The sequence below is a fragment of the Glycine soja genome, chromosome 4, assembly GCF_004193775.1.
Source record: "Glycine soja cultivar W05 chromosome 4, ASM419377v2, whole genome shotgun sequence".
Lineage (NCBI taxonomy): Eukaryota > Viridiplantae > Streptophyta > Magnoliopsida > Fabales > Fabaceae > Glycine > Glycine soja.
Window position 1 is genome coordinate 5,110,912 of NC_041005.1, and position 144,179 is coordinate 5,255,090.

Genomic DNA, 144,179 nt, shown 5'->3' on the forward strand with positions numbered 1-144,179 from the left:
TGTTTTTCCAAAATTTGGATATAAACAGGTTCGGTCCGGCTGTTAAATCTCGTCACTGTGCTGGTGAGTCCATAGCATAGCATATCCCAATTTCTTTCCCCTCACCGCCTCTTATTATTATATATATATATATATATATATATATATATATATATATATATATTTCATTTAATTTATTCCTTTTCATTTTTTTTTCTTTTTCTTTTCTTTTCCTCTGCTCTCAGGTTTCGGTTCCCGCGAATTTCCGAAACTCCCATTTTCCAGATCGCCGGAAAATCTCGCAATCTACGGTACATCTCACTTCGATTTTCTGTTTCACACTTCACTTCGGTCACTCACTGCTCCTGAAATCGCCGATTAGCTCGCGAATCGCTCTCGTAACCATTCCGGAAATGGTGGAGGTTTTGACCAATCTAGGGTTTCTGTTTTGCTTTCGCAATTTGGAAGTGTTTGTAGGCGATACCTTGCTTTTTCGCCACGAGTTAACGATGACGTCTCGTTATTCTCGTGTTACTTCGTTGGTACTTCAGTGGCGAATTGTGTGCGGAATTATACGCACATTGTTTTGTATCATGTTTTCTAATTTTTACAGTTTTGTAGTTGTGTTTAAGTTGTTGAATTTGCAATGTTCCATGGAGTTTTTGTTTTGAACGATTTTCAGTATTTTGCTTATATTTTTGTTCAATCAAAGGCTTTTAAATCTTAAGCTTTGAAAAACAATGTGTCTTGAGTTGATTTTTCAACTATTAAAACTTACAACCAACCTAAAGTCCTCTCCTTTCCTTTGGAGGGGTTCTGGAGCTTTCTCGAGTACTCTACTTATGCAAAATAAGTGAACATCTCCTGGAAACAGAAATCAGTGATCTAGGTTTCCACTAAATTAAACTAATTCCAATCCATTTATTGTATGTCTAAGGACTAAAATGTTTTATTTCTGCAAGCATTGGGTAATTCCTTTTAAAAAATTTTCCCAGTATATCTTTCATGCAGCTGCATCTAAGGCATTTGGAAACATATGCATTTAGTTTATTTATATTTTCAAGCAACAACTTTGTTGGCATTATGTGGGTAAAACATTCTTTTGGTAAGAAAAGATATTAAAGGATAATACTTTTATCCTTGGACTTGTGCCTTTTGGGATTTCGATCCCTTTGTTTCTGATTATAAAGTTATTTCATGGGCAAATGCTAACCTAGTCTGCTGTGATTTCTCCCCCTTGGATGATTCTTTGTTCATTACAAAAATTGTCATTCTACACAAGGTTTGGTTGATAGAATCAACACATAATTCTTTCTCCTTCTTGTTTCCTTCAGGATTTCTATCATTTTTAGCAGAATATGAGTAGCTTGGTGGAGAGGCTTCGTGTAAGATCAGATCGCAGGCCAATTTATAATCTTGACGAGTCAGATGACGATGCTGATCTTTTGCCAAGAAAATCCGGGACAACTCAGGAAAAGATAGAGAGGATAGAGAGAAGTGATGCGGTATGTTATACTTATTTTTGTATAGTGTTCACTGTACTGCTCAGTGCTTTGGATGGTGACTGATAGGTGATATTTTTCTGCAACAAAAGATACTCATACTTGTTTGTGTTGTTCCCATGTATTGGAATTTCCAGTCTAATTTGAGATGTTGATAAATTTAAATTTTTTTAAGAATGTAGACATCTCTGACTAGCTTTTGATTGGTAACATTTGTGGAGGGGTATATTTTCCCCTTGAATTTTTCATTCTAATACAGATACAAGAGCTTTGATATGGCCAAGGTTGTGAAGGGAAAGCACCCTTAAGGCGCTAGGGAGTTTCACTATCTTGAGATAAAGGTGTCAGTAAGCACACACTTCTTTGAAGTAGGGCTTTAATACTAGGAAAAGAGAAAACAGTAAAATGGTTGACTATTGACCATTAATTGCCTTATAAATTCAATAATCAAGCAGTCAAGTAACACATTCATATTTCGTAGTAAAAATCACTATTAGCAATGGTGTTGTGGCATATGGCGGACTATATATGTGCGTGTATTTTTTTATTTTTTATTTTGTTTAGACTATAGGTATCCTCCACGAGTGACAATCTTGCTGAGCCAGGTAGAACCACTATGGGCGACAAAGCTCTCGCTCTGAGTATTTATCACAGTTATATATACCCAAGACTTAAACTTGAGACCTCTGGTCAAGTTGGAATAGTCCCACATCAATGTGCTTGGTGGGGTGTGTGTATATAGATAGATGTAGATATATAATTGCAGAAATAAGGTGTTGGTCCGTTCTAGCTTCTTGCCTGTGTTAGACGTGCCGTTCACAATACTGGATACAACTTATTTTGCAACATAGATTTAACCCATTCGGAGAAATAACATATAGTTGTCTTCTTAGCTTCTTTGTTATGTTTTGATTATGGCTATTTAAGAATTAAGGAGTTTCTTTGTCGGATATTAAAATAGATTTGCAGCCCTTGCTTACTTGATACTGATATTGAATTTAGGCAGGAAAGAGAAAGAAACAGAAAGACAGAGAAGGAAAGAGAAAGAAAGAGGGGAAGAGAGAAGAATAACAGAACAGAGGATGGAGAGGGAAGAGAATAAGAGACCAGAGAAACTGTGCACTGCACTTCTTGATTATCATTTCAGTCTGTCTAAAATACAACAGTCCTACTTTATTTATAGGCACTTTGGCAGCTACCCAATAACTATGAAATCCCATCTAACTGTAGCTGACTAATTAACGGTCTTTTCCTATTTATATTTACATAACAATACCCCTCCCCCAAAGAGGACCCTTTCCTCAAGGATCATGAATTTCAAATGGGATGGTAAGAGGAAGAGAATTTTAGTTCAATCCCCAAAGTAATCAAAAACTCATTCCAAAATTTACTACAAAAACAGGATCCCTATTACTGATATATAGAATTTAGGTGGAAAAGAGAAGGAAATAGAAAGACAGAGAAGGAACGAGAAAGAAAGGAGAATAACAGAACAGAGAGGATATATAGAGAGAGACAAGAAACAGAGATCAGAGAAACTGTGTACTGCACTTTTTGATTATCGTTTCAGTCTGTCTAAAATACAACTACCCTACTTTATTTATAGGCAGCTACCCAACAACTATGAAATCTAATCTAACAGTCATTGACTAACTATCTAACCATCTTTTCCTATTTATATTTATATTTACATAACATATGTTGTTCTTTTTTCTTGGTTTTTCATTCATTTGTTTCTCTGATGAGGTTGTTATCTTGTAGTTTTCTCTTTCTACTCTCTAACAAAATTTCTTCCTTCATTCAATGATAAAAAATAAAGGTTTTATGTTACTTATGTATGCATTAAAGGTTCTATTATTCTTGTTAGTAATAACAGTTGAAGCTAGTTTGCATTTTTTTATCCGTAATCTGTAAATGTTTTATATTTAACATTTTTTGGTTTAATTGGTTTCTTTATAGATTTGGTGTTATTGCTTTACACTAAACCACCCTTCCTTGTTTTGATTTTTCCATCCTTCTCAATAGAAAGAGAATTTATGTCAAGCATGTGGTGAAAATGAAAATCTTGTGAGCTGTGGAACGTGCACATATGCTTACCATCCTAGGTGTTTACTTCCACCCCTTAAAGGTCCCCTTCCAGACAATTGGAGGTGCCCTGAATGTGTAAGTGTTCATATTTTGTACCAGCAATACTTGTAATAGATTTCTTGTTTAGTGATAGCCAATACTTATCTATGTGGGCATATATTTTGCAGGTTAGCCCACTTAATGATATTGATAAGATATTAGATTGTGAGATGCGGCCTACTACTGCTGCTGACAATGATGCCACAAAATTAGGGTCAAAGCAAATTTTTGTCAAACAATACCTCGTTAAGTGGAAGGGCCTATCCTATTTGCATTGCACATGGTAAATTTGTAGGAACTCATCCTTTAATATGTTGCACACCTTTCCATAGTGTCTAGTAAACCTTCTGCATGCTTATTATGTGTTACTTTCCATTCCTCTCTTTTGCTCTATCTATTTATGCATTCACTCCCAATTTTTTATTTTAAGTATTATTATTATACATTTTTATTTTCTTTCAATCATTTTGTTATTTTTGCTATTTTCTATTTTTCTGCTGCATATTCTTCTTTCTTTTCTTTAGGGTGCCTGAGAAAGAGTTTCTGAAAGCATTTAAGACTCATCCTCGTCTAAAGACCAAGGTGAACAACTTCCATCAAAAAATGGCATCTGTCAATACTTCTGACGAAGACTTTGTTGCCATTCGACCCGAATGGACTACAGTTGATCGAATACTTGCTTGCAGGTATTTTGGATGACAATTAGAAAGATTAACAGGAATTCTAGTAATGCTGGTGTGTTTGGTAACTTGTGTTAGGTCGGATTCAAACTATCATTCTTGACTTTTGGTGTGTTTATATATATATAATTGAGGGTGAGAGGAAGAAATTTAAGTGGTCATGTGATTATTAAATAACTTCTAATTCTAACAATCTATGGATGGTTCAAATTTATTCCTCTCACCTTCTTATTTTAAACACTCCTCTCACTTAATACACCCCGTGTGTGTGTGTGTGTGTGTGTGTACTGTGACCAATTAAAAAGGTCATGTGACTTTTTAAAGAACTTACATGACTTAGTTGTTTTAGTCTTAACCTTTTGCAGTAAGATCTAATGGTCAATATGTATTCTTCTCACTCTCACATAAAATTGCCATCAACTGAAGTTTGGTATATGTTTTGGAGGATATCTTCAATTTCTGATTGTACTTTTCCACCTCTTCTTTTTCTTTAGTAATTTTTTTTGTAGTAATGGATTTTGAGAAAATGGTGACATTGCAATGTGCAACCTAGTGGCTTAATAGTTTGCTTTATCTTTGTCCTATTTTTTCCTCTAATTTTTTTTTTGACAAATGCACATTTTTTATTGAACATGTTGTATAAATGGTACAGGGGTGATGATGATGAGAGGGAATATCTTGTGAAGTGGAAGGAGCTTCCATATGATGAATGCTATTGGGAGTTTGAGTCAGATATTTCTGCATTTCAGCCAGAAATCGAAAGATTCAATAGATTGCGGTCTAGATCCAGCAAATTTTCTTCCAGTAAACAAAAAAACAGTGTTAAGGATGATGCTGAATTAAAGAAACAGCAGAAAGAATTTCAACATTATGAACAAAGTCCTGAGTTTCTTTCAGGTGGTACGTTATTTTAACTTATTTATTCTTCTGGAAATATTATGTTTTATGTTTATTGTTTTTTTTAGATTTGGATTTTTGGGTGATCTAGATTACTTGATTTCATTTTTATGTTATTGAAGGTACATTACATCCATATCAGCTTGAAGGCTTGAACTTCTTACGATTCTCTTGGTCCAAGCAGACTCATGTTATACTTGCTGATGAAATGGGACTTGGTAAGTAGTCTCTCTCTTTTTCTTTATCTATCTATTCCACTCTTATTATTAAAAGTTCAGGGGGATGGGGCTCTATTCCAGTTGAAAGGGGGGTGTTGAGATAAAAAAAGCATTCGAGAGAATAGAGTAGTGGCTCGGTTGTAGAAGGGGAAATCCTTGGAGAACAGATTTTTTCCTGTTCTTGTTAATAAGTGTTCTGTCATTTCATTCTTTGCTTTGGGTTCATAACAATGAGGGTTTATAGTGGTACTTAACTGAACCTTTCAATCAAAGCATTTTGATCCTTGTGAGCTGAACAAACCCCATTGGATTTCTTAGAATGTGGGTTTGGGCATAACTCAACCCCAAAAGCTAGCTCATAGGGTAAGAGTTGTCTCCCACTTATATACTCTACCTTGGTCTTATCTTTAGCCAATGTGGCACTTGGATTTTTCCTAATACTCCCCCTCACTAACAACACTTTTGGGCTTGGTGCGTGAATAATATGGTGGGTGGCCCGTTAGTGGATATAGGATAGGCTCCGATACCATCTTAGAATGTGGGTTTGAGCCTAACCCAACCCCAAAAGCTAGTCCATAGGGTGAGGGACTGAGGGTTTCCCCCCCACTTATATACTCTATCTTGGCCTTATCTCTAGTCAATGTGGGACATTGCTTTTTCCCAATAGGATTTATACCTTTCTTGTACTGTTTGTCTTCCTTCCCTCTGCCCTTGATTTGGAAGTATATTATTGTACTGTTTGTCTTCCTTCCCTCATACCCTCTGGAGAAGTATATTATTGTACCATGATGGCTGAGTTTTTCACTTGCAGGCAAAACCATACAAAGTATTGCTTTCTTAGCATCCCTTTTTAAAGAGGGTGTCTCCCCACATCTGGTGGTTGCTCCACTTTCAACTTTGCGAAACTGGGAACGTGAATTCGCAACATGGGCACCTCAAATGAATGTGGTATGCATTCGGAAATTTCTCTGTAATATGTTTTTAGGTAGTTACTCTTTTACTCATGTTTTTTTTTTCTGCAGCTAATGTATGTTGGATCTGCCCAAGCTCGTAATGTTATAAGAGAGTATGAATTTTACTTTCCAAAGAAACTGAAGAAGATCAAGAAAAAGAAATCTGGTCATTTAATTAGTGAAAGCAAGCAAGACAGGATTAAGTTTGATGTTCTTTTGACATCATATGAAATGATCAACTTTGACACAACATCACTAAAACCTATAAAATGGGAGTGCATGGTATGATTCTACTTTCCAGTATATTAGCAGAGCAAGAGAACATATTAGTGTGCCAGTTGCCTCTATTACATGCTATTCTCATATCTGGTTTTCGTAATGCTGGTAGCCTGACATCTTTATGTATGTGTTTGCAGATAGTTGATGAAGGTCACCGTCTCAAAAATAAGGATTCAAAATTATTTTCTTCATTGAAGCAATATTCTAGCAAACATCGTGTTCTCTTGACAGGAACTCCTCTTCAGGTTCACTTTAAATTGTCATAGTGGTTTATTGTGGGATTATGCCCTAATTTTTTTATTATTGATTAATTGAATCATGTTCTTGTTTTGTTTTTTGAGCTTGCTGGCTGGATTTTGTTTGGAAAATTATGTGGTGGTTATTGTCTAATATTTCCATTTTCCTTGGGTTTTAAAATTGTTAGAGGATTGTTGAATTTCAAATTGCACATATATTTCCCCAAAAAACATGTATTTAGGTTTTCTAATATATCCAACATGAGATTTTTTGTTACCTTGATTCTACCATCAATGCTAAGCATATAACTTTGTTGCCTTAACTGGGAAATTTTCACTCCAGGTATATGTGTGTGTGTATTTGCCAATAGTTATAATATATAGTACTTTTTCACATGTAATGTTGTATTGTATTATTATCATTTTAGTTACATATGGAAACTTGTCTGGTACACTTCGCACCTTTTAATGCATACATTATTGATTTAAAGTCTGGTTGCATATCTGTTGGAAGTTGAAAAGTCCTAATGGCAGTTTTTCTGATCATTTCAGAACAACTTGGATGAACTTTTTATGCTTATGCACTTCCTTGATGCTGGGAAGGTTAGTATGAGGAATGTTCTATAAGATAAACCATGTTTTTAAGTTATTGAATTTGCTGATGAAGGTCAAGAGTATCTTATGAAGTGTTTTTTTTTTTTTTAATATTGGTAGTTTGGAAGTTTAGAGGAGTTTCAGGAAGAGTTTAAGGATATCAATCAAGAGGAACAAATTTCAAGGCTTCATAAAATGTTGGCCCCGCATCTCCTGAGAAGTATGTATCTTAAATAATTATTTCTTATGCTAATTTTGTGTTGCCTGTATATGTTTTTAGCTTGAACAATGATGAACTTGGTATTCTTGCTGCTGGTGGTAAAAATCAAATTAGGATACTTCATTGCAATTTGTCAAATTTGCCAGATCTTTGGATGTCAAGAAGTCTTTCTTATAAAGAACATATCCAAGAATTTTGTTTAATATTCACTTTAGGAGCATATATTGCATCAAGCTTGTCAGTCAATATTATGCAAGTGACTAGACTGTTTCTGATGTGCTGTTCTTTTGTGCAAAACTAGGGTCAATTTTTAAAATGTTGATCCTCCTTTCTCAATCTGTGTACTCTTAAGTAAAGTTCTTGTAGAAGTTTTGTTCTCTGCAATCATTCGGGAGTGAAGTGGAAGTTGTTGATCTTGTTATGCATAATTGCATACAGGATGTTATGTATATCTCAACTGGAAGAAAAGTGATTGGCAGTTGTTGGAATGATACATATTGGAATTGGTCCATTAATATTTAATTGCTGAAGGATATGAAGATTGTTTGGTCTAATGTAATGCTAGGCCTCTAAATTGAAGTGCATAGGGGTACTGTAGATTCTGATAATTTGAGTTGGTGGTTTTAAATTTTAATTTCTGCATTAATGGAAAATGCAAGAGAGCTCTCAGAGGCCTGATTATTAAATGGTTCTATCGTTCCGATAATAAATAAACTAAGTAGGTGATAATTTGTTTATGGAAATGTGTATTGCTGAGTTGTGGATTCAAATTTTTAATGTCTTTGCAGGAGTGAAGAAAGATGTCATGAAGGAGCTACCTCCTAAAAAGGAACTTATTCTACGTATTGAATTGAGCAGCAAACAGAAAGAATATTATAAGGCAATTTTGACCCGTAATTATCAGATATTAACTCGTCGTGGCGGTGCACAGGCAAGATTGATGCTTTAATGAACTGACTTTTTGGTTTATTCTTAATCTTAGGTTCATAAGAGCCAAAACACCTTAACAGTATTGGTCTCATCATGTTTTATATTTATATGTTTTTTATTTGAATCAGATTTCTCTTATCAATGTTGTTATGGAACTGCGTAAGCTCTGTTGTCATCCTTACATGTTAGAAGGAGTTGAACCTGATATTGATGATGCAAAAGAAGCATTCAAGTAAGCTCTTATGTCATTATTTTAGAGTGACATTATTTATGGTTTTTTGTCAGAAATGCGTTCTCTGCTTATTTGGTGCTAAATCTTGTTTCTGTTTTTTTACTATTGAAAATCATTCGCTTTTGTTAGTTGTAATTTGTAACTTGTAACTAAAATGAAATATTTGGGTATCATGTTGGAAGGCATTATTTTTGGTATAATTTGTACTAGGATTGAATCAATGTTGTTATTGATTTACTCCATTTTCCCTTCTTTTTTCCATTTGACAGACAGCTGCTGGAATCATCGGGGAAGTTGCAATTGCTGGACAAGATGATGGTGAAGCTTAAAGAGCAAGGACATAGAGTCCTCATATATTCCCAATTTCAGCACATGCTGGACTTGCTTGAAGATTACTGTACATACAAGGTATTGTGAGGTTATTCTTTGTTATCGACATGATGGTTTCTAAAGTTGATTGCTTCAGTATAATTAATATTCACCTTGCTTTTTGTTTCTTTTTTAAAAAAAAAAACTAGAATTGGCAGTATGAAAGGATTGATGGCAAGGTTGGTGGAGCTGAAAGACAAGTTCGGATAGATCGATTCAATGCCAAAAATTCTTCAAGATTTTGCTTTCTTCTTTCTACTAGAGCAGGGGGCCTGGGGATAAACCTTGCAACCGCTGACACAGTTATTATATATGATAGGTGAATCTTTAAATTCCTGTGATTTTCTTTTCTTTTTCTTCTAGAATAATAATGTGATGAAAATATATGCCCTGAAACAAGTTTTACTGTCAGTTAAATATAATAAAGAAGTTTTTAGATGAATAGCTTGAGTGTTCAGCAAAACACACTCAGCTGGTTCTATATAAATATACATCTGTGACTTGCAAAAGTGGCACAAAGAAGAAAAGTACAATGAGCACACCTAGCCTACTGCCTACTAAGTACAGAGTAGATACAACAAAAGTCAAGAAACAGTGCAGCAGCTAGTATAATAGATATAAAGTAGCCTGTTTTTCTAACACTGTCTAAAGGTTTTTCTTTTTCGGGTTAAAATATATCTTCAGCTTGCCTATTACAACTCCCATCGTCAATATATTCACATTTTCTACTGGAAAAACAAATAAAAATAGTTTAACATAGTTTATTTATTGGTTCCTGGCCAGTCATTGTCCATTCCATTGCATGTCTTATGGTGAATTTGTCTCCTTTATTGCTATTGTCTGTGTTGTTTCCTTTCTGGGGGTGGGTACCTCTATCTGTTATGCACGTGAGTTGTGACTAAGTTATCTTAAACTCTACTTTAATGCTATTAGACTGGCAATAGCCTACTTGACATGACAAGATTGAACTGCTGCTGGTTGGTTAGCTTGTAAGCCTGGGGTATTCATCTATATGATCTTAGAAAGTTAGGTGGTATTTGAGACAGCAGCCTCCTGATCTGGTTCTCTTGCTTTTTCTATTTTTGGCATACAAGTTGGTTGGGTTGCCTCAACTTTTTAATGGAATATTTTTCAGTGATTTTAGAAGATGCCATCAAATGAGATTCTGGGGACTGCTGATAAGAAAGAGTTTCTGGAGGCTATTTCTAAATGTGGTCCAAAAACAAAGCATAATCTCAAGGGAACACAAAGCTCTCTTGAGCAAATTTTTTGTACATATTTTGCCTTCTTGCCCTGTTTAAAGAAATGACAAGAGATGTAATGTAATGTTCTATGATTGAATAAGGATGGTGAGTTATATTGAGAGGGTATTCAAGTTGCATGGCATGTTCTAGTTTTTCTTTTAAAAACAATCTAACTAGAGAAGGTAGGCTATTTTTAGGCCTGTTTGTGTTTGTGTTTTTTTTTTTTAATTACATAATGTATAAAAGTTTATAATGATTATATAAATTATTAAAAAAAAAACCCTCAATAGTAGCTGTTAATGCTTTTTTCAATATTTCTTTTAATTCATTGATCGAATCATTATTCTGTAGTGATTGGAATCCTCATGCTGATTTACAAGCTATGGCTAGAGCTCATCGACTTGGACAAACTAACAAGGTTTGAGATTTTTCATTGTTATGTAATTGTAGCGCTGATTACTATTGTTGATTCTGAATGTTATAATGGTTTTGGCATTGTAGGTGTTAATTTATAGGCTTATAACACGGGGAACTATTGAAGAAAGGATGATGCAGATGACTAAGAAGAAAATGGTGTTAGAACACCTAGTTGTAGGGAGGCTAAAGGCTCAAAATATCAACCAGGTTAATAATTACTTTTTCGCAAGGCTTATGTTGTAGAAGCTGATGATAGTTAGCAGTCTTGTTGTTAAGGCAGCATTAATTATGATTGGTTAGGTGCTCTCTGCTTGTCTTCTTTTTCTTGTTTTTTTAAAGTATTGATATGAATTGCAGAAACCAGATGGAAAATGGATATTGACTAGTAGTTTAGCATTGGACCCAGGAATATAATTTTTTTTCCAACTCATGTTTGCTAATTTGTTGTCACTGTTCACTGCCTTGTTCATTTTATCTTCTGGTCACAAATGGTTAATTTGTTTGTATACTTGTACACAGTTGTACTGGAATATACACAAATTGATTTTATAACTGAATCAAGTAAGGAAGAGAGTGATAGGAACTCTGAAGTTATAGAAAATAGGGGACCAAGTTCCTTAAAAAAGCAGAGATAAAGACTGAAAATGCAGAAAGAAAAGGAAACAATGTGCAAGAGAATCCAAATATACAGAGAATATACCTACCCACCATGTCTCCCTCTAAATTCCCTCCCCTTTTATGTTACTCCTAATCAATTCCCTCCTTTTCCCACACTCCTTGCCACAAAGGCAAGATTTTTTACTGCCCTTTACTGTGCAAATCCCCCTTCTGCTCCTTACTCGCATTGTCCTCAAGCTGGTCACATATGAGGCCTAACTGAGACTTGGAAAGCATGGACACTGATTTGCTTTGCTGCATTTTATAGTATCCTTGGTTCTTCATTTCATAGTCCCACACTGCCACTTCTCTGACAGGTTTTGACCCCCTTCTGCCCCCTCCCCCAGTTGCAATTCCTTCGTGTTAGAGATGTAATATAAAACTGTCTTTCACCCCAACAGTTTAAGCTTTTAGGATTGTTGGTTTATGACATGGTATTGGAGTATCTATGACCAAGTGGTCTAGAACTAGATCACTTTAAATTGAATTTTAGCTCAAGGTATAGGTGGATCTGTGCATCATCCTTGCTTCTAGCCCAAAGGGCTATTGCGTTGTGGGTGTTAGAGACCTAATATATTATGGAGAACCTGCATGGCCCAACAATCTTTTATATATTTTTTCAGTAGTAATTCTAGGTACTATTGCCTGTAACGTAGGCTTTAGGCTTGGCGGTTCTAGAACCATCCATGATTGGGGAACCCGCAGATCCATTTGCAACTCCTTTGCAAATATTACCGGATGGTATTTCTTTCCTGTATTTCAAATACTTCGTACACTGCCCAATAAGTTATTGAACCATTCATGTCTTTATGCAACAACTTAAGCTTTTGGGTTTGTTGGACATTTTTTTCTTCTTCTTGAATGCAGTTCCTTTTCCATATGGATGAAAGGCTGTAATATGCAGTGTGGCTGTTGATTTAGAACCTAGATAAGTATTCCTGTTGGGGTATAATTTTTTTTTTTCGCAAGTAAATTTCATATGTTGGAAAGGGAAAGAACTAAAAGTGAGGGATAAGGCATATAATCCTGAAAAGGATGATAAAAGAAGTGATAAAGGTACATTAACAAAGTAGGTACCCAACAAAGTTAATACCTATAGTATAGTAACTATTGACTGAACTCCAGAGAAAAAGGCATGGGCAGTTCTTGAAAATATCAGGAATTGTACAAGTTGCAAACCTGTATTTGTTTTGTGAATATTGATTGAGTTTGGTATGCATATGCCATTTTGTTCAAGAGATTGATATTTTCTTAAAATATTAAAAGTCTAATGGCATTAGGAGTTAACAAATTGAACATTTGATCTATATCCAGTTGAACATAGTTGTTAAAAGATTTGATGGTAGCTTTTGACTGTGCGTAGGAAGAGTTGGATGACATCATAAGATATGGCTCAAAGGAGTTATTTGCAGATGAGAATGATGAAGCAGGCAAATCCCGCCAAATTCATTATGATGCTGCTGCTATTGATAGGTAAACAAGCATTTTTCCTCAAACATGAAATACGAATATGCTTGGGATATTTATTTCTTGTATATTTTTTTATAACAGATTGCTGGATCGTGATCAAGTTGGAGATGAAGAGGCTACTTTGGATGATGAAGATGAAGATGGATTTCTGAAGGCTTTTAAGGTTGACTGTGTCATTATCTTGCATATATTCTGCTCTAAATGTTTATTCAACTTTGATTTTTTTACTTTGGTTTGTAGTGAATTGAGAGATGCCCTTGATTTTTCTACTGTCATTTATCATTTTATAGAAACAAATGTATATGGACTTAGAGACACATATAAATCAATCAAAAGTAAATTGGATTTGGCAAGAACTGGATTGACCTATGTGCATTAAAAGAATCACTGCCACTTCTATATTTATTGATATTATCGGAAGTGTTTACTGAATAGTGTTATAATCACGCATATGTTCTTTATTTATAATCTCATAATAGGGTAAGAAAGTCTCATGGATACAAAGAATCAATCTGAATCCCTAATTTGTAGCAACCTATATTTCCATATTTGCATGTAATAAATGTCCCTATGTAAAACTTTTCTAACAATTATTATTATTATTTGTTTTGAAAGCATTCTATGGCAATCCATTGGTCATGATTATTTAGGCCCCGTTTAGGATGGTTGAGTTTCTGGTTTTCTGTTTTAGAATGCAATTTCAAAACGGAAACGCGTCCAGCTAAAATGGGGCTGAGTTGATTTTTTACTTTTCAAAACTGTTTTCACCCATTTCAAAAACAATAAAAATAGGTTTATTCTTTTGTTTCTGTTTTTATGCGGTTCCCTTTTAACATAGTGCAGTGCGCGGGGTGACTACACTTTGTCACTGCCGACCAAGGAGTGCACCGCGCCACTGCTAACCAGGGTGGGCTTTGCCGCTGCCGTCCAGAGTCCTAAAATCCCCAATAGACTTGCTCTGCGAACTCCCCTTGTTTTCCCAATCATCCCATCCTCCGCCGTGAGACTGTGTCATTGGCGGTTTCCCCTTCCCGGTGGTGGAGAGGTTTTCCTTGACTACTGGCGGATCCTGCCAAGGATGGCCTCAGCGATGGCCTAGATCCAGTCATGGTAGACAGCGGTGGCATTGGTGTTATACTTCGTAACGATGTTGGTCTCCTTGGGGATGGAGTACTGTGTGAGAAACGTGTCGGGTTTGTCGTTTTTGTTGGCTTACATTTTCTGAATCTGGATGTCGGACCAGGACTCCATGGTGACGGATCTGATGAAGTAGATATGGACGCCGAGATGCTTGCCAGAGCACTCAAGGCACATGAAGGCGCTGTAGGAGACCGAGGTCCACACAGATCTTGTTCCCCGCCTAGTACTGCAGGTCATGGAGCAGCTGTGCCGCTGCCACAGGATTTGGAAGAAGGCGTGGGTGAGTGTGTGGATGAATGAAGAGAGTTGCAAACCAGGAAAATGGTGGTGTTGGTGACTTGTACCTTTCTGCTGGATGCCCCACAAAATGTTTATTTTCAAAACATGTGTTTGGTCATTTTAAAACTGAATCTATTTTTTTTTTTAAATATCAAAACTGAAAACTAAAACTGGATTTAAATTTTCAAAATTTTAAAACTTAAAACCTAAAACTGTTTATATATCTAGCTTGCCTTCAGAATTTGCAGCCATTGTGGATATTCTCTCTTTAATTGCATCCTATTCCTGAAGTATATACACTATTCTGCTTTTGCAGCTTTCATCATGCACTCCTCTTCACTGAAATAATTATTTTGGGAAAAAATCAAGTGAATTCATTTTGAATACTAATAATTTCTTTGCTTTTCTTCCTTTTGTAGCTATATTTGTGAAATGAATTTTCTCTTAGCTTAGAGCTCCTTAAACTTGCTAAATTGAAAATTGTTGAATATTAAAATGAAATATTAAATAATTGGTATTAACAATATGTAATTGCAAAAATGAACTAACTCGTATACTTTTTATGGTGGATTTTATGACACTCAAAGAGTGGCTAATTCAGATGTACTATCATTTCTAATTGTTTCTTAGAATAAAGGTTCTTCAAAGTGATACTTCTTTCTTTGAGATTAAGGAAAAAATTGTGACAGAAGTGCTTGCAGTTCTTGATGAAGGAGTACTCTGCCTCCATTACCTTTTCCTGCTACGTCAATCAATTTTGCCTTTATTACAACGAATAACTGCACTAGATTTTTTTACCATCATTTGTTTCATTCAGGGTTTTTGTTTGGTTGCTATGCTTTTGATTGATTGAGTGGATTCTATGATGTAGGTTGCAAATTTTGAATATGTTGATGAGGCTGAGGCTGCAGCAGAGGAGGCAGCACAAAAAAGAGCAATGGAGACACTTAACAGTTCAGAAAGGACACATTACTGGGAGGAGTTGTTAAGAGACAAGTATCAAGAGCATAAAGTTGAGGAGTTTAATGCCCTGGGCAAGGGGAAGCGAAACCGGAAGTTGGTATGTGATTTTAATATTCATGCTATTGTTTTCTATAATTCTATTAATTTGCAAAGGAAAGATTATTGGTTCTTGTTGTCATTTATAGATTTATTGTGAAATTACACTCAACTGTTTCAATACATATTCTGTTTGCTCCCTAATGTTGCTTTCTACGTTGGTACATTCTTATGAAATTTGTTCCTTTTTGTTTTCCTCTCAATATATGACATATGCTAATGATTTTTAGAACTAGATATTGATATCTAGGATTTTGTGCCCCAATGGCGTTGTGTAATCCATGTAGCCAACTTCACTAAGTGGGGTAAGGCTTTTGTGGTTGTTGTTGTATGTTGACATCTAGGATTTTGAAACTTGAAAGTCTGTTTTTGTGTGTATCTTGAGGGGGGGTACCAACTTGAGCGGTTAATTTATCCTTGATTTCCCAGATGGTTTCCGTGGAGGAGGATGACCTTGCTGGTCTGGAAGATGTAAGCTCTGATGGTGAAGATGACAATTATGAAGCAGAGCTTACTGATGGTGATTCAAATTCCACTGGAACTACAACTGCTAGAAGACCTTATAAAAAAAAAGCACGTAGTATGTATCAAAATTAATTTGAGTTTTTAATGATATGATGGACCTGGATTATCTGGTTGTGATGTTAATATTCATTTAATTTTATTAGCAGCAGATAGCACAGAGCCACATCCTCTAATGGAAGGTGAAGGAAAAGCATTCAGAGTCCTTGGTTTTAATCAAAATCAGAGGGCTGCATTTGTGCAAATTTTGATGAGGTTACTTTCTCTACATATATTCTTTATGTATTGAGATGATGAAGGAATTCGGATGGCCATATATGTAGTTTATCTCACTCTGTATTTCAGGTTTGGGGTTGGTGATTTTGATTGGAAGGAGTTTACTTCCCGCATGAAACAGAAGACTTACGAAGAAATCAAAGAGTAATAATATGCTTTTCTTTAATTTGTTACCATATTTAGGATGTTTTATACAATTTTTTGGCTGGAAATTTATCTTAACTTTCTTTTTTACCGGAAAAGAGGGGGGGGGGGATTTTGATGACAGCTGTGCCAATGCATTCCCAACAAAAAAATTGTAACCATTTGAACACAAATTAGGTTGAGAATGGTAATATATTTTGGATTAAGTTTGATCTTGTGTACACGCCTATATATAACTATTGTATAAGATGACTAGTCTCTTCGTCAGGGACCACTGTGTGAGGATGTTGAATTGTTTTGTCTTCCCTTTTCTTTCTCTATTTTTTTTGTTGCAGTTTGTTGCTTCCAAATGTTTTGTCCCTATGAAAAATATATAAATATGGTTAAAGGCTGCAAAAAAAAGAGGATATTATTATTCCTTTGGGTAAATCCTTCATGATATATCCCTAAGTACTTATAGATTAATGGGAGGATCAACATCCTTTGCGAAAAGTGCAATGTGTTTTTCTTCCTTTTAGTGTTTGCTGTGAGCTTTTTTAATTATTTTTTTTTCTTTTCTTTCCTTGTGCCCTTTCTATTTTCAATTATAGTAATCAGTAAAATATGATATTAATATGATATAGATTTTTAACATTGTTTAATAATTTTATTTCATACCTTGTGATTTTATCATACCTAAAGTCATTCTTTGTGAGTGAATTTGATGTGTATATATTTTTTGTTACAGCTATGGAACCCTTTTCTTGTCTCATATTGCTGAAGATATAACTGATTCCACCACATTCGCAGGTGATAGATCTTAAATGCTATCAGTATATCTTCCTTCATTCCTTCCCCTCCCCCCTTTTTATTTTCTATATCTAGTTTCCTAATTTTTCCTTTGTGCTTATAATTTTTCTGTAGATGGTGTTCCAAAAGAAGGACTCCGAATCCAAGATGTACTTGTTAGGATTGCAGTCCTGCTCTTGATAAGGGACAAGGTAAGTTTTGAATGAACTTTCTGTATTTTAACTGCTCATCATTAATGTATTATATCTACCTACTCCCCCAGTCTTGCTGCAATATAAGAGATTTGGTAAAAGTTTTAGAAAGGGTAAATGTGCAATCACCTAATTAACAGTTTGAGTGGTTAGTTGCTCCACACTGATATATTTTAACCAAGATTTGTTTTTTGTACTTGTTATTTTAAATATGCTTGTCGTATCATCTCATGTGAAGCTTTTCATGAGTTCTACCTTATTATAAAAATTTGTGATAGCATCTAGAATCTAGATGCATGCCCAACTATTAAATGCTACCGGTATTCTCTCCTCTCCATTATTTTCCAACATGCTTGATTAAAGTGTTCTGGAAGTATATAATGAAAATGAAACTTTATGCTTCTATATTTATGATTTTAATTCAGTTCAACTGACTATATAAAAACTTTACTGTATCAATGAACCATGTGGTTAACCTATGTAGAAATGGTTAAAGGCGTTCATTTAGTGAAAAACTTAGTTTCTATAATAATGTGGCACTATGTTGTTTGTTGATGTCTGATAGGATAAAAGCTCATCTCTTTTTTTTTTGGGTGTGTGGGGTGGGCTTAAGTTGAATGTGTGTTTTTGAAATTAAATGTCCTCTAGCTGATGAATGTGCCTTCTTATTCTTGGGATGTGGAATGACAGGTGAAGTATGCGTCACAACATCCTCAAACTCCATTGTTTTCAGATGACATATTATTACGCTATCCAGGATTGAAGGGTGCAAAGATATGGAAGGAGGAGCATGATTTGGTTTTGCTACGTGCTGTTTTGAAGTATGTATTGTAATACAGCTTGGTGTTTTCTTAAACATTGCAACAAATACTATCTTCTAACTGCATGATATTAGCCCTTAAATATGGTTTAATTACACACAAAAAATGTAGACTTAAATACCATAAACATAAAGTCTATTATATATATCAATTTTGTGTTTTTGCATGTTGATTTTCAATCTCCTTTGCTATATTTTACGTTATTTGTAATAGTTAGTTTTGGGTGTTGGTAGTTTACTAGTTATAACTTTTGTGTATTCTTTTTGTTGATATATCCCTTAAACATAATTCTTTCTATACAAGACATGGGTATGGAAGGTGGCAAGCTATTGTTGATGATAAGGATCTGAAGATTCAGGAGGTCATATGTCAGGAGTTGAATCTTCCCTTTATAAACTTACCAGTTCCAGGACACGTTAGTTCTCAGGCACAAAATGGTGCAAATTTGACAAATGCAGAAGTACCCAACAGTCAATCCAAGGAAAATGGTGGGAGTGATATAGCAACTGATGGTGCACAAGGTTCTGGTGATGCTAGGAACCAAGCACAGTTATATCAAGATTCGTCCATATTATATCATTTTAGAGACATGCAGAGAAGACAGGTTGAGTTTATAAAAAAGAGGGTTCTTCTCTTGGAAAAAGGGCTCAATGCTGAGTACCAGAAAGAATACTTTGTAAGTGTCATAGCCCATAAAATCTTTTAAATAATTTCCTTCTGTGGAATGACTGGATTCAAGTTCAAAAAATTAGATGATAAAAAATTGATGGTAGATGCATTGTTTTTTTAATCAAAGGTTTCCTTGTTAGTTACTGGCAATCACCAACAGTCACCATTAGTTTGAGAGTGCTAGAATTTAGCTTTATACCAGGGTGAGAGATGAAGCAAAACAAACATAAAAGTTTTTTTTCTTCTTATTTCTGGTGGTTATGGAAGATAACGAAAGAACTTATTAGAAAACACGAGCAGGGGAGACATGCCCTCCTTGTACGTACCCAACTTTAGATACCTAAGAACTTATTTTCTTGGTATTACTGCTCGTTATGGCTGAAAAAGTTTGGTATACACTACTTTACTGATGGCGACTGTGTTTCCTGGTATACTTACTGCTAAAGTATCATCTTATGTATAGACAAGCGCACCTGTTGCATTTGTTTTAGCATCTTGATATAAGCCTTCTTGTATTAGGGAGACTTTTGATTTTCTCTAGCTGCGGGGTATGTCCCGTTTATTGTTGTATCATTTTGGGTTTAATATAATTTACATTTTTCCCAAAAAAAGTATCACCTTTTTACATTCTTCCACTCCTGTTATATCATTTTTCACTATCTTGTTGCTGGAACTTTATGTTTTACTTTGGTTTTCAATTATTGCCATCCATTAGTATTTCGCATTCGCTTCCTTAATCATAGCTATCATTGTGTTTTCATAATGTGTAGATTATAGATTGTAGATTTTAGCTAGTTTAACAAGAGGTCTCGAGTTTGAGTCTTGAGTATCCAGCTACATTAGATACTCGAAGGGAGAGTTTTGTCACACATAATGGTATTATTTGATTCGAGCAAGAGTGCCTCCAGTGGAGGATACCTGTGGTCTATACCAAAAAATGTATAGATTTTAGCAATGGTTTATCATACAACAATACAGAATGCATGATTGGTCTCTGAAAAGGTTTGCTTGACTTTCTTGTGGGCTGACATTTCTTTCCCATGAACTTTATTTGCAGGGTGATCCAAAATCAAATGAAGCAACAAATGAAGAACTTAAAAGTGAAACCAAGGCTACTAATTTCCCAAGTGATAAATTAGGGGACAGTGACACCAAAATGATTGATCAACTTCCGCAAGTAGAAACAATAGGTATGATTCTATTCTTGTTCTCTGTATACTTTGTGTCTAGAGCAGACAACAGAAGTTACCTAGTTTGCATCAGATAATGGAGGAAATCTTGCATACTCAGAGTATTTCACCTAGAAAATTAGAATAAGACAATGGCACAGAAATTGAATCTCTGCTGTCAGATTAACATTTGTTAGGACTATGGGCTTGGTTCCTAACAACGTAAAAACAACCTGGAGTGGAATACCCTCTCGAGTATGCAAGAATCTCCGGATATTTTATTGATGTGGTCAGTATTTTGTGGCCTCCCCCCCCCCAAATGCCTGCCTACCTTCTACGGTAGCTATCTGCATACCCAACTGAAAAGGGGGAAAGAAAAAGACCAGGAGACTTATTGTAGTACTGCCATTTTCTGCAGCTTCAGAAGAAATTGTGGCTGCATGTGATAGTGATCCCAATCAATTGGAGTTAGCTCGCCTTTACAATGAGGTAAATATATAGTACTATTGTTCTCTCTTCATGACCTTACGCTTTATGACAGATTCATTTCATTCAATAAGAGGTGGTGGAATATATAGTATCCTGCCGAGTATCTGTATCAACAATCTTTCTTGTGTTGGCAGATGTGCAAGGCAGTGGAGGAAGACCCCATGGATTTAGTTCAAAGTTCTTTGGCAAGAGAACCGGCAGAGCTCAATGTAGTGAAGAATTTCCCTCCACTAGAAACTATTTGCGAAGACATTAACAGAATCCTAACACCCACACAAGAACAACCTATTGCAGAAATGCCAATATCGAATTCAGATAAGCAATCAGAGGCTTTGTCACACGGTGAAAATTTGGCCTCCAAATCACCGCCAATTCCTCAAGATGCCTGCAAGCCTAAAGATTCAGCGGACAATGAGAGTAAAGATAAGAAAATAGAATCGGAATCTATAAAAGAAAGCTGTTCAAGCCTGGTAGAAGAGAAGAATGAAACACTAACTCTTCCGGATAAAGAGGATAGTAAAACAGAAATTGATGAAACTATGAATGATGCCGAGTTGAATGAAAACCCGGAGAAATCCGATGCTGTATTGGATGGTTAAAACTCAATGTCTAGTAGACAGATATTTGTTGTACCGTGTAATCATAGTAGTCTCAATCAGCATTTTTATCACATTAAAAGTGAAGTAAATTATAAACAAGAAGGCACTACAGCATATACGGTAGTAGTTATTCAGTCCCGTGCAACTAACTCGATTAGAAATTGTTCCTTTTCATGTGTTGTATTAGACGGATTTATTTTTCAAGGAATTGAATGAAGAGTATGATCAATTGTATACTATACTACACGGCACGTTACCCTTCATTATATGAGTTAGCAGAGAACTGAGGAAATTTCCGTAAACCATTTCTGCAAGGAAGAATATTAGCGGAATAAATGGTTAGCAGAGCAAGTCTTGAACAGCTTACCTCAGTTAATATTCCGCCAATATTAACTGAGGTAAGCGTCTTGGACAAAGCCATAGTGTTTTAGTTGCTGAATAAAAATGGTTAGCAGAGCAAGTCTTGAAGAGATGTTACTGTGATATTTCCTGCTATGTTTCGTTTTTAAAGTGCACTGTTATAAAGTGCAGTAACATGTTTGTAATGAGTGTGCCTCCCGTTACAAAATTCAGTCTTCTGTTTTAGCTTGTGTAGTTTATTTTTGCTTTGTCCTTCCATATAGCAACAAAGCGACGCAAAAGGATTGCACATGACCATATTTATCGTGGTAAAGCCGAAACTAAAATTGACATTCAAGTTAAATTTTTCCGTTCTTATCATGGTAAGTCGAAAATAAATTTGACATTTCAAGTTAAATTTTTTCCGTTCTAGTCTTCTTCAAACTGAATGTGTTTGTGTGAGAAGATTATTTGCTTAAATAAGCTGCACAATTTAAAATTCCCATTGGGATTTTATCTCCTTTTATGTTTAGCGCCTGCAAAGAATGTTTTGAAATCAAACCCAGGTTGATTTGGACTGTATAAGTTTGGATGAAATCAATCTGCAACATGAAGAACGCTAAGGAGTCTTCTGGGGGATCTATTATGTTTAAGATATAAGGATTTGTCCAACCAAATGATCCTATATATCTTCTCTACCCCAATCCTTCCTTACAAAACAATTCATTTCCTTCGCCATTTTCACCACAGCCCTTTCTACAACATACATTTCGTTGTCCCTTTCTGGTTTTCTCTGAGCCAAGAGAAAATAATGTGTATATCAAGTGTGACATGCAACTGAGAGGGTCTTCTGGGGCATGGATGCTAAACAAACGGTGCATGAGCTGGACCTAAAATGTCCTTCATTGTGGTTGAAGCCACCACTGTCGGTTTTAGGCTTACCCTATCAATGGTTTATGTCTCACTTCTCAAACAAGCTGGAGCTTTGTGGCTGAGTCCATAGACTTGGACATAACAATATCAGAATCGTAAGTGTGTGGCCTAAATTTTGTCCTACGCACTTTGCTTCCGAAACGGGAAAAGGAAATTGATATACTAGTAGCTCTTGTAAGTAATAACTAACTAAACTGGTTGTCTGTAGAACTGTTAAATTCTATAATTTCTTTCTCAAGTTGATTGTCTTCTTTTCATAGATTCTTAAGGGATGTGTGGAAGAAAATGGCCATTTCATTCGAATAGTAATATAATGTATTTGTTAATTTCCCCCCCTACAATATTAAGTAAATTTTAACAAGTAAAAGAAGCATTTTTTTCTTTCGTTAGCAAAAAACAATTATAAATACAACTCAGTAAATGCGTAATATTACTGTCTCATTTAAATAAAAACATTTTTATTATTTTTAATTTTCACTAACATAAGTCTTTTACCTTCCAAAATCATTATTTACTTTCAAAATTAATTTTATTAAAATGTAACACAATTTATAAACTGAGATGCATAACCTATGTGGTCACTCCAATGGTCCAATTCCACAAGCCATGCCCTATGAAGAAGTATTCTGATAGCAGCGGCATTGACGTGGCAATTGGCATATATAGAAATCATGCGCAAAAGTGATTTTATCCTTCTATCATTCTGTTAACTTTTCTAGGTAAAGGTTGATAAAAATAAAAATGCCATCTGAACATTACTCTGAGACGGGTCGTATGGTGCCAACCGTCAATTTCTGTTTTCCTTTATCTAGAAAAAAATTGATTCCTTTGTCACTAAGTTTATTTTAAATATTTAAATATATATACACATATAATAAATTATAAAAGTATTAAAATATCAATAGTTAACTTCACAATTACTATAAGCTTATAATTATTCATTTTAATTTCTAAAATCATCTTACTTGAAATAAATCAAATACTAAATAAGTTTAAAATCTTGCACGCCATACAAGATTTTATATACTGATACGGCAATGAATAATATTAAATGCACAATTTTAGCAAAGGCATTTCCAAGCATAAAAGGGGGCATCCATGTTTATTGTCATTCATCATAATCACTACAATCTTTGTTTATGGATCCCTAACATTTTACAAATTTGCAACCCCAGATCTCTCCCCATCTGCTACACAGAGTGCAGCGAGGAGTGAGAAAGACACAGGTTCAAGTGGGTTCCACCTGGACCTTTTGTCTCTCTCTCCTCACTACAAGTGAGGCTGTGAGAGAAGATCTAGGTCCAATTTGCAGGCCAGCATATCTATGTAGATTAAACAAAGTGATTGATACTTCATAATGCATTGCTGGACCTGAAGGCAAGGACAACAAAGCATTTGTATAAAATTAGAAAGCCCTTAATGGAACAAACCTAGAAAACTTTACCCAGGAAAAAGTAATCTGGAGAAGCTAAAGCCTATAGTAACTATGAGAAGAAAAAAGTGGTTAAACACAATGAAAACTACAAAATTCATCAACGAGGATGTGCATGATATGCTGGTATGTGCTGCCAAACCTGCTACCACATAGATAACCCACCAGAGTAATTATTGCAAATGAGGTTTCCATCAAGTGTTTCATCTTATCTTTCTCCTGCATGGCATGAACATGGTACTGAATGAGCATGGGAGGAAAAATATTTATGACAGGTGCAAGATAAAATGCTAGAACGATCAACAAACACACTAAAATACTAACTAGACCATAAGTCAAATGCTAAAATAACAAGGCTATTTATTCCATAGAAAACTGTTTTACCAATCCTGCATAGACAAATAAGATGCTTTTAGCCAATATGTGAGTTCAAAAGCATGGCGGAAGTTGCTGTTGTTATTTGGCAGATCTACCACAATGGACATTAATGACTGTATTTCTACTATCTAATCAAAGGAGAATGACATACAACAAGTATGTGAGGCCAGGGAGAGAAAATTATGATTGGTGGGGTGGGGATGGTATCAGCCTAATTCAAAAGACTCACATGCAGTGATTGTATCTAAATAAAAGCTACAAAACAGATAGGTGATTGTATCAAAATTTTATATGGTTTAAACTTTAGAGCCATTAAGCATGTGAGCACTTACTGTAGCCAATATGTTAAACATAAGTCATACAGAAACATATATGGGAAAACCCTCAGTATATTGAATAAATAAATGTTATTACCTATTTCATCATTGAACTGACCAAGTCTTCCAGTGAACCAAGATTATTAGAGAAATGATTTTCTTGAGATTTTTGCTGGTCCATGGTATTCCCCTGATGTTGTTTCAATAAGGTCTCATCAGTTAACTCCACAAACCCTTCATGCTTCATTTGTAAGGGATCACAATAATTAAAATCCAAGTTTCTGTGTAAGACCGAGTTCGTTGCTGCATGGCCAGCTTGAACAGCAGCCCCATTGACTGGAGTCAGTGAGTTTATTGACATAATATTTGAATGGTGAGTAGCATCCTGATTATGGTCATCCCACCCTTGAAATGGCACATTACTGCTTGTATGCCCAGGTCTGTTAGTAAAAGTCATTCCTTCAGAGTGCATTTCTGTCATTGAATCATGGGATTGCCTGGACAATGAAGTGATGGATGGACCACTTAGATTCCCACCTTGCAAGGGTACAGAAGCCATGTTATCTGCAGGAGGTATATTAGTCTGTCTAAAACATTCACTTGGAGGGAAAAAGTTTGTCTGGATCACAGATGGCTGCACAGCACTTGTCCAATTATCACTATATCTACCTTGATCCAGCAAAGACAAAGAAAATTCCGAATGTTGAGAGGCTACTGAAGAAGATAATGTTCCAATTCTTACACTCCCTTGTGAGCCTTGAGGGCGTGGTTCCAACATCAAGGCATTGTTTGAGAAATGCACATCTGAAGTATGAGAGACAGAGTTGGTTATTTTTGGTCTTGGATCTGGGAGTTTATTTGGGATAGGAAAAGTTGTTTTGGCATCAAAAACAGTGGTCAGGTTCTGAACAGACATAACAACCTTATTGTTTTGCAGTTGATCAAGCCCTACAGACACTGTCATTCCCTGAACACCATTCTGATTAACAGGAACAATGACTGACTGGAATTTATGATGATCATTGGCATTGTTTAAATTTTGTGATTGACTCAATTGAAGTACTCCAGAAGGAAATCCATGCACATTCAAACCAGCAGGAGTGTTCAATCTATTAATTATCCCACTAGGTGGAAAGGATCTGAAATTATTGTTATGAAGCTGTCCGGAACCACTTAATGTTTGTACATGTCCAACCCCGCTCACCGAACTCATTCTCAAATAGGATGGATCTGCAACCCCTAAGGCCGCCACCATATTGGCTTGTTGGTTAGCCACACAGCTAATTCTTTTCAGATAAAGCCTATACTTCTGCAGCCAATTCATAAAGCAGAAACATTCTGTGAATGAAAAGGTATATGTTACATTAAATTGAAGCACAAAAGAATAGAAAAATGCCTGAAGATGGCTTGCCACATTCTCCCTTGTAAGCTTTTCAACATTCATCAAATCAAGAATTTTTTTAGGTACAGCCTCTGCCAGCAAAAGAACAATATCATGAAGCCCAAACTCTATCAGTAATGGAAAATTACGTGGCATGGCATAAAATTTGAATAATTGTGACATGGCTAAAATATGTTTGTGATCCCTAATAAATACCCAAATTTTGTGTTTACTCCCTAATAAATTTTTTCTTTGTTTTTGCTCCCTGATAAAAACAAAAATTTTGTTTTTATCCTTGGCACTCAATGTAAAGAAAAAATTTATCAGAGAGCAAATGCACAATTCAGATATTTATTAGGGATCGAAAACATATTTTAGCCTTGTGACATCACATTTATCCCAAGGGTCACTTAAAATAAGGAAGAGTAATTGAGAAAGTCTTCATAATAATTACGAACATATATATGTTCTGAAAATTGGATTGATAATGCTAAAACATCTAACCGGATATTAAAATCATCAAGATAATAAAAAATGAGAACAACAATTTGAATAAGCTCGTGAAGAAATTGATAAAAAAGATATTACAATTGTTTTAATACTGTAGAAGAGTCAAGAACATACTGTCAATGCCTAGCTGATTAACAGCAGCAACAAACTTGCGGTGCAGGTCCACAGACCAAACAACCCGAGGCTTCTTCTGGGCTGATGGGTCCTCATTGTCAAGATCATTCTCCTGATCCTCATCTTCATCTTCATCTTGATCCTTCCTTTTCTTAGTCAGCTTCTCATTTTGATCAGAATTTCCTGTTCCTGATGACCCTAGTCCATTTCCACTATTAGAAGTAGGTTTGTCTAGGTTGCTGGTTTTGTTCTTCTCCTTTGAGTCAAACTTCTTCCTCCTGATTACATGCTGCCAAATGTTCTTGAGCTCCTCCATTCTCACAGGTTTCAGCAGATAATCACAGGCCCCATGAGAAATCCCCTTCATCACCATCTTCGTATCACCATTTGCAGATAACACTGAAATCAAACATTTTATAACATCAAAGGTTCTCCAAAAAATCATGGAAACCACAAAAATAACTCAAATCAGCCTTCCTAAATAAGTTTATTTGCACATCACATTTTCACATTTATCAAAAACCAACTATGAAACTTAAACAAATTCTATTGTAGGACTTGACTATTATTATACATAAACATAATAATACACTTGAATATTTAAAAAGAGAACATTAGAAAACTGATTATTTGATATCTAAATAGCTTAAACTGATTAATAATTATATCAACAATCAATAATGAGAGTCAAAATGAAGAAACGGTAAAGATGAACTACTGAAGATCACATATAACCATACAAGATCCAAACTTACTTATGACAGGAAGATCCATCTCAAGTCCCACTAGCTCAAGCAGCTTAAATCCATCCATGTCTGGCATGTGTACATCACTGATTACCAGGTCAAACTTGTCTTTGTGTTCTCTCAACAGAGCCAACGCCTTTATTGCTTGATTAGTCGTGGTTACTGCAACCCCATCCACAATAACTAACATAAATATCATTCTGAAAGAGCAAAGTGCCACAATACAAATCCACAACATAAAACAATTGCCAAATGTTCATAAAAGAAAAACATTTGTCCCAAATAAATATTCAGATCCTGCATTTAAATCCAAGTCATAATAGACATTCAAAAAAATGTATACAACCTATAACAGAAACTTCCTCTACAACAAGTGAACCTATAACAGAAACTTCCCTACAAACAATCTCATGAATAAAAGTATATCCATGTTAAAACATCAGGAACAAAAGAATTTGAAACAGAACACCAAAATCTAAGAGAAAGAGCAAAGCACAAACCAAAACCCTAAATCATGAATAACAATAAAGCAAAAGCAAGAGTGGAAGATGTGAACCATGATATTGACATCTTTGGAGGAGAGTTTTCAGAACCAAGAGGCAAGTGGGGTCATCATCGACGGCAAGAACACGCATTCCGACGGGGAACTCGTCGCCGGAATCATTCCTTTTCTTCTCTACGGTCATTTTCTTCTTCAATCTTTACACACTTGAACTCTGTTTTGTGGGTCTGAAAACCAAAACCCTGAAGCTATGAAACAGAGGAGACAGGAAAACAATAAAAAATTGTTTATTTTGTGAGGAAGAAATAGTAATTTCTGAGGGGAATGTGAATGAATAATTGAAAAGAACAATAAATGGAAAGAAGGAGCGAAAAAGTTGGTCTTTTTGTGCTTATTTGTGTGTGTCAGCGTGCAACAGTAGAACGTGAAAGTGATGGAATCTGTGACTATATATGGACTATGGGAGAGTGAAAGAATGAGCTATTATTGTGTGTTCCTGTTCCTAATACATTATGGTGGGTTGTTCATGCAAATTAAATCACATCTTTGGATAAATTTCTAGTACTTTTAAAATAAGAAAATAAAAAAAATGAGATTCTCCTGTTAAAATGATATTTTTATAATTTGATTTGTAAATCCCATCTTGTCTTTTAGAAAAACTGTGGATCCATCTCATTCGTTAAAGTTATTATACTAAACAAATATTTTGGTCTATGTTTGATTTGAAAAAGATTAGGAAATAACACAACTCAAATAGACAAGAACATGACAAAATCTCAAAAAAATTTGTTAATGAGAAAAGACATGAAATCATTTTTTGTCTCATGTGTACAATATTAAAAACATGCATATACTCCTATTTATATTTCTTTAATAACAGAAAAAATAATAATTAAATAACGCAATCATTTTGAAAAAGGAAATATCGAATTTTCTATTCTAATCTCTCTCTTTTTATTTTGATAAACTCATTAAATTTGATATTAATTATATTAAGAAAACTGATATTAAATATTTTAGTCAAATTTATATTATTACTTATGTTGTCTATTATTTGTTAAATAATATATAAGATAAAATTATCTTTGTAGCTTGTGTTTTTGTTTTGTCTTATTCTTCTTCTTGTCGTGTTCAATATCATTTGTGAGGATTTTTACAAGTTAGTTAATAAAGAATTTATTATAACATAAGAAGAAGTTTATTTCATTTTATTCTTCTTTTTTTTTTCCTCTCTCAGTGACGCTTCTAAAAAAACTTACACAAACATTATTCAACTTATTTACCAAAACATCAAAATTTATTAAAAGTAAAAAATTCTCATAGTTTTTGCCTTCAAATCTTAATATCATGACTTATAGTTTTTTGTCTAAAATTTTGGCAAGTTTTTACTATTTTTTAAAATTATTATATATCTAATTTCCCAACATTCAGATAAAAAACTATTTTTTTAAAAATAATTTTTCTTAATTTAAAAATCAATAGATTTAATTAAATTGTGAAAAAAAACTCAAAAGATTAAACTCCTATACAATTAGCCCACAAAAAATTTCCTATACAATTTTTTGGTGTGCAATGAAGGAGTGAGTCACACACAAAAAAAAATTACAATTTAAAATTCCAGTAAAAAATATAGTATTTAACTTTTAGCTAAAAAAAAACTTAATAATTATATAATTTATTATAATTCTATTGATAAAAAATATTAACAACTCATTTACATGGCAAAAATACATTCATCTCGAGGACTTTTTAAATGGTAGACAGGTTGTCTTTTTTATTATTACATATTCATTTCCTTTTTATTTAATTAAGTAATGCACATATCTCTTAGTATAAAATAACATATGAAACTTTATTAGTAGGAGACACCTATAGAAATTCTTCCATAATTATTTACTCTATGGTTTAAGAGAAAACGGTAATATTTATATGCCGTGGAAATAAAACTATATTATATTTTTACTTCTTTTAATTCAGTATTTGACTCATATATAATTTTAAAGAAATATAAAGTTTTGATGAGGTTTTTTTGTCTACAATAACAATAATAAAACTTTCATACAAGTTACACAAATTCTCCATCATTAAGAGGACCTAAATTTTAAAGAGTTTTTAATACCATCTCAAAGCAGGTGAGTATTTTTGAAAAAATAGAAGAAATATAAGTGCAATTTAAAAATAACCAAGAGAAGGCCAGTGTCATTTTTTTTTTCAAATATATATTTATAGCACTAATCTTAATCAAAATCTTAAAGTCAAGCCAAATCTCAAGATTTGTGAAAAAAAATTTGCGCGTTGTTGTCACGCTCTCAAAAGAGAACCGAATCTAATCAGAATATTTTTCTCATTCATGGACATTGGCCGGTGCTCGGATAGAAATTGTCTTAATTGATAGAGGACTTTTTGGCTTTTCGGTATAAATATTATTAATCTGTTATAGTTTTTAAATTTGTTTTTGTAATATATTATAAATAAAGAATAATTATAAAAATAGATTTCAAATGAGAATAATTGACTGTTAATATTTTTTTTCAATAATATTTTTATGAATCGTAAAAAACCAACATAAATTAATAAATAATTCGTTTTTAGTATGATTAAGTTGGCTTATTGATTTGTGATTAAGTTTTTAATTTAAAATTAAGTATCATCCACTAATAGTCATTTAAGGGTCCAATTTTATTTTAGTTTTTTTAAATAAAGGTTGAAAACATGATTTACAATAACTGTTTTAATTGGTTATCTCCTTGGTGCATACCTGGATTAAAGTTTATAAATTTAAATTTGAAAAAGTATTCTAAGTTTTACTTATCTAAAATTGAGATTTTAGATAAAATTTTACTCTCAAATATCATATTTTTAAAATACCCCCGCTTAAAATCAACATACCCTTACACGTTATTAGTTATTAAAAGTGAGTTAATAGGGATAAAATTAAGTAATTTATAGTATAAGATGATAGATTTAAATCTTATACCCATACGATTTTCCATAACACCTCCTTTATACTAACTTCTTTGTTTAGACGCATAGGAGTTCGTACAGTGAAAATTTCAACGTATAAAGAAATATGCAACTTAATAATTAACTGTTGCATTTAAAGCTCTTTTGAATACCCCTCTCCCCACAAAAAAATAAAGAAAGAAAAAGATTACGCGACATTAATGCATTTATAGATTTACTTTCCTTTTTTTTACTCCAATTATAGAAATATTAGAATTCTGTTCATCTTACTTTCCTTTCCTTTCTATTAATTATAGACACATTAGAATTCTGCTCATAACGAGAGAACAATCAGAGTCAAGACGATAATTTTTCTCCTTGAGATTTCCTCCTCGATATTTTCTTGTACATGATCTGTATTTTGGTCAAAGTCGCAATTTTTTTCCATCAATACAAAAATCAAATTTGTTTTTCAAAATCATTCATTTGAATTGAAGGTCGAAACATTAGTTAAAAGTAAAAAATTAAAAGTTGATCAAACAAGCTGTTTGAAATAAAAATATTTAGGGAAATTAATCGTTGAACCTTTTTTTAATTTGTAAGAAATGAACTCAGACATTAAGAGTTTATAACACCTCAAACATTGTATAGAAATAGAGAAATGTGGAGAAGAGATTTAAAAAAATGACTGTAGATGATAAATAATATAGTGGGTTTTACTGCTTTTAAAATTATTTTCACTTTATTGTTCTCCTCCAAAGTTCAAATGTCCTAACTTATTTTTTTATGCCTTATAATTATTGATTTAATTGTACTTTTTATTTTTGACGAATTTTACCTCTAATAAGTTAAAATTTATAAGTTTCTTTTAAATTAGAGTAAAACATATCAAATTAATTTATTGGAGGTAAAATTTACCAAAAATAAGAAATTGAAAGTGAAAAATGCAAATAAGGCTAAATTATTTTCATCCGCTAGAAGGGAGTGTTACGAGTATGCTTTTGACGTGGAAATGCAAACTGCTAAAAATATATGTTGAAAGGGGCAATAGATCAGGCTATGTGATTAAGAGCATGTTTGAATGTTCGTTCAAAATACAATGCTTAAATTTTAAGATAAATTTAATGATCCACAAACTCTATTTTACAAAAGAAAAGAACTTGAATGTTTTTACAAACCTCATTTTGTTATAAAATAAACATGCACTAGTATGATAGAGAAAAATGTTATATTGCATGGAAAAAAGTATAAATAAGGAGACATTGAAAGAGAAGATTGGAGTGATACCGAGAATGCTTAGAATGCAGATTGCTTTTTATATTTTTCGCTTATTATTTGTTTTCATTTTATCAATATTACACTTTTCCATTTTTGGATTTTTCTAATTTTATAGTTCGATAGTCTATTCAATTTATAAGTTTTCATTATTTTGCTCCAATTAATACAAAATGCTTAATTACAATGTAAGTGACAAAGTGCACGACATTTTAAAAGTTAGAAAGCAAAATATAGGAAAAAAGTTTGACAAAAATGAAAAAAATATAGATAACAAAATAGACAAAATTAAAAAAATAAGATAACAAAAATTGTAATTTAATTCTCATGATATATCAAATGTGTGTGAACAATCTTGTGTACGGCTTAAAGTTGGGCAAACAGGCTAGGCTTCCCGTGAAAATCGCAACCCATAAAGGATATGAAAAATATTTTAATCCATAAAGTTGGGTTTTGTCCACTGGTCTTGGAGACTTTTTATATTTTAATATAAAAAATATAATACTAATAAGGGGTGTAAAAAAGTATAAAAAAACATAAAATTTAAGTAATTTTTATATGATTCAATAGTTGGTCAACCATGATATAATATTTTGATTTAATATAGAATTATAAATTAAGTAAACATGATGTAGACAAATATTAGGTGGCTTAACATGCAAACTATGTTATCATTTTACGTAAATAATTTTTTATTAGACAATTGATAGTTTCTAAAATGATTTAAAATAAATCAGATTTTATATTTTAAAATTTAATTTTTTATTTGTTTTTTAATTTTTTTGTTAAATGGGGATCGGCCGACTAAGTCAGCGGACTATGCAAGACGAGTGTAAACTAAAAAAAAAATAATTAGAAATGCACACTTATTGGCACTTCTAGCTCTAATTGCTACATCATTAGTCCATATCAACGGCCAACTTACCACATCAACAGTGATCAAGTTATATCAATATTAGTCCACCAATACAAGAATAAAATGTAAAATTTTGTAAATTGAGTAGTAAAATATACGAATAAACGAAAGGAAAATGCTGAAAGATAACAGTTTTCGTAAAAGTACACCAACTAACTATGTATTTGTCAAATTTTTTTTCTTCTAATTTTTCAATTAATATTTGTTTTTGAATAAAGCTCAGCCATTCAAAGTTAGTTTTGGTGCTATTCATGCAAGAAATTGTTCGTGCGAAATAGCGGTACTCATGAAAGAATTAAGTGACAAAGTTTACAAAATCGCAAAAAATAAAAAACAAAATATCAAATATGCAATTAAACCCAAATTTTACTATGGTTGGAGTTACAACTTACAAAAGGATTTTTGGCCTATAATTTAATAGTGTGTATATTCACGTGCAAAACACAGTACTTTTGTGAAGAACAATAATACACAAACATATATTTATTTTAAACGTTTTACTAATATCTCTTATTTATTTTTATATCTTTTTTCTTATGATATCATAAATTCTATTATATCTATATTTTTCTTTCTCTATATTATACCATAATGGGTATCATGAAACAACTTTCCATTCTAAAAGCCAACATGGACATAACTACGACCAAGACACGTAAACAATCACTTATATAAAGAGAGAGGAGGAGGCTGAGGGTATTAGTAGAGAAAGTGAGATACTCCATCATCAATAATTATGATAGCCTAAAGCAAACAGTGTTATTTCTTAATTAACTAATAATCTCTTGGTAATGCCCACTCCACGTACTGTGTTGATTGTTTTGCCTTTGCCCCTAGTGTCCACCAAAAACTTGGGCATATACTATATGGTTTACAGATAGATTGAAGAAGTTGTATGTAATTAGCGGATATTGATGTTTCCTTTTTATTTAGGATCATGAAAGAGTTTCAATCATACTGCTGGCCTTGATTGGAGGAGCTTAACCCAATTACAAATTAACTAACCATTATTTATATATTTTATCCTTATGCCAATAGACACACAAAAGAATAATTAATATAATCTGATATAATTAGTAAATAATCTTGTTTCTTAAATATGGGATCATAAATTCAATTCTAATTTGTGTATATAAAAAATATTTTTTTGAAAGAATTTAATCTCTTAAATGAATCTTAATATCTCAAGAAATTATCACTCATTTTTAGTCGTATATTTTATCCTTATATCAATAGACACACAAAAATGTAATCAATATAATATGACATAATTAATAAATAATCTTGTTTCTTAAATATAAGATCATGAATTCAATTTTAATTTGTGCATATAAAAAACATTTTTTGAAAGAATTTAACCCTTAAATGAATCTCAATATCTCAAGAAATTATCACTCATTTTTAGTCAAGAAATACCTTAGTTAAAAAAAATACAAAAAATAACATTAAAATTAACACATCATATCAATGAAAATGAGGATCATCTTAGCATAATCAAAACCAAATTTGGCCGTAAGCTTTAATTACACTTTCCACTACAAATTCTTAATCATAACCTTAGCCCACCAAAGGGTAATGTTTTTCTCAATCAAAGTTTTCTCAATGTCATCTTTTCTCATCCTTTTCTATACCTATATATCTATTACATATCTTATCATACACTTTCATTGTACTTTTATTATAAATTTTTCAACTAAAGGTGACTTTATTCTGATCAAAATCATACATCAGATTAGATGAGTGAATATGTATAATAATAAGCCAACTATACAGAGACTAGCAAAGTGGTGAACTATGTTGTTGGCAAAAAAGGAAAATTCATTATAGCAAGACATCATATAAAACTTTCACTTATCTCAATATATATAGAGAGAGAGAGGACAACAAATACTGACAAAAAAATTAAAAAATTGAATAGAAAGTAGCTTCATTGTTGGCTCCTCAAATCACATGTTGAAAGATCTTCACGCATTATATGCATCCAAACATGACCAATAGGAATTAATTTATGAGTCCAAAGAAGCATAACTGGCTGTCCACTAATATTCAAAAGGGTTTTAACAATGCATGATAGCCTCTAGTTTATATAATATCTAAATCTGTAAGATTCATTCTTGGCACAAAATCTTGGGATTCTTTGCTTTTTAAAGGCACATGACTTCCTCCTGGCAATGCCAAACTTTTTTATTCATTTATTTACTAACTTGCTTAATTAAATTAATGTTTATGCGTGCTCTGGGTTAGTTAAGTCTGTCTCCTGTGTGGCACAATACATGTAACGAAACAAAAAATGATCATCTTGGATCATGAAATCATAACAACATCGATAGCTAGCTTGCTTATAGGTATAATATCTCAAAAAAGCCACAACAGCACTATTCCCTTGTAACATATATTTTATTTATTCAAATAAAAAAGATCCTGAATGTGATCAACATAGTCGATCACAAGCATTGCAAAGCTAAGCTTCGTTTTCAACTACTAGCAGCTACTTCAACAGCAATTAAATTCTGCTCTAAATGTAATGCAATGCAGCTCACAACTTTTTTTTTTCTCCAAACCACAAGTATCTTCCATTACAGATAATTTTGTTCGAATTAGATAATATTAGGATGAATCACAAAACTCTCTATCATAGTAATTAACACTAACCTATATTTGGGATTTGAATTTGAAAAGACTCGTTAAGATAGAACAACTCGATGTCATGCGCTTGATGATACTCACAACTATATTTTAAAACATCTTTGGCCATACTCGACTCCTTCGGTATTGGCTTTTACTTGTATGGTAATTTTGGATAAGATTCACACTAGGCTAAATATAGCAAAGTATCAGTCTGGATCCTTCAGATGTGTCAGTCCATTATGCAATAATAACATGCGGGAGTAATCTTCATGCCTCCTCTTGTCTTGAAATTTTGCTCTACGGATTTGGTCCAATTTTATCTCTGGCTGGGTTTTAAATATAGGCAGTTTTTAGATTGAAAATCTTATATTTCACTTTTAACATGAGTCCAGAAAAGAGGAAAACTCTTAGGAGAATTTGAATGATAACTAGGGTGATTACTGACTGGCATTTGGTCTATATAAACGACAATTGGATTTCAATAATGTGGTCAAACTCGTCAATATATATTTAGAAGAATATATCCTAATTATAATGATTTCTAATTGATTGATTTACAGTATAAAAATATTCACAATATATTAAAACTAAACTCTTAATACTTATAGACAAGTTAGTCCCTTTCAAACTTTTTATTTAGAAGAATATATCCTAATTAAACTTGTTCAGCGTTTGGCAGCTGCTCAATTTCTTGGAGCACAAAATCTTTTTAGGCCCATGGTTAATATTGAGAAGCCCAATAGTAAAGATGGTTAATTAAATCTATGTGCTCAATAGGTGGATATGCTGAAGCAAATGAAGCAACGGCACCGCAACACCTAGCAATTTCGCAAATTTCCTATTTTACCCTTTTGTAAAAGGATACGGAATTAATTTAAAATTAATGGTCCAAGCAAAAATCAAACTTGTGACTTTCAATTTATTAACACTATGCTTTAACGAATTGAGTTAATAAGTTAATTATGTTATAAAATAAATAATGTTGTTATACATAACACTAAATTTTCTAATGTATATTTAATGCGCATATAAATTTAAATAATAAATTTTATGATAATTAATTTTGATATAACTCATACGAATTATTTAATCTGTCTGAGTTAAAAAAACACTTATGAATCACGTAATTCGTAAGTATTTTTTTTTTAATTTTTTTCAAAAATGTTTTTAATTTATTATATTAATTTTTTAATAGTAAATATTTTTTATTTATAAAAAATTATATGGATTAAATAATTTTTATGAGTTATATCAAAATTAATTGTCACAAAATTTATTATTTAAATTTACATGCACATTAAATATACATTATAAAATTTAGTGTTATGTATAATAACATTATTTATTTTATAATATAATTGTCCTATTATTTTAGTTGGTTAGGGTGTGGTGTTAATAATCTGAAAGTCACAATCCGTATCCTTTTACGAAAGAGTAAAATGGAAAATTTGTGAAATTGAAGCAATTTAGCTGCAAAATTACAATAATTTCGCTGGGTGCGCGTAGCAAGTAGTGGGGAAGCAATTGAGTGCATTGTAGCAGAGCCCAAAAACATTCTAAAAAGAATTTGCTTTGGGGCGAAAGAGATGTTGTACCGAATGTGTTTATTCGGGCTTTATACTTCCTTACTCCAACTTGAATTTTCAGTATGCATACTTCAAGTGGAAGCCCAGGTAAACACATTAAAAATTAGATTAAACATTGGAATATACGAACGTTGAAAAAGAAAGGCTTCCATGATGAAAAATTGATATATCTCACTAAATAAATTCTAAGAAGATGTTTAATAGAAAGGCTAAAATGAAATGAAACATAGCATGGCTTGAATTTTATATTTTATGCATTTTAAGAAATAAAGTGGAACAAAACATGTGGTTAAAAAAATAACATTTTATTTCCATAAAAAAAAATTGAATTCCGTTTTGTTCACATGTCAAAAGTTACCAAAGCAAGTACTTCCAGATCGAGAATTTCATTATGCTTCTATCTTTATCTTGTTTTCAATTAATAATAACACATGAAAAATGATAATGAATAAAAATATAATTATTTGAAAGAGAAACTTCTGATATTTTTTATTTTTATTAAAAAGAACAAAGGAAGGAAGTCATTTAATAAGAGAAATGATCAGACAATCTCAAATCATGTATATCCATAATCTTGATTAATATTTACGTGTGGCAGGTAATTGAGTTTTTTTAATTTACGAGAAAATAAATAACATTCAATTATGTGTCACATGGAAAGATTAGTTGAAACCATAATGGTCTCTAATCACATAATAATTTGTCATTCAATATACCTTAAGTCTTCTGACTCCTGTCTTTGCAAGCCACTAATCTTTTGTTTGTCTTTGTCCGCAGGCAATTCGACTTTTTAAGATCCGTTTATCAACTTGCTTCATTAAAATCCATTCACATAGTCATACGATCATAAATAGCTCAACTAAATGCATAGAACAAACAGGGCTCTTGAAGAATGACTTTTGGATGTGTGTGAATGGGAACTGGGGATGAGAAGATGTAACAAAAAAGAGAGAATAAATTAGGTAAAAAAAAAAAGGCGCATACTAAAAGAAAGAAAGCACGAGATATTATTGGCGAAAATTGTGAACACGATCTTAGGATTTACTATAACTCGAGTACGTGACCATGAAGGCCACGCCATGTTTTGGTTTGTCGTGACATTTTGTCATCATCTACGTGTGTTTGTGTCGAGAGAGAAAGCACTTTAAAACGTCATCGATTATTTGATTTGAGTGTGTGGGAGACTAAGAAGAGAAGAGAGCAAAGAAAGTAGCATTAAAGTTGTCGTCTTTCGAGTACTTTGATATGGATCCTAAAGATTTTTTTTTTCTTAGGACGAGGGGGATGGATCGGAACATTGACGTGTTATTCTCTTTTGGGAGGCTTTTGGATGTGGAATAGTTTGGATAACAGACAGAGAGATCTCTAAAAGAGATTTGGTTCTATGCATTTACTAGACAACTAACGATATACTACTAAAATGGAATCATAGACTGATAGAAGTTGTTTGTCCAATGAGAATGATTACTTTATATTCCCAAACTCACTCATTATCCTTTCAGGTGGGGTTATTAGCACTTTGATAATCAGTTGTCAAAAATGACTTGTGATCGTGGTAAAAATGATTACTAATAGTTAAACATATATGCAAAAGAAAGAGTTATATAGCTAACCCAAAATATAACATTATTTTGGAGATTTAATCCGCTTAAATTGTTAGTTAATAATAGTGAAACTTGATACAAATACCACTATACATCAAAATTTAATTGCATCAGAGGGACTCCCCACATCAACTTTCCCTTTCAATTGTCGACCATTTGCCCCTCATCGCATATATATGCCACATGATTTTTCTTCCCTTCAATCTATTTTCCTCTTCCTTCAAATTTTTTATTATCAGCGGGTCAAGATATAGCAAGTTGGAAAGTAAACCAGAAGAGGGAAAGTGTGAAACATTGTTTTGTAGTAGTAGTAGTATATTCTATTTTTGTGATAGTGTAAAACATTGTTTTCTAGTGATTTTTACACTATCATTGTTAAAGTATGTTTTAGATTAATAAAAAAAAGCATGGTACTAATTGCATAATCAACTTCATTGAAAGACCTGAGAACTTGAAAAGATCACATCTTGAAAGTTGAATGCAATTAATTTTAAACCATTAAACATGGTTAGAATATGTATCTAAATTACCAATGACTAATGACGAGCTAGTTCTCGTTTGAATTTCACGTCTTATTTTACATTACAAGCCGAATTGTATGACTCCTTAAACAAGAGAGAGTTCACTCGCCGCACTAGAATTTTAGCTTTGATTTTCTGATCTTGTAAAGTGTGCAATGCCGTTTAAAATTTTAAACAAATACGCTATATTCATAAAGTGGTTTGTGCCTTTCAAGTTTTAACTAGAAACTAGAGATGCAGACGGAGCACAAAGAGCCAAAGTGGGGAAATTAAAAAAAAAAAACTCCAAATCAGAGATGCAGCAAAGGGACAGTGTAATAACAATTGGGGTCACGGTGCCCTGATTGATAGGCTTTCAAGTACCAAGGGAAGTTTGTTTGGTGATGACTTTGGTCTCCATGACAATGTTTGGCTGTGTCCTATATGACATTATTAACTTCACTTTTCTTTTGAACCCGCGCGTGATTGAATGAATCACCTAATAATAATCTTCTTCTGGTCCTTGTTGCACCCAAATGCCAACTCCAATGCTGGTCTTATGATCCCACGATGTGTCTCTACACGAGCATATGACATAGACGAGAGATAAGAGAGAGGCTCAATACCATCCACCTCATGCAGATATAAATATAATAATCCTTCACCAATAGTTTCTTTCCCAAGCCAAGCCAAACCAAAAACTTGTTCATATGTAGGCCACTATGTAAAAAGTACAATGCAAATACACGATTGCACGAGTCTCAGTCCATACAGCCAGCCACATGGGTGACAATGTCAGTACTTGATCTTCAACAAAAGTCAAAAGTACTGTGTAAAATGTAAATCCATCCACCCCTCCTCTACAACTACAACTACTGTATCTTTTGAATAAAGTTTCTAGACTAATCCATAATACTAAAACATCCAAGTTTTCAAATTTTCAATTTTTTTTTAATCATAGTATAATATATTTAGTCACTATCATGATTAGAACTTGGAAAAATAAGGGGAACTAAAAATACAACTAAACACTAAATATAAGTGCATGGTGACTTTATCAGAAATTAACAAATTATTAATTCTTTGTACTAAACCTAATCCATGAATATGGCCTTTAAGAAAATAAAACTTATCCTCATTAGTTATTCCATACACGTACCTATGATAGTAAATAATAAATAATAGGGAATAAAGCATGTATGTCCTCCAATATACTTTTCTTTTCCATTTAAAGGTAGGTGTCATGAATCAACAAATTAGGATTTCTAAAACTACCAATTACAAGGGCACGAGGAAAGTACTCTGCGATGGAAACACTGAGCCACGAGCCTCTTCTCTATGATAACTCTGCTGGAGAGACTCCACCAAGTCCAAGCACACCATTGCAGAATTCACGGGAGAAGAAACAACTATCTGTTAAGGAAGAAGAAGAGGAAGAAAAGGAGGCAAAAGCAGATACTTTATTGGATCTAAATGCCCCTGGTGGTGATTCTGCTATTGGGTGCAGTCCAGTGCTGAATCTGATCACGTGTTTGGACACAGATTTGTCAAGCACCACATCAGAAAACCAACATGGCTCAGAGCCACGAGTGTTCTCTTGCAACTATTGTCAGAGAAAGTTCTACAGTTCACAAGCTCTTGGGGGACACCAAAACGCCCACAAGAGAGAGAGGTCAATTGCAAAGAGAGGTCATCAAAGATCAGGATCACGTTTGATGGCCTCAGCTACAACAGCTCTGGGAATTCCCTTTCTCCATAATCACCTTCACCACCACTATGCCACTATGGCTTCTCTGCCTCTCCATGGTGCTTCTAGTAATAATAAACCACTTGGAATTCAGGCTCACTCCATTATTCACAAGCCTTCTTCTTCAAATTATTCTCATTTTTCATTCAATGGGTTTGGAACCACTTTTGGACATCGTGGTTGGTCTAGACCCCTTATTGATCAACAACCTGGAATAGGGAAGCTAACGATGGAAAGTTTTCACAAAACATCAAGAGGCAATGTTGGGAAATTCGATGTGGTGAAAACGACCAGGCTTAATTCAGCGACCAATGAAGAAATCAGTGGATATATGGTTAGTGGTATTAGTCTTTTGAAGACTAATCAAGAGGAAATGAAGCACCTTGACTTGTCCCTAAAGCTCTAAGCATCATGGGATTGTGTTGAAGTTTAGTACTTAGTATAGTAAACATTTTTCCAACTTTATTGTTTCACAGCTTGTAATAATAATGTATTGTGTAAATTTGTTTATGAGAGGATCAAAGTTTTTTAATTATCTGTTCATGAAGTCTCAATTATTCAATTCCTGTATGGTTAGCAGTTTGTTAAGTCCTTTTTCTTTCTGGGAGATTTATTTGTTTTCTAATCTGTACATAGGTGAATTTAAAGAGAGGTTTAGCTTTCATAACTAGCATAGTTTCGTTTCAAATCTGGACTAGAAATTCAATTCCAACCTCGTTAACGGTTGATTACCCATTAAAATATCTTCTAGATGCCAAATAACAGATATCTAGTTAGATCAAGACTTAGCTTTTTTTTACTGTGAGCCAACACCAATGGAAGTTCTGAGAAACTATAAATATTTCCTATTTTTTTATGTGCATGTATCGGAAAGAGGTAAAATTTTCAACAACTCAAACAAGCAAGTTGGACCCCTTGCTATAAATTGAGATTTGTACCATTATAAATGGTAGACATTTATTTTTCTTAGAAACGTGTGCCTCGGTTGGTCACCTGATAAACAAACTCTGTCTAAACTGTTTCCATCGTATGGATGTGAAACAACAACCGAAGGCACATTCATGTATATATATTCATGAGGTAGTGGTCCTAGGACTCAAAATAGGATAAAAACAGAGATATTATTCTTCTCTAGGAGAGGCAATGTATATATATATATCTGATAACAACTTGCCTAATTTAAGCATAACTACAATCTCTAAAAAAGGTTCTGAATCCCGTAATTACAGATATGCTAATTTCTATAATTACAGATATGACAATCACTATGATTATAACATAATTATATGCATGACTCATGCCAACACTACTAGGTGCCCTACTAACTGAGCATACATGCAGATTCGGTAGTTTTTAGGCAAAATAATACTACTAATATAGGAGTATAAAGGAAGAAGTAAATGCTTCGGTGAGATGCGAGTCCAAGTATTCTTTGGAATATAGATTCAGTATTTATTCCTTCTCGGTACTAAACATGATATGTGTATATCAGAATTCAGAACAGCGAGGTCAAAAGCAGAGTAATACATTAAGAAATTAGTACCACAAATACTAAACCAGCAGATTTTTTTATTTTAATTTTAATATAAGGTATCTTTGCAATTAAAAGTCATGATATTAATCCTTTGATATTGAGAGATCACAGCAATAGTTTTGTCTCTCTTAACAATTTTTTTTCATAGGTTGACTAAAAAATCAGAAGATTTCCTTTTAACCTTGGATTATAACTTTACAAACGTGTATAATCTGATTACGATTTGTGAACAATGACCGGTTGTTTGTCCACAAACGGTACAGGAAATTAGACTTGTTATATTAACTAGGTTTTAGTATAGGAAAGGCTTTTGTCCTATTTGCTGGTGCATCTACAAGGTCACAATCATCAAGTTATCTGAAATCTTGCAAAGATACGTATGTATTCATATTTAATTAATGGTCTAATAATAAGTTCACGTAGTAACAGTGCAACCCAGTGCATAACCTCTTCAAGTCAAGTACTTATTTTATATGTTAACTTAAACGAGTTGTTAAGGAATAAAAAAACAAAATAGTACAACAATATTTAATTTATTAAAAACTTACTATTTTTATTTGTAGTGCTCATGGAAGCCTATTGTCATATTCCGATCACAAATGCAACTGCAAGCAAATCATATAGTAAAAGAGACCTTCCTAATAGTTTTAGGAATTTGGTTAAGTTTTTAATCAATCAAATTACATGTTATTTTTTTATTAATTTATTTTTGTTTTTCAAATTAGTCCTTAATTATTATTTTTAAAAATTTTAATATATAAATTTTTAAATTAAAAATATGATTAAATATAACTTTAGAAGTTTGAGTCCTAAAAATTTTTAGTTACTTTTAACACTTTTTATAAGAAAATCTTTTGGAATTTAGGGTTTAAAAATTTCCTATTATTGTTTCTTAAACATAAATTTTATAAAAAGTGTTGAAAATAATTAAAATGATTTTAGGATTCAAACTTTTATAAGTTATCTTTAATCATATTTTTAATTTTAAAAAATTATAATTTAATTTTTTTGAAAATAATAATGAAGGACTAACTTGAAAAAAAAGTAATTAATGAAAAAATGACATGTAATTTGATTGGTTAAAAAATTAACAATATTAAAATCCTCCAAATTGTTGGAGGCACCGTTAAAACTCATAGTAAAAGAGTCGTAGTGAATCAACAGCATTACAAAAATTTCTTAACCGTTCCTACGTGTGAGTTGGACAGTATTTTAATGTTTTTTCTTTGCCATCTCACTCTTTTTTTCCCCTCTCTTTCTCTCTTCCATTTTCTTAAGAATATCATGCAATGCACTGGTCCATTCCTAGTTATGTTTAAAATTGTTCAAAAGAAAAACTTATTATCCTAGTGTTCCCCTGCCGTTATTATTATTATTTTTTTATCATGGACCCCGCCAGATCTACAACAATGTTTTTTTGCTTGATTTATCAGTTTCTCTAAGGACATGAAAATCTATCTTTTTGATCTTTTACCCTTTTACAAGCAAACATATATCTGCCAACAATAGATAAGATGATACGATGATAGGATAGGTTAAGCATCCTAATATTTTTTTTTCGCTAAAATGATTTTCAAAGTGAATGGAGGTTTTCAGATTTCATTTCACTATTATAAAAGCACGACAAATTCAATTTAGCAACAAAAAAAAATATCAGAAGTATAAATTGTGAAGAACAAAAAGATAGCCAAAGAGCAAATTAAGAAGTTTATTTGTTTAAACTGAGAAAGAAAAGTGATGATTTGCCTCTTCGCACTTGACTCTTAAAAGAGAGAAAGAAATGAGCGATTTTAGGAATTAAATCCGCATGCTTTTAAAAGTTAAATGCTCATTTGTTCTTTTCTTGTAGAAAATCTCTCCAAGTTTGGGCTCACATTCATGATTTGGCTCCTTTCAGCAGGTGTTTCACTTTTTTACAGCGCATTACTGACTCTTTAATTAGGGGCAGATCCACATCAGGTGTTCAAAAAAAATTACGTTGTCGGACTATAATTTGACTGTCTAAGAACAAGCTGATTTTTGAAGATTATCAATTTTCTGTAATAAAGGTTATTAGTAAGATTAAGTTTCTTATGTATAGACAAGCACATGTTGCATTTGTTTTATTAGGGAGACTTTTGATTTTCTTTAACTGTGGGTATGCCCCGTTTATTATTGTATCATTTTGGGTTTAATATAATTTACATTTTTTTTCCAAAAGTTTGAGAACCAAAATAGATGATTTGAACATACAGTTACTAAAACCAAATTAATTTTATTTCAAATACAGTGACAAAAAATTAACAAATTTTAGCCTATTTTGGAGAAGATAAGGATTGCGAAGTTATCAGTTAGGTAAGAGTAAATAATAGCAAGTGTTCATGCTTGCAACTTGCATCAGAATTTCACATATACATTAACGTGTGATTTCTTTTTAACCAACCATTTTAAAAGTTGAGTTTTACTTATAGGTAAACTAATTTTGAAATCATATGCCAAGGCTGCAACAATTCAATAATGAACATCTTCTATTGAAATGCAATCTAAAGCAATTTTGGCTAAAAGATAAGCTAGATGATTGATCTCTCTTCTAAAATGAACACACTCATAGAAGGATAAACTAATATCTTTGCAGTTTGAAAAATCACCGTCCTAAGTATTGTGTCACTATATAGAAGAGGTGTCCTAAAAGTTGAAATTGTTTGTGAAACTGATTATTCTAAAATAAGCTTTTAAATAGAGACTAATAAAATTTTAAGTATTATATTGTATGTGTAGTCTATATATATAAAAAAATGGACTTTTACAAGTAAATATAATATCACGTGTCATTTCATATGGGAAAAAATATTGAATTTCAAGTATTATCTATTATTTTATTCTCTAAATGCTTTTTACTAATATTTTTTAAAACAAATGTAAGTTATTTTTAATTGTTATAATTGTCAAATTATCTCATATATTAAACTAATATTTAATTTTTTTATAAAATGTAGAAAAAATAATTAAATGAAAACATATTTAAAACTATATACAAGTGTACCCCCCACACACAACTGTTACTAGCAAGCTATGAGATAGAGTGGTTAAAAATGGTTTGACCCGATAGGCTAGTCCAATGGCCCAACCAGTTGAACTAGACTGTCCATTGGTAACATTATCATGTTAATGAAATAGATTAAACTAACAAAATCTGACAAAATTGATAGATATCCATGAAACATTTTTTTGTGAATATCAGTCATAATAAAACTTGAATCTAAAACGGCAAACAAATTACTTAAATTTCTTACTACTAGACCGACTATAATGGATTTTGTACCCATTAAAATATCATTATAAAGGAGGGAAAAATAGAGACAAAATAAAATTTGTCTTTAAATTTTGTCATTAGAGATGGAATTAGAAATGAATTTTGCATTTCTCCATCTCTAAATTAGCATCGCTAATTGATCATTTCCTAATTAAAATTTAATTTCTAAACATATATATGAAAAATCTTTATTAGAAAATACAAAATGATCTTTATACCAAAGAGATACTAGACAGTCCAAATCCATTTCTAACAGCATGGTCTGTCAAGGTCGTTGAATGGAGGGATGAAAAGGGAGTTGTTATGTGACAAGGATATTTGGCTGGACGCAAGCAAGTCAGAAAGGTACCAAAGCTACATATATAATCAACTGAGAATGGTACTAAAGCTGCATATAATCACAACAATACATGTTAGCTTGCTTGTGACAAGGTGGTTAAGTTTTGAGTTCTTCAGATATATGACCAAACCTACAAGAGGTGTGCAAGTGATATGGATGGTGACCTTTTTTGGTCGTACATTGGAGAGATGGGGGCCCAAAGAAGGAACAACTGCACAAAAAAGGAACAACAGGCTCTTGCTTCGTGTACTTCCCAAGTTGCTTCCTGCACTCTTTTCGGAATGTTTTTATAACCTTTTGGATTGGTCATTCTAACAGCTAAAAGGGAGTATATTTTAAATGTAATTTTACATTCTCGATTGACATTCCTAAAGACAAAAAGGGAGTGCAGTAAGCAATAACCGGAAGAACACTAGGGGCATTGCAATCTATGCAAAATCTGTAGCCAAATAGTTAGCGATATTTAGGAGTGATCCTTTCCTTAAGCTCCACAAATGCTTATGGTTTTGGTGTGGTGAGTCAAATTAGGCCTAAGCTTATTAATGCAAAAAATTTCATGTAATATGGGACTATACTCATTTTATATAAAGTGGAATGCTATTTGGTACAACAAAACGTTTTTATGAAAGTAAGTATGAAAGTTTCTGTTATTTTGCTTTTCATTGGTTAAAACTTAAATAAAAGAGGGGTAGAAGAATTTGACACAAACATGTCAGAGTCATCCATTTTCTAACCAACCAAGATTTTAGTGGCAGGAGAGACTGAGATAGTTCAAACCTTATTGATGTCATTGTACACCAAAAAATCCTCCATTTTCTGTTTTGTATATTTCTTCAAAACCATTTCGTATACTATTTAACAATTTTATTTTATAAATTGCTAAGACTAATGGTAACTAGTAATTGATAAAGGACTAGAGAACTCTTCAGTGCACAATTGACAAAGGTTATAGACTTATAGTATATCTGCTATTGGATAAATATAAACATCCTTTTCCGCCCATCACGACTTCACAGTTCACAAAGTTATTTCAGTAAAAGCTTATAACTTATTTTCTCCAAGGAAAAAAGAAAAAGATATATATGACAGAAAAGAAAGAAAGCATCGATTCCTTTGGTACTAAATGATGAATAAAGTTAAGAGAAGCTTAGTCGGAAGTGAGTCTTTTTCTCTGAATCACCTGAATTGTCCATAACTCATAAGTAATATTATGTCTTTCCGTTTTCACCACTCACCCAAAAGGAGGAAAAGGAAAACACTCACCAGTAATGATAAATTTCCCCAGAAATTTATCAAATGAGCGTCAAAAGAAAAAAAGCTTGCCAAAGGGTCCAGAATGGCAGAATCTTTTTATGTGTAGACCGGCACCCAAATGCATACTACCCCGAATGCAATTGATGGATTCCCTAGAAATGCACTTTTTTTCCCTTCTTTTTCTCAAGATTATTTCTAGATGAAATTTAAAGTAAATAATAGTGTATAATTGTATTTTAAAAGTTTCATACTACATTTTGAATAAAAATTATTTACTGCTAAATATTTCATATCTGAAAATTTAATTTAAAATTTTAATAATAAAAATATAGAAAACTTGTAACTAGCTCGATGTGCATTGTGATTTTTTTTAGATATAAGATTAACATGATGAAAGAATGAAGGGTGAAAGGAGAAGGAATGAGGGAGAAGGTCTTAGATTCAAATTTTCTCAATTGATATTTTTAATAAAACTAACAAATTAATATTTGTTGATAAAAAAAACTAATTATTATCACTTGGCCAAACTGGAGGAGTTCCACAGTGGAGTGAGCAAATTGCTGATATAAAGTTTCGGGTAGCCCACCAACTACAAGCTCAGGTGATTAATCGACTTCGTAGCCCAAATCATGGATGATTCTCGATAAGACTTTGTTTTAAGTATCCGTTTTTTTTATCTGGCCAAGAGAAAAACTTCTTATCGATTTTTAATTACAAAATTGCAATGCTATTATTCTACTAGTACTTATACAACAATTCTCACTAAGTAATCTTAGGCAATACATAACAACTTCTGACTGACACTTGATAAGAGCAATCAAGTAATTTAAACTAGTTTATTCCATTAATGTACCCTAACTCATATCAACTTGATGGTGGATAATTACTTACATTCTTTATTTATTAGACTCAACGTTATCGCTTTCTATTAATTGTTTGGTTACATTTAATTAGGAATGTTTTTCCATTACCTTTTTTTCTTACTGGTTTCCCCCTACCTTCTTCTTACTCAATTAATAAAATATTTAAACGTGTTTCCATTATTATTGCTCAAGATAATTTTGGCTTACATATCTCAACTGCTATCTATCATTATCACATTGGATGGAATAACAAAGTTAGTTGAATGATTAAGAAATAAGAGAAGGAAAAAAATATCAGATGTTTGATTTCTGTACTAACAAATTAACAATTAAATTAACACCTGTCAATCAAAAAAATTATTAATCACATTCGATGTTTCAAAACCTTGGCATCTCTCTTTTCAGCGTGCCTAAACGGAAGAAAATCAGTGCACCGAACTGTTCGGCTTGCATGATCGAGCTCGTCATCAACTTAGGCTCTTGTTATTTGGGTGTCTTTCTCCTTCTTATTTTAGTTCTTTAGTTCTTGAAGATGCCTTGAGGGTTTTTTTTTTCCTTATGGTGTAGTTTTGTTGTTTCCTTTTAAAAAAATTAAAAGGATATTTTTAAAACTCGTCAATAATTTTTTTTATATCGTATATCATTAAACTACTGACGTATTTTTTTTTCTCATGCATAATAGGGAATTTTTAACTTAAAATAAAAATAAAAATAAAAAATAATCATTTTGAGGAATAAAGAACATAAGAATGTGTTTTAGATCTTTCAATAAAGAACTTCGTCATATAACTAAAACCAAATATCGGTTAGTAAAGCTTTAACAAACACGTGATATATTTTTTAAGATACTATTTTTTTTTTACTGCAATTTTTAAGCTACTTTTAAAACTCTGAATAGTATAATTCAACCGTTATACTGTAGGGTGTCACAGGCCCCCTTTTAAGCAGGAAATAATTAAATTAAAAAAAATCTTAAATCACGAAATGTTAAAGATGAGTTACAGTGAATTTTTTTTATACGAATGGTAAAATTCAAGCATAAATGTATTCTGTATAAATTGTGCTTACTAAGTTGATAAAAAATAGTATATTATATATTTTCTTCAAGTATATAAACTCAAATTTAATTAAAAAGTAATTTTTACACCATTATTCAAACACATATGTAAATTTATTAGTTTTTATAACAATTATTTTAATAATCACGTCTAAAATAATTTATAGGTTTTTCAATAAATAAAATAATTTATAGTCGATTAGTAAAATAAAATATATACCAATATTCATACATATAAATTATAATCAGTATCTTAGTTAAAGTTTAGGGTTTTTTTTTTAACAAGTTAAAGTTTACGTTGATGTATGCTAATAATAATTTTTCATAAAAATGTCTTGAGAATACTTATTTATAATTGTAGTGACAATACTACTTGCCAGATGAAGAATGTGTCTTGGTCCCTCCTCCAGCGACGATGGTCAAACTGAATGTCGATGGCAGCTGCCGAGGCAATTGGGATCTTCTAGTTTTGGCCGTATAGATGGTGATTCTCTTGGTTCTAGGGTACTGCATGTGGCTACACTACCAATGTTAGCGCGGAGCTTCATGTCATTCACAAAGGCTTGGAACATGGGTTATAGAAGTGTTGAATGTGAATCAGATTCGCTTGTGTCTCTTAATCTGATTGTGCAGGAAGGTGTTGGCCATCATCCTATGGCAGCTATCATCATCAACCTCATTCAATCTTTCAAAACCAGACAGTGCCAACTTTCCTTTAATCATGTTTATCGGGAGGCCAGCATTTGTGCCAACTCCTTAGCTCGTCACGACTCATCTAAGATCGATAAATGTTAGTTATTTGCCAACATTATCCTTCTTTCATTAGCTCCTTTGTATTGGCTGATGCCATGGGAATCTCCTTCCCTATAGCTTAGCTGTGTTGTTATTTTCTGTTTTTTATTACCAATGCATATATTTAAATATTCAATATAAATATAATTTAGTTAAATATTTATAAAAATATATATATTTAAGTGATCTAATTCTTTTATCGAAACAAATTAAATAAATAAAACATGTTCAATTTTAATATAGAATGTATAACAATAAAATTAATATTTTTAATTCATAATTTTTGTATTTTTTATCTTTAAAGAAACTTGATGAATAATGTTGTTTTAATTTTACTTATATTTCTATTGATGTTTTTTGTTTAAATATATCTATCATAGTAAAATTAAGCGAACCTAAAGATAATAAAAAGTTCAAGATAAAACAAACAAAAAGAGAACTAATTAAATTTCATATATAATGAATAATTACACTTTTTTTAAGCAAGAATAATTACAATGTAGTAAAATAAAAAGTAATTTAGTGAAAATAATTAGAGTTATTTAGTGAAAATAAAAAAGTGATTTGAATTATCCAAGATAATAAAATAAAAATGTAGTATTGAGAAAAAAGTGTGAAAATTATACAAAATTTAATTTAATGACTTATGAGAATTTTTTTCTCTATACAAGCATAGATAATTAAAAAGAAAAAATAAACGATCTAAAAAAATGATAAAAGAAATAACAAAAAAAAATTTAATTCTCATTCTAACCTGAGTTTAAAAAAATAAAAATCTAATTTAAAAATCAATTTCTAAGAAAAAATACCTTAGTTTAGAAATTGATTTCCTAGGAATCAATTTCTAAATGAAGGCAAAAAAAAAAAGCAACCTTATTCATGTTAAGAAATCGGTTTCTAAGAAATAATTTCTTAACATGAACAAGAACTGATTTTTCAACGTGAACAATATTTTGTATCATTAAGGTAAAGATTTTTTGGATTGTATTATTTTAGTAATTTTTTTTTTGTATTATTTAGTTGAAAAATTCTCCAACAGTACAATCAGCTAGCATTTGTCTTATTTGAAAATTATTAATTTTATTATATATCACCTAAGAATAATGATTAAAGAAATAACAAGTACTAACAAATTATTGATTATTGATGTAAGTAGTACCGGACTTGATTTCTTTAAGTCAAGCCTTATAGATGAACATAACTAAGAGAGAAAATTTGTTATCAAATAAAACTAGTGAACAATGAAAATCTAAACCCTAATCCATGAAAAACAATCTACTTAAAAAATAAAATTAATAATTATTATTATGAAAAATGTAAAAAAATTAAAAAAAAATTCAAATATATAAAATTAAGAGACAAAATATGCACATTTAAAATATTTATGTGTAACTTCTTAAAAATGAGGAGAGAGTGCAGTGTGTGGATCGGTCACTGCTAGTAAATATTCCTCAATAATATCATAGTTATCCAAAATAGAAATAACAAGTCAAATTTAATTAAAATTATAGTAAAAAATATTAATGTTATATCTTAATTCCTTATCAACTTACTTTGAGTGGGCTCCCAACCCAGACGCAAGCCCTACACATGATAATTCCACCACTACCAATGTCTCGTGCTCCATTATCGCAAGTCATTATAGTGTGCCACAATCATTAACTTTGGAATATGACGAGGAAAACGCGGGTTTATATCCCATATTTCAGTTTTTTTAAGTACTACGTAGTAAATAGGAGTATTATACACTCGTGTTGACTTTTTTTTATCAGTGAAAAAAAAGAAACAAGACAGAACAAAAGAAACAACTAGCTACGAAGAAAAGAAACCCTAGATGTATCTGCTAGCAAAAGATTATGCATCTGGTTAAGACAATCTTCTAACTTTACCAAATACTCATTAGAAGAGGAACCTTTACTTGTTAACCAATCCGCACAGTGGTTGTCACTCGCGTTGGAATAAATCTATGAAATTTTAGAGTTGATCTTTTTTTTATTATTATATAAATGTAGAATATGTATTTACGGTATGAAAAAATAAATCATCATTCAATCTCAAACTATCATAAACAATTGATTTATTAATTTTTCTAATAATTATCTTAATAAATATACCAACAAAATGTAAAAAAAAAAATACGGCGTATGAAAATTACAGTTTTTTTTGTTCTTTCCTTCGTGACCACTAAACGGGATAGTACATGCACCGGTCGTAGTTATCTTTCGCCTATTTAATTTATACCTGCACTAATATTTAATATGAAGATACTTACAGAATTTAATAGATATTTGCATATATTTAGGATATTCATAAATATCTGTGTCAACGTTGAAAAGTTACAAAATATTAGAAAATAAAATACATTTAATCTAATATTAAATTGGATTTTGTTTTAATATATTATTAGCATATAATGTTTTTCTTAATTTAACGATTTTTTTTCTTGTTATCATATTAAAGGTGTGAAAATTAACAAGTCTTTGGTTCAATTGAAATTAGGTCTTTAAATAAGATTTTGAATTTTAATCTTATAAATAAAAAAAATATATGATTAAAATGAGAAATTCTATTAACATTGTGTTTGAAACTAAAGACGTAAATGAGAGGACATACGAAAATGTCTTGCGCAGTTTTGATATGAGAAAGTTGTGACTTTTGAGAAACTTAACTTTTAAAGTTGTGGGACCCGTGAAGTAAAGTTCTATGTTCAAAAAAACAAAATTAATAAAAAAAATGATTATTCACTTTAAAAAATAATTTTTTTGACAAACTTAATTGATTATTTGTGTATTATAATCGATTTTGTAGGGTCATCAACACCTACTTAATCGATCATTTGGTCATTAAAATTGATTTTTATGTATCGATCATTTGGTCATTAAAATTGATTTTTGTGTGTCTATTTAATTTTCTTTTTTCTAGTTTATTCGCAACTTTACAATATTATTTTTATTTTATTTCTCATCCATTTCTCTTAAAAGTAAATCACAAAACATATAATTTTATAAGAGAAAAGATTAGCACTAATGTTAAAAAATTTTACATAGTCATATTTTAATTATAACATATCATGTATGATAAGTTTATTGATTTATAAAATAATTACTTTAAAATAATTCAAACAATAATTTATGATTGAATGATAATATAAAATTATTTTACACTATTAGTTCATAAATATTAAACTCTAATTATATTTTTACTTTTTATTTTTAAATCTATTTTACTTATCTCCTCTAAATCAAACATGATATAAAAGTAATTAGCGACATTCCCATGTAAATAAATACTTCACATCAATAATATAATTAAAAGAAAAATAATGGTGTAAAGATTCATTAATTTTGCATATGACATTGAATAACATAGCTAGTGATTCTTTTTATAGAAGCTCTCTTCTTAATATTTTTTTTGTTTACAAGATTTGAAATCTATACTTTAATTTAAAAAAATCAATTCAATTCTACTTATATTAACATTGGTAAATTATTTCATTTAAATTTTTTATTTTTCTACTTACTTTTAATTTCTATAAAACCAAACACTTATTATTTTTATTTTATTTTTTTCTTTACTCATCTACTTATTTTTACTCTTTGTTTTCTTTCTCTTTAAAAAAAATTGTTGAGGAAGTAAAAACATTTTTTTTATTGAGATGTATGAAAATATGCTCCTTTATATTTTTTAGAGAAAATTATAGCAATCTTTTTAAATTTCATGTATTTATACAATCATATTTTATTTTGTTGAGCATTATTTTAACCTCCTTTATAGAGATGTTAGTGTAAAATTTAAAAGAATATTAAAGGATGTCAATATAATATTTTTAAGTATACAAAGAAATGTCAGGATAATATTTTTAAACTTAAATGAAGATATGTATAGGAAAATCAAAACAAGTAAGATTATATGCAATTTGATAAAATCCTATAAGATGTTAACGTAATTTGCTCTACTTTTTATTTGCACTTTCATATAATCAGCACAAGTTTTTTTTTTTTAAAAAAAAAAAACAGAATTATTTAACATTGAAATATAGTATGGGATTTGGTCCTTTCGAGGTACACGAAAGAAGAGTGGTGTGGAGTAAAGAATAGAAAAGGGGTTAGAATACCTTCTAGGCATTATAAAAAAAGGAATAAAGAAGATATTGAGGAATTTCAAAGGGAGCAGATATCAGTTGGATAATGATTTTGAACTGTTTCCAAAACCAGTTGTAGAACAAGAAGGGAACAGCCTTCCAAATTTTGCTCATGTTTTTCTATACTCACTTCGATAACCAAAGGCATCAGCATGCGCTCTCACCCAACTGGAGGACTACATGACATTGACACAGAACAACCAACAGAGTAACGTTATTACTGTTCAAAAATTTTAAATTTTAAATTAGAAAAAAATGATTTTCTTTATCATTCACAAAATAAAAAAGATACAGTTTTTTTTTTAATTTTCACTATTTTTCTCCAATTAAAACAAGGACTTTTAACGAAAATAGATAAAAATAAGATTTTTTTTTACGTAAAAGATGTAGAATGAAAACTTTTCACACGTCAGATATGATTAATGTAAAAAAACGATATTTTGCATTGATTATAGGCATTATCAATGTAAAAAATAATTTTTTAATCTAAATTATATCAATAGTAATGTAGAAAGTTACTTTTATTTATATCTATACTCTTCTATCTTAGAAAATATATAAGTTTTGTACTTTTATTTTAAAATTAAACTAAAATAGAGGCATTTGATTTTTTATTTTAATAAAAAAATATTTTTGTTACAATTTTTATTTTTATTTTAGTCTTATTGAAGCTTAGACATTACATTTGATTTAATTAATGAAAATGTAAAAAATAAAAAAATGGAAATTAAACCAAAATTTTAAATTTTTAAAAACAAAAAGATGAAATATCTCTATATTAAAACAAGAGATAAAAAACTAAACATTTCTGTTTAAGAAGATAAGAAAAAAAACTCTAATTTTTTCATAATAGTTTTTTTTATTAATTCTCGTACAGAATAAAGAAAATATTAGACATGTTTTTATGTTAAGAATAAAAATGAGAGAGAGACATGCAAGAAGAGGAGGAGAATCATAAAATAAATAAAAAGTGAAAGGTGGGTGAAGCAAAAGAACTTTGGGCCATAGAGATTCTTCTTCTTCCAAACTAAAAAGGACCACTCTTTTTATTTTTATATATATCAAACCTCTGGCTCTCTCAATCTTCACTCTCCTCACCACAATGCTGCGCAAGAACAAGCTTGGCACCGTTCCCGTTCACCTCAACGTCTATGATCTCACCCCAATTAATGGCTACGCCTATTGGTTTGGCCTTGGACTCTACCATTCTGGGGTTCAAGGTATTTAACATCGCTAAATCTTCATCTTTCCTTATATCTCTTATTTCCTTTGCCTGTTGATAATTATTAAAATTAAAATTTTCTTTTTTTCTTTAGTTCATGGGCTGGAATATGGATTTGGTGCGAACGAGCACGACACAACGGGGATTTTCCAAGTTCAACCGAAACACTGTCCTGGGTTCACCTTCAGAAAGTCAATTTTCATCGGAACAACAGATCTGGGTGCCAAGGATGTTCGAGCATTCATGGAGAAGCTAGCTCAAGATTATTCTGGCAATACCTACCATCTCATTTCCAAGAATTGCAACCATTTCTGTAACGATGTTTGTCTCAAATTGACCGGAAAGTCAATCCCTCGTTGGGTCAACCGGCTTGCTCGACTTGGTAAGGAATAGATGGATCGTAGTATTCTCGTCACTAATTAACTTCTTTTTCGCCTGTCACCACTGGAAACTCCAATGGTTATCATTTTGTTGAATTTTGTGTTTGGAATTATCTGTTGCTTGCTAGATTCTATTTAATTAGACTTCACATGTTTTTTTTCTCTCTCTTTTTTTGACTTTGTTGGATATAATAAATAAAGCTTGTAATAATATTTTTTTGAAGGGCAAAACTTCTGATGCAGTTCCTTATGTGCTTTTAGTGTTGTTTTCTAATTAAAGGTGGAGTTTCACCTTGGTGATTTGTGTAATAGAAGTTTTCATTAGAGATCAAAATAGATTATCGAGATAAAACTCTAATTCTGACCAAGAACAATATCCAAAGCACGTATAGAATTGCATCTAAGTTTTGTTTGGACAAATATTAGATGTAGTTTCTTATGTTTTTTTTTTTAATGTTGTTCTTTAATCAAAATTAGAGTTTTACATTACTGATTTGTGTAGTGAACATTTGCATTAATGTCAACATGGATTATTATTAAAGTGAATCTTCAATTCTAATTGAAAAATACACCAAGAGTACCTGAGGAATAACATTTAAATTTTGTCATTCTTTTTTAATTGATGTTTTGTAGCCATAAATTCATTGTCCATAAAGAAGCATGCTTCTTGCAGCACTATATACCCCTTGCACTAAGTGACAAGAGGATTGCTCTAAAGAGCATCTACTAATCTACTAATATACATTTAAATTTTGATTTTGCAACAATTTTATTTCTCCATCTAATATGTACCTGTTATGTGAACTGATGTTCCTATGGTGCACCTTGCAAACAAAATTTTTGTACCCTCCCTGTCCAAGTTAACTGGTAAATATTCCTCCTAACTCAAAGTTGTGCACCTTTACATGAAGGTCTTCTGTGCAACTGTGTTCTCCCCCCTGACCTAAATGACACAAAGGTTTCACAAGTTGCATCAGACAGGGTTCAAGAAGGTGAAAAGAGGAAAATTAGAAGCCATTCCTGTAGGTACGAAGGTTCCTCCAATCCTTCATCGTCTCGACGTTCAACAATTAAGAGTAGTAGTAGCCAAAGATATTGCCTTCCTCCATCTTCTTCTTTGATTAATGCTGCTTCAGCTTCAACCTTAACAGTGAAGTAAGAAGCAGTCAGGTTCTGAAATATATAGGGGTTTAGAATTACGTAAGCAACCCAAGATGAGCAAGGAGGAAACATGTATGTTTGTTTGCTCAATTTTTTTCTCTTCTGATCTATATCTTTCTTAGTTTGGCAATAGCTGAATGGTTGCTTTGTTTTGTCTCTGTTCATTGTAAAATGTTTTCTTTAGTGAATGACACGTTCCTTTGTTTCTACATTTTTTGGGCTGTGTATTCTTGAATCTTGATTAATGTACAATAGCCGATGTAGCATATAGCAGTGTATTCGAAAATTAAAAGTTCGAAAATATGAGTGATAGTGAGTTGAGGGCTGTTGGACCTCATATTCCTGAATCTGTTTATGGCTCCCAATTCAATCCTACAGGGTAGATCATTAATTCTGAAATGCCCGGTACGAAATGTTTGGGAAATGTAGTGCGTGTTGTTTCATGTAGTAATCCAAAAATCAAGTTAAAATATTAGTGATTTAATGTTCATGTGTTAGCCTCATTATGAATAATTAGTTGAGTTTGAAATTGATTTTAAGTTGAAAATCTTTTTAAGTAATTTGTGTTACATAATTTTTTTACATAGTTTTATTGTTAATTTGTTTTTAAATAAAAAGATATTCAAACATAAATCACTAGACTTCAAAATCAATTTTAATTTTAATATTTTTTTAACAAAAATTATAATCAATTTTGCAAATGCTCATCCAATAATGCATCAAATGTAATTTTGGTAAAGATAAAAATATTTTGTTGTTGTTAGGTAAAATTAGTTTTGCTTCCAAATATTGATTTGACTAGAAGTGATAAAAAAATAGCTTTTATTTGAAAAACTTACAGAGTTTTATCCTAAACATGCTTTTAGAGTAAAGATATCAAAATATAAATTACTTCACAAATTATTGTGCTTCAAAATTATTTTAATTGAAATTAATTTTATGAATCAATTTCATTTGAAATCAATTTTGCAATCACTCATCAGAAAATAAATATCAATTTAGAAGTCTACACTTTCTATGGAATTCTTTTAACTTTGGGTGTTTTTGACTCATCTTATCTGATTAACTTGATTCAGTCAGAGAAAACTTTTGATAGGTTCAAATTTAAGAAATTAGAGCTAGTGCATCATGTCAATCCCATCCAATGTCATACATATATTGAGTCTGAGTTATGCATTGTACATTTTTCCTCCTAATGTTTTGAAATAATAACAACACACTTTTATATATATACACGAAACTTCTAAATAATAAATTAACAAGTCAGAATAGTTAGTTAACGAGTTGAACATAAAAAAGTGTGTTGAAATAGTATTAAGCCGAAGTATGAAATACTAGTTTATAATTGGGCTTGTGGGTTCTCTACAACCCTTATAATGCTGACTTTTCATTTTGTGCTATTAATCACATTAGAGCACACCAAATATTCTCATGAAATTAAAAAAAAAAAAACGACATACCAAACAATTGATTCTTTCTTCTCTTATCTTTCTCATAAGAAAGGTCAAGAATTTACAAATCAATGTCGTACAGGAATAGTTAAGGTGTATCATTATGGTTAACAATACAAAATAATGAGATTGGTAATGAAGCAAGTAGATATGAGTTCTTTGCCAGTACGATCTCATCTCGCACTCCTTAAAATAACATCAAATCTATCTCTACTCAGACTACAACATAATATTGAAACTTTGTTCATTTAGTGCTGTACTTGTTGACATTTACAAATCACAGTATTAAAATCAAAGCATCATTTCATAAATTAAAAATGAATATGTGTAGGATAAGTGTAAAACAAGTCAAATTAAAGTTAATTATATCTTGAAAAATACTGCATAATAGATGCAAATACTTTATAAAATAAATAATATTTATTTATTTTCAATAAATGTGGCTTATTATTATTTCGTTGCAAACAAAGATTGAGAAAGCTGAAAGAAATTGCATTCGCTAAACCCCATAGAAATATATGATTAAATTAATCTTAATTACAATTTTTTTACATCGAAATGTGTGCTACAATAACTTAATGCACAACCAAACTAGCTATGTATTGAAATTAGAAAGATTTTAACTCCATAACCTTTTTATTTAAAGATTTTGCTTAAGGGTACTTTAAAAATATTAATTAAAAACATTTAATACATATTATTAAATGTTTCACTTTTAAAAAACAGACGTTAAATAACTTATATTTTTAATATAGTAAACACTTTTCAAATACAAATTTTTATTTTTATTTTTAAATTATTATCTTTATGACATTAGTAGTGTAAGAAAAATACCCATTAAAGAGTCTAAGAAGGGAAATGAAGACATTAAAATGAGAAAGGAGTATTTCGTTCCCTACAAAAACATCGAAGCAAATATCCTAATTGAGTAAGTTGGGATTCAACCAAACCCACTGTACCATACTTAACAAATTTGTATACATGTTAACTAAAAAAACAAATTTGTATACAATAAACTGATAACTGAGTCTTCCATGTATGTTGATTGAAGTTCAATTTCTAATTATTTGCATTAAAGACTTTGCTAAGAAAGATAAATATCATTTCAATAATTTCTACATTTTTAAAAAATAATATTTAGTTGTCGACTAAAAAAATACTTAATTTCGTTGGAAAAAAAATTCTATATCAACTTGCTGGATAGAAGTACGTAGAATATTATCATCTGCATTATTAGTCTATCTGATCATCAAATGCATTTAACACAATATAATATTCACTTTGCTAGTTGCTCATATATAGCGTAACGAATAATCTAGCAATGATGCACGAAAGTCCTGCCAGATCAAGTGTAAACTATAAAGGTTTTTGAAACGTAAATGTTGCATCAACAATAATGCTGGTCGATAAGGTCGATATAAGTCGTACTCGTGGACCACACGAACCATATTAATCACATTTGCCAACAATTAAACTAAGTACGCATATATATTTTAGATTTTTAAATCAGTGTCATAGGGATATTAACTAAGCAAATATTTTGGATAAAAAATATATGATAAAAATATATTAATATCATTAAATATTATCCTTTTATATTGAAACTTTTCACTCTGTGGGGGTACAAGTAGCTATGAAAATCTAAACAAACAGTAAAAAAAAAAGAAGTCATAATAGAAGGCTTATATATTTACCAAACGAGATTAATTGTTTGTTTGGTGTAATATTCAGATATTGATTCCAAGTCATTGCTGCGGAAACAAGGTTGCAAGTTTGCAACGGAAAGAACTGGCCTCTGGGCTATAACACGCTTGAAAGTTGAAAACTGAAATGAAATGGCTCCTACTTTGACTTTATAATTTGTGGGTGCATGAGTGCATTGCTTATTTCCTAAATTCTAAACTCTAGCCCAAATCAAAAGTACCTAAGTATTTGAAATGCAAAGAACAAAAATAAAGGCTGTTACTCTTTAACTGGCTTCCACAAATTAACAAGGTTGGCGTTCCAAAGCTTTAAACGCGTAAAAGAAATTCTTTAAACTAGTTCAGATGAACTTTCAATAATAATAATAACTAGTTCAGATTTTAATAAAACCGTTATTAGTATTTCATTTTTGAATTCAATGACAATATTGTGAGGCTACAATAATATTAACTAATGAGCTAAGTATATGCATAATTCCAAATATTTTGTACTACTTTTTAAACTAACTATTTATTTACATATATAAACTTACAATTATCTCTTGTATTGCACAAGTAATTATAGATATAAGTGATGAAATATTTAAATATTTAATATTGAAAAGCCTTAAAAATTATTGATTGGAGATAGTTTTGATGGCAACATGTAACTAAATATTGTATAACGCTTTTTTGGTACATAAATATTCTATTATGCTTAACAATAATTGAAAAAATCCAGTATTAATTAAATAAATGAGTGAACGTAAAAGTATCTTATAATTAAACAAGACAAAATATATTGATTTATTTTGATATAAAAGTATGGTACATATGTCACAAAATGAAAATGATGTATTATAACTAAGAATCAAAGTGAGTACAAGAAATTTCATACTTTCAAAGAACAAGAATTATCTATCAAGATCTAGTCTAAGGTTATTAGTATTCTATGATATTCTTAATATCATTATATTCCTCTTACTAAAATCATATTTTTCTATAACACACTGGAGAGTGAGAATATCCTTTCATCTACACTTACTTCGAATTCATATGTACTATGATAGATATAACCCTTCACATGCCCTTAACACTAATATATGATTAATCACATTACAAGTCGCGATAATAGTTCTCTCATATATATACAACATTCACATCACAAAAATCACATAAGCCAAAAGCACTAACAATAATGTACACAAATAATGTAATATTTTCCCTTTTTTATTATGATATGCATGTTACTATTCAAAACTTGTTAAACTAACAATGATGTACACAAGCAATGCAATATTTTTTTCTTCCTTTATTATCATATGCATATGATACTATTCAAAACTTGTTAAAGTAAAATAAGAGTATATGTGACTTAAAGAATTGCCATGTCATAAACATCCAACAATCTTACATGAAGATATCTTTAGTGATTGGTGAGGAATATCCAACTTTGCAACTAAGATCCAACATTTTTTTTTATTTAAATAGGCTTTTAAAAAGTTTAAATTTGACATTTTTAGTATATGAGTTAGACTTGACCCACTTTATACAAGACAAGTCTTATACAGTTCGGGTCGGGTCATATATTTCATTCCACCCATTCAAACATAATTTTGACTATCATAATAATGACACATATGTAACAATCCTATTTTAGAAAATCATGGTTAACTACTTCGCAAAAACAAGTTCTTAAACTTTTATCATCTTTTTTTCAATCACACTACAAATCACATCTAATATTTATTTTATTTTATTTTCTCTGATTTTTCTTTTCAAGGCATATACAACTCAAGAGGCGTGGACTTTTTTCGTCATAACAAATTAATCGCACATAAGAATATAATTTTCATATATTTTGTTAATACATATGTATTTTTTTACTATTACTTATTTATTTTTTAAAATTCTTAAGTTTTAATACATGTATCGATCAGGATAAATAAAACATAAAAATTAAATTGAATAAATTCTAGCAAGATTGTAAATAAAGAAATGCTTCACAAGAGACCTGTATGTCTATGAGACTTAAAGATTCAAATGATATGTCATTATAATTTCAGGTACTAAAATAACATCGATTATATTATTATAGACTTGTATAAATGTGATACACATGTTATTTGCATGACATTTGATATCTTATGTGTCATATTATTAACTAATCTAACATGTCAGTATTTTCATAAAAAAATGAATTTATTTAATGAAAGGGTTAGTCATTTAATGATAAATTATAATTTTGATATCCACTTATAATTTATTTAATGATAAATTATAATTTTTGAGACTTTTTTTTTATTTTTAGGAACTAAAATGTGAGTGAATGAAAATTTCAGAAATAAATTAGTCATTTATTATCAACTTTTTAAAGTGACATGATATGATACGAAAGAAATAAAGTATGTCAAAAGAGTTAATAGTAAAATCTATATAGGAAATAGAAAATTTTGTAAAAAAGATTCAGTTACTGTTCATTGAAACAGACTCTGGACAGCAATCTGATGCTGTAAAGTTGAACAAAATTCCGCTGATAAGAATATCCTAGTATAGATTCCATGGACACAAGAGATTAGTCGACATCCTGATTTGATTACCAACGTTAATCAGCTGTAAATAATAGACCAAGTAACCAAATGAAATTGATCATTATTGACCAAGTAAAAAGGTTTCAGCCAGCCTCAACAAAATCGCTGACAGGCAGACATTTGTTTTTATTTCGTGTTCACAAGACTAACAGAACAAGAACGAATTATCATCCAAACAACAAACTCGTGTGGTCCACACCACGAACCACACGCCCGTTAGGCGACGCAACTGTCAACTGCTTCTTCTACCGCAATTTCCCTTCGGGATTCCTATTTGGAATTTTAACTATTTTTCCTTCGGTGAAACTTAATTTTTTTCTGGTGAGAAAAATTAAAAGAAAACAATACTACATCTTATTGGGTTAGGTTGAGTTGTCAACTAAGGTTAATCCTTCAATTGAATTGGATCAAATGATTATACATAAAGTTTTAAGACTCGGATTGACCTTATTAGTCCGACTGGTTAAACTGTGACCCGATAGTTAGACTGAATCGAATCTTACGTTTGATTGCATGTATTTTTGACTCGGAGTGATCTGATCAGATTTGCGGTCAAACGGATGACCCGTCAACTTGAATCGGGATCACTTATTCTTTTTTTTTTCTTTGTTATAGTCAAAATGACGTCGTTTCAATTTGAAGTCATTTTAATTTTAGAAACTCTATCGGCCTATCCTTCTTCCTCTTGGAGTCTCACTTTACACCGCCGCTCCACTGGTCAACCTCTCCTTCCTTCCTTTCATCGTGGCGTCATACTACCGCCACCTTCCACTCTGCCGATCCCAGTCTCCTTCCTCCCTTCTGCTTGCAATCTCGCTCTCGGTCTCTCACAGCCTCACCTTCTACGTTGCAGCTCGCCAATGCCCAACCTCTCCTTCCTTCCTCTCGTCGTAGCGTTGTGCTGCCACTACCTTGTTAGACTCACTCTCAATTCATCTGCAACATTATCCAGAATCGCAAGCAAGTCCACCTAAATTTAATTATTTTTTCTTTTTCATTTAATTTTTGTGTGTGTGATTTTGAGTTAAATCGATCTTTTCATTCTTTGTTGAGCATTTTTTGTGACCATAGTTGTGTTTTTTGTTCAGTTAAATTGATTTAGAAGTGGTTGCAACTACGATTGAGTTGCAAGAGAAATTGTGGTCTCTGATCATTTTTTAAAATTGTGGTTTGAAACTTTCGATTGATTTTTTATATTTTATGATCTACATTAATGTGATATGACTATGTTTCATTTTAATGTGAATATTGATATATATATATATATATATATATATATATATATATATATATATATATATTGTTGTTGATGCCTTTGATGTTAAAGGTTAGAGATAATAGTCATTTTTTAACTAGTGTTCTTTATATTTTATTTGTGTTTTTTAAGATTTGTGAATTTCAATGCACCATGAAAAAGAATTTTGGAACATGGGTGACTATTTTTGTGATGGTTGTAGGGTTTCATCAAAGGAGAAAATTATTCTGTTGTGCTTTTGTTGGTTTTTATTATTGTGAACTAGTTGAGTGTTGTTTTGCTCAGCGAGAGACAATTTTACTTGTGATTATAAGTTAAATTTCTTTTCATATCAAGGATTAGTTGGTGTTTTGGTTTGTCAAATTTGTTGCGAGCAAGATAATTATCATCATTGAACTAGATGTTGTACTGAAAAAATATGAGTTAATTGGAGAACATGTCCCAACATCAAAATAATAAATACAACTAGATTTGTTTAATTGTTTACTGTTTGATTATCATTATAGAGTGTCATCAATTTTCCACCAAAATATTAGGTATAATTTTTTTTTATTATAGACTGGGTCATATGAATCAACTAGTAATCCATCGATTCGACCACTAATCCAGTGCCATAAACGGATCAATCACCAAACCGATTTTTAAAACTATGGATGGACTAGGTCAACAAACTTGACGGTTTGTTTCGGTCACACAAGGGCTACTACTACTACCATCACACCACCAACAAGCTTACCTGCCATATTTGCCAATGCATCTAAAAAGAAGAAAAGAACCTGTCCTACCTCGCACGCCATTTGGTCTAACACTTGGAATGCACACCACGACTACTATTCCACTTAAAACTCAACTGCTGAGCACACCCAAATGGGAAAACTATCATTAATCAATCATAAGCAAATTCTTTACTTAAAATACATCTTTATCTGCCATCTTATTTTATTTTAATTTCAATTTGTTTTCTTAAATTTAAAAAGTTTTGCTTTAATTCCGTGAAGTGTTTCTTGTAGACCAAATTAATCCTTAAAACAATGTTAATTTTGTTTAGCAAGACAAATGTCCTAGTCTAATATGGCATTTTTCACAATCTGTCAAGTGTGTTTGTCCCGTGCGGTAAACTGATGAAAAAACTAATTCAATCCAGCAGGGGATCAAAATAAGGATAGAACAAAATATAGCTGAACTTTTCCACTTGAGAAAGTCACGAATTAACAACAAACTGAAACAAATTCGTTTTCATCACGTCTGAATCAATTTGATTCTCGGCTGCAAACAATGAGTTACAAAAAGAATTTACATTACATGGCATCAAGTTCCAGATAAAACCAGATACCAAGTACAAAGATAAAAAAAAAAAAAAAAAAGACTCACAACAGAGTTCCATCTACTTCCAAAAGAAGAATCTGTAACATCAATTGTCAAGTTCGAATCCGCTAATAGATTCTCACATGCTTATGCTTGTACATTCTTTTTTTTGGAAGGATATGCTTGTACATTCTAATTCCACTTATTCAATCCCTAATTATGTATGTCCACGAAACGAATGGGTTAGTGGGGGAAATATCACACACATGCATCCTAAATTCTAACGAGTTAGCAGTGCATAACAGAAGAAAACCAATCGAAAATTCCAATAGTACCCCTTCAGCGTTTCCAAGCGTAAACGAGCAGAGAGAAACCAACAGGAACGACCAACTCATTCTCCTCCACACTGGACCATTCCAAGACGGAGGAGCTTCCACCGAAAGACCCACCGGAAGACGACAGCGAAGAAGAGGACCAAGTCTTGCCCCATTCCGAAGCCCCCAAATTCCACAGCGCAACCAGGTTGTTCCTATCCCCCCCGACCGCCTCAACCTCGTCCTCCTCGAATTTGAACATGAAAATGGCGTGCGCGTCGGCGCCACTGCTGCTGTTGTTGTTCTTGTCAAACAGCCAGTTATAAAGGTCCCACGAGATTTGCACGTGCACGCCGTCCACCTGAACCCGCTCGTTCCCTCTGAACTTCCACTTCAAGCGCTTAATCTGCAGCACCTTCTCCCCGTCCACGCTGAAGCAGAGCTTGGAGTGGTCGTGGTAGCCGCAATCGATCTGAATCTCACGCGCTTTACCTCCGAACGTGGCGCGCGTGGTGTACAGCCTGTCGGCAAAGACGTGTTCTTTTTTTAGGAGGAGGAGTTGCGGCGTGTTTGGGTGGCGCGCCTTGGACTTTGAAAACGCGTCTCTGGCGGCGTCTCCGATGAGGAGGGTCATGTGGTTGTGGACTACTAGGGCGACGTAGAAGCCGGAGAGGGGTTCGGGGGTGGCGCCGAATTTGGCTCTGGAGAGGTTCCAGAAGAGGTGGGTGTTGGGGGCGAGTTTTTTGGAACCGTGTTTTTTCCAGAAGAGGAAGGGTCTTATGTGGAGGTGGAAGGAGAGGGTGGTGGAGGGGGAGGGGTTAGGGTTAGGGTTAGGGTAGGGTGGGGAATCTAAGGGGTTTTGGTGGAGCTGAATGTGGAGGGAGCGTCCAACAATGGAGCGTGACCATGTTAGGGACACGGGGCCTGTGTCGGTGTGGTAGATTGTGAGGTTGGAGATTGTGGAGTGCGGCGGCGGAGGGGGAGGAGGGTGGGATTCGGCGTTGGGGGAGGGGCGGAAACAAGAAGGGAACGGGGATGAGGACATTATTGTAATTAGAGGCTTGTTTGTATGTTCTGATGTTCACTTTGTTAATTGTTGAGGTTTGGGGAATGGGGGTGCTTTTATGGAAGGGGGAAGGGAATTAGGAAAGGAAGACTCAGACTCAGACTCAGACTCATCATCATCTTTGCATCATGTATGGTGTTAATTAAAAGGGAGAGGCTTTTTAACCCTAGGAAGGAACTTCCTCTTCTTAACTTTAGTCAAAACAAAAAAAACAAAAGCAAATCTCGTGTTCTTCAAGCCTCTGGTTGGTGAGGGATAAATGAATTCATTTTTAACGATGGAAATTAGAAAAGCATTCAACAAAATGACAAAATATATACATACATATGAGATGAGACTCACGCTACCTGCCGATGGAGTGTGCTTAGGAGTTAGAATAATTGGTTAAAAAATTAACCTAATAGTTGAATCACAACATCTTTATATGAGTTGTTAATGTTATTTAATTTTTTTCATTGGATCAAATGATATGGTGTTATTTATATAAATAATTTTTGCTTAATAAATTTATATCATAAATTAACTATTTTTTTTAATATTGTAGGATTCATAAAAATTAAGTTAAGCATTCCTTTTAATAACTTCATCATTGTAAAAAAAAAATTTGTTTAGAGTGTTTAAATTTATATTAAATTATAAGTCTTACAAAGTTAAGTAATATTAAATAAAGGTAGTAGTATTCTATTATTTTTATTTTTATTTTATTTTTTATTGATGGACACCTAATACAAAATTCCTTAGTTAAATACAAGTTTAATGCTTTTTCCATCTCATTCTAATTATCAATCTTAGCTTGTTTCATACAGGTAAAAAGAACAATTAATAAATAGATTAAAGAGTAATAATTTTACAAAATTAATTTTATCATCTTTAATTCATTTTTTTTTGTTTTTGTATTCATATCATTAATATTATAATAAAATATAAGTGAAAACAAATAATTAATGTTATATTGAAAAATTAAAATAACAATTATACGACAATTATAATAAAATAAAAGAAGTAACTTTTTTTATGGTAGTATATGCATAGACACAATAAAAAGACTCCCAACACATGAATTAATCAACATTAAATTATTTGTAGTATAACCAGTGATTTTGAATTTACACTTAAATGGGAGGAAAGCTTTCCCTCTAATTAAATTGTTTTTATATCTATGTATTTATGATTTGAATTTAAGACCATTAGTTAAGTTGAAATAATATTGGATCAATTAATCCATGTGTTTGATGGTACTATTTTATTAAAAAATTAAATTACACAAACAACAACATGACTTGTATATTTAATGCAATAAAATAAATATTTTTTTTATAAAAAGAATATTATTTTCTAGTAAAAGCTTTCTATTTTTTATTTTTTAAAAGAAAAATGTTTAGTGCAATTCATTCATAATATGAGAAGAGATACAGTGATAAATATAGTCAAAGATGAGGATGCCAGCAGAGAAAATCAAGTTTCTCTAGTTAGGGAATGAGCTACTTGGTCAGGTTGTCTTCTTACAAAATTCACACTAGAGTTAGAAAACAAGGAAAGTCGAGCTCTACACTTATTTAAAATGAAATGATATTCTGAAAAACCTATAAGGGAACTATTTATTAAATCAACAGCCAGTTTACAATTAAGCTCAAAGATCATGTTCTCCTTTCTCAATTCTACTGTCCAAGATAGCACGTGAAGAAGGTCCCAAGCCTCTAATCATATGCTAATGAGTACACAACAAAAAACCAGTAAATTAATTTTTTTTATTTATTATTAATTAGATTTTATTTCAGATTCATTAACCCTTTGTTTAGATTCACAAAAATATAGGGAATGGAAATAAAATAAAAATATCAAAGTTTCATTACCCGTCCGAGATAAAATTATTTCATATTTGATTTTTAAAAAAAAATCATAGGATACCACAAATCAAATGAAGATGAACGAAACAAAGACTTAACTTTTGTACACGATAAATCATGGAATAACTTCTTTTTTTTTTTTGTCTTAAATACTAGCAAATAGAGTGAGTGAGGGACGGGTTAGGACAAGTTTCTCATTGCCCTTGCTTGGCCCAAAAGTTTTTACTAGATCATTTATTTGAATCCAACAGGATCAAGTCAATATATTAATATTAACACCATGTATGATTAAATTGGAGAATAAAAAAATATAAACTTAGATTAAGATATATTTACAACATGTATTTTAAAATAAATGTTATCATTATAAATATAATATCATGTTAAAAAATGTTATTTATTAAATAAAAATATTATTAAAACACAATTATTCAAAAGTTATATTTTTTAAAAAAATATATAGGATACTAAACCGGATTGGGTCGATCCGAAGTATAATCTGAACTTTGTTCTAAAAAATGCATCAAATATTATCTCAAAAGTTAAAACCTAAGCCATCCAAATCAACCTTGGAGCGGATCGAATTCATGGCCTTGACTGGGGCATGTTCAGCCCAGGTACGAAATACTCAAACAACAAAAATATTCATTTTTATTTTTGATTTAATAATTATATTTTATTTTTTTTTGCTCTCAGCTCCCATCATCTTTGTTTTCACTATTGTCACCGTAGTTGCTTATCACAATCATTGTGTCTTAAAATTATTTAAACTAAAATTAAATTAATGTTTTCATTTTATATGATTTTTAATATCTTTTAAATGAGTTAGAATGATAAAACATGTAAAAGAACTAAGTTAAGAAAATACCTTTGATAAACTGCTTGACACGTCTAAGACAATGCATATTTATTCAAAAGGTCAATTTCCCTTTAATGTGAAGAGTGGTGCAGACTGATAGGCCTTAGCTACAGGATTAAAAAATATACATTGCTGATGAGAATCGACAGAAGATGTTGATTGATTAGAATTGGAATTGGATTAAAAATTATAACCCTGGTTTCTCACGGGTGTACTCAATGTGAGTCTATAGCAAGATAGAAACAAACAAAGACTCTCATCTATATTAATTAAGGAGACCGAAATTGGATGTGACCCACGAATATGTCCCCAGTTCCTTAATCAGTGGTGAAGCAAAACAGGTACGTGAATGGTACTACTTTCAATTTTCAAATCGATTGGTTGAACTCAACATCCGTGTGTCATAAATATAATGGTTTTGGTTAGCAATGCAAGATCTAACAGAACAATCACAAATTGACAATCATTAACAATAGATCTTCCTTCTCATGTTATAATTTTTTTCTGAAAAAGATTCTCATGTTATAATGTTATTATTTCTTTGGCACTTTTAATTTGATTTGAAGTATTGGTTTGTTTTTTTATAAAAATATTCATTATTTCTTTATAATATCTTTATTTAGTACTAAATTATCTAAATATCTTAATAGATTAATAATTAAACTTTCACTCTTTTAATAAATATGGTTTTGGTAATAATAATTATTTTGTAACAATAATTTTTGTAATTCTTTATTTTTATTAGAAGTGTACATGATCTTCAAAGATAATAATATAAAATAAAAGAGCATTAATTACACAAAATATTATAATGAAATTGTGAATTTATTACAATATCTAAGTCAAATACTAACAAGTGATAATATTATTTCAAATAATTAATATACAATTATTTTTAAAAAATAATAAATATTTTGAAATAATTGAAAACTCCAAAAGAAAATATATAAGGGTAGAGGAACAGAATACATAGAGTATTCATCCACTGACAGCCGAACACAACATGTATCAGTACCGGCCTCATACATATTTTTCCTAATACTAAATGCAGACAAATCATATTTATGATTTTTTTTATAAATATTTTTTTAGTTATTTAATTAATATCTTAAAGATACTAATTATCAAGATCCTTAGATGTATTGTAGAGAAGTACTAGTAAATACTCTTTAATATATATTTTTTTATTAGTTGAAATTTATTAAAAATTATAAAATAAAAAAATAATCATTAAATAAAATGTAAGACTCACATAAATTCGTAATTTTTAATAAATTTCAATTATTAAAAAAATTATTTAAAAGAATATGTTAGAAATTGTGTTACTAGTGTGCCTTATGAGTTAGCAGACCATTATTTTGTTTAAAGCATACATATACTTTTGGATTTTAAGAAAGCCTTAATAAAAAAAAAATTGTGCTGGATGAAAGTGCGAGGGATGGTGTTCGAACTGCAAACTCATGAATCACCTTATTAAGAAAATGATGTCGTATTTAAAAAAAGAAAAAGAAATTGTCAAAACAAATAGTATATATGCAAATATCTTGAAAAGTTTAAAATTAAATTTGTTTTTAAAAAATAGAAAAAAAAACATTTTTTTTTCAAATCAAACTAATTAAGGAAGCCTAATCCGATTAATTAGTTGAGCATGGATTTATAAATTATTATAAATTTTCTAATATATATCTTTTTGCATATAAATTTATATATATATATATATATATATATATATATATATATATATATATATATATATATATAAACCTATACAAGTGTGGATCAATCCTAATTAATAATATACACCATAAATTTGAATTAATTTCTAAAATTGGCCAATATAGCTCAAGTAAAAAACAAAATTCATCACTATTAAAGACATAGATCAATTGATGTAATAACGTTTCAATTTAACCAATTCGAGCGAACAAAATTATTTCTAGTAGAAAATAGATATGATCTTAAATAATTTATATGATCATTTTAGATTAGTATATTGGTTCTAATAATTTGAAATCAACTTGACTCAATACAACTAAACTAACACCATTTTAACTTCCTAATCTTTTCTTTTCATTCCATGCTCATCCACCATCTCTCTTCCTTCTTCACACCACGTAAGCCAAATAATCATGATCAGTTGATCACGACCTCCATTGTTCACCATGTCCAATGGCAATTGCATGTTATCCAACAGTTACTTCGTTCATCTTTCACAACATGCTTCAACCTAGTGTGAGTTCTGATTGGATATTTTACAATGTAATGCGAGTTGTGACTAAAACAAAAAAAAAAAAAAAAAAAAAACTCTGCATTTTAAAAGTAGCTACAGGATCATGTTTTTGCGAAGAATAAAGGAATCAATAGTTCTAAATTTGATTTAGATATGTCATGGATTGATTCGATTCTGAGCGATTTAGTTTAATTTTGGTTATTTGAAAGAATTTCATATCACACACAAGGTGTTATATAAATTCGTCAGATTCTTTAGTAGAAATTAATAATTAATTAAATTAATAAATATTTTATACTAATTAATAACATAGTTATGAATATATATGTGTTTTCAAATATTGGCCTATGGATTATGGAAAATACAATTATAGTATTGTGAAAATGACTCTAACCGGAAAACCAGTCTTCTTCAAATTAAGTACAATATTAAACCCATCATCATTTGATTCACAATCATAGACTTGGAGCTTATCCTTTTCCCCTTCCCAACAAAAAAAAAAAAAAATAGTACTGGAGGACTGTTAGACAAGTATACGACCAAATCAACAACTGTAACGGGGCTATAGATGTGCAACTGTCACACTCTCCCAGCATGAGAATCCAGTGTGACCCGCATATCCAAATCAACAAACAACGGTGGCCACGGTTTGTTTGATTAATTTCTCTAATCTGCAAAGAATTCAGAAAAAGTGCCCACTAGCTAGCCAAATGTGTGTGTATATCACTAACAAAATGCGATTAGAGATATCATTTCACCTTAGAGATATCATTTCACCTTAAAATGGATTTATCTGGTGAAAAAGCGATTAATTGGGTGTTTAATAAGAAATCTAAAAACCTCCTAATTACACCAAAAACAAAATGTAGAAGGGGGTGAGAAGGATGAGGGTGGTGGAAACATCTTTCATTTAGAATGACCCACACTAGAGACAAAATATTTCACATTGGCCACATCATGTTAAGGCTGTCTTCTTAGCCAGCTGGCTCATTTCTTGAGAACAACCGTTGGGTTTAACTTCAAACCGCGGCTCCTATCATAACTAATCTATTTCTCCATTCATGCTATACCATATTAAATAAGGTTGGCTATCCATCCTTGTTTATGAAACTTCCAGGAAAGCACAAAGAGCCTTCCATTTTTTTCATATTAGTTGTTGCCACTTCGAGGAGTTAACTAATATAGATGGAGTTAATTTAATTTATTTTTTTAATTTGTAAGAATCAAAGATATATTACCAAAGATTTATTATAATTCACGCTCTCTGTTAACCTAACTTGATTAGATTGGCTTGGTGAGAGTTAATTTATTCCGAAATTTGATTATTTAACGTCAACATGACTGTCAACGGGTCAACGGGTAAAATTATGAAGCTACTAATCTTTGAGTAAATGCACGTGGTTAAGTACCAGGTCTTGAGTTTGAATGCAATTTGCAACATTGTCATTGTCATAATTGATAATGGAGTGTGGATTTTTAGACGTCGAGGTTGCAGACTGATTCTGCTGAAGTGATGAAGATTATAGAAGAGGGCTGTCTTGAACCTTGATAATCATCCCCATTACCAAATAGTGCGGGATATCAAGCACGAGTCTTGTTTCTTTTCTTGATCCTCCATATTTTTGCTTGGCCTTGCTGAATGCTGATTCTTCAGCATTATGTAATTCTGTTTAGTGTTTTTGTTTTGGGTTTTAGCCTCTTTCAGGCAGAAAATTAAATAATGAATGCATTCTTATTAAATTTATAAAATTATATTTATATTTTGCTTATATCTTTAGTTTATGTAAATATAGAGATGTTTTCGTCAATAAAAAATAGAGATGTTTGCTTTTAGTTATTAAAAAATATTGCTTTTTTATATATCATTTTTAAAAATATTAATTTATATGGTTCTTTCTCTTCAATTTTTTTTATCATATTACACATTTTCACAGTAATTAAGAATCACTCATGATAAATTTTCGTCAAAAATTTAACTGAGTTAATAAAAAAATGTATGTGAACTTAACACTATTTTCAATTCCTACCAAAAAAAAAAAATACATGACAAATTTTCATAAATGAAAACTAGAAGGAGACAATCTTTTAATCACTAAAAGCGAACATCACTCTATATGCAGAAACTAAATTAAAACATATTTAACTTTATAAATTTTACACTCAAATATGCTTTTAAGTTAACATACTTTATTTTTATTCTTTTTAAAAATGTCAAATTTGAATATATTGAAACAATTATTTATGAAATAAATATAAAAAATAATATTAAAATTTAAAATAAAATAAAAATTATTTTTAATAAAATGAATATTGTTTGAGCTGAATCATGCTTAACATCTACTTCAATCAAAACTAATGTTTAATTAGCCCCCTGAATCATCATTAAAATACTTAGAATAATCAACTAATCAATTATTTGAGTGGTATTGAATTCACTTCATTTAGGGTAAGATATTGGGTTAAAATGATCAATTAGATGTTTTCACAAATATTAATCATTAACAAAATCAGTAAATATTCCATACAAATAAAATAATAACAAAAAAATACTTAGAATACAAATTAATTTCTTAAAGCCACATATAAACCCAAGCCAATGATTACACCGTGTGTAACCAAATCTGCATGTTTAAATAAATTGTTAAGTCTTATTTTTTATTGTCTTAACAGTATTTGAGAATTCTTATTTGATATTTAACTAATTCTCTCTCACTAAATCAATCGACTTATTTTGAAATAAAGTGATACAATTCCATATCTAAATTAAAGATTAAATCCCAAACCTTAATTAAGAGACTTAAGTTTCGTACCACTTGTCCCAACAATTTTTTATACCAAGTCTTAATTCAAGCATAAGTATATGTGAAAAGGATACTGAGCTTTTTTTAGATAAGTGAAAATGATGTTGATATTCATCAATTGAACGTTTATTGATATATTATGGCCCTTCAAAATTGAAAAGTTTTACATATTCTTGCCGATTTAAAATTTAAAACCTTTGATACAAGTATTCAATTCTCACATACTATCTTTTTTGTATATTATATGTCTATATAATATTCATCTCTAAGAAAGTATTAATTTTTTCAACACTACCCTCATTTATTAATATTTCACCTAAATATACTTACATAAATTTGTAACTACATTCTATTTTATTTAACAAGAATAATTTTATTATTAAAGTTTTTATAATAATAATTTATGTTTTAAAATTATTTTAAAAGAATATATTACCTTAAAAGATAAATAATAAGAAAAGAGAGGAAGTATACAAAGAAGACCAATAGTCAAAGTAAACGCATGAGTGATTTCTATTGTTGTAAAATAGAAATAAAGAAACTGCATATTGAGCAGAGTATTTTCTTTGACCTGATTAATTGACCACGCGTGTGAATTGCCCAACCGGATCTATACGCTGCCCTAATTCAGATGAAGTTAATTAAAGATTCAATTCAATAATAGCACGGATACCCCATGCATATAAGGACAGAAAACTATTTCTGGCAGTGTTTTTTTTTTGTTTAATTAAGAAAGCCAAGAGTTAAACATCAATTTAATTACTTCCTAAAAATAAACGAGCCAGCGTTTCCGTGACTATTTTAAATTAGTCTTAGACAATGTGAAACAATAAATTTAATCTATAATGATTCATATAATTATTAATTAATTTAGTCTTTGACATACGTCTAATATATAGAATATTTCATGTTACACCTTAAGTGTTAATGAAGTATATATATATATATGTACCTGGCAAAACGATGTCTTTTAGCTTTCAAGCCTGAATTTGGTATTTGCAATTAGCATCATTATTCAATTTAGTTTTTGACTTTAGGAAGAATGAAATAAAATCAATTCCTTACTCTCTTTTTTCTACACTATTAAAATTTACTCTGCGCAGGTGTTATCCCTAATACAGGAATGACCTATAGTTCTATACTGATTTGTGACTTTCTTTATTGTGATGTGGGTCTAAATCTAATGGGCCAAAGCCTGCCCCGAGTGCAGAGGGAACATATCAAATAAGATGAACTTCGTTATGAACGAGTAAGAGGCATGAATCTTAACCACCGGATAAAATCATAAAAGGCTAAGATCAAGTCACCAAGTCATATCTTTTTTTATGTGATTAATATTTAACACAAATTCATATCAAAGATTCAACAGTATTTATTTTTAATTTAACATCTTATAAAATTATTTTCAATTAGAAATTTTATAAAATAATGACATGAATGAACATTTTGTTAATAATATTTATATTATGTGGTTAAAAAATTTGTACTAAAAATTAATTTAAATCTAATTAGTTAGTATATTTATTACAAATTTATATTTTATCTCTATGTTAATACCTTTATATATTAAAATTTTGTTAGTTATTATTTATATATAAATATTTTTTTTTACATAATTATATAATAAATATATTATACTTATCATATAATATTTTATTTAAATGCATGTATTGTTAGCTATTATATTTACTACGAAATAATATTTTTACTATATTTTTAATAATTTCATACAAAATAATTTTTTTGGTTAATATTTATAAAGTCATGTTGATTTTTTTACTTAAATAAAAAAACTATGTTTTGAAATTTTATTTATTGCATAAATAATCTTAATAACTCCAAATCCACTTAACTTTGACAAAAATATTCATTTTAATGGGTCACGAGACCTTGAGGGTACACAAAGTAAATATTTTCTTTTTAGTACAATTCTAATCCTAAATTACTTGTCGTTATCACTTGTGTCAACTAATGTTGGTAATCATCGTTGATAATAAGAATAAGTATCTAACTATTTGTCTCAAGCCTATTCTACAATATTTTTTTTATAAAAATATATTGAAATATAATAGTGGTAAATTATTTTACATAAATAACATAATAAATATATCGAAACAAATTTTATTAAATATATATTCGCTGGAAAATAAATTTAATTTATTTTTAATATTATGATAAATAATTTATTTTTTATTTGTTGCATAAATATTATGTTTTTTCATTTCTAGAGAATAGCTAATTATGTTTGTCTTAATATAAAAATTTAATTTTATATATAAAAAATTTCTACAATATATTTTTAATTTTAAATCCCATAAGATTAGTTTTTCTTAGAAATCGTATAAAATCAATTTAAGTTGATCTCATAAATATATATTTTGTTGAGTAATATTTATATTATAAGATTGGAATTGTTAAACTAAGCAAATCTAATTAGTTGACATATTTATTATGAAATAATATTTTGACTCTATGTTTAAAATTAATTTATTAAATATATCTTTAAATTGTTTTATTAATATTGTCATAAATTTAATTAGTTTAAATTTTTTAGAGTAGAAATCAAAAATATCATTCATGAGAAAAAAATACTAATTGAAATCATATTATGTGCAATAAAAAAATTTCTATGAGTATTTTAAACAAATACATATTAAAGACTTGATAATATCATAAAGACATAATTCTTTATTCAAATAGTTAACATAAAAATTTCAATAACATTTATTTTTACTTTTAAATCTTATAATATTATTTTTAATTAGAAATCATTTTTACATAAAATATATAATATTTTTTTTAAAATTAATTTATTAAATATATTTTTATTATAAGATAAAAAAATGTCACTTTCAATTTTTTTTCCTACTTTATTACAAGATAATTTTAATTTTTACATAATATAATATGCAGTAACAATAAAATGTATTTGTATTGTAAAATAGTTTTAAATTACTTACTAAAGACAACCCATTTATTTTTTTAGTTAATGTAACTGCATACCAAATACTAAACAACGTTTATCTTTACTTTGAAAACTCATTTCTCCATGATAATCATTTTTACATAAATACATAATAACTATTAAAATAAATTTATTAAATATACTTGTATTACAATACTTTTAAAATACTTATTCAATAGTATCATAAATTAAATTATTTTTTATCATAAAGACTAAAAGTATTACTAATAAGACACATTCATACTTAACACTATTATAAACAAATTATTATGGATGACATTACTCTAATTTCAAATCCTATAAAATTATTTTTACTTGGAAATCATATAAAATAATTTTACGAATAAAATATTTTTAATAATATTTATATTATGTAGTTGAAATTTTTATATTATAAATTAATTTTAAATCTAATTACTTAATATATTTATTATCAAATACTATTTTGTCTCTATGTTTAATATTTATAAAATAAGGTTAGATATTATTATTTCATAATTATATAATAAATATTATAATAATAATTTATTAAATATATTTTTATTAAAAAATATTAAGTATTGAATAATATCATAAATTAAATTAATTGTAATAACATTGATTTTTTTACATAAATACATAATAAATATATTAAAATAAAAATTATAAAGACGAAAACAAGAATATGAACAATAGTTTCAATTTTCAAATAATAGCAGACGATGATTTAAATAGCCTAAAAATTAGAATTTGGTTGAATTATTTTTTCTCTCTATTATTTTAATCATTTTATCATGTTTAGATAATATAAATAATAAATAATTAATTATGTTTATTTTAATATAAACTTTTAATTTTATAAGCTAATACGATAACTATCTCAAAATTTATTCACTATGTTTAAAATATTTATCTCTCTATAAAATACTAAACATATTCCTGATAAATATGCATATTTGCACATTATAACAACAATTGAGTGCATTTTAAATTGACACTAATATATTTTGATAAGTGCTTTTAGAAAATGATGTTCTCAATACTTTTGCTTCCAATTCACAAATTCAATAATTATTGATAATACACTTTCTGGTATGAAAATCTAAATAAGGATAATGTCAACTATTATACTACAAAATCTACTAATAAATATTTTTAGAGATATATATTTGTGCTAACACTAATCAATCAATATTCAAATTTCTGATTATATAAAATACTAATTTGTTCTTATAATTTATCATTAGGTGTCACTTTACCATGACAGATTCAACCATGAATATACATTGATCAACTTTTATCAATTTGGGTTATAAGTTTCTTTCAAAAAAAGGGTTCAAAACAATTATATTAGGGCATCCAAATACAATTATGTTGATTTATTAATTTATTGTAATAAATATAGTTATATTTAAGATGAAAGGTTGATCAAATTCTTTTCTTAATATTGTAACTCTGTCTTTTTATTTATATAATTTACCGTCAATCATAGTTGTGTTACATATATTTATTTAAAAAGACAATCACTATAAATATTTTATTTTTTAAAAAGCCAATCAATAATATATTTTTTATTAAATATATAATTTCAATTAATTTCTCATTATATATATATATATATATATATATATATATATATATATATATATATATCGTTTATCAATTAATTTAAAAGTGTGTAAGCAACGATGTTACCCATGCTACTAGTTTGTATAAGAGAGAATCTTAACCACGGGATAAAATCATAAAAGGTTAAGAAGTCACCAAGTCATATCTTTTTTTATGTGATCAATATGTTCATTATATAAATTTTAATTTTAATTATTTATATATGATTATATCATTTAGATTTACTTTTTTATCTTCTTATATACAAATATTTCTTTAACTGGATACGTTTTGTGTTGCAGAGGTATATTTTTTTTTGGGTTGCAACACAAAATACCTAGGATTAAAAGGCCACTAAAGTAAGCGAAATCTATACCCCATTTGGATTATCTAGCACCTATTTTTAATTCACTCTTTCATGCGTTATCCTATTTTTAATTTACTATTAAGTCTCTTTATATTTTAAAATTTATTATCTTATTTCTAAGAGCTGATTTTAATCTTTGAAGGACTAAAACCATGATGCTTATCATAAAAAACACACTCATCTACCAATATACTTATATAATTATTTGGATATTTGGTGCAAAATATAGTATTAATATAATTTTAATCAAAAATAATTTAAAATTAAAACTTTAATCTTTTGTAATTTATTATATTTTTATAGTCTTATATATTATCTTTTAATATATAAGATTAAATTTTATTTTTGTATAAATTAGAATATGTATACTAAGTTTTATTTTTATTTTATATATTATATTTTTATAATCTTATGTATTTTTATCACATTATTCAAAACGTATTTAATATAATAAATATATAATAAATTTTATCTTTAATATATATTTTTTATATAAATTATAATCTCATAACATAGCATCATTTTATTATCTTTTAAAATATTTACATGTGATTTAATGATATAATTTTTTTTACCTATATTAAGATATTATTGTTATTTATTATAATAATATTTTTATTTATATTTAAATGTATTTAATCAGATAAGTATTTTTTAAAGAATTAAAGTATATAATAAGGATATGTAATTAAATAAAATGATAATATTTTTTATTTTTAAAAATATTTATGTATGTGATTTATTGACATTATTTTTTTTATCTATATTACAATAAATAACACGAATATCTTAATATAGATAAAAAAATATTGTCTCTGAATCACAAACATTATTTTAAAAGATAAATATAATATATAAAATAAAATAAAACTTATAAATATACATATTCTAATTTATGTGAAATTAGAATTTAGTCTTATATATTATGTTTTAATAGATAATATATAATATTATAAAAATACAATAAATTAAAAAATAATAAAATTTAAATTTTGAATTATTTTTGTATAAGATTTATATTAATATTATATTTTGCATCAAATACTTAAATGAACATTAGGGTGTAGTGATAAAGGAATGTGTTTCTTACTTCAAGAGTCATGAGTCATGATTCTTGTTCTTTCTTAAACATCTGTGTTGTCTTGTGTCTTATTTAATGAATTTTTCTTTTAATTATGTAATTTTAATAAATTTTAATTAATGAAAGAGGGTGTATCAAAAGAGTGTACTAGATAATACATGATTATGCTGGACAAGGTATTTCAGTTAGTTTTTAACTTTTTTTTACTAACTAAAAAACTTGTCTAAAAGTTCGGTAAACAAATTTTTTAATAATTTCTAATATTTGTTGAAATGCTACTTGAAATAAGATTTTTTTAATAATTTATAATTTTTACATTTATTTTCATTTTTATTTTCAATATATTTATCTAATTTTCTACTTATTTTTTTAAATAAATCATAACTTTATTATTTTCTATCATTTTATACTTTTCAGCTACTTTAACTTTTAATTTCCAACTTCTAACTTTTAATTATTAATTAGTTTTAAAACTTTTAACTACCTTTTCAACTAATTTTACTAAAACATATGTGTAAGTTCCAAAGACTCCTTGTTCATGAATCATTAGATTCTGGTCCCCGTGTAGAAGCAGAATAATACAACTGGTTTGGGTTGGTTTTTCTTTTTTCGGGCAATGCAGTATGATGGGCTATATCTTTCTTCATTCGATACAATGGGCCAATTTTGGGTGCAATGCTTCGGGTCTAGAAAGTAGAAATCTCTTACTGCCACGAGTACTGCATGCGAGCAATTTCTTCCTGCACTCCCCGAATTGCTTATTGTTTGGGTCCCAGAAGCAATATAAAAAGTGCATGAAGCAATTCCGAAAGTGCAGAAAAAAAAACACCCTTGTATGCGAAGCCTATTTATTACGACTAAAAGCATCGGAAAATGAATAAATGTAGTAATGATAGTTGCATGCACGTATAGTTTCCTAACATGTTCATTGTATTTTTCTTCGCACGTAAATAATTAGATAACATGTGTTTATCATTTAATTTTATTTCAAACGTTTTATATTCAGGTATTCGATAGGCACACATGAGTAATTATGATTTTACACATTACACAATGAGTAATTACGTTTCGTATAAATATTGGTTGTTGCTTAATGATAACTACCTATACATTTTACTCGAATACTAATTTACAAACCACTAAATAATACTCCAATAATTATTTTTAAAATGATCTTCAACATATATATACCCCACGCAGTTTGCATAGCTGTTATTTTGCACGGGCTGGCTCCAAAGTCAGTTTACATGATAGTACCTGTCTTTCATTAGATTCCACAATTCAGAGCTCCATACTAATTAATAATAAGGAGCTAATGATTTATATTTTTAGATTGTGGCATGATTTTTTGTTTTTTAATTATGAGGTGTCCCACACTTAGCCCGACTACAAAATGATTTATTGCTAGCTTTAATTTGAATTTAGATTTCATGTATATACATTCCGCTCACATCTCACAGATTTATAGTTTCTAAAATATTAATTAACTTAACTGTTAATAATGTTAATATTTTTAATTTTCCATTTAAGTCACATCACATAATTTCTAAATATTAACTTAACAGCTAATACATCAATTTTTTTTAAAATTTTGTTTCCCTAAATATATAAGACACTTGTTAAACAGACAACATTAATTTTAAACAGGTATCACTTTATTTCTAAACGAACCAACCCAATAGAAGGATATTTAATCTCAAATAACTTATAGTTACACCAAAAAAAATACTTTTTTTTATAATATTTAGAATTCGATAATTTCTTGAGACACTACCTTATAGTTGACGTGTACAGGATTTCAAGGCGTTCATCAAGTGTGTCTTCTAGTTTACTAGTTCAATCATTACAATTTAAATTCTTTTACATTTCTTGTTTGTTATTTTTCTTGTAATTTACTTTCTTTGCAAAATTTTGCCGTGAACCCAACTATGTTAAGTATAATTAGATGAATGAGATCAATAGCTTTTACCGAAACTTGTATTTGATATAAGGTCTTAGACTAAAGGTGGGTTTGGATTTCTGGTGGGAGAATTCTAAAAGTTCGTTTGAGAGTGAAATCAATTTGACGTTATTATGTTTGGTTATCTCTCAAAAGTATATTTGAATGTTTGATTGTAAATTTTTGTTTTTAAACTCAGTTTGAGAGAAATAAGAGTTGGAATACTTTTGCAAATTTTAATTCAAATATTCACTAACTAGGAGCAGAAAGTCAGCTTATTTTTCCTTGGGAAGCATAAGCAGCAGCAAGCAGGTAAGAACAGAGGAATTAGAAACTTTGATGTGATCAAATATCATTTAGCCAGAGTGGCATTTGACATTTATAGAAGAAAGTAAAAGGAGAAGATAGTCAGCTTATAGAAGAAAGGCCAATTCACTTTGTTAGGAAACATGCTTGCAAATTATTCGCTAGGAGTTTAATACTCTTTATGAAATATCTTTTTCATTCTAGTTACCAATTTTTTTTAAAAGAAAATCAATGCATATGAAGTGGACCCAAATGACCTTGTCTAAAGTGGTTTAAGGACCATGTGGATCAAGGTGTGGCACTGCACATGCTCTTGACCTCGTGAAGGGAAGGAGAAGGACAAGGACAGGTATCGGAAATTTGTGACATGTCTTGTATTATTAAACCTAAAACCAACCAAATGTGATATTGTATACATTGAAGTTGATCATGGTTTGTAGCTTGTCCTTGTGTGTTGCAAAACTAAAATATCATCTGCCACTCAACCAAGTGAATAAAAGCCTGTCATGCTCCAAAATTGCTAGTTGAAAGTATTTTGGCTTTTCAGCAAAGTAGGCAACCAACCTTTTCCTTTTTTTCTTTCCCTTCCGACAAAACGTTTATCCCTTTTGGATTTATGCATTACTCACTTGATCCAATGAACCTAGAAAATAAATATTAATCGACCTCTTACAAAATAAAAAATAATATTGTAAATTTTGGGGTTTTAGGGGGGGGACTGGAAAGGGTACAAGGTCATGTATGATTATCTCTCACACAGCATTTCCACCACAGATTCTATATATGCACCATGATTAGGTGCAGCATGATTGATTTTGACTGCTTTATTTTTTTTCTCAGGAAGATCTCACCTTTGACTCCTTCACCTACCTTTCTTTTATCACACATTATTTCCAACTCTATGGAATGCCTTCTAATGAAATTTTGTACCTTGACATTGTTTCCAATTCTATGGAATCCTCACGAAATACTGTATTATTATTTTTTTTATGTTGTTATTATAACTAAGAATCTAAAATAAAAATCTAACTAGTCTGCACCACCAGAAACAAAAAACTGAGTAGGTTCCACTAGCTTTAACTTTCAAAATGTACACACATCAACATACAGTAGCATTGTCAAGTGGGAGCTACAGGGAATGAGCTAAAAGGGAAATACCATAATTTTTATTCACAATGAGTATGCTTCATGTGGACAGACATCTATAATTCCCTCAAACTTCAAGATTGAACCGGAGACTCTTTGTATTGACTTCTTCCCATGAGTTTCAAGCCAAAATACCTGACCAACATGGTGGTGAATTCTATATATTCATGAAATCAAGACCATCCTTTATAACTAATCTATATCTATATTCTATACAAAGATCGTCAACTGTATCTGACATAAAAAAATGCAATTCAATTACTAAAATATAAAAAAAAAACACAAAATAGCAGTAATGATGACAAGTCAAAGTGCCATAATGCGTCCAATTCAAGCATATCAACTCATGCACCAGTAATTAACTAAGCTAATCAAAGATAACATATATTCCATAAAGGCAAAGCATTTTACTGTTTCGTTCTTCCTATTTTCATCTGACGGAGAATAAATTTGACCCCAGTTTATTAATTGTTGGGCTTGCATGTGTACGGTAAAATGAGGGATGTGGAGTGGAGGGTCATATGAACCTTAAAGTGCCTCTCCATGTCATAAGATTCAAACTGTTAATGATGGAAAACTCACTAAGATACCGCATGATTTAACCAACTTTACTGATTCAAAAGTAAAACAAAATAATGAGACTAAACAACTTTATCATTTGAAGGTTGTGGGGAACAAAATCAATACCAAAACAGGTGAACAATCATGAAGTTTCACTGATAGATATGGGACACCAAAACTCACAAACCCCCCACATACTAATCCCGTAGTGATCTTCAACCCTGTGATGCCTGAATATAGGAATACTATGAAATAAATTTAAAATTTGAACTAATAGCTAGAAACAGAATATATTTCTAACTGTTACGCTTGAATACATATCCATAGCCATGAACATTTTCATTTACACCCCCCTCCCGCCTACATTGTAAGGATGCATATAACATCTATAAATTTAATTATTTTCATTTAAATTTTGTTCCTTTGTGAAAAAACCAGATACTTCTGTGTATATATACACATTAAATGCAAGAACCCTATAATTAAAATATTGAAAGTATGAAAATAGAAAAAGGATAGAAACTTACCTATCATAGTTCTTAATCTCTATCTCAGTAGGCCAACCTGATTGTGTAATTTTATCTATTTTTATATGTGGGGGAAAATCTTATGAGTTTCCAATAAAAAAATAAAGCGTGGTGAGAAAAAAGAAAATTTAGAGATCATGTGAATCAGCCAACTATTAGTCAAATTTGGATAGAAGTATAATCATAATCACCTTATAGTTTTGCTGTTGTTAGTTGGTTGCTCTACACCACAAAACAGGTTTGTGAGCAATGACATTAAAGCATAATTATTGCAGAGATTAGAATTGCAGTTGTGACTGCTCTAGAATTGCCTAATAATTGTGCTCAAATGAACTAAATAAGATGCAAAGTTAATGGAAGCTTTAGCTAACATGAGGTTATCAAAGATGACCAGGTATCCAACAAATTTCACACAGCTAAAAGCTGATTAAATTTTCAGGAGATGTGGCATGAAAACGACGTATTCCCAATTGAAATACATAAATGTAAAATCCCCACCAATTGTACAAACTATTGACAATGTCTCCCTTTCAGGATTACTAAATTGATTCAGTGACTTTGATACCACTATCGTTTTCATGTCTGTGTTTAATCACTTTCAAAGATTCTTGTTAAGATACTGAACTCCTTTAACTGAAGCAACACAGTAACAGCAACAGCTACAGGAACTCTGATTTCTTCTTTAATTCTCTTAATACTTTTAAGTCTTTAACCAAAAGGAAAAAGAGAACAAAAAACTTTTTATTCTTCTACTTCTTGATGCAAACACTTTTTTCTCAGGAAATAAAAAAAAAACCCTCTGCTTTTACATTTAAATCTATCTATTAAACATGGTATATTTAGTATCTAATTATCAATTGATGTGTGACAGTGATAAATTGAAAAAATAATTATTGATATGTTGAACTCTGAAGGGACCACCAAAATTTTCATGCAGATTGCAGATGCTATGAGTTTCTGAAGAAATATTGTGGTTTGATGCATTAGTGGGCAGGGAAAATAAGAAAAGATTAGAGGAGCTGCAAAGATAACCTTGAAAGCTCTCTTTTGAGATACAAATGGGCCCTTCATAAATCATTAGAACATCCACTAAATCTTATTCAGTGTCCATGCTCTCTAAAAGCAACAAAGTAAAAAGCTTTTTTTTCCTTCCAAATTCCATCCTACACTGCAACAGTGATCATATATTTCCCGCAGCAGGTCAAAACTATGTTGCTTCACCACGCACATACCCATGGAAAACAATTGAACATCCTATGTTATGCTTCTCAAAGGGTTCAACGTGGTATCTCTTTGCTGAATGGGGTTCGTACACGAAGATGGATAAAAAAAATATTCCTCTAGAAGATTGATTATATTTAGTTCATAACATACAAGCGTAGGGATGATAATTTTGCAAAACATCATATGATAACTACCCGTTTAATGGATATAGGTATAATGTAGATAATAACTTGTAAAATTCGAAGGAAATGGACAAATGTAAGTAGAGATAAGTACCTTGATACCGACATCCTCTCTAACCTTTGCACACACATAATTATAATTATAAATAAATTAAAAAAATAAAATTGATGTGAACATAATAGACCTGAGTTACCTTTGGAGGGAGATGAAAAGAAAGGAAGGAAGGAATTTTTATAAATATTAGTTGTTTGAGTCAATTTTTAGAACGGAAGAATAGGAGAAAGAAGGAGAGTAAAATTTTAGCTTGTCTAAGGTTGGAACTTTGTAGATGGAAAAAAAAATAAGATTGAAAAGAAACACCCACTAAAGGTGACAAAAAAGATTTTTTAAGAGAGAGTAATCATGAGTAAAGTGAATATTTCACACCAATACCATAAGTATAAAAAAATATTTTAACTAGACGTAAAGATAAAAAAATAATAAATATTAAACTATATATTTAAGTTCAACTAAATAATTCATAAATTTTAAAATAATCAAAAATAGCTTTTACTTTTTAATAAAAAAAACTTACGTGATGTTACCTTTAAAATGGTCAACTAAAGCTAACAAAGGAGTGGAACTATCCTACTCTTGAGGGTAGAAGTGCATACATTTTTAATCAATTATTTAGCTGATTTAGTCAATTTTTAATTCCATAATGTCAACGTAAACAGCGAAATGATTTAGTCAATTTGTAATTCCACAACGTTCAATCACATAAAGTTTCACAGATAAATTTAACCTACCTATTATATTATAAAAAAAACTGATACTCTTAACTATTTTCTTAACTTTTTTTTGTTGAATTATTTGTTTAACTAATTTAACTGATAAAATAGGCTAGGCAACTAATAATGTAAATATTTTTTACTTTCTCATCTAACCATAAAATAACATGTATAATCAATTTGTTAACCTTTACACTGATTATCTTTAAAGTTATATATCACTCATAATTTTGTCAATATAAAATAGAAATTAAACTCAATTTAATTCGTTTTTCATGTCATGTCACTGGGCTAATTACCCCGTCGAATAGTTTAGAATCCCCTATAACAAAGCATCTCCACAAATGGCAGTTACTTCAATATAATTTTTTTTCTGTACATTCTGCATAGGTTAAAAAATAAAATTGCAGGGTGATTGGTTTCCAAGCATGGACTTTGGAAACACGAAAGATATGATGAAAGGGAATCCGGGGGGCGATATCTGCTATTTTAATTGCCATAGCAATGAATGACAAGTTAGTTAGTTTTATTTAATTAAATTCAAAGGACCATTTTATTTTTCAAAAACTTGTGTCAGAATTAAGAGCAATGTCAGTGCATAAAACTCTACAATGTTTGAAATAAAAGGGTTGTTCTTATTCTAGCCAGTTGTCTAAAAAGCAGTGCCCTTTTGACAAACCCTCTTACATTTCAGACCAGAGACTGATTCCGCAACTAGGAATGCAAATTAAGAATGAGAACAGAACAAATGCACAATTTCAACATGATTGGCTGGCTGTACATACAACATTGTCCAATGAGTCACTTAGAAGATAGTACTATTCTAGTCTAGTCTAGTCTAGCACCTAAAGCACTTAATAATAATAGAGACTGAAATTGTCCAAGAGAATTAGTTGATTAAATTAGCAGAGTAAGAATGTGAACTAACAATAAAAATGCTTGCTCAATGTGAGTTCAAAGAGCCTGTGGTGGAATCACAGAGCATAGCTCAATAGACCCGTAATGCAGCAACTCCTCTATCATTTGCTCGATGTGGTCCTCTTCAAGAGGCTTGAACTGCTGAGCATTTTCCACCTTAACCTTCTTGAAAACCCAATTCCCTTCTGCTTCTTGCTCCTCTTCTTGTCTCTTTTGTGGCAACAACAATGTCTCAGTTTCGTTACTCTTCATGGAGAAGTTGCTCGCGGAGGAGGTGATGACATTTGGTGAAGCCACTCTCTGAGGCTCTGCCTGTGATGATGGCCTTGTCATTTGCAAAGAAGCCATGTAGCACCTATGCAGTTTTGCAGTTAAAGTTGCTGAGAGAAGCTTGGAAGATGATGACTGAGACGCATTGGGGTTGTAAGGGAAGTTAGTTCTTGCTCTTGTGCCACACATTAGCCTTGCTGCTTCATCATAGGCTCTAGCTGCATCCTCAGCAGTTTCAAAAGTTCCTAGCCATATCCTAGTTTTCCTGCAAATTAGAAGAAAGTTTGAATCAATAATGTTTCGAGACACTGTCAGATACTATATGTAAACACCTTTTTAACGGAGATTCAAACATTGGTTTGACATGCTGTCACACACTAAATGTGAACATTTTTTATTTAACGGAGGTTGATAAATTGGTTTGCCATGGACTAATTTCTTTTGCTAGACCAACATTTGGTCTATTTTTTAGTCCAAAGATAAGTGAAATGTGCATTGGAGTGAAAACAAAAGGGGCACTTACAATATGGGGTGTCGAATTTCGGAGACCCAAGAGCCCCAATGCCTTTGTCGGACACCTCGGTATCGCTGTTGTGATCTGGCCATGTTAGGGAAAAGAAACGAATTCTTTTTTCAGAAAGTGTTTGTGTGAAAATGTTGTGAGTGATAGAGAGTTGTGGTGGTACCAAATGGGGGAGGAGAGGGAGGAGAGGGAGGGTTTATGTAGTTGGGCTAGTTCTAAGTGTGGCACTTTTTCTAAACAATTTTCAGCAATTTAAGCAAATGGGGGGTCCCACAAGGGGATTTTGAGGTCTTGCTTTCTTTTTCTTTACCTATCAGCTATAACTTGGCTGTATTGCAATTTGCAAGTCATGATTATTGAATTAGTGTTTCATAAAACGATTCACATGTCGTTCAGTCTATGATGTGTACTATTGTCTCAAAATATTTGTCCATTGGGTGCAGAATTATATATTTGTTAATGTGTGCTTTGCAATCCTATTTGATGCCAGAAAAATCTAATATTCAAGATCACGGTCCACAGATTCTGGTCATGTGAAAACTGATCCATAGGGTGCAATTTGTAGATAATGACTAGTTTTGTAGTCCCCTCTTGTGTGAAATTTGAACCACTAGATCTTTGAACATATCATTCTAAAATATATATAAAAGCCCCAATTGCCTTAATGAATGTTTTTTTTTTCCAAAATTAATTGGAGCCTCCGTGTCTTTTTTTTGTCAGATAATATCAAATTTTAGACCTTGGTCTCGACCATTTGGCGACCAAGATAATGATCAATCGATCATGTGTTGCAATTATTTGTCGTTGCGATCGGCAGTGCTACAGAACAAACATGAATGAACACTGTTTACCACTGCATTTTCCGTTCCTTGTTCAATATGATGTGATAATGTCTTTGTATATTTTATAATCGGGTCAATTCCAAGTTGGGTACATCGGTTTAGGATAAATTCTTGGACAAGCATAATTACCCTAGCATATCAAATCATTTGATCAAATTTCATTCACTATTAGTATGATCAAGTCACTAACATATGAGAGCAACAAAATTAAACCATCATCTTCTTTGATTTCTGTTGAGGGATGGAGTCATTAAATGAAATGCACTGGTCAGGGAGACAAAGTATTGGGAATTGGGACAAGTTAGCTTTTCACTCAACAAAACAAATGAAGTTTACTAGTTCATGTTCGATTTGCGGCTGAAAATGTTATAATGCGTGTTTTAATGCAAATCTAACAGGTAAAAGTAAAATAAACATAAAAACAAGGATCTTAATATGTTTTGACAAAATTACTTTTGTGTCAAACGTAATTTTACAACAAAAAAGTAATTTTGCAATGATTCTCAAACATGTAGTTAGTGGTGTTTGCAATATATGGTTGATCAGCAATTGAAGTTGAGAGTTTTATTCATTTACTGTTTCGGATGTTTGAAAGGGAAACAAAGAATATGGAGCCTGATATGAGTTAGGACATCAGAAGTAGTATTTCACGATTTTGGTTGGTAACGACCCATGTTCTTCTCGTAGCCACTGTTTACCCACGTGCCAGAGTTCATTCACCATGACCATACTACATGGTAAGCTAAATAAATTAAAAAATCATACGATATAGAGAGTTTAACTTTCATACATTTGTGTAACAATCACTCAACGAGAAATTAACATGGTATAACTTTTAAAATAAGTACAAAAGTCAACAATAGTGTATTTAAATTAAATCCACAAATATTGGGTTTATGAACAATAATCAAACATCAAAATTCAAAAGAGAAAATAAAACTGGATGGTAAATTAAGCAAACACTTCTCTTTCCTTTCTGCTGAAAAAAAAAAGCAGTCAATAGTGAATGGTGATTATGCTTGCTTATTTGCTATGTATTTTTGTGTTTTACAACATAAATTGTTTGCGTTGTTCAATGAAATTTAAATGGGCAATTTTGGTCATTCCCATCGCATCCGTGATCAGTTCCATGTGCAAAACTACTAAAGGCAAAACACCTTATTATTTGAATAAAACAATAGTGGGGTCTATAATGTAGAGGATGATGTTCTCTTGTCTTTGTGCCACGTGTAAGCAACAATTAAGATGACGATCAATGTTGTGCCGTTATTTTCTTCATGAAGAATCACTTGTGTTGAGGAATCTTTTTAGATCAGTTTTATGTTGCCTTACGATGCTAAGGAAGGAAAGGTAAAAAAGAACTGTTTCTACTTTCTAGTTTTTGTTTGGTACAATTTTGCTTTTTGTTTCCTTCTAAGCCAAAGGAAAAGGAAAAGAAAAACAATAGCAGCCAGTGACAAGGAAAATAAAAAAAGAGACAGGAAAAAAGAATAGAAGGGAGACAAAAGAACAAGTAGCATGTATGTCAAGATTGAAAGATTAGGAGCTTTATAAATATATTCCTATCCATGTCTCTATCTTTTTCTTATTATTTATTTTTAATGTTCTTGAAGGAGAGCTTTATTTTTGGTTTACAGCTATGGTTGAATTGAATTGCACAAAAGGTCAAGAAAGTGAAATATTTATATATATATATATATATATATATATATACATACACGCGTGAAATGGGTCCCAAAACATAACATGGGTGATGAGAGCAAAAGCATTGTTTGTCGATTTATTTAATTAACTAATTGTATTCCAAATATTTCTCTCTGTGATTAATTGTTTGAGCAAATAATCTAAACCTCCCATGGTTTGTTGGCTTCAACTTGATAAGTTTCTGACACCCATCATGCCCGTGTCATCTATGAACTCTTTTTTCCCTTACACAACCACAATGCTTCACATGCCAACATACACAATCCATTGAATTTTAACTATAAAAAAAACAAGGGTCTGCTGCGTGGCTTGAGGATAAGTACAGAACATGGGACTTTCTCCATCAAACTAGTAATAAATTGAACAGTTGTGTCTTTTTCTGTGTGTTGAGTCCTAACCTTAATACGCACATACATGCACATATACGATATTCCTGTGTGTTAATTGTCTTTTCTTTAACATGTTTGTCGTCTTACTAAGGTCCTAGTGCTCTATGAATATGCCATCATCGAGAACGTTTCCTCCCCTGAATTTTATTTTCCCCCAAAGTATCTCTCTACAACTTTTGGATATGATGTTTCTTTTTTTTATTCTAACTAAATTTTGGACATGGTATTAATCCACTCAAACATGGAAATACAGTTTGTAATTTTTTCCCACAATCAGACGAAGCCCTTGTCTTTTATTAGGAGCACACAGCAATTCAATAAATCCCTTTTGCGTATGATGCAACACTGTTAAGTTTTCTTACAAAAACGGGTTGACATACGACATTTTTATATGTTTTTTTTTTTTTGCTGTTGAAAAAAAAGCGTAAGAGAGTTGAATTTTAAGGTTCATATATGAGAGCAATTACAAAAATAGTAGAATTTAAATTTATACTCTTGTAAGATATACATATGATTCTTACCAATTTTATTAACTTTTATGTCCACATTTTTATATGGTGAGTATATTATATATACCTAAATTAGCCTATGGAAAATATATTTAATCGTTAGATTATAAATATGGACAAATTTTAATTCTTACATTCAATAGAACTAAAATACTCACGGACTCACCTTTATACTTTTGAGAATATTTTTTTTCAAAAATTAATGCAGGTCGTGTAAAATATTTAGGGACTAAATTGTATATTCATTAATCTTATAATATTTTTTAACTTTTTTTTCTTTGAATTTGATAAAATTATTGATCAATTATATATATATATATATAGGATTTTAACTAAAAAATTATTGATTAAACTGAAATAACTCTTAAAAGTTAATTCAAGCTTAAACTTTATTTACAATCAAATTAATGAATAAGCTCTTAATTAATTCATAAGAAATTTTTTAGTAAATATTTAAATAAGATATTTATTCAAACACTTCTTTTACCATTATATGTGAGTGTAATTTATTAACCACTATACTTAAGGATGAAAAAGTTTATTCAGACCTTACGAATACCTACTAAAATATCCATCGTAAGAAAGATATTTATTTACATTATTGGGACTGTGTACAGACGAATGTTTACCCACAAATAGGGGTGAAAATGAGCCGAGCAACTTGTCGAGGGCCTTTGGCTCGGCCTATGTAAGGCTCGACTCGGCTCGGCTTGTTTACTATAAAGGCTAAGCTCAAACTTTTAAAAAAATCTTTTTAGATAAAAAGGCCAAGCTCAAACTATAAAAAAAGCTTGTTAAGCTTGACAAGCCGGCTTGTTTAACTAACAATATTAATAATAATAATAATTTTATTTTATCAAATCTTATCTTATCCAGATTTTATTCTATTTAGATTTTATTTTATCCAGATTTTATTCTATTTAGATTTTATTTTATCCAGATTTTATTTCATCTAAATTTTATTTCATCCAGATTTTATTTCATCCAATCTTATTTTATCTTGTCCAGATTTTATTTTATTTCGTTTATGGGCTTGAACTTAAAATAGATTTGTGAGCTTTGAGGCTGAGGACCTATATAACAACACCAAGGTTTTAGTTTAGGAAGTTTTTTTTCAAAGAGGAGAATAATTCTAGGATTTTAGAATTACAGTTTTTATTACTGTTCATGCACACTTTTCACGTAGAATAAAATCCATTTTCTGCAATTTCGTTTCGGCTTCAATCTACATTTTCGTTTCTACTGATTAATGGAAGGCTAAGTCTTACTATTGAATACTGATCAGTTTTTCCTCTTCATCAATTACTTTGTATTTGTTGCTATTAATTCATGCATGCTTAGTGCTTGATTAATTGTCTCTGCGCTTAATTTACATTCATGTTTAATGATCAGTTTAGTTCATGATTAATTGGTGTATGTGTTGTTTAATCACATAATGACAGCCTTATCTTAATTTTCGCTTAGTAATTTAATTTAGGGTTGGATTAATTGGCTGAACTGATTAAGGATAAATTCTCGTAACCTAGGATAAGAGACTTGCTTGTGAATTAAGGGGAAACATATTTTTATTATGTTATTTTCTAATTCAAATTTGTTTGTTGTTTAATTTATAAAAACAAACAACTCCCCAATTCGTTACTGTTTTATTACTATCTATTATGAACGTTTGGTTAGCCATTGCTCGTCGGGAGACGACCTAGGATCACTTTCTAGATACTGCATTTTTAATGTTTATTTGATTCGGATACGGCCTCGATCAATAGTATATAAGATATGGCTTGAGCAGACTAAGATGAAATTATTGTAGATATATATTTTTAAAAAATATTTAATATACTTATATATTCAAAAATTGGATTAAAAATTGTTAATTTAACTAATAATAATTTTTGTTTGGCTATATTAGTGTAAATCATCTCTAATCCATACATTTTTTTTAATATTATGCTCTTTTTATTTTCTTTTGATATACTTTGTGCTTTAACGACTTGATTTCAATATGATTTTGTTTATCAATTATTTTTGGATTTGTACATTACTTATACGAAATTTTATAAGTTTATTTTTTTAGTTAGTATTTCACTAGGTTTTAAAATAATTAATTAATCAAAGACGTCTTTAAACAAGCTTTTAGATAGGCTCGTGGACCAAGCCAGACTTTTACATAAACCGAGCCGAGCCTTAAAAAAAAAACCAGGTAATGAGCCAAGCTCAAGCCTTACATATTCAACTCAAGCCGAACTCAAGCCTAGTAAAGCTTGGCTTGACTCGGCTCATTTCCACCCCTATTCACAAATTTATAGATACTATAATGTTTATCCTGCCTTACACATATCACGTATATACATATATATTAATATAATTATAATATGTTACTTAATATATATTATATAATTTTCTATGTAAAAAAATTATGTATTTTTTTTATTTTATGACTACTAAAAAGTAACTTAATCTTAAATCTAAGTATCTAATCCCTCAATCTTCACGTTCATGCAATCATGCACTGCGCCTCTTCTCATATCCCAGTGAGTGCGATTGTTCGAGACTTCGAGTGTCGTCATGCGCCACTACACTGCCTTCTTGTGCCACCGCGAGCTCGTGCCACACTGCCCCCATGACATCGTCTCATTGTTACCACATGATATATGCAAGTTTAATTAGTGTTTTGGTTAAACAATTAAAACATTAACTTTGCTTGATTTAATATTATAAGTCAATACTTTTAATGTTATATATTTTAATTTAAGAACACATTTTGAATTTTTATATTGATTTATTAATTTTATATCTAAGTAAATTGTGGATCGTGAGTCCCTCACCTACCTTCTTCTTGGAGACGAAGTTCTTTTCTTGTATCTAAAGCAATATCAAGTATTCGTGACCAAGAGTCTACGTCCTTTTAGTTACGTATAATGTAGACGAGATTGACAACTATTTTATACCTAATTACCTATTTATTCACTAAAACAAAATTCCATTTATTGAAATAAACAGATGGAGATGAAATTTGCAAATTGCATTGTCCATGAGTTCAAGTTGCTGTGCATAAGCATAAATGCTTCTCAACCGTGAGTCTTGACGCGGTTTCGTTGCTAAGGAAGCAAACAAACAAATTAACAAAAGGGTATGAGCCGTGAGGGTGAAATTAATAGATATGATGTGACCCATTCCCCACCCTCCCGCATTCTATGCGCGCCACTTTGCCTTAACCTTTCCTTCCTTTACTTGTTTCAATTTGTGAACTATACATGAAAATGGCATATGCAATTTCCATGTGCATGCTCCTATTTTTCCTCCACCACTAACGTGTATTTGCTCATATAATAGAGTGCTAGTTCTACCAAACATTTTATCAATCAAGCAATCCTAATCTATTAAAACTTCAACAGCTCCAATATGCATGTATCATACAAAATTTGTTCCGAATCTCTTTCTTTATTACGGTCTTTTTAGATGAAATGAAACAACTTTGAATTTGAAAAACGACAAGATTAAATTCGCTTTTATTTTTTTGTCTCTGAATTTGGATTCTTTCAAATATTAGCAAGTATCGTGACAATGTCTTATTTTTTTGATGAATCGCGACAATGTCTTATGAAAACACAAATACATCAAAAAAATTTTATCAGCTGAACATATTATATTATAATAGAAAGGCACCAGGGGTACCAATTCCCCGTACAAGTGCATAAAAATAAAAGTATACTGTTGTGCATATTTAATGCTATTAAAACATCAAATACTCATTAAATACATCAAAAAATTAATGGAACTTACGTAAAAAAAGGTTAATGTCTTACTATAATTACATTTTTTGTGTATTCTATTCTCGTGACATACAATAAAAACTAACACGAGAGAATTTATGATCCATTGCAAATAGATTTAATAAACTCGTTGTTGACATTTTGATTGTATAGTATTAACTTGTTTTATCGTGTGGCATGTAGTTCTTTATCCACCCTATGGCAGGACACTTAAATGCGCCAGAGACGTAGTTTTTGTCCCCACAGAGTTAGTCAATATGAAGCACATGCTTGGGGTACTGTACAAAACTGGTAAAGCCAAAACATGGGGGTAAACAAACCATTACCAAACCATTGTGTTGGGTTGTGCATTAAATAATATTTGTGTATTTGGTATTCTGTTTCTAACACCTTCTACCTATCAAAAGGGCTATAAAGTTAACAGATAATTACAAAATTAAGCAGCTACTTTCTTGGCACGTAAAAGGAAATTAATCAACAAGGCTTTGAATTGCCCTTGGAAACGGTCTATTCAAATATCCTAAGTAGATTTAGGTAACAGAAACCATGAGACAGGTTCAACTTACCTATCATTAGACAGCTTTTAATAAAATGGCTTTATACATAACGAGCAATTTTCGAAATTAGGAGTAGTAGCGATAATTGAGGAAGTTCCCAAGACTAAGAAGGAAGTCCTGTATCAATTTTCCTATTGTCATGTGACTTGATGTGCGTGTGAGGACTAGTCTTTCCCGCCGGGCTTAATTGCTAGTTAATTGGGTGAGGTTAATGATTCTTGGAATTGAATGACAACCAAGGAGAGATTTTAGCAAGGTTTCTAATTGGATGGTAAGGGTTATTGAGAAGACATCAACTTATTCTAAGAATGACTTACTTTTCATCTTTATTATTTATTTTTTTTAAAATCTAATAATTATAATAAGTAGAATCTTAATCATTAGTTTTTAAAAAATATATGATTAAGATGAATAATAACTATTTTAAAGTTACTCTTAAGTATCTTAATCCCTACTTTTATATATATATATATACTTAATCCCTACTTTTATATATATATAGAGTGTGTGTGAGGAGTTAGAGTATTTTTCAGTCAAAAGTTAAAAACCAATCACTAACAATAATGAGATTTTATTTATCAAACTGACTTTATTAAAAGATTAGTCTTTTGGATTAAATTCTCCTCTTGAGCTTAACTCTTAACGATATTAATTTTTTCATTAACAGTGGGACTATGGAAAAGACTACCTATAAGCTAAATTAAGGTGTCAAACTAAATATTGATAGGTGAGTTAAGTTATCAAAGAGAAAATGACTATAATTGGATCCATGTCAATAAAATGAAAGCTTCCATGGACGTCAATTTTTAACTGGGTTAGTCTTTATATGGGAGAGAAAGTCTTATCTCATCCTTTATGTGGGAGAACATCTTATTGTGATACAATATTATTTATAATTACTGTTAATACTTTACTTAAAAAATTTATTGAAATCCAACTTATAATTAAAGATATTAAAAATAATAAATTGAAAGAGATAAAAAGGTGTTGAAAAAATATGCCTAAAAACACTCTCATTAAATATTTATTTAAAACTAAACTATATTACTTATAATAGCAATTATTAATAAAGCTATTATCTTCAAATTCAAATTAAGTCCTAATTTCTTTAAGTTATAACAAAAACTTACTATCTGTAAAATATTGTTGTTATAAGACTATGTTTGGATCCTTAGGCAATGTATTATATTCGAATTTTGTGGATGAAAAAAGTGATTAAGAGAATTTTTTATATACTAAAAGTGATTAATAAAGTTTCTCAATAAATATTAGTTTTCAGTAAAATTAGTGAATATTTTATATAAATGTCATGGTGTTTTTATATTTTCTATTAATTTAAAAATGTTATTAGTTAAATAAATTATTAAATCTTGTTGTTCTTATATTTTTATATTAATTTACAAAAACTATTAAATCTTAAATAAATGGGTAGGTTTTTATTTTTCGTTAAATTAGTTTAACTTTGTGCACTAGACCCCAAACTTAGGTGGCTGAAAATGAGCAGACCAACCCGTAAAACCGAAATATTTGTCCAAATCCATGACTGATACATTTTAACGTCCAATGCTTAAATTTTTTTTAAAAAAGAATGGTCTGCATTTCATTGGGTTGAGCGTATTGGGCAAAAAGTGGACCGTGGGGCAAACACTGCTGCTTTGCTTTGAATCCAATTCACAACCTAAAATTGGGTTTTTTTTTTTTAATAACCAAATTTGTTTTAGTATTCTGGTAATATATATTTCTTTCCTTAAAATAGTAAAATCCATCTAATCGAAATAAAAATAGTAAAAAAAAGTTGTATACACCACAAGTATTTTTTTTACAAGAGATGATAGTGTTTTACCAATTATGAATGATAAAATATTTATTTTGAATATTTAACGTAATTATATATTTAGAGATAAACTCAATCGTTCATAAGTTAAAACAATTTAAGAAGTCATACCTATTGATTCAGGAAAGTGTTTTTTATTTTAAAAAATTTAAGTAAAGGAGCAAGTACTTCACGACTGTAAAAAAGTGACTCCAGTTCTGAAGGTGAAATACATAATGACTGTTTGGAGACATACGTATAAAATGACTATTTTCAAAAACCTTAATTCCTGTGCAGCTTTTAATTTTCCAAAAACTCAATAAAGGCCCTGGCTAAATTATTTCTATAATGGGGTGAATAACATTTTTTATACCTGGTGCAAATCCAATCCAAATATGGTTTGTTATTGAACTTAGAGAAAATAGGCTATGTGCATGACCAATAAACTATTGAACTTAAGCATTTAGATAAACTAATAAATATATACTTTTTAATAATAATAATAATAATAAAACAATGATAACAATACTACTATTAAAGGTCAATTTATTAGATTTTACAACTCTTTAAATAATTTAAAATTTATTTTTAAAACACGTTTTTGTAGTATGTAAAAGTTGTTTGAGGATTGCCAACTCGTAAGAGGTTTACAGATTTAAAATCCTTAAATTTTATACAGATTGAGAATTTATATGTATTATATGTAAAAGTATTTTTGATTTTTTTTTTCTTTTTATTATTGGATGCATTAGAAAAATATTGGGTGCAGAAAGAAAATCAAGTGTGAATGAGGAGGTCAGCCTGACCCAATTGCCATGCGAAATTCATTTTGGTTATTTTATTTTTAATTTAATTTACAACAAAACCCACGATTTACACTGATAGCTGTAGGTATAAAAGAAGCGCTGGTTAATGTGTACTCCTTAGGGTTTGGTTATTAGGGTTTTCGCTGACCGGTGCGCAGTCGAGCCTCCAGAAGACGAATCGAAAATGGTACTCATCTATCAAAATCACAATCCCTAACCTTCGATTTGTAATTGCACCGATAACGATTCTGCTACGTTTTCAGCATTTGATTTGTGACTGATTTGTGTTTTTCGCAGCCGTCGCACAAGACATTCAGAATCAAGAAGAAGTTGGCGAAGAAGATGAGGCAGAACAGGCCCATTCCCTACTGGATCCGCATGAGGACCGATAACACCATCAGGTACCTAACCTACCTCGAGCATTTTTAACGATTCTGTTACGTTTTGCTTTTCTCGCTCACGGTTCCGTTTTCCTTTCAGGTACAACGCGAAGCGCCGTCACTGGCGTCGCACCAAGCTTGGATTCTGAGGTGTATGCTCTGCCTAGGTTCAATTTATCCAATTAATTAGTGTTTAATTTTCTTGAGGCAAAAACAATGTTTTGAGTTTTTAATATTTTCCATTTGTTCGAAGACTATATTGTGTAAGGAACTTATTGTAGTTCATACTCATGGCGTTTGTCAACTCCTTTTAAAGTATTTTCGGATTCATTGCATTTGGTATAGTTTTGTCGCATTGAATATTCTTTAGCTTTCGGGATGTTCTCTGCGCGGTTATCATATGATAGATTCCAGACATAGTGCTGGTTGGGATTAAAGTTTTCAAACATAAGTTTTGGTTAAACTTGTTTAAGTTCTGCGCTTCTACAAAATAGAGTTTTCAGGCAAATTTTATCGTCACAAAATTGAGGTTGGAGTTTAGTACTCCAAACGGAAAACCAAACATAGCCATAGTTGTTTTGATTTTTGATTCTCCCTTCAATGGTAGGCTACGATGTATTGATTCTTCATCATTTTTGACATCAAGAAACGTAAGATCTAAATTTCTACCGGTATCCAAGTAATATTTGTTTCTCTATGAGATAGTTTGGTTTGTGAATTGTTATATTGTAATAATTCAATATAGTTTGTGTTTAACATGAATTAGAATTCGATGAATTGATGTATGGACTTTATGTGAATGGTTTGTGGGTTAGAGGCAAAGTTGGGTTATCAGTGATGCAGACATTGTAAAATGTCAACAAATGTGATTGGGTTTTTTGTTTCAATTCCTAGTTGATAAATCTATAGTACAACTTGGTTTGATGTTATGTTGTGCACATTTTTTCTCCCATAGGATTGTTGCTGTTACATTTCTTTGATTGGATGTTTTGGCTTTTGTTGGAAATTGTAAAACTGCGTTGTGTTGCCTTTGTTTCTGATTGTTTATGGGAAGGCAGATTGACTGACATGTGGTATACAAAGTTGCTTTGTTTTCTTACTAGAACTGGAATTTCCAAATTAGTGAACATTGATTAAATAATAATAATAATAATGAAAGTACCTAAGAAAGCAATTACTAAAATCATTAAATGCATAAAGTTAATGATAATAATAATGTCATTAGAAATAATTAATAATAACATCAAATGCATGAGTGATAGTGTTGTTAAGAACAATATTTATTAAATATAAATGATACACTTTGGTGTCTATTATAAGAAAAAAAGTCACATTAAAAAGTTAGTTAATTTTATTAAATTTTGTTAATTTCGTTTTTTTTCTTAAATTACCTTTTATTGGAACTTAATATTAATAAAAAAAATTGGTCCTAGTAAACAAAATGACATTTTGAAGATAGTCTTCTTAAATAAGGTAAAGTTAATTAATTAGTGATTTTTGTTGCTTATATATAACAGAGACGGGAGGAAGTGCAATTCTGCAAGAACAATGACTTTTAACATTTTAAGAATGTTTTGATTAAATTATTTTTTCAATTAAGCACTTAATTCAATAAATCTATTTTGGTAAATTTCTGTGAAATTTAAAGAAATATCTGAATTTTAATTAGTACTTTCCATAAGATGATTAAAATATTCAAATACAGGATATCAAATGTATTTGGAATTATTTTTAAATGCTTTTTCAGTAATCAATTTTCCAATTCTTCATTGAGTTCTGTATTTTGTTTGCCTATCAGAGGCCGAGATGCCAGAAAATTTACTCCTGGATTAAAGAATCACATTATCTGTGATTATTCATTTTGATCTGAGAAATATATCCCTCGATTAAAAAAGAAAAATATTTTGTACATCTACCGGAAGAAGAAAAAAAAATGAAAAATCTGTCTACATCAACAACTGGGCAATTATGTGTTACGATTTGTTAGTTAATTCTATCTATCTGGAACTATCAACGTGTTTCGCCGCCGTTGATTATGACATTATCTGGAACTTGGGCTTTGGAAGAAAGCCAAACCATAAATTTTCGACTTCTGATTTCTCATCACAATATGTTGTATGTATGATGTATGATTGACTTAAAGAGTTTACTAGTAATATTTTTGCTTATGTACTGAATTTCATTCACCTAAAGTAGGGGGAATGGAAGACAATCTTATCCAAAGTGAAACTAATTTCTTCTTTACATTTGTTGTTAACAATCTAATGCTCTTCTCGCCTATTTAAGCTATCATTCTTCCCGAATGAATGTCTAGTACGTTTGACGTGGATCTATCTGTAATTCGAGTATTTGGTAAAAGCCAATCCGTTTTGGCAGCATCATAATCTCAAATAATATCCTTGTTTCACGCTGTTTAGCATGTATCAAATTACTTGTGAAACTCTTAGTGTTCCTCCAAGCTCAATGGGAACAAGAGGGATGAGTGAGTGAAGAACATCAATGATCAGTGGACGGTAACTAGGTTCTGGTTGCACGCACAGCACAGCTACAGCAGCAACCTACAAAGTAAAACAAAACCCATTTAAGAGATAGTTAATCTTGTTCAAAGTAAGATCATTATGTGTGACAAAGTTCTCCTTCCAAGTACGTAACATACGTACCTAGGACTCAAATTCAAGATAGTTGATCCACTTAGTGTAATGTGCATTTGTTTAGTTTAGGGAAAGTAATTAATGCTAGCAGCATCATTGGTAATATAATAAAATAGTAAGAGTGGGAAATGTGTCTTGAGTTTTGACTTCCAGGATCACAAACCTGGTACAAGTGCTTGGGATCCATTGTATTCTTAATCACTGGATCCACAATGCTTGGAAGCTTGGATCTGTCCGTGAGCTGTGGCATGGCCTGCAATCATAAATAGTTATGTACGTTACGCTATCTTTCATACTTATGGGTGCAACCCATTTGAATTTTTTACTTCATGAAATTAAAAGTAGTCCATACCCATGTGACAATAGATTGGCATTGAGCTGGTACCAGTTTTTCTACTGGCTTCCTTCCTAGTAGGAGCTCCAATAGCACAACCCCAAAAGCATAGACATCACTTTTATCACTTAATTTACCTGTAATAATTGAATTGCAACCTCCTCAATAATTAATTCTAGAAGTTTTGGTATAGATGAGTTTCACGTTAGTACATGAACCTTGCTTTCGTATGAATCCAAGCCATAATTTCTCCATGATAATATTAAAAAATTATTGGAAAAGTGACCCATATCATCTATATCTAAAGCAATAATATCCACTTCAATTGAAATGAAATCCCTCTCAACAGTTAAAAACATACTAGAGTCATCACCAAATCATCTCAAATTTTTAAATGAATAATGGAAAGCTTATAGGTGTTCCCCCCTGAGTAAAACTAAAACCTTCCAATGTTTCCCATTTTTCAGACAAGAATCAAATTCCACCCCTAAAGTGAGAGGCATACACTTGACAAGATAAAGTGTACATTGGTTAGAAAATAAAAGCCTGAGATTGTAACTAACTTTAAAATTTGTTATATTTGCATTCGATTTTGATCACATAGTCAATTTAGTCAAAAAAAATTACTGTGTCAATTTAGTCAATTTAAATAATGTATAAATGTGACATGTCAACAGGGCAGGTATATGATTACATGTCCAAGATGAGAACAAGAAGCACAGGTCATGTTTCAAACCCACCCTAAACTCATGACGTCATTGAAATCAAGGAGGACTAAAAAGAATCAATTTCTTGGACTGGTTTGCTAAAGGCTTAACAATACATTAAACATTATAGCAACCTGTCAAACCAATGGCATATGCCTTATAATGATCATAACAAGTTTAGTTGGCATTACCATCTAGAAGATACTCCGGTGCTACGTATCCCAAGGTACCCGATAGTTTAATGTTCTTCTTGCTTTGGGACCCATCAGTTAAGGCAAGACCAAAATCAGACAGCTGAATCCACCACCAATAAGTACGTGGATGCCAACACATGAGAAACTTAGGTGAATACATTAAAAAGATGAAAACAATTGGTGATGGAAAAAGGAGATAACTTCTGTAGCAAAAAATCTAGTATGATTTTCTTACCTTGGCATTGAAGTTTGCATCTAAGAGAATATTAGAAGATTTCATATCCCTATGGATCACTGCAGGGTGACAGTGCTCGTGCAGATATTCTAATCCTCTGGTCCATCAGAAGTATGTTAATATAATTGCAACAAAAAACATCCGGAAGATTAAAAAAAAAACCTTGTTAAGGAAACTCACCTTGCTGTGTCAAGAGCAATCTTCATCCTCATGTGCCAAGTCAATGCCGAGCCATGAGAAGGTCCTTCACCATAAGATTTTGGAAAAGAATGACACTAAGAATTTGGTTATTGAGAATAATGCATTTTTGTTTACAGTTGCATTTCTGTTTTCTAAACTTTATTTGTCTTTGGATCACATTTGGAAGTGCTTGCTTCAGGAACACGTTTCTGTTTTCTAAATACTATCCTTGAATCTTCAGAAGAAAAAAAAAAAAAAGAACATGTCCTGACCTTTTCTGATTTTTGGTTTTTAAATCAAATATTTTAGAAACGATTTCAAAATTTAATAGATTTTTCATATTGGATAAGAAATCAGGTCCTAGAAGTGTCTCTCTACTATGCAAATAAAGCATTACCATGTAACTGAGCTTCCAATGATCCATTATGCATCAGCTCATAGACAACGAACCTCGTGTAACCATCCATGCTACAACCCAGTAAAGATATTATATTCGGATGCTGAATTTTGCTTAACATATTCACCTCGTTCTGCAAATTCATCACACCATTCAGTACAAGATAGAAAGGAGAGAGAGAGAAAGAAAGAGAAAAAAAAAAAGTGAAAACAGAGAACCGACAAATGAATAAGTAATATGTAATCATTATTACCTCAAATTCTCTCTCAGCATGTTGAGTCTCACAATGTAGTTTTTTGACTGCAACATCCAAGTTATGATCCAAACAAGCCTTGTAAACACGTCCAAAACCGCCCTCACCCAAGATGTTACTTTCTTGAAAATTATTGGTCGTTTTTTCTATTTGCTTATAGTCAATTATTGGAACATACCCGTCCATGCCAACAATCTTGATGGAACTGAATTTACTCACAAACGGTGCTAAGGTGATCCCCTTCTCTGCATCTTGGCATTAAAAAAAGCGAAACAAGGAAAAATGAATAAATAAACAAAAAATCAAATTCAAGAATCTAGAACCAATTTGATATCGAAGCTAGCTGCTTCTTGAAAAACAGAAAACAGGAATCTGATAAATGGAACATTGGAAAAATAAAGAAATACATACATACATACCTGGACTTCGAAAATTTTTGGATTTGAATTTGGATTTTGTTGGATACTTGGTATGATGATAAACCCAGAAGCATAAGAAACTGAAAATGAGTGCAGCAAGTGCAGTGGTGGCTACGACGATAGCTATTACCACTTTATTATTCCGGTGATGCTGCTCCTCCCCTGCTTCAATAGTTTAGTTGTGAGAATCCAGAAAGGAAAAGAATCATAGCTAAAAAACAATAATTTTGAGTATCCAAATGATGAGAGAGAGAGAGAGAGTTGAATGAAATGAGTACCTGGAGATAAAGCAGGAGAAGAAGCAGGAGGGTCTGCAGCCCAAATGGGTTGGTGAAGAAGAAGAACAAGAAGAAGAAGCATGAGGAGAAGCTTCATTTTCATTGTTTGTTGTAAGAAAACATTGAGATAGAGATATGTGGAGGCACAAGCAGACAGGGAGAGACTCGAGAGTGTGTTGTGTCGTGAATTGTGAAGGCTTTGGAAGTTAATGTTAATGGGTGTTCTGTTATGTTCTGGATCTCCAAGGTTTCAACTGCTTTTTGGTTCTTCATAAAGCATGCTCTTTTTTTTTTGTTACCTTTTGAATCTTCTTTTGAGACCTCTCTTTGTCTCAATGTCTCTCTTTTCTTTTTTTTTTTTCTATTTAAATTTGAGACTTATTTTTATAACCAGACCAAATCCACCAAAATAATTCTGTCTAAATTAGATTAGAATTATTACGAGTAATAATACTCTTTTTATCCAGAATTTAAATGAAAAGTCTTATTAATTAAATTAAAATAATTTTATATAAAAAAATTGAATAAAAAATCACATCAGTAGTTGAATCCATTGAATTAGATATTAATTTTGCTGCTGATACATAATTATCATTAGTCGAGGGGAATTTTGTACATCACAAAATCAGACACGTGCACCATTATTACGGCAACCTGTGAGTTAACTCTAGTATCAAATTGTGTATACATTATAATGTGATATTATTATATCACTGTCTGTGCAGAAGATAAAAAGAAGGAAGAGTGGGGGAGAGAAAATTTAATGTTGAGGTGAAGCGGCAATCACACGACAAACATGTGCACTTGTTCTTGCCAACTGCAAACATGAACCAACATTTTCTTCTTCTTCTTCTTCATTTTTTTGTCAATTTTCTTTTTCGTTTCTTATTATAAGGCTGATGCACCACCGCCAGTGGTCGATCAGCGAAGAGAAAAGGAAAAGAGAGAGAGTACTTGGCGGTTCCAAAATGATGATCACGAAACAGCAAACAGCTACACCTTCTTAAATAAAATGACAGAGTAAATTATTATTTTGAACATGTCACTGTTTGGACATTGTCTTCGTGGCCTTCTTATAATCATCATTGCATGCATGTATTTTCCTCTTTACGAAGAAAAAGTAACTAATGTACTACATATATATTTACGTATGCATGATAAATCATATATATGTTAAAATATTAACTATTGATTTTTTCATTAACAACTATAATTATTTTAACTTTTAGTTTAAGGGTTTGTATAATCAAATATATATTTTTAAAAAACACACATGAAATTAAGCTCTTTCAAACTTATCTGTATCTCAATGTTTTAGCGAGTTAACATTTTACAAGTTAATTGTTTTGCTTTGTAGTGTAGGGAAACGGTAAGTAACTGCTATAACATAACTTTTTCCTTATTTTTCGTTGGTGCCCTTTTAATTTGTTGACTGAATAAATTGGATTCATGTTTTATATAATGGGACTTGTAGAAGAAATTTCCTTAGTAAAGAAGTCTCAAATAATGTTGCCAGAAATAGTATTCACTTGTATATGAAAGTCAATTGCGGGGAATTCTTGTTCTCTATATTTAAAAAAATAGAAAGAGTGGGTGGTGGTGGAGAGAAACCCCTTTCATTAGGTGAACTGTTTATACTCACTTGCGTCAATTTATACCACATATTCTCGTAGATAATCCATACTCCAGAGTTCACATTGTGCTTTTCTGTCCAACTTTTGTATAAGTCAATTGTGTATACATGTCTATTTGACATCATATATTATGTAATTTAACCAAATTTTAATCATTTACCATTGACGAGCAAGAAATCACATGCGTGCACCATTTTTTCTAATTTAAAAGGAACCACAAAGTCTTAAGCAAAATGCCACATTAGGTCATTCCTAATTAGAAAAATAGTAAAATAATATGGCTATTATCGGCTCCCATTTTTTATATACTATGATAATGCAAATATTTTGTTTAAGATATTCAAAAAGAATTTTAAATTATAATTTATTAAAAAAATTCAACCTATACATTTGTTTTCACATATAAACCCTCGGTGAAACTTCTTTTTGGACGTGACATAACGCTTAGGGTTGATTATATTTTAATTCTTAAATATTTTTGTAAATTTCAGTTTTACTCTCTAAACAAAATTTTTAACATTTTTTTCTTATATTTTTCCTCTATTAATAATTTTAGTTCAACAATTAAGTGACAATATTAATAGATAACATAACAATCACAGTTAAAAAACTTGCTATATCATTAAGAAATTTAACTGGACAATCATAAATATTTTTTTCTTGCAAATTATATTTTTAATCTTTTGTCAATCATTAACGTGTTTCAATACGTGAAAGATTAACAATACAGTTTATCGGAAGAAAAAAAAATATGCGATTGCTCACATCAAATTCCTATGTAGTGAGTCACTAAGTTATGATCAACTAATTAAGTCTTTGGGTTGAAATATTGAAAGAAAAAATAACACTCTTAAGTCTTAGCATGTTATAGGTAAAGGATGGGTTTGAACTTTGTTAATGAAACACGTTAATCAAATTATTTTAGGACTCATTTGTTTTAGAGTTTATTGTTTTATTAGTTAAATATAATTAAAATTTGTGCTTAAATTAATCTTTCCTATTAAATTTATATTATAACTTGTATTCTTAGTAGAAAGTGTAGAAATTAATTTTCCGATACTAAAACAAATAAGATTTTATCCAAGCCCCCAATTCAAAATTAAATGAAATATCGTTATTAGCAATGAACGTGATTTTCAACTTGGCATAGTGATAGAAAAGGCACGGGTAGCTAACAAGTCATAATCGAATAAATCATACATATCAAATGTTGACAAAAAATCATAATCTCAGGTCTTGTTTGGTTCATCTACATTTTAACTTAAATTACAAATCTACTTTTTTATGTAATATATATTTATATTTTGAAACATTTATATACAAGAGCTTTATTAATTGTGTTGTAGGCTATTGTTGAGGATTCGATCAATCATGCAACACGTACCCAGATTGTCATGCTTTAAATGATCCTAACCCCATTCATTTATAGAGTTCGACCCATTGGTAATAGCTACAATCAATCAATCGTAACAAGGCATTGAATCTCTTTCTTATTCGTCCAAACAAAATACGCAATGATAGATACATGTATTAACAAACCAAACCAATTATTTTGTATCTGCAACAGTCAACATCAGTTGCTGGCAGAGTTTTTATGCATTTGTATTTTTTTTATATAGAAAACTACAGTAGGTGGTATCATCTAATTAAAGTCATAAAGTTGAGTCATTTCAACAACCTAAAAGAAAAATCCATATGAGTGTTTTGTGAGGAATAGTTCTAACAAATATTTTTAAATAGGTAAAAATAGATCAACTTTGACATGTGTAATTATATTATTAAATTATAAATTTATAGATTTTAAAAAATACAGTATCTAAGTTTAGATAATTTAGAACCATATTAAAGTATCGGTTAATGTAGTTTTAGATAAATATTTATATCATAAAATTCAATAAATTTATCGTATATAATGAATTATAATTTAATGATGGTTTCAATCTTTTTATACAGTCATTTTATTCTTTATGTACGGTTTTTTATATATGGGCCCATAAGTCATGGTTTTGAGGAAAAAAAAATCTTCATGGCATTTCAGCCTTGGCCCCATAGTCAAATGGCCACCAGCAGCCATTGTTTTGACAGATTTTTGTTAACAAAAATTTCAAAAAATATTATTCACAAATCCTTCATCATCATCCTACACCTAACTTTTATCTTTATATATAAAGAGAGATGAGTTGGAAAATCTGATGCAATCATTTTTCCCCGCTCAAACTAAGGGCAAATTAGTAATTTAACAATTAGTCATCTTATATTATTTCACACTACACTGATAAAAAATAATAATTTTATAAAATTATTCTTATATAATCATTAATTCGTTTATAGATTTTATTATTTATATTATATTATAAAAAATATAAATGAAAAAAATTAATGCTATATTAAAAAATTAAAATAACAAATATTTTGAAATATTTTTTTTCTCTTGCACGGCAGTAGTAGGACCTGTTTCATTCTATGTAATCAATGTTAGGAAATTGAATACGCACTGTTTCATTCTATGTAATCAATGTTAGGAAATTGAAAAGACAAATTCTCGTGATATTTTAGTATTTTTTACATTAATAATGTATTTTTTTCATTCTATGTAATCATGTAGATTAAAAATGTATTTTTTTACATTAATAAAAAAAGTACTTAATTCAAACGTAAATTGGTATTCTTAAAACAAACATAAAATTGGCATGGTAAGTTTTATTCAATCTCAATTATAAATAATGTACTGATAATTTGAATTTGAATTGTGCCTATTAGTTCAAATTCAAAATTTATAAAATTATTGAACAAAAATTAAAAATTTCTAATGGAGATGTAATTTTTAATCACAAAATAACAGTGCTTTAGTCTATAGACTAAAACAAAACCCTTGTATGGAATTTAATAAATTATAAATAAATATTAGTATAATTTTTCAAAATAGCATTGGAATTTTATAAATAATTTTGTTATTAATAATAGTATTATTAGAGTAAGTTTTATTCAATCTCAATTGTAAATGCAAATCAATATTATAAATAAGATGCATATAACCCAAATATGAATCGTTCTTAATAGATAAATTTTAAAATGAAGAGATTAATAATGGAGATATAGTTTTATTTCTTACCAAGTGTTTTAGTCTATAAACGGAAAACTTACATTTGTTACATAATAATAATTGAATTCTTTTAAAATATTTTCTAATCATGTTAACTTACAAATTTATCAAATAATATTAAATTATTTTTAAATATCCTTTAATTAATTTTTACACTTATCATTAAATAATTTTTTAAAATTTTCACCTTATGACTTTAAAGACGACACTTATGCTATGACTTTTAATTAATTAAAAAAACATAATATTAATTTTAAAAAAATTAATATTATTTGATAAATTTTAAGTTAATATTATTTGCTAATATTAATAGCAAAAGTATTAAAAACATAAGGCTAGAAATTAAAAATTAAAACTAATTTAAAGAGGTTAAAAATTAATTTAAAAATAGAATTTTTTGGATGACTTTAAAATCGTATAATCGATCTCAAATTATCAATTAAAAAATAACTTGTTGTTAATTTTTTAAAAAATATATAAAATCATTTATCTTTTTACTATTTTAATATAATTATTTATGACTTATTTTTATTTGAGTATTAATTTAAAATTTATTTTATTAATAAATTAAAAAGAAATATTAACTTTTGGTACTGTCACCCTTTACTAGGGTCAAGGAATAAGGTAACTTGGGACCCAATCCAAGGAGCAATTAAAGAGAACGACCGGCCGCCTTAAACGAATGTCGGTTATCAGCTCCAACACCTTCCGTGAAATCACCATGCCGTGTTACCCTTTCATCGCATGCCACGTGTACCACATTTTAAAACGACCGAGGAATCAAACAATTATAGAACACTAGTAATTTAATTGAAGGGCCTCACGCGGATGACTTAAACTAAGTATACGCGCCGGTCAATTTTCAAAATCAATCTCAGCCGTCAGATCATTCATTTCATATAGTATAAAAAAACTAACACGCTTTTCTTTTTCCGATGCGTTTGGTTTGGTATACCCGAAAAAAAAAATTGTATTTTCAATCAATCTTATCTCCCCAATCGACACTCGCAGGAATAACACGAGTCAGCGTTGAACAAATCTTATTGAATTAAAGTAAAAATAATCAAATTCGTTTATAAAGATATAAAATACTAATAAACTAGTTTATAAAATATGAAATATGAAAATTATAAATTTAGTTATTGAATATGTATGATAATTTAATAATAAATTGATCTATAAAAATTATAATTTAATGTTAAATTGATTTTCAAAAAATATAATTATTACTATTAGTTCTTAAATATTATAATTTAATAATAAAATAATTTTAAAAATTTAACAACGAAGTTAATTAATAATTTTTTATCCAAATACTAAATTTCAATAATTATTATCATCCCATAAAGACGAATGAATACAAGTAAACACGAAGGTTGTTGTGGTTTTCACGTGAAGCAATAGATGGCGAAAGTGTGGATGTAGCATCACTCTTGTACTTTTCCAGATTCTACCCCTAAGCCGCCTCATCTTAAATAAATAGCGTTACCCTACCTTCTTCTCTCATAGTTGAATTTTTAACTTGTCTGTTCTTATCTTCATCCTACGCCAATAGCCCAAAACCTTGTTCTCTTTTTGTGGTTCATTTCTCTCTTCCAGATGCCACTTGCCGTTCTTCACCCTCACGATTTTCTCAGGAAAAACCCATCTAACCAGTACCAGACCATAATCCCTCACTCTCCCAACATGAATCCTAATAAGTCTCATCGGACTTCCCGAAACCGTAAGAAGCGGCCCGATCCAAGCCCACAAGGCGTTGTCAGCCCAGCCCGGCTCACATTATCCCCGAAACCCCAAGTCAAAAACAAGCCGCAGCAGCAACTCGTCATGGGTCAGGTCAAAATACTCAAACGCGGCCAACTTTTGACCCAAACGACGCCGGATCCACCGCCGCAGACGGAAATCGTCGATCAGAAGTTAACTCCGCAGACGGAAACCGTCGAAAAAAAGGACTTAACTTCAATCGTAGATGGTTTATATGCAGGCTATTCGATGTTGGTGATGTCTCCACCTCCTAGCTCCGTTCCGTTACCGGCTTTCATCACTAAGAAGATTGCGGTTGTTAGTGACGCCACGAGCGACTTGCGGAAAATGTTACGGCTTGATTTTCCCTAATCCTGTGGCGGTTTGTGAATGAACGAGGATTTGAACGGAGGTTGTTGGTGATTAGGGCATTGTAGTGCTCGATCTTCTCTTATTTTTTCAGCGGGAAGGTCGTGTCACGAATGCAAGTCTCTTATTGTTTAGAACTTTCTTCAGATTGCCGTACATACATGTTACTACTGGGATTAGTCTTCATACTTTTTAGATTAATTACTTTGTGATACTAATTATTAGTTTTAAGGAATAGGCTTCTGTATATCTGTGTAATGCTTTGTAAGTATTTAGGATATAGAAGCATTTTCTTCCTCTCTCAATTATGTGTCCTAGTCTTTTAAGTTTAATGTTTCTATCTCTTTTGTTAGCATTTATATTTACGAATTCGTCATTTAATTAGGGAATTCCTGTAATTGTTGATTTATGGAATACAAGGAAGAAAATAGTTTGTTGGATCTGCCTGTTTGTTTATGATTTTATTTATTTGTTGTTTGGTTTTGGTAATGGGAATGCATCAAACAAAAAATGGAAAAGGAAGATGAAATTTTGGATATTGACTGGCCGCGGTGAGGCTTTTTGGCAAAGTTTATTTGATGATTATTTGCCTATTATTTGCCTATTTTGGATATCAATGTATCTTTTAATTTTGCTGGATACATAGAGAAGCCAATGGAATTGCTCTGAAAGTCACCAAGCACTGGCTTATTTAAAGCTTTCACATTTATCTTGGTTTGAGGGACCATGGACCATATACTCTTGTATATAATTTACAATGGCTTAGTTAAATCTACCCTGATCGAGTCCAACTCGGGCAAAAGCTTAACTCTCACAATTATATCCACTAAAATACATCACAATGCTAGACAGCTAGAACTTTTAATGGCCAACTAAAATACATTACAACAAGTCACTAGTGTGCATCACCACTCTTGAGTGAAGGACTGTTACACGATACCGAATTTTCCCAATGTTAAACTGTTAGGAGTTAGAATGTTGGCTAGGACAGTTATGGTAGTTAGTAGACGGGTTAATCAGTTTGAAGGAGCTACATAAATTAGGAAGAGGATGTAAGGTAAAAAACATTCAATCTTTGTATCATTTGAGAATTGAGTTTAGCACTTGTGAATAGAGAAATCTTTAGTGCAGCGTAAATCCTTGGAAGAGAGATCTCTCCTATTTTTTGTTCTATTCATCCTATTCATTAAATTTTCTTTTCTTCTATTCTTGGTTCCTAGCACCAACACCCCTAAAAATACCATACAATACCAAAGAATTATTGAAACCAAAAAGAACCTCTTCGTCACCTAGGTTCCTTCCGTTCTTGGGTGTTGTCCAATGGCTTGGTCACCGACGGAGTGGGTCTTTGCTCTCTACAAACGATGGGGTTCCTTCTTCGATTCTTGGGAGTTCTGACTGTCTCGGTCTCCAAAGTTTTTCCTTGATTTTTCCAATCGTGTGTCCTATCGCTTTTTCTCATCTTGGGCTATGAAGTAGTTCGTTCTACTTGCAATAGACAGCTTGAACTGCTCCTGATGGGGAAGAACAAGGGTCGTCAATCGCACTCAGCTGCAAAGCAAATTATGGTGAAGAGTATTACCTCAGGTTCAGGTAAATCTCAAACATTTGCTACTTTTGGTCTAGCTGGTTGCTTGGATGTTGTCCAAGCAAATCAGAATGCTTATACTGCTTCACAGGATAATCTTGTAGGCAAGGTGCTCGTAAAAAAGGCAGGGACAAGTTCTGCAAAAACTGATGATGTCGCACACCAAGTGTTTGATAATTTGTCGGAATGCAGTGCTGAATCTGAATCTTCCCCAGAGGTTTCTTGCACCTTAAGGGACAATGATTCAATCACTAATGATGATTCATCTCACTCCTGTGGCTCTAAGTCATCACCACAGCTAGACGACAATAAGGCTCCCACTCCTTGGGTCAATCTGTTCAAAGATAACAAAAACCCTTCCAAAGGTTTTGGAATGAAGTTCTCTCCTCCACCCTCTGATGATGAAGTGTTGTTGGAAGGAACTGATTTGCAACCCCTGGAAGAGGCTTGGGGACATAGCTTTATTGGCTATGTGGCTGGCCGCTTCCCAGGAAAGAAAGCTCTGTTGGATTGTTGCCAAAAATGTGGAGTCAAGTTTTCATACTCAGCTCATGAAAGTGTTTGACTGGTGTTTAAATTTGAGTCTGAGGAACCAAGTCCTCTCTGCAGGCCCTTACTTCATATTTCAAAGACCCCTACTGCTGAAGGTTATGCCAGCATTCTTTGACTTTGGCAATGAGGAGCTCAGCAAGATCCCTGTCTGGGTTAAACTCAGAAATCTTCCTCTAGAGCTTTGGAATCCTTAAGCCTTCAGAAAAATCCTGTCCAAGATTGGTTCGCCCATTCGATCTGACCATCTTACTGCTTCTAAGGGGTCTATTTCTTTTGCTAGAGCTTTAGTTGAGGTTGATGCTTCTTTGGAGCTCATCGATAAAGTGCGATTTAGACTTCTTACAGGGAAGACTTTTGTGCAAAAGATTGAGTATGAAAATAGATCTTCTTTTTGCACTCACTACAAGATGATTGGGCACCGCCTCACTAATTATAAAACTGTCACTGCGAATAAGCTTGTTCTCATCACAGCCTGCCCCACCTTGGATCAGCCACAAGTGGGTGATTCAGCAATGCCCCCACATACCAATACAGCAGGCCCCTCTGATAATCCAAAGAATGTTCAGACTAATTTGTCTATCACTCTTCACAAAAAATATGTTCTGGTTGCAAATCATGTTTCTGTCCTTCAGAATTCTTCTGACCTCAACGAAACAGGGAACACTGAGTTTGGTGATCCTATAGAAGAGGGGCTTGTTCAGGTGAAAACAAAACACCAGAAAAAAGGTAAAAAAAAGTGAAACTCATAAAGACAACCCATACTAAAGATATGCAAGCTGATGTCCAAAGAGGAAGAAATCATAAAATTGTAACTAGGGTCGGGGAGGCTTCCTCCCGTCCGAATCCATGATCATTGCCTCTTGGAACATCAGAGGCTTTAATTTGCCTCTGAAGCATCATGTGATGCAGAGCTTCAAGTCATGAGGTTTCAAAGGCAAATTAAAGGTGGGGCAGGCTGTGATGAGAACAGACTTATTCACAGTGACAGTTTTACAATTAGTGAGGCAGTGCCCAATTATCTTGCAGTGAGTGCAAAAAGAAGGTCTATTTTCATACTCAATCTTTTGCACAAAAGTCTTCCCTGTAAGAAGTCTAAATCACACTTCATCAATGAGCTCCAAAGAAGCATTAACCTCAACTAAAGTTCTAGCAAAAGAAATAGACCCCTTAGAAGCAATAAAATGGTCAAATTGAATGGGTGAACCAATCTTGGACAGGATTTTCCCTAAAGCTTGAGGATTCCAAAGCTCCAGAGGAAGATTTCTGAGTTTAACCCAGACAGGGATCTTGTTGAGCTCCTCATTGCCAAAGTCAAAGAATGTTGGCATAACCTTCAGCAGTAGGGGTCTTTGAAATATGAAGTAAGGGCCTGCAGAGAGGACTTGGTTCAGATCATCCTCAGACTCAAATTTATACATCAGCCAACCACTTTCATGAGCTGAGTATGAAAACTTGACTCCCCATTTTTGGCAACAATCCAACAGAACTTTCTTTCCTGGGAAGCGGCCAGCCACATAGCCAATAAGACTATGTCCCCAAGCCTATTCCAGGGGTTAAAAATCAGTTTCTTCCAATAGCACTTCATCATCAGAGGGTGGAGGGGAGAACTTCATTCCAAAACTTTTGGAAGGGTTTCTGTTATCTTTGAACAGATTGACCCAAGGAGTGGGAGCCTTATTGTCGTCTAGTTGCGGTGATGACTTAGAGCCACAGGAGTGAGATGAATCATCATCAGTGGTTGAATCATTGTTCCCTAAGGTGCAAGAAACCTCTGGGGAAGATTCAGATTCAGCACTGCATTCCAACAAATTATCAAACACTTGGTGTGCGACATCATCAGTTTTTACAGAACTTGTCCCTGCCTTTTTTACGAGCACCTTGCCTACAAGATTATCCTGTGAAGCAGTATAAGCATTCTGATTTGCTTGGACAACATCCAAGCAACAAGCCAGACCAGAAGTAGCAAATGTTTGAGATTTACCTGAACCTGAGGTAGTACCCTTCACCATAATTTGCTTTGCAGCTGAGTGCGATTGACAACCCTTGTTCTTCCCCATCAGGAGCAGTTCAAGCTGGCTATTGCAAGTAGTAACGAACTACTTCATAGCCCAAGATGAGAAAAAGTGATAAGGCACACGATTGGATAAATCAAGGAAAAACTTGGGAGACCGAGGCAATCAGAACTCCCTAGGATCGAAGAAGGAACCCCAACATTTGTAGAGAGCAAAGACTCACTCCGTCGATGGCCAAGCTACTGGGCAACACCCAAGCACGGAAGGAACCTAGGTGACGAGGAGGTTCTTTTAGGTTCTAGTGGAAGTGATGTGCTAACGCTATGTTGGGTTGAACAGATAGAAACAAAGAGACACAAACAAAAATATTGTCTCAATATTTGGTGCGCATGATTTTAAATAGAAATAACTCAAATAAGTTACCAGAGCATTAAAATTCCTATTTTATCCATATTAACAACTTTGCAATATTATTTTTACTTGATTTTCCACCTATTTCTTTTAAATCAAACAACAAAACATACCACTTTCTTTCTTTTCAAATTTTCTATTTATTTTATTTCTCTATTCTAAACCAAACACCTTAAACTTGCTTTTTCTTTTAGAGAATCAACCATTTTATGCAAAAATGATTTTATTATCTATTAGACTTTAATTTTTACATACTATAAAAATATTTACTCTTCAAATCAATTAAAAATAATTTTAAATACAATTTTAAAATAATGATTATATTAGTTAACAATCTTATTATATTAATTTATAACTAAATCTTGGTGTAAGAAGTAAAATATATTTCAAATTAAAATCCTATCATTTTCTCGAGTGTTTAGAAGAGAATTATTTTATATTATATTTTTAAAAAAATTCTTATATTTTAATTTCCTCTCTTCTTATTCTCCAATATAATGTGTATCATATTTTTTAAGAACGTGTTTTATATTTTTTTTTCCTGAATTAAACGGTGCTTTGTATTTCAGTTCATTTTCACCGTGAATGAGATTATATATTCCCGGTTCCCAACCTTTCTTCTCTACTGTTTTCAATTTCTGCAAAAACCCCTCAACAGTTTCTCCTCACTCGTTGCTTATCGGCACTTCTCCTTCTTCGGAATTCACCCCTTATCGAAATAATTTGTTCTTGTTTCCTTCCAAAAAAAACCCTAGCTAGCTTCCATGGCGTCCAAGAAGAAGCACTCAGAGGGCATCGCCTTGTTGTCCATGTACAACGACGAGGAAGACGACGAAATGGAGGACGCAGAAGACGAAGGCGACGAAGAAGAAGGTGATGCAGGGATGCGGATGGAAGAAGATGCCGCCGGAGATGCGAGATTTGCAGCGGAGGAAGATTCCGCCAATAGAACAGCCATCGTTGATTCCGGCAACGAGGGCGGCGCTGATGAGGGGTTCATTCCGGCGGAGAAGAGTAGGGTTGGGACTTCGACGCCGCAGACGAACAATTTGATCTCTCCACCGCTGGAGCAACCGAGGATTGGTCGGAAAGGGGCGCTTACGATAGTGGATTATGGGCATGATGAAGTGGCAATGTCACCTGAGCCTGAGGTACTCCTTCTCCTTGAATTGAAGGGCTTCTACTATCCGAAAGTGGATATTTTGAATTGTAAATAATGCGTGTTTGCTGGTTCTGATTGCAGGAGGGAGAGATATATGGTAGCGTTCGAGTCGTGATTGGGGATCAGCTTCATGCCACCAACGGTGAGTTTAATTTTTGTTCGGCATTTAGATTATTATACATGCAAACTGCTAAGAAGTTCAATTTGCTTGAATATCATTTTTTTAAGCTTCCCACACCTCTTTGTGTTAATAATAAAGGTTTAATAGGGATTACTTGACTAGTCTTTTTGGTGTTCAGCAATGTTGCCTTGCTTTATACTTTTGTCATGCAGCTTATTCCAAATGGAACCGTGGGACTTTAAAAATTCACTAGTTTTTTTTTTTATCAGCAAATGTTAGTTGTTAATTGTTAATTTTTTGTTAGCGGGAGGGATTGAACCCACTATCTTTCCCCCTTCCCTTCTCCCTTAACTAACCACCCAACCCACCTTATATCTCCTCACTATTATATTGTTCTTATCAAGAGGGCGGATCCTGGCACAACCGGTTGGTCATGGGTTTGAATCTGGAAACAGCCTCTTTGCATATGCAAGGGGAAGGCTGCATATAATGACCCTCCCTGTACCTTCTTGAAGCGAGGAGCCTTCTGGCACCAGGGTAGTACATTAGTTTTATACTTTTCTTATTAGTCATAGATGTCTTGGTCTGGCTGACTGGCTGATAATATTGAATGAGACCTTATAGCTAGGAGCCTTCTGGCACCAGGGTAGTACATTAGTTTTATACTGTTCTTATCAGTCATAGATGTCTTGGTCTGGCTGGCTGGCTGATAATGTTGAATGCAACCTTATAGCGTAAGTTACTGGGTAATCATGGTTATAACTCTATGATTGGTTTATTATAAATAAATTCTATGAAAATCTGTATGATATATATGTTGATTCATGATAAATGGCCCAGGTTCATGTCAAGGTTTCACATAGTGGGCTATAGTGCCACTATAGTGGCATAGCATGCAAGCAAAATAGTGGCCATTATGAATGGGATGGCAGCACTATCTCTTGATTCCAAAAAAGGCCCTCCAAAAAAATAATGTTAGGACTTGTTTGATGGGGAATATTTTTGGGATTTCAAATTCTAAAACAATATTTTGCTTATAAAATCAATCAAAAAACTGTCACTTCTTACTTTCTCTCTCAACCGAACCCTAACTTCTGTACAACGCCTCATGATCCGGCTCTCTGACGACTGGTTTCTCACTTTCTCTCTCTTCCTGTGTTTTCTCTTCTCCAGTGACTGGTTTCTCTGCCTCTGTTTTGGAGAATTTTTATTAATTATATGCATATAGTATAAGTTATATGAGTCATAGTTATTGGAATCTTGTAATTTACTATTCGAATCCTATGATTCGATACAATTCGACTACCTGTGAATCATATCATAAGATGAATCTTAAATGACTGTATTTTATGATACATGAATGAATTTGAGGAATTTTGTATCATCAATACGGATCACATGATTCAACATTGAAAATTCATATAATCTTAAATTGTAAAATGAAATGGAATCGAAGAAATATTCTTTATCCTATTTGACTATTCCACTACATTATTTACCACTCACTCATTCAATGAATGTACTCTATTTAGCTATTTAAATGCTTTGTTTCCATTCTTCTAAAATAAAGGCTTCACAAACTTAGATGCAACTAATAATTCTGTTTTGTAAGACTTCTAATAAAGGTTTGGGTTATTTAATATTTTTTTTCTTTTGAAGTATTTCATATACTGTGGTCCTTACTTGGGTTTTTGTGAATGAGGTTGAGCAGAAGGAGTGCATTGATGGTTCTGTTTCACTACTTGTTATGCTTATGAATGGGTGTAAATAAAAAAGGGAATAACAGCATGCTTATATTCTATTTTCAGAAGAGGCTATTGCCTTCTTTAATTTATTTGATTACATTACTATCGTTGTAGATGCATTTCTTTTATGTCTTAGTACCTTATGGAATATGTTATTGCAGGTGATTTTCAAGACAGAACACCTTTGGGAACAGTCCAAGTTTTGACACCTAGCAATCAAGCTAACACTCCCCAGTTCTCTGAGCCATTGAAATCTGATACCATGAACAATGATGCTGTGATCAGATCAGAGGATGCAGAACTTGGAGAAGCTGATCAAGAAGAGCAAAAATATGTAGATCCATTGGATAAATTTCTCCTTCCCCCACCAAAAGCTAAATGCTCGGAGGAGCTACAAGTAAGTTCTGTTAAAATGGTTCAATTACTATCAATTGTTGAATGCCATTTTGATATATTATAAAGTAGCTTGCACTGCTTAGACTGGTTTGCTTTGGTCCTTTCCTCTGTTTTTTGTGTGGGCATCATATTAGAATCACAAGAATCATAAGATTCAAATCCAATTCAATTCAGAGCCATTGTTTCAGATTGCTGTGTATTAATTTGACTTTGAATTGCACCTCAGAAATGCTTGAATTGCATCTGAATTGCAAGAATAGTGAATCGTCTAATTTCTACATGTTGGGTAAAAAAAAAGGTTGTCGTGCATGGGACCTGATTCTGGAAAACATGATTTTAGGGTTTTTTAAAGAAAATTTGTTTGAGATTGGAGGGAAAGTGACAAAATCTTTTACTTGGGTTGGAAACTTGGAATTGAACTGAACTTGATAATGCTGAAGCTTGAAGATGAGAGCATACTTGTTGTTTATGTTTCATTATTTTTTTGGGTCAAAAACAAAATTCCATCCGAAGACCCAAAAAACAGTATTTACTAGAACAAAAGACCAATAAAGGCCCAAAACCTGAGCAACACATCAGTCATTAGATGAACAAAAAGAAGTGCACGAAAGAACTAATATTCACAGTTGAATGAGGACTAGCTCTACAATAAGCCAAGATTATTCGAATTGATCGAACCAGCCTGATTAATTCATTACTGCACTTGGGCCGATTAATTCATTTAATTGTTAAAATTTTTAATTTTGAAAGAATTAATTAGTTATGATTAGAATATTTTTTTTAAAAAAAAAAGAATGTGTAGGCACCTTTAAGGAGAAAAATGTCACTGCCAATAACTTAGCCACACTCACTCCTGCTTTTAAGGGACTTGGTTTAGCATTTCATATGTTGCAGTATAAAGTCTGTTTACTTTAAATTTGCAGGCTTTTAAAAAAAGGAAACTATCTTGTTTGAAATAAAATGGGTTTCCTCTCTACACTAATATGGGTGCCTCTTCTAGTGTGTTGAGGATGTGGATATCTGTGCTGCCTACTCAGGTATACATGAATTGAGCTATTTGTGAATTATCAAATCTCAACTTATTAAATGCTTGTTCAAGCTAGTTTGTTTAGTTATACAAATAAGATCAAGCTTATAACTAGGCTCAATTATTTAAATGAGTCAAGCTCAAGTTTTGTAGGTTTGACATTAATAGCTTGTAAATACCTCGTGTGTGTGTGTGTGTGTGTGTGTGTGTGTGATGTTTGTGATTACATGTGTATCATCTAGATAATTGCAATTTTATTATTATATATTCTTTAAAATTATAATTTTGCTTATTAACATCTTATATGTATACCATTTACCTAAAATCAATTTTTTGGAGTCATATTTCAAATAGATGGTTATAATTTTTTTTTTAAGTTGTCATCTTCAAACTAAAGTCATATTTTAAATGTTTCTATCACATTTCCATTTTTCCAATTTAACAAAAGGAGGAGACAAAAAGAAAAAAAGAATGACCCTGCCCCACCATTCTATAGCTTTTAGACATTGCGTTGCGTTGCATTCGTTAATCAAGTTAAATTTTATGTTCTGGGTAGTGGGTAGGATCTAGGATGTTTCCAATTGTTAGCTCTGTTTGATGGTTTAGTATTTAGAAATTGCATTCCCTTGACATCATTGTATTTACCTTGTGTCATGGCAGAGAAAAATAAATAAATTCCTGGAGTATAAGAAGGCTGGAAAAAGCTTTAATGCAGAAGTTCGCAACAGGAAGGACTATCGTAACCCTGACTTCTTACTGCATGCAGTGAGGTACCAGGATATTGATCAAATAGGGTCTTGCTTCAGTAAAGATGTATTTGACCCTCATGGATATGATCAAAGTGACTTCTATGATGAACTAGGTAGATAACTTCTCCTCTGTCTTTTATGTTGTTGGTTGCTGTATTTGTGTGTACTTTGCTCCTTTTTGACATTTGTTTTGTTAAATATATCATCGAATCTACTGTGTTTTCTGTACATAATTATCTACATTTTCTTCTTCTGAGAATTAGGTGATTGTTAGCTGTTTATTCCCAGTAAACCAACTATTAATTTCAAGTATATTGCAGACCTCCTATATTTTTTGGATTCCAATGTTATAATTATTTTTAATTTTTAATTGTAGCATGTGTTTTCCCTGTTTCAAAGATAAATTATCATTTTGGCTGACATTCATGGCTAACTTATTAGAGCTTGCGTTAGAGTAATTATGCTATGATTGGTGAAGTATATTAGATAAAGTATTTCAAATAACTGTTAAATCAGAGAAATCACAATTTCTTTTGTTGCACTACTTCGAATATGCCTCTGATTTTGGTTTTTTTCCTGCCCCCTTTTATAGTCAAATTTTGTTGGTCTTTACTAAGTAAACTAAATACTTGCTAAGTTTAAGCAACTATTTTTAGTATGTCAAGATTTGGTAATTCATGGCATCCATTTACAATTAGTTGTTTGTAGAACTCTCCCTGTCTCAACTATTTATAGATTACTCAATGTTAGTGATGTTGCAGCTATTATTATTTTTTCCATTATATACTCCTTTTTGCTCATGTGTCTTGACTAAAACAAAACAGAAGCTGATATGAGGCGCGAAAGTGAGAGGAAAGAGCAAGAGAAGAAGAAAGCACAGAAGGTTGAATTTATTTCAGGGGGTGCACAACCAGGAATTGTAGCTAGTGCTCCTAGGATTAGCATGCCTGTTGCAGGTTCAGAAACCACCTAATTTATTTATGCAGTTGTGAAGCTGTTCCTTAGAAGTCATTTCCACATCTTTATTCTTATGGTGTTTTATATTGATTTTTTGCTGTAGGTGTTTCTGCTGTGACTGCAGGTGGTTTGCCTTTGGTGCCTGCTACTTCTGATTCTATTAATCGGGATGGTAGACAGAATAAAAAATCAAAATGGGATAGGGTATTCATCTTAACAAATTCAATAGCAACTATAGGGGCATTCTTCATTGTGCTTATGAAATTTTTGTGAATGATAGGTGGATGGTGATAGAAAAAATTCTCTGCCCTCTGCAGGGCAGGATTCTGTATCTACTATTGGGGCTCATGCAGCAATTTTATCTGCTGCTAATGCCGGTGGTGGATACATGCAATTTGCGTAAGTTGATGAGCAACCATGAACTTTCATATGCATTCTAGTTCTATCTTTTGATTCTGGTTATGCTTTCAATTTCTATGATTTGATTTTGGTTTGACGCATTTTATTGTGTAGACATTTTTTAGGTGTTTGCATATTTCCAATTTGAACATGTCAAGTCTACTACAAAATCTAGAATCTAAATTAACATATTACTTGCAGAGATTTCCAAAATTAAATATTGATTTTGAATGGTCAGTCATATACTTGAGAAACGTGTGTTTCTGTTTCAGGCCAATGTTATTTCATTGGTAAATAGTATCCCTGAGAATTTGATTTTTAACCGTGTCCGGTTCTCATATTGCTCACTTTACCTAGAGAGACAAAACTATTGTTGTGTGGTTGATGTTTTTCATTAAATTGACAGTCAAATGGATGGAATATCTAGTTATAACGACTTCCAGTTAGCTGATATAGTTGTTTGATACAATAAATCTCATTTTGTTGAACAGGCAACAAAAAAAGCGGGAGGCTGAGGAGAAAAGATCTAGTGAAAGGAGGGTAGAGAGAAGGTCGTGAGCCATTCACTGTGGGCCTGTAGTATCGAGCATTGCATATAAGCTGTGGCATAGATTTTTCTGAAACATTAATGATCGTTGACACTGTATATTCTCAAACTTGGAAAAAAATTCCTGGTCCAACCGCGCCTTTAGCTGGTATAATTCTTCCAATTCAGTATTTGTGACCCATGATCTCGTTGACTGATTGGTTGGGGGTTCGTTGTTAATGCCTAAATTTTATTTGGCTAGTGCTTGCATATTTTATTATGCAATCGACTTCCCCTAGTGGATAAGATTTTGTTATTGTAGTGCTTGCGTATTTTATTAGTCTACTATCTTCATTTCCAATTCAAGCTTATGGTAGCTGTATGGATCCTTCATCCTTGTGGGAAGATTTTCAGTATTTGATCCACATATCTTATGGCATAAGACTTATGCCCGAGGAAAGTTACTACCCAGACGTACACCCTCTAATGAGTACTTCTCTCTAAAAAAATGGGGGGTTCTTTCTACATAGGGTTTCTCTGGCATGCACAAGCTGCATAGATTAAGGGGCATTAAATACGTCCTCATAACGTGTTCCATCACTTTTTAGTAGTTTTTTTTTTTCTATATCCCTATCTTTCACATTAAATACCTTATTTATTTTAAGATAAATTACTCATTTATTTTTTATAGTTTCACAATTAGTATCTGTTATTTCTTATAGTTTAAAAGTTTAAAAATGATTTTTTTAGTTTTATAGTTTGTATTTAGTCTTTATAGTTTGAAAGTGTTTTAGTCTTTATAATTTGTATTTTAATTATTTTTTAGTTCTTACTATAAAAAAATATATTATTAATTATTATTTTTATTATAAATTATTTTATAATAAATTAGTTATGAATTATTTTTTAATATTTTTGTAATTAATTATAATTGATAATATTATTTATTTTGATGGTAAGACTACAAAAAAATTAAAATATAAAATATAGGGATTAAAAATATCATTTTTAAATTATAGGAAATAAAAGAAAATTAAAATGTAAATTATAAGGATTAAAAAAATTGTTGTTAAACTATAAGGATTAAAAAAAATTAAAATGTAAATCATAGAGACTAAAAAAATTATTTGAGATCAAATATGTAATTAAAGTTTATTTTAATTTAACAAAGAATTATAGCGGGAGCCTGGAGCATTGATACTCTTTAATTCTATTACCATTTTTAAAAGAATCTGATTGTTGTATTTTAACAAGAAAAGAATCTGATTGTTAAGCACAGCTCGTGGTGTAAACAGGTCTGACTGTTGTCTTGGAGCAACTCTTGTAAGCTGGACCGAATTAATGTTAAAATGCAATGGAGTAGTATAACCTAGTTATCTTCCCATAAATTATAACAAGTTGTGTTGCAGTATCATGGAACGAAGCTTGGTCCCATATTATAGTGCTACTTCAGGAAAAGAAATTAACAATACTAGTCATGCTTTCTAAAAACAAGAATCGAACGCATAGAATAACGAAATTAGTGGCATTGGGCCCCGTTCAATTTCAATAAAAATTACGACAGTAGTTCTCCGAGAGAATCAGTGGTTGCAGTAATTCAGCACGAATTTATGGCAAAAATTGGGAAAAGGCATTTTACAAAAAAAGAGGACTAGCATTTAGCAAGACAAAAAGACATGGTCCGAGTTAGGTATATTAACATGACACCGTCCAGTGGGATTCTGGAAATTTGATTTGTTTGAAAAAGTGGCAATGGGTTTCTGCGGTCCAGCTATTATATACGTGCACAGAGAGTTAACCATACTATACTATTAATCTTCTAACATATAGCATTTTAGTTAAAATTTAAAATTAGGAAATATATTCATTAAATAAAAAATAAGATCCATAAAAATATGTAGTTTTTAATAAATTATAAAGAAAATATTAAAGAATATTTTGCTGGCATATCTCATGTAATTTGATAAAGCTGAAGAGTCGTGCACATATTTGTCTTTGCTCCTTTGTCTTTTCGTTTTAATAAATATAATATAATATGTAATGCTTAATGGCATTGTAGTCTAGTGCATTTTCCCATTGTCACTTGGAATATTGATGTGCAAGGTGGAGAGTTCATCCTTTTGCATTTCATTCCGACTTTTCACCTAGGTTCTAGTAAAACTCTCTTAGGGTGTTAGGTATTTTCGGTAGAGAAAAAAGAAATAGAAAAAAAATGTATTGAGATGAATTATTTTTTTTTTAAAAAAATATACGTTTTATATAATTTTACAGTTCTTTTTTTTTTCTTTTTCCGCAAACAAACGCGCCTTAACTTATATAAAGAGTTGACAATATGTAAATGCAGTGTCTTTCACTAAAGACAATGAACCCATAATATTGAATATTTATATTTTTACGGAAAAATCCCTTATTTGTTATCCTTTTTTCTCCCTCGAGAATTCATATATTTTTCTTAATTATAATAAAAATGAAAAGAAAGTTTTTTAATCTTAAATCAATTAAATAATGTGACAAAAAAATCATTTAAAAATGCCACTTGTACAACATTCCTTCATTTAAGAACTTAAAACATATCATGGTTTTGAAATTAGCTCTTTTATAGAATGATTTACTTTTTTACATGGTAATTTTTTTTCCACAAGTGTCCTCCTTCAATAATATACTAATACATATTTAGGGTTTGAGGTTTATAGTCGGATACTACTAAATATATGGATATTAAATGTAAAATGTCGTATGTCTTATTTGATTTGATGAAAAATAGTTAAATAGTTAAATATGTAATGTAATAGTATTTGAATATGAATAATTCTAGGAAAAAAAATAACATATTCATTATTTTTTTATACAATAGACCATTAATTAGGCCGCACTACTCGTATCCAACCATTGGATTCGTTAATGAGTTAGCAGCATAAACCTTTTGTTCTTTGTTTTGGTGAATGACCATTAGAATTACATCATCTCATCTTTTATTAGCTTCCCGATTCTGGGTGGAGAATGTGGGAGTCAGTGGGACACGATATGGAACAAGTTCACGGTTGTCCCTTTTCCTTTTTTTGTAGGGAACTCAAAGTCAAAAATCATCTTTTACTTTTAACCCTATATGCACGACCAACAAAAATAATTAGAAACCGAACCAAAGACCCCATCAATATCTTCAATGCAAGATCCTCTCCCATTTGTTCCTACGTATCAACATCTTCTATTCTTCATCTTCAATTGCACCTTCAATCTCTTATGACATTATCTGACAAGCTTGTGCTTCCTTTCCATTTGCCTATCAAGGCTCAACCACTCTGGTCAGTATCCACATCAACTCCTCAAAATCATCATTCCCTTGCTCTTTTCCCCATGCAAGCAGGCCCATTGAATGAAAAAAAGGGAAAGTAACATAAAAGGAAAAGAAAAAGCCTCTTCAAGTAATCCTAAATCCTATATGTATAGTTTTTTTTTTTCGAAAGGCTAGCTCTAAGGCTCCTCTTTTTATGACCAACTAATGATTTTGGTTGTTAATGGGATATACTTAGGAACTGTGCCTTAAGAGATAACTTAGGAGCATTATTTTGCTTCTTTTCTTCATTTCTTTTAGTTCATAAAGATAGCTTACCAAACCTTTTTCAGGCCTCTTTCATCATGTGCGATGGAAATGCATTATATTTGTAGAGTGGTAGAACTCTTACTGAATTTTTTTAATCAAAACTTGCTCTGTATCTTGTTAAAGTGACATGAACTCAGACTCAGTTTCATTAGGGAAAAAAATGCTCTGAATATTCTCTACTCTAACAAAAGTTTATTAAAAGCTTTTTTTCCTTCAAAAGTTAAATTTACAACTGAAAATCATTAAATAAGAATGAAATTCATAAAATTTGATAATTTCAATAAATTTTAACCAATCATAATATTTAAAAGAATATGGAAGAGTATGTTATATATGAAATGAATCTTCTTTAATTGATTTTTACATCACCATATTATGAAAATTTTGTGTCCATCTCATTAAAAATGAAATAAACGGGTCATATTAAATTTTGTGTACATTAAAAAAAAAGATATAAGCAAAATTTCACATATTAAATCATGTTAGGAGGGGAATACTCACCTTGTGTGCACCTAAGATTGTTTAGTCATTAATTTTGATAGTCAATATTTTGTAACATCCTAAAATTTTATTATAATAATTGTTATTAATTTTAGTTTAAAAATTATTAGTATAAAATTTTGTTTGAATTAAAACGATTATGATAATATATATATATTATTTTTGGAATGCTTGTATTATGATATATTGAATATTATTGAAATAATTAAATAAAAAATTACATATGTTTAAAATTGGTCTAGTTAAATAATTGTTTTATCAATTAAAAAAAAATAGGTGGTTGATGTAAGATTGTTGAAATTATTTTATAATTATAAAAGAAAATGTGACAATTTTACATCCTAATTAAAAGGATTACAAGATTATTACTATTACAAAAGATCATTATTATAGTAATAATATAATATTGTATATCTAGTTTGGATAAAATATTTATTATATTTGAATTTGTGATCATTGAGAATAATTTAAATCTTAACATATTTTATCTTAATATATCTTAAAAGGAAATAAAATATTAGATAATGTTTAATAATTAGATAAATCTAGATAATAGAAAAAGATAAAGAAAGATTTGATTAGCTAAACCTATTGGGAATATATCTCATGTGATTCAATTTTAAATCATATACTCTTGTACTTGTATAAGGATAGACAAATCTTTTCTCCTATAATTTTTTAAACGGTCCCTTCCAAAAAATATAAAATTAGTATATCATATAAGATCAATAAGAAAGAAGAAACAAATAAAATCTTGTTGACCCATTAAATGGAGAAGAGAAGTAATAAGCTAAGAACACATGATACTATATGCTTTAAAAGGCGAGTAAAGTAACAATTTTTAAAACTTTCATGGTATTGATTTTTGGAAACGTGTCTTTTTGAGTTTACCAATCATAAATCAATAAATTGATACATTGATCCTAGCATAAATTAATCCCTATGATGATTGTCAAATTTAAGTTTTGTGGTATTCTTGTGTGAAATTATTTAAGTGTATGATATAATTATACAAACATGTAGATTTTACTATGTATGACATTTAATTGAATTTTACAAAAATGAATCTTGCAATGTACAAATCTTCACTGGTTGCAACTTAGATCTTGGAAATATTTGAAAATTCATGAATAAGCTTGCTTGAATTTTGTGTTTAACTATCATATATACCAATTAAAATATATTTTGATATGTGTGTTTTTATTTCATAGTTAATTATTAATTGACTCATGTAATGTTATAATTTGGGGTATGCATTTGTATGTTATTAGTGTGTATGAAATTAGAGTATTCATTTGGTAGTTATTTGGAATGATGTTTTGTAACTACGTGTGAATTGATCATCGCCTTCTAGGAAGTGGTGACTGTATATATTTTGTTTTGATAATTGAATATGCATAAGATATCTTCATCTAGGATGAAATGAGATAATAAATACTTTCATCTATTATGGGGAAAGTAATGAGACACCATTGTATAGATATAAACTCATAGATCTTTTGAAGAATTTGAGATTTGCATTGGTTCATAGATTACTAAATGGTGTTGTGATATTTATTTATTAGTTCAAGATTTGAATGCAATGAAGTATTGATGTTTATTTATTAGAGTGTTATTTCGTTGTGTGAATAACATGTTTATTTTTAATTTAATTTCACGGATATCATGATTGAATTCTACGATTATTGTGCTGACAAAGAGTAAATAATTTATAAAATATTTTAAAACTTATTTTATTTATTAAGATTATCATTTTTATTCAAAATGTTATTTCCAGAGTTTGAAGAATAATCCTTTGAGACAAAAGAGAACTTTTGACTTAATTTATTATTAGTTAAACTTTGTCTTAGTTTGGTTAATATTTTTAGATGTTGATATTTCAAAATAAAGTTATATATTTTTGTAAGAACACATTTGTTAAATATTTAAAGTATTTAAAATCATTGAAATGTTTAAATTTTTCTTTTAAGTATATTTCTATTACAACGAGAAACATTACATATTTCGTATAATATCAATAGGATGGTTTGAGAAAAAGAAAGAAATGTGAATCAACCTCACAGTAATTTTATCCCTACCCTTTTTACCCAATGCCCGTTTTTACCCAAGCTTAATTTTTAATTAATATTCTCAGGATCATGATGCACTTGGAAACTCAGTTCTGCAGAAACTGAATTGTAAAAGTTTAATAAGAACTGAAAGGCAACGGTAACATTTTAATTCAGAACTTGGAAGTTCCTCAAGGGCCACTTTGGGGATACGGAAAAGTTAACGGCACCTTTAACGTTTTATAATTTATAAAATAAAATAAAAGCAAAGGAGAAAAAAGGAGAGAAAGATTGAGGTTATGTAAGTGTTGAACTACACACTACACAGTGCAATTTCTCTTTCTCGGTTGTTTTGTTGCCCTGTTCTGTTCTCACACCATTTCTCTTCAACTGTGCATTCTCACATATTTCTTCCTCTAAAAAAATAATAATTCTCCTTCTCTCTCTCTCTTGATTCCATCCGTCCATTGGTCTTTCCTTTCTCCTTTTCAATCATACATTGACTAACTCTCCCTCTCTCAGTTTTCTCACACACTAGACCAAATATTCTGGCTTTCTATCTACCTTTCTTCCTCTCACACTCTCAAGTTTGTCCTTCATAAGCATTAAGATTTGTAGGTAAAAGTAGAGTTCAAAGGAATCATGGCAGCTCCAAAGCCAGAGGAGATAAGCCACCCACCAATGGATCAACTTCAAGGCTTAGAGTACTGTATAGACTCAAACCCTTCCTGGGGTATGCCCACTTCCTCAACTGCATTTTCAGCTTCATGAAAAGATTGAACTTTTTTTTGTGTGTGTTGTTCACATTTTGGTTTTAATGAGAATGTTTTGAACTGTTAACAGTGGAGACAATAGTTCTTGGTTTCCAGCATTACATTTTGGCCTTAGGAACTGCAGTCATGATTCCTTCATTTCTTGTGCCTTTGATGGGTGGAAGTGATGTAAGTCATTCCCTTCAACTTCAATTCCTTTTGTTTTGCTTCTTCATTTTGTTTTATATTATTATGTATGATGAAATTGTTTGATATTGCCAAATCTCTCTACTGAGGAGGAATGGAGAAACTTTTTGTTTTGCCTTTACATTGTTTTTTTGTTTTTTGTTTTATATATTTTGTTTTGACGCACCATATGCTGAAATGAGCCGTGTGGGTCCCACAGAGAAGGAAAAATGTTGATTCTGAAAGTGAAATTACCTCATGGTCTTTTTTAGTTTTACTTTGCATTGTCCTATTATATAGAGATTTGATATTGATATTTCAAATATTGATACAATGATTCAGGATGATAAAGTGAGGGTGGTGCAGACGCTGCTTTTTGTTGAAGGAATTAATACACTTCTGCAGACACTCTTTGGAACCCGGTTACCAACAGTGATAGGAGGGTCTTATGCATTTATGGTCCCCATTATATCGATTATTCATGATTCCTCATTGAAAAGGATAGAGGACCCGCATTTGGTTTGTACATTTCTCTAATATATTATTTGGTTGCCACATTTCAATTATAATAAGTTGATGATTCAATTAGTAATGGACAATACAACCGCTATGAACAATTTTAATTTTATGTAAGATTACGTCTAATCCTTCTAGACAAAATCTAAGGCAGCGTGACATTTATTAGGCGAAAAATAATGAGTTTAAGCATTTAAATTTATTTTCAATAGATTAAACTAACGTCTTCTATTTATATCCAGAGATTTCTTAACACCATGAGAGCAATTCAAGGGGCAATGATAGTAGCATCGAGCATACAAGTTATTTTGGGCTTTAGTCAGTTATGGGGCATTTGTTCTAGGTGAGCTCTTCTAACTGAAATGCATAGTTACTCTTCCGATTAAAGAATGAAGCTTAATATCTATACATCAAATACTTACTGTATTCTTACTTTTTTTTCCAGGTTTTTCAGTCCACTTGGAATGGTTCCAGTAATTGCATTAGCTGGTTTTGGGTTATTTGACCGAGGATTCCCTGTGGTATATAACAATAACCCACGTGTCAACAATACAAATTAATCTCTTTTTGGCTCATACTGACTAGCATTATTATTTTTTTTTTCAGGTTGGGCATTGCGTTGAAATTGGAATTCCCATGTTAATTCTGTTTGTTGTCTTCTCTCAGGTACTAATCAAATTCACATTTATGTGAAGTAAGCTAATCAAATTAACCTGTGAAAAGCAAAACGGAATGGATATTTCAACTATCTAAAGTGAATTTTTTATGTTTCACTTTAATCCAATGAAGTGCTTTGACAGAAACATTCTTGAGTGATATGACTTTGAATTTGGAAAATGAGAACTTATATGATAATTATTTGGTGAGGCCAAAGAAAGGCATATATTGTGAATGCCCAATATTCTCTGTTTATTCTCTATTGAAAATATAGTAAACAGTTACGATTTTTGCTGTTTTGCAGTACTTGAAAAATTTTCATACAAGACAATTACCAATACTAGAGAGATTTGCTCTACTAATATCAACCACAGTGATATGGGCATATGCACATCTATTAACAGCAAGTGGAGCATACAAACATCGTCCTGATTTAACCCAACATAATTGCAGAACAGACAGGGCCAACCTCATTTCTTCTGCTCCATGGTTGGTACAAAAAAGCATCTGTTAAAATAGTTTTAAATGTTATAATCATAATTCAGGCGCAGGAAGCAAGCACTTAGAGCTGTTGCCAATGACTCTTGAACATGTTGCCTACAGGATAAAGATTCCATACCCTCTTGAGTGGGGTGCTCCTACATTTGATGCTGGTCATGCCTTTGGAATGATGGCTGCTGTTTTAGTCTCCTTAATAGAGGTATTATACATATTTACTGAACAAGGAGTCTTAGCAAAACACTTCTTTATTATTGTTTCAAATTTATTGAAAACTATAAAATCGTGAGTGAAACTTGTTAAATAAGAAGCGAGACATAAAGTTTTATGATTTCTAATAAATTTCACTCAATAACAAAGAGTGTGTTAAAAAGTATGTTACTAATATTTGTTGTACCGAAGATGGTTCTAATAGAAATTCAAATGTTAGCGTTGACTAATTACATTGAAAAAATTGACAGTCAACTGGGGCATACAAAGCTGCATCACGACTAGCAAGTGCAACACCACCTCCAGCTCATGTTCTGAGCCGTGGTATTGGTTGGCAAGGAATTGGAATCTTGCTGAATGGCCTTTTTGGAACACTAACCGGTTCAACAGTTTCTGTGTAAGTGCTACTCTTCATTGTTCATAGTTTTCACTTTTGTGGACACAAATTGATTCTCATAGAATCATCCGTGACAGAGAGAATGTAGGGCTTCTAGGAAGCACTCGTGTTGGGAGTCGAAGGGTCATTCAAATTTCAGCTGGCTTTATGATATTCTTCTCAATGTTAGGTGAGTGCCAAACTATGGAGTATATAGTCCTAACTATATTATCGTCCTTTTAGTAGCTTTCACTTACAATGCACAATTCACATAATTCTTGTTCAGGAAAATTTGGAGCTTTATTTGCATCAATACCATTCCCCATTTTTGCAGCTGTATACTGTGTTCTGTTTGGCCTTGTGGGTGAGTATCACCACTTCTCCTGTGGTTTAGTTTAAACATCTCTTTGCTTCGTCTATCTTATTTCTAACAAGCTTATTTTTTTGCAGCTTCTGTGGGGCTATCATTCTTGCAGTTCACTAACATGAACTCAATGAGGAACCTCTTTATTGTTGGTGTTGCCCTTTTCTTAGGTTTTTCTGTTCCTGAGTATTTCAGAGAGTACACTTCAAAGGCCCTTCATGGTCCTACTCATACAAGGGCTGGATGGGTGAGTTTATTGTTTCATCTATACGAACTTATGAAAATCCTACTATGTGCTTGTTTGGATAACCACTCTGATGAACGTATTTTTAGAAAATGATACTATTTGTATCTTTTATTCTGAACCTACTTTTAGAAGGGATACAATGGTTATCCAAACATGCACCAAGTCAAAATGCATATACTGATTTGTACTTCATAAGAACTGTTATTTATCTCATTGTGAATTCTTCATGGGGTCATTCATGTGACTAATGACATGGCCTATGTCATAAAAATCCTTATAAAGTGACAGAGCAATTATGCATCTTCTGCTTCTGTTTGTTATGGTTTCTTCTTGATGTTTTAATAAAGAAAATGTTAGTACTAATTTTCTCTTCTTTTTTTTCAGTTCGATGATTTCCTTAATACTATATTCTTCTCATCTCCAACTGTTGCATTGATTGTTGCTGTGTTCTTGGACAATACTCTTGATTACAAGGATAGCGCCAAAGATAGGGGAATGCCATGGTGGGCCAGGTTTAGAACATTCAATGGAGATAGCCGTAATGAAGAGTTCTATACACTTCCTTTCAACCTCAACCGGTTTTTCCCTCCACGGTAGGAAAGTTAGTTATACCATCAAGAAAAGATGTTATAGGAAAAGCATCATTTTCCTGAGAAGGGTTATATATTTAGTTGGTGTGAGAGTGAAGCCTGAGTGATAACTGTGTAAGTGTGTATCATATGGTGATTTTTTTATGAAGAAATTGATCATTGGCTTCACACTGAAATTGACCTTCCTCTCTCTCTCTCTCCCTCTAATTGATCATAGGCTTCACATAGTTTATGACTCTATGTTACATAAAATGTAAATTCCAGCGTTGTGCTGATTTAAAGTGTTAGGGGGAAGGGGTAGCGTTCTCATAAAAAAAAATTAAGGTACGTTTAGCAAAGAAGAAAGAGATACAGTGAATAAAAATACGTTAGAAATAAAGTAGATATTATAAATGTGCGAAAAATATAAATGAAATAAGAAAAAGTAATAGATAGAAGAATGAAAATAAACAAGGAATAAAATAGAAAGCTGCAAGTGTGTTATATCTTATTTTCACTCAATCAAACAATTAAAGTGTTCATTGATTACGGCCCATTTATTTTATCACCATTTTCAAAACATCATCTTTAAGTCTTCATTGATGACAACTTGTGAAATATGGATGTTATGTCAAATTAAACTTAGATTATGGCCCAATCGAGCCCCCAAAATGTGTTATTGTAAAAAATATTTGAATTTAAAATTTTTAGTAAAACATCATGGTCAGTCAAGAGATTATGATCCCCTAGTATAATCAAATTAAAGCCATAAAAATAACAGAATTTCATACCTCCAACCTCCTTATGCATGCAAAATTTGTCCCAACTAAACCAATTGATGCCTCTTCTAGTATTTATATTTAAATCCCACGAAAAGGAAATCAGCATTTGTTTGGTTCTCATCGCCCAAAAATAACGACAACAAAATTGCACTCATACACTAAGAAAAACACGAATCAAAATCCATAGACATTTTTTCTTTTAAAAATCTGATTTAACCTATTTTTCTTAAAGGGCTATTTTTATAGTAAAACCATATTAAACAAGTAAAAATATTATCTTTAAATAAATTAATAGACCAAAAGTTATATGTAAGTCAACGATTTTAATTTTTTTAAAAAAGTAGTAAATACACGGTTTCAAAAATATTATTTTAAAAATTAATACATTATTTGGTTTGCATATTATTATTAATTAAATAAGTTTTTTTGCAGCATTAATTAAATAATTTATTTTGCCAAACATTTTTTTGAATATTTCAAAGTCTAACTTTTTATTCAATTGTTTATTTTAGAAAAATTTAATCTGGTTTATCATTAATCAGTCTAAATTTGACTTGGATGAGACCAAAGATTTTTAATGAGTCATGTGATTCGTGTTTGGCTTCCTGTTGAGAAATTTATTAAGTTTAAAATTAATTTTGGATATATTTTTATATGTTTGATTTATTTTGATAAAAAATTTAGAATTGATTATAGATCAATAATTAATCATGAATTAAATAATTTTAAGTAATTTTTGTGTTAAATTTACAATTTTATATTATATTTTGCTATTAACTTGATTTTATAATAAAAATCTAAATATAAATCATGTCACTTTAAAATCAATTTTATAAAATCAATATCATTCAAAATTAATTTTACAAAATCATTATAATTTTCAAAATTAATTTTATTAACACACATTTAAACCCATCCATCAAATATTCACATTTTTTAAGAAAGACATGTAGAGACGTTTTTACAGTGAGATAACTCATTAACTTGCCATTTTTCAATTAACAATTAATTGGAAAAGGTTTAATTTTCATTGATGCATAAGCTGACCCAAGAACATCTCACTGTAAAAAAATTTACAATTTACAAATGTTAAAGAAATTGTTCTGGCTGATGTTAGAAATTGGACCCAATGATATCATATATGCCAAAATCATTCTGGCTCATAACTCATTTTGAGATGAATTCGGCGACGTTAAAATGATAAAAGCAACAAAAAAAAACATGAAACTCAATCAAGTAGTATCATTATTCTTTTTCTTTTTCCTAAAAAAAAAGAGTATCATTATTGTTGTTGATTATGAATAAGTAGTTAAATTTGTCTAAAAAATAATGTGGTTTCAAATTAATTTTTAAAAATAAAAATATAAATTAAGCCTCTCAATATATAAAAAATATGATAAATTAATCTTATAATTAAATTTATGTATTTTATTATTAAAATTTAATATTCAAAAACCAATTTTACAATAAGTCATAATTTTTAGAATCAATTTAACATTAAATCCTTAAATTTAGAAACTATTTTATCATTAAATGTAGAATTATTTTGTTATACTTTTTACCTATTCATTAATTAAATTTCACTTTTTCAATCTTTTTTTGGATGAATTTATGAGTGCTTCACACTTTCCAGATAAATTTGACTATTTTTATTTATTTGTTTATTTAATTTCATTTGTGATTTGAGTTAAGCACACCTAATGACTATGATTAACAGCGAGGTCTTCCTAATGTGCAAAGCTAATCAAGGAAATTGGGAAAAGTCCAAAAAAAAATTAAATAGAAAAGAAAAGAAAAAAAGAAGACAGATGAAAGAAAGGAGAGCTGGAATCACATGGACTTGTCTTTCTCTTGCTGGGTCCTCCATTAAAATTTTCTTCTCTCCCTTCTCTCTCTCACCATTCTCTTCTTCTTCTTCTTCTTAGATTCCTTCTCTCTCTCTCTCTCTCCCCTCCGCCATGGCTGAGGATAAGGTACTTTCCGGGAAAAAAAGTTCATTTTTTTTCCTGACCTTGTTGTTTTGGTTGGTGAGAAAGATGAGTGACCCACATATTGGAGAGTTAAAAATGTCTTTGTGGTTTTTGTTGTTGATGTTAGGAGGGTGAAGCTAGAGTTGTCTGAGATGTGTAATTTTTGGTTCTCTACTTTATTTTTTGCTCAGTTAACAAAGGGGAGATTTGGGTTTGTTATTTTGGAGAAATTCGGTTTTCTTGCTGAAAATCTGGTCTTTTAGCTTACACCAGATGACCCATTTGGTTTATTTTCGTATTGATCTATGGGTTTCTGTGAGGTTTTATCGTTATTTTTTTTTTCTGGAGAGGTTCTGAACTGGGTTGAAGATTTGTATGTTGCCGACACTTATCGTAATCTGATGACGCTTGTTATGATCTTATGTTGATGTTGGAATTTCAAATGTCGTCGATTTGGTTTTTTTGTTTGTCATGAACTTGTGATCGTTTGCCAGTTATTCATCAGATTTGTTTTATTTTTATTTTGTTTTTGGTTTCTGATTCTGATTAAGATATTTTTATCCAGTTTTTTGTACTCTGCTGCTAGCTGTTGCTTTGTTTTAATTTATTTTAGCATGCAGCTCGTCGTGTTCATTTAGTTCTTACTTTCGACATAGTGCTGCTATTTTTCTTGTTTCCCTGTCTTCCCTTTTTTTAGCAACTTATTTCCACTACTGGATTTCCGTGATATCATCCTTAAGTTGCTAACCTGATTTCTTCCCCATGTTTATATCTTTTAGGAAACTTCATTTTTTGAGTTATTTGATGTGCTGTTGAAATGTGATGCTTTAATTTTGTATTGATCATTGTACTCTTTAGTTAGTGTTTTTTATATGCATGCCAAATGGTTAAATGTATTCTTCCAACTTTTATCTTCCTAGTGAAACCTAACCATTTTAAATTACTACTTATTTTGTGAAATGTTAAATTCTAATATCAACCCTTGTTTAAACAGGAGATGTCTACCTCTGTCATCAATGGGAATGATTCCCTAACTGGACACATCATATCTACAACTATTGGAGGCAAAAATGGGGAACCCAAACAGGTATCATCTTTGTAAATTCCATTATGCTGATAATATTACTCTTATTTAAAATTATTTGCTTGGTTGTTAAAAAAGCCTTATGACATTTATCCTGGATTGCAAGTTTAATGTGTTGTACAATGATTTTTGTAGACTATTAGTTACATGGCAGAACGGGTTGTAGGAACTGGATCATTTGGAATTGTTTTCCAGGTATGTTAATGGCTTAATACTAGATTCATTTACTCTTGCTGTCTCCACCTATTCTGCCAAAATGCTGATAACTTTTTCTTAGGCAAAATGCTTGGAAACTGGGGAGGCAGTGGCAATTAAAAAGGTTTTACAAGACAGAAGATACAAGAATCGTGAACTACAGTTAATGCGTGTGATGGATCATCCAAATGTGATCTCTTTGAAGCATTGTTTCTTTTCCACTACAAGTACTGATGAACTTTTTCTTAATTTGGTGATGGAGTATGTTCCAGAGTCCATGTATAGAGTCTTAAAGCACTACAGCAATGCTAATCAAAGAATGCCTATCATCTACGTTAAACTTTATATGTACCAGGTATGCCTCATACTGTTTGGTGATTCATAGATATTTCTGATTTATTTGCTCAGTGCCTGATAAAAGTCTATGGCTTGCGTGTAGATTTTCAGGGGGTTGGCTTATATCCACACTGTTCCCAAAGTTTGCCACAGAGATTTGAAGCCTCAAAATATACTGGTTTGTTTATGTTATTGTTGTTGTTGTTGTGAGTGTGTGTATTCAAATTCAATTCATTCTTAAAACTAGTAATTATTTCTGGCTGTGATGTCATTCTGTGTATATTCCAGGTGGATCCTCTTACACACCAAGTGAAGCTATGTGACTTTGGAAGTGCAAAAGTTCTAGTATGTTGACCTCCTTATTTTGCTTTGATGTACTTAATTTTTTGTCCAACTTTTCCAGCACCATTATCTTTTGTATGGACAAAGTAATAACTCAAAATGTCAACCAATAACCTATGAATTGCCATAAAGTTTTCGTTTAGACTTTGGATGAAGAGGGTTTAATTTTTATATTGTTTTGATTGTAGTTTCTTATGTTAATGTCTTTTCTTGGTCTGCTCAACAGCAAGCTATGGAGCTTTTTTTTTTCCCTTAAATTTCTTTTATACCGTATTAAATTAAATATTTTGATTTTTTTTCTTGGCCTTTTTTGTGGAAACTTCATTTTTTTTTTAGATTTTGGTCATGTTCTGTATTCTTTCAACTTATGTTTTAGTGAGAGTGTGAGACTACTACCCATCTTACAATATCCAGGATCATTTACTAACCTTCAATTTTGTCTCATCAGGTCAAAGGTGAAGCTAATATATCATACATATGTTCACGGTTCTATCGAGCACCAGAACTCATATTTGGGGCCACAGAGTATACAAGTTCAATTGATATTTGGTCAGCTGGCTGTGTCCTTGCTGAACTTCTTTTGGGCCAGGTTTGTGTCATTGATGTGTTTTCATTAATTATTGTTACTACAATTCTATTATATAAATTTTCCACAAAATGATGTAAATGTTCTGTTGATTATCTGGCACCCATGTGTTATCTAAAACAAATTGAACTTTTGCAGCCATTATTCCCTGGCGAAAATGCAGTAGACCAGCTTGTACATATTATAAAGGTACAATTGGTGTTGATATGTATTGTATGTTCCTTAGTCATGCCATCCTTGTCATTATAAATCACCTTTGTAAAATTTTGTATTGCAGGTGCTTGGCACGCCCACTCGAGAGGAAGTACGCTGTATGAATCCCAATTACAATGACTTTAGGTTTCCTCAGATAAAAGCACACCCATGGCACAAGGTCTATAATTTTATCTCCTTTCAGACAGTGGGTTTTTCAGATGATCAAAATGTGATTAACATGAAAATATTCCTGGGCATTCTAACACATCAAAATTGTGTGTAGATATTCCACAAAAAGATGCCTCCAGAAGCTATTGATCTTGCATCCCGGCTGTTGCAATACTCCCCAAGTCTCCGGTGCACTGCAGTAAGTGTGGTTGGCTTTACCCTGCTTTCTGTATTCAAACTAATTTAGTATTGCATTATGTATATCGGCCTGTATTTCTCCTGAGTTTGATTAACCAATGAATGTTGCTCTTTAGAAAAACTAGCACAGAAATTTTAGACTAGTTTATTTTTTTATGCAGCTTGAAGCATGTGCACATCCTTTCTTTGATGAACTTCGTGAACCCAACGCTCGCCTGCCAAATGGTCGCCCATTTCCCCCTCTATTTAACTTCAAACAGGAAGTAAGTCCTTAATAAAACTCTTTCTTGGCCTTACTTGTGCTCTGGCAGTAAATTATTTGTACTAACACAAACTTAACTCTAGGAATAAAATTGATACTATTTTTCAAAAAGTTGAAAAAAATCAAGAAGCCATAAAAAGGTTCATACAAGTGCTGCTCATTCTGAACCCATGTGTACTTTTTAAGTGTTTTTACTGTCTTTCTGTGTTAGTCTATTCGGGTACACAAAACTGTTCCTCATAAACATTAAAGCTAAACATGACTGATGACAACTATATTGTAACTCTCCCTGTTTACAGTTATCTGGAGCATCTCCCGAGCTTGTTAATAAGTTGATACCTGACCATGTGAAGCGGCAAATGGGGCTACAATTTATGCATCTGGGAGGATCGTGATGATAAGCTTGGGGGGGGGGGGGGGGGGGGCATAATGTATACTAGCTGATAAGTTAAACAAAAGTGGCACCATTATTTTTGTCTAAATACCATGTTCTGTGATGCTGGATGGCTGCAGTTGATCCGTCAGTATATGTATTACCTTTTGATTCTCTTTTGCCAACTGGTGGATCCTTATTTCCCCAGGTAAATATAGCCTTGTTTATTGTAAACGTCTACAATGTCATATAGTAAGTATATTTGACTTGAAATGGTCAGATCAGAACTCAGAATGCTTCTGTAATGGGGAAAACTAAAGCCTTGGCTGGAAGGAGGGGAGGGTCGAGAAGAGTTTTTTTGATGGTGGGGGTTGTTGGTTGGGTTTTGTTTCCTCATGTTAATATGTGCCTCATTTACAATGTTGCACAATGCTCAGCAGTTCCTTTCCTTGTGAAATGTAATGTGCTATCTATCTGTTTTTCTTCAATGCCGTTTTCTATTGTTTCCACATTTCAGTTTTCATTTCTTGAATTTGAATTCTCAAGTTCCAGCACTTTTTGGTACTAAGTACTTACAGTGCTCGTAATTTCTTATGTAGACATTATATACGATTTTGAAAAAAATGTTGAGAGACGATGCTTGAACTTTTTCTCTTTCAATGCAACTATGTAAATCCATATGATTTTATTCAATTATTTTTCATTAAAGTTAAATAAAACTACTCGCAAACAGAGGTTGCAGAAGTACGACTTTGCACATGAATTTTCTAAGTATAAACAAAAGGAAAAAATTCAATTCTATAGTGTAGCAGCCTGGTCTGGACGTAAAATAATGTAACTGAGTAGATAGATACATGCCTCTTACAGTGGAAATTAGAAGAAAGCTGAGTCTTCAAATCAATGGCATGCATTATTGATTCCATTGCTCAGTATGCCAGGAACTAGCGATTTTTTCTGTATTTGTTCATGCATGCACTGTCATTTTCAAGTGGCGAATGACCTGTAATAATTATTAATCTTAAAATGCTCACTGCAATCTATATTAAAAAAGAAAATCATTCAAGCAGGTTCTTCATCGACTGCATTTTTTCCTATATTAGCTTCTAATGTGTCTAGATTTGAATGGATTTTTAGTTTTGCTGTTTCATCATTTAATTTATATAATTGGTTTTGATGACTAAAATATCATGCACTTGCCGTCATAAAAGTGACAGTAGGGAAAGGGATTCACATGTAATGTTACTGCAGTGCAGGGTAGTGTAAGGCACAATGCCCTAGAATATCTTTCAGTCAAGAGAATGAATCTTTTGTAATGACTCTATTACTGCATGGGGTCATAACTTTTAATAAATTTTACTATACATTTTTTATTTTAAAGTGGAGAGTTTAAAAGTAAATGATAAGATAATCACATTTGACCATGTGAAGTTTTTCTTTTTTTGCTTTTCACTCGAGAGAGAATGAATCCTCTTATTTTTTTAGTTGGGAGTAACCATGAGAAAAATGTTAGATGAACATTCAATATGTTATTTGATACTAGAGAGTGAGAGAGAAAAAATATAAATATTATAAAATTTATGATATAGAAAACAGATAGAGAAAAATAAAAAAAATGTTAGAAATAATATTTTTTGGGGGTTATTACATTATTAGCGTAATATATGAAATATCTATAGATTTTATTAAGATGTACTGTATATACAAATATAAAGTTTTTTTTTTTTTTAGTATGATGATTATAGGTTATGTGACTGAGTTTATGATGCGTTGAGATATTCTACAATTTTAATTTAATATTCAAAGTAAATATAGTGTGGATTTGAACGCCATAATGTTGTTCAAACTTCAAACCTTGCTTTTGGTGGTGTCACAGGCATTATCTCTGTCAGGAGTAGTGTGGTCAAATTTGGTAACTTGTACTCTTTCTCTTAATTCATCATGATGCCGTAGTTGATTTCTTCACCTCGATGTTTAGAGCAGCAGCTTATAGATTCTTTTTGCGAGGAGCCTCGGCTAAGACATTATCTTACATGTTTTTTTTAATATACTTGTTATCATTAATTAAGATGATTAAAAATTAAAAAATTATAAGTAAAATTATTAAATAAAAAATGAAACTCACAAAATTTCATATTTTTTAATATACATCTTTATCGGCACATTATACAAATTAAATTCTTAATATCTATAGTGATATGTTATTTTTCTCAATGAAAAACTATATTAAGAATGACAAGCCAAAAACTAACCTTTTATACTAGAAAGTATCTAGTGCACAACTATTTTTAATTTAAATAATTATTAAAAATATAAATAATTTTTAAGAAAATATTCATAGTTTTTAAATAAATAATTAGAAAATATAAATAGTTTGATTTAAAAGGGAAAAAGTAGATTTTAAAAGATAAGGATGAAAGAGAAAAATAATATAAAATTTAAAAATAAACATAAGATTTAAGGGGAAAATAAAATTTTAACGTAAAATATATTTTTAAAATGGAAATTTAAGAAATTATATATATATATATATATATATATATATATATATATAAAGTGTTAAATAATGGTGAAGTAATTTAATATAAAGAATAAAAAAGTAAAACACATGATCACATTCATAAATGAAGACTTCAATTTATAATATAAATATTATTATGTTTTTGAAAAAAATAGGTAATACACTAACCGTATAAAAAAGTTTTACAATTGCAACTATGATATAAATAAGTTTTATAATTTTTACAATAATTACTTTAAAATACATACTAGTAGTGATGATGTGTGAATTGTGATTAATTTAGTATAAAGTTATTGTCCGTTATGCAGATTTTTTTGTGGTAGTGCTTCTATAAATTATGTCTCATAAGCGAGGTTCGGGTTCCATAATTTTATAAAGAAAGAAATCAAAATTCATTTGGGAGAAGATGTCAATTTTTTTATTAATGCACAGTGCACAATGGATGTCCTGCAATGCAAAGGGGTTTGTTTGTGGCTGTAGGCATTAGAGTCAAACAACAATCACATGCAATTGTTTTGGCTCTGCCCCGCCATTTGTTTCACATCTTATGCCAATTGTTTTAGACCTCACTGATAGCTGGAAACGTGTATATACACATCACCCTTTGCTCTTGAATTTTATAGGGAAGTCATTGGTCGATCAACATGCATAAGTTTTTTAATTTTAAATGAGACTGAAATGGATTCAAACTAAACTTTTGGGTCCTTGAGCCTTGAAGCCAAGCTCTTGAAGTTGAATATCCATATGACATACGTACCTTGTCAAACGTCAAAGACAATGAATAATATTCAGGTAATTTACGGCTTATTCATTTGTAGGTATGGTGTCTAATATGGAAATGGAATAGAGTCTAATTATTCTTTCGTGTCTTGATCAGAAAGCAACATTCTTCAGTGAGTTTTTTTTAATAATAGGTATAAAGACAAT

The 144,179-nt window shown here is 31.0% G+C and overlaps 12 protein-coding genes across 15 annotated transcripts; 8 read left to right on the forward strand and 4 right to left on the reverse strand.

Moving 5' to 3' along the window:
• Window positions 1-211: 211 nt before the first annotated feature.
• LOC114408919 (CHD3-type chromatin-remodeling factor PICKLE-like) lies at window positions 212-21,696 on the forward strand. Of its 2 annotated transcripts, none has more exons than XM_028372137.1 (31): window positions 212-290; window positions 1,314-1,484; window positions 3,507-3,644; window positions 3,737-3,891; window positions 4,133-4,294; window positions 4,941-5,188; window positions 5,308-5,403; window positions 6,215-6,351; window positions 6,426-6,638; window positions 6,773-6,880; window positions 7,424-7,474; window positions 7,586-7,685; window positions 8,474-8,616; window positions 8,744-8,847; window positions 9,117-9,255; window positions 9,366-9,535; window positions 10,812-10,878; window positions 10,962-11,084; window positions 12,898-13,007; window positions 13,086-13,167; window positions 15,295-15,483; window positions 15,912-16,062; window positions 16,151-16,259; window positions 16,350-16,424; window positions 17,152-17,213; window positions 17,328-17,404; window positions 18,095-18,225; window positions 18,529-18,901; window positions 19,952-20,084; window positions 20,482-20,552; window positions 20,687-21,696. In XM_028372137.1, the coding sequence occupies exons 2-31, from the start codon at window positions 1,338-1,340 to the stop codon at window positions 21,149-21,151; spliced, it is 4,329 nt and encodes a 1,442-aa protein (XP_028227938.1). In that variant the 5' UTR covers window positions 212-290; window positions 1,314-1,337; the 3' UTR covers window positions 21,152-21,696. The 2 variants fall into 2 exon arrangements, with proteins under 2 accessions (XP_028227938.1, XP_028227939.1); XM_028372138.1 differs by having other exon boundaries at window positions 16,154-16,259.
• A 1,800-nt stretch (window positions 21,697-23,496) lies between these two features.
• LOC114408920 (two-component response regulator ARR12-like) lies at window positions 23,497-27,987 on the reverse strand. 2 transcript variants are annotated; one of them, XM_028372139.1, is made up of 6 exons: window positions 27,858-27,987; window positions 27,311-27,463; window positions 26,556-26,954; window positions 25,947-26,023; window positions 24,648-25,859; window positions 23,497-24,074 (listed from the first exon to the last, which is right to left on the reverse strand). In XM_028372139.1, exons 1-5 carry the CDS (start codon window positions 27,985-27,987, stop codon window positions 24,648-24,650), a joined length of 1,971 nt encoding a protein of 656 aa, XP_028227940.1. In that variant the 3' UTR covers window positions 23,497-24,074. The 2 variants fall into 2 exon arrangements, with proteins under 2 accessions (XP_028227940.1, XP_028227943.1); XM_028372142.1 differs by lacking the exon at window positions 25,947-26,023 and having other exon boundaries at window positions 24,648-25,888.
• Window positions 27,988-40,472: 12,485 nt separating this feature from the next.
• Window positions 40,473-41,590, forward strand: LOC114408921 (zinc finger protein 1-like). Its single transcript, XM_028372143.1, has one exon. It carries the CDS (start codon window positions 40,563-40,565, stop codon window positions 41,406-41,408), a length of 846 nt encoding a protein of 281 aa, XP_028227944.1. The 5' UTR covers window positions 40,473-40,562; the 3' UTR covers window positions 41,409-41,590.
• A 13,698-nt stretch (window positions 41,591-55,288) lies between these two features.
• On the forward strand, window positions 55,289-57,330 carry LOC114408922 (deSI-like protein At4g17486). Its single transcript, XM_028372144.1, has 3 exons — window positions 55,289-55,495; window positions 55,592-55,879; window positions 56,789-57,330. Exons 1-3 carry the CDS (start codon window positions 55,378-55,380, stop codon window positions 57,034-57,036), a joined length of 654 nt encoding a protein of 217 aa, XP_028227945.1. The 5' UTR covers window positions 55,289-55,377; the 3' UTR covers window positions 57,037-57,330.
• Window positions 57,331-65,225: 7,895 nt separating this feature from the next.
• Window positions 65,226-66,985, reverse strand: LOC114408923. The gene is made up of 2 exons (XM_028372145.1): window positions 65,512-66,985; window positions 65,226-65,481 (listed from the first exon to the last, which is right to left on the reverse strand). Exon 1 carries the CDS (start codon window positions 66,679-66,681, stop codon window positions 65,662-65,664), a length of 1,020 nt encoding a protein of 339 aa, XP_028227946.1. The 5' UTR covers window positions 66,682-66,985; the 3' UTR covers window positions 65,226-65,481; window positions 65,512-65,661.
• Window positions 66,986-87,707: 20,722 nt separating this feature from the next.
• LOC114408924 (protein PPLZ02-like) lies at window positions 87,708-89,035 on the reverse strand. The gene is made up of 2 exons (XM_028372146.1): window positions 88,807-89,035; window positions 87,708-88,548 (listed from the first exon to the last, which is right to left on the reverse strand). The coding sequence occupies exons 1-2, from the start codon at window positions 88,887-88,889 to the stop codon at window positions 88,050-88,052; spliced, it is 582 nt and encodes a 193-aa protein (XP_028227947.1). The 5' UTR covers window positions 88,890-89,035; the 3' UTR covers window positions 87,708-88,049.
• Window positions 89,036-99,237: 10,202 nt separating this feature from the next.
• LOC114408925 (60S ribosomal protein L39) lies at window positions 99,238-99,918 on the forward strand. Its single transcript, XM_028372147.1, has 3 exons — window positions 99,238-99,383; window positions 99,494-99,597; window positions 99,677-99,918. Exons 1-3 carry the CDS (start codon window positions 99,381-99,383, stop codon window positions 99,723-99,725), a joined length of 156 nt encoding a protein of 51 aa, XP_028227948.1. The 5' UTR covers window positions 99,238-99,380; the 3' UTR covers window positions 99,726-99,918.
• A 1,729-nt stretch (window positions 99,919-101,647) lies between these two features.
• On the reverse strand, window positions 101,648-105,546 carry LOC114408926 (probable receptor-like protein kinase At1g80640). Of its 2 annotated transcripts, none has more exons than XM_028372149.1 (10): window positions 105,225-105,546; window positions 104,947-105,108; window positions 104,528-104,772; window positions 104,275-104,407; window positions 103,878-103,941; window positions 103,698-103,794; window positions 103,460-103,562; window positions 102,580-102,698; window positions 102,391-102,480; window positions 101,648-102,134 (listed from the first exon to the last, which is right to left on the reverse strand). In XM_028372149.1, the coding sequence occupies exons 1-10, from the start codon at window positions 105,325-105,327 to the stop codon at window positions 102,000-102,002; spliced, it is 1,251 nt and encodes a 416-aa protein (XP_028227950.1). In that variant the 5' UTR covers window positions 105,328-105,546; the 3' UTR covers window positions 101,648-101,999. The 2 variants fall into 2 exon arrangements, with proteins under 2 accessions (XP_028227950.1, XP_028227949.1); XM_028372148.1 differs by having other exon boundaries at window positions 104,528-104,778; window positions 105,225-105,545.
• Window positions 105,547-111,450: 5,904 nt separating this feature from the next.
• On the forward strand, window positions 111,451-112,515 carry LOC114408927. Its single transcript, XM_028372150.1, has one exon. The coding sequence runs from the start codon at window positions 111,561-111,563 to the stop codon at window positions 112,074-112,076; it is 516 nt and encodes a 171-aa protein (XP_028227951.1). The 5' UTR covers window positions 111,451-111,560; the 3' UTR covers window positions 112,077-112,515.
• Window positions 112,516-117,219: 4,704 nt separating this feature from the next.
• Window positions 117,220-124,089, forward strand: LOC114408928. Its single transcript, XM_028372151.1, has 8 exons — window positions 117,220-117,787; window positions 117,880-117,940; window positions 119,826-120,061; window positions 121,748-121,949; window positions 122,661-122,792; window positions 122,897-122,997; window positions 123,074-123,192; window positions 123,684-124,089. Exons 1-8 carry the CDS (start codon window positions 117,401-117,403, stop codon window positions 123,748-123,750), a joined length of 1,305 nt encoding a protein of 434 aa, XP_028227952.1. The 5' UTR covers window positions 117,220-117,400; the 3' UTR covers window positions 123,751-124,089.
• Window positions 124,090-130,141: 6,052 nt separating this feature from the next.
• On the forward strand, window positions 130,142-134,450 carry LOC114408929 (nucleobase-ascorbate transporter 2-like). Its single transcript, XM_028372152.1, has 13 exons — window positions 130,142-130,601; window positions 130,712-130,809; window positions 131,149-131,325; window positions 131,565-131,665; window positions 131,768-131,843; window positions 131,929-131,988; window positions 132,284-132,468; window positions 132,583-132,679; window positions 132,939-133,084; window positions 133,162-133,253; window positions 133,350-133,427; window positions 133,514-133,674; window positions 134,059-134,450. The coding sequence occupies exons 1-13, from the start codon at window positions 130,511-130,513 to the stop codon at window positions 134,269-134,271; spliced, it is 1,575 nt and encodes a 524-aa protein (XP_028227953.1). The 5' UTR covers window positions 130,142-130,510; the 3' UTR covers window positions 134,272-134,450.
• Window positions 134,451-136,831: 2,381 nt separating this feature from the next.
• LOC114408930 (shaggy-related protein kinase eta) lies at window positions 136,832-141,245 on the forward strand. The gene is made up of 12 exons (XM_028372153.1): window positions 136,832-136,998; window positions 137,990-138,082; window positions 138,215-138,274; window positions 138,357-138,629; window positions 138,714-138,788; window positions 138,899-138,955; window positions 139,401-139,541; window positions 139,677-139,727; window positions 139,816-139,911; window positions 140,017-140,100; window positions 140,261-140,362; window positions 140,661-141,245. Exons 1-12 carry the CDS (start codon window positions 136,984-136,986, stop codon window positions 140,754-140,756), a joined length of 1,143 nt encoding a protein of 380 aa, XP_028227954.1. The 5' UTR covers window positions 136,832-136,983; the 3' UTR covers window positions 140,757-141,245.
• The last annotated feature ends 2,934 nt before the right edge of the window (window positions 141,246-144,179 follow it).

Coding starts and splice junctions, on each gene's coding strand:
- LOC114408919 (XM_028372137.1), top strand. CDS start 1,338: ATGAGTAGCTTGGTGGAGAGGCTTCGTGTAAGATCAGATCGCAGGCCA. Junction 6,352..6,425: donor GGGCACCTCAAATGAATGTG/GTATGCATTCGG, acceptor TTTTTTCTGCAG/CTAATGTATGTTGGATCTGC. Junction 9,536..10,811: donor ACAGTTATTATATATGATAG/GTGAATCTTTAA, acceptor ATTATTCTGTAG/TGATTGGAATCCTCATGCTG.
- LOC114408920 (XM_028372139.1), bottom strand. CDS start 27,987: ATGACCGTAGAGAAGAAAAGGAATGATTCCGGCGACGAGTTCCCCGTC. Junction 27,464..27,857: donor CCAAAGATGTCAATATCATG/GTTCACATCTTC, acceptor ATGGGGTTGCAG/TAACCACGACTAATCAAGCA. Junction 26,024..26,555: donor TAATCAGCTAGGCATTGACA/GTATGTTCTTGA, acceptor TTTTGCTGGCAG/AGGCTGTACCTAAAAAAATT.
- LOC114408921 (XM_028372143.1), top strand. CDS start 40,563: ATGGAAACACTGAGCCACGAGCCTCTTCTCTATGATAACTCTGCTGGA.
- LOC114408922 (XM_028372144.1), top strand. CDS start 55,378: ATGCTGCGCAAGAACAAGCTTGGCACCGTTCCCGTTCACCTCAACGTC. Junction 55,496..55,591: donor CTACCATTCTGGGGTTCAAG/GTATTTAACATC, acceptor TTTTTTCTTTAG/TTCATGGGCTGGAATATGGA. Junction 55,880..56,788: donor CAACCGGCTTGCTCGACTTG/GTAAGGAATAGA, acceptor CTTTACATGAAG/GTCTTCTGTGCAACTGTGTT.
- LOC114408923 (XM_028372145.1), bottom strand. CDS start 66,681: ATGTCCTCATCCCCGTTCCCTTCTTGTTTCCGCCCCTCCCCCAACGCC.
- LOC114408924 (XM_028372146.1), bottom strand. CDS start 88,889: ATGGCCAGATCACAACAGCGATACCGAGGTGTCCGACAAAGGCATTGG. Junction 88,549..88,806: donor GAAATTCGACACCCCATATT/GTAAGTGCCCCT, acceptor TCTAATTTGCAG/GAAAACTAGGATATGGCTAG.
- LOC114408925 (XM_028372147.1), top strand. Junction 99,598..99,676: donor AGGACCGATAACACCATCAG/GTACCTAACCTA, acceptor TTTTCCTTTCAG/GTACAACGCGAAGCGCCGTC.
- LOC114408926 (XM_028372148.1), bottom strand. CDS start 105,327: ATGAAAATGAAGCTTCTCCTCATGCTTCTTCTTCTTGTTCTTCTTCTT. Junction 105,109..105,224: donor TTCTCCTGCTTTATCTCCAG/GTACTCATTTCA, acceptor CTATTGAAGCAG/GGGAGGAGCAGCATCACCGG. Junction 102,481..102,579: donor GCCAATCTATTGTCACATGG/GTATGGACTACT, acceptor TTATGATTGCAG/GCCATGCCACAGCTCACGGA.
- LOC114408927 (XM_028372150.1), top strand. CDS start 111,561: ATGCCACTTGCCGTTCTTCACCCTCACGATTTTCTCAGGAAAAACCCA.
- LOC114408928 (XM_028372151.1), top strand. CDS start 117,401: ATGGCGTCCAAGAAGAAGCACTCAGAGGGCATCGCCTTGTTGTCCATG. Junction 120,062..121,747: donor AATGCTCGGAGGAGCTACAA/GTAAGTTCTGTT, acceptor GTGTCATGGCAG/AGAAAAATAAATAAATTCCT. Junction 122,998..123,073: donor AAAAATCAAAATGGGATAGG/GTATTCATCTTA, acceptor TGTGAATGATAG/GTGGATGGTGATAGAAAAAA.
- LOC114408929 (XM_028372152.1), top strand. CDS start 130,511: ATGGCAGCTCCAAAGCCAGAGGAGATAAGCCACCCACCAATGGATCAA. Junction 131,989..132,283: donor TGTTTGTTGTCTTCTCTCAG/GTACTAATCAAA, acceptor GCTGTTTTGCAG/TACTTGAAAAATTTTCATAC. Junction 133,254..133,349: donor GATATTCTTCTCAATGTTAG/GTGAGTGCCAAA, acceptor ATTCTTGTTCAG/GAAAATTTGGAGCTTTATTT.
- LOC114408930 (XM_028372153.1), top strand. Junction 139,912..140,016: donor AAGCACACCCATGGCACAAG/GTCTATAATTTT, acceptor AATTGTGTGTAG/ATATTCCACAAAAAGATGCC. Junction 140,363..140,660: donor TATTTAACTTCAAACAGGAA/GTAAGTCCTTAA, acceptor CCCTGTTTACAG/TTATCTGGAGCATCTCCCGA.